The 144,179-nt window shown below is 43.9% G+C and overlaps 2 protein-coding genes and 1 long non-coding RNA gene across 4 annotated transcripts in view; 1 reads left to right on the top strand and 2 right to left on the bottom strand.

Annotated features, from left to right (window-relative positions):
- Positions 1 to 2,796, bottom strand: part of LOC147208256 (uncharacterized) — a 6,591-nt gene extending 3,795 nt beyond the window's left edge. Inside the window, exons 1-4 of the mRNA XM_086131977.1 lie at positions 2,617 to 2,796; positions 2,016 to 2,132; positions 1,622 to 1,723; positions 1 to 1,542 (exon numbers count right to left, since the gene is read on the bottom strand). The exon at positions 1 to 1,542 is cut by the window's left edge and continues 2,295 nt beyond it. Of these exons, the coding sequence (XP_085988103.1) occupies positions 1 to 1,542; positions 1,622 to 1,723; positions 2,016 to 2,088 (1,717 nt within the window). The 5' untranslated portion in view covers positions 2,089 to 2,132; positions 2,617 to 2,796. The remainder of the gene's footprint in view (positions 1,543 to 1,621; positions 1,724 to 2,015; positions 2,133 to 2,616) is intronic.
- Positions 2,797 to 25,885: 23,089 nt separating this feature from the next.
- On the bottom strand, positions 25,886 to 143,215 carry trappc11 (trafficking protein particle complex subunit 11). Of its 2 annotated transcripts, none has more exons than XM_086131947.1 (30): positions 143,125 to 143,215; positions 142,603 to 142,832; positions 142,303 to 142,472; positions 141,508 to 141,578; positions 124,055 to 124,169; positions 120,416 to 120,515; positions 116,324 to 116,397; positions 116,161 to 116,257; positions 114,590 to 114,723; positions 111,148 to 111,289; positions 106,555 to 106,648; positions 103,438 to 103,517; positions 103,284 to 103,362; positions 101,607 to 101,661; positions 101,337 to 101,482; positions 97,606 to 97,667; positions 90,156 to 90,288; positions 84,396 to 84,526; positions 81,809 to 81,934; positions 81,164 to 81,345; positions 80,901 to 81,049; positions 76,386 to 76,507; positions 76,091 to 76,210; positions 75,956 to 76,021; positions 66,005 to 66,158; positions 65,454 to 65,565; positions 65,153 to 65,244; positions 64,562 to 64,695; positions 26,609 to 26,773; positions 25,886 to 26,266 (listed from the first exon to the last, which is right to left on the bottom strand). In XM_086131947.1, exons 2-30 carry the CDS (start codon positions 142,804 to 142,806, stop codon positions 26,222 to 26,224), a joined length of 3,354 nt encoding a protein of 1,117 aa, XP_085988073.1. In that variant the 5' UTR covers positions 142,807 to 142,832; positions 143,125 to 143,215; the 3' UTR covers positions 25,886 to 26,221. The 2 variants fall into 2 exon arrangements, with proteins under 2 accessions (XP_085988073.1, XP_085988082.1); XM_086131956.1 differs by having other exon boundaries at positions 143,160 to 143,203.
- Positions 50,479 to 52,901, top strand: LOC147208255 (uncharacterized). The gene is made up of 3 exons (XR_015103128.1): positions 50,479 to 52,227; positions 52,667 to 52,723; positions 52,796 to 52,901. It is a non-coding gene; the product is annotated as an uncharacterized LOC147208255 (long non-coding RNA).
- Positions 143,216 to 144,179: the final 964 nt, after the last annotated feature.

Raw genomic sequence — 144,179 nt, 5'->3', positions numbered from 1 at the left:
AGCGGTACCTCAACTGATCTCTTTCAGCAGACAAGGTGGTTTTACTGGCCCGTAACAGGTCTTTCTCTCGAATAAGGGAGTCAAAACTGACCTGTAACAGGTCTTTGTCCTTCCTCAATGATGAGTAATCATGTTGCAGCTGGTCTTTCTCATGTTTTAGTTTGTCAAAGCGGGACTTGAAATCATCTCTTTCTGCAGCCACATTGGTTTTACTAGTTAGTAGAAGCTCTTTATCTTTAACGAGGGAATTGTAGCTGGTCTGTAATTTGTCGTTCTCTTTAACCAGAGACTCGTAAGTGGTCTGTAACTGGTCTTTCTCGCTTCTCAGTGAAGAGAAATTGCGCTGGAATTGGTTTTTCTCCTTTTCCAGATTATTGAGTCTGGACATGAAGTCATCCCTTTCAGCAATCACAGTAGTGCTATTGGCTTGAAGAAATTCCTGCTCTTTCACGAGGGAATTGTAGCTGGTCTGTAACTGGTCTTTCACCTTAATGAGGGACTCGTAACTAGCCCGTAACTGGTCTTTCTCTATAACAAGGGAGTCATAACTGACCTGTAACAGGTCTTTGTCCTTCCTCCATGAAGTGTAATCACGTTGCAGCTGGTCTTTCTCATTTTTTAGATTGTCAAAGCGGGACTTGAAATCATCTCTTTCTGCAGCCACATTGGTTTCACTAGTTCGTAGAAGCTCTTTCTCTTCAACGAGGGAATTGTAGCTGGTCTGTAACTTGTCTTGCTCTTTAACAAGTGACTTGTAAGTGGTCTGTAACTGGTCTTTCTCGCTTCTCAGTGAAGAGTAATCACGCTGTAACTGGTCTTTCTGCTTTTCTAGATTATTGAGTCTGGACTTGAAGTCATCCCTTTCAGCAATCACAGTAGTTTTATTGGCTTGAAGGCTTTCCTGCTCTTTCACGAGGGAATTGTAGCTGGTCTGTAACTTGTATTTCTCTTTAATGAGGGACTCGTAAGTGGTCTGTAACTGGTCTTTCTCGCTTCTCAGTGAAGAGTAATCGCGCTGTAACTGGTCATTCTCCTTTTCCAGATTATTGAGTCGGGACCTGAAGTCATCTCTTTCGGCAGTCACAGTAGTTTTATTGGCTAGAAGGCTTTCCTTCTCTTTCACAAGGGAATTGTAGCTGGTCTGTAACTGGTCTTTCACCTTAGCGAGGGACTCGCAACTAGCCCGTAACTGGTCTTTGTCTGTCCCCAGTGCACTAGTCAGGGTATGTAGCACATCAGTCTCCCTATTTAAGAGGCTATAATTAGTCTGCAACTCATCATGCTGCTGCTTCATACGCCAGAAGTTGGCCCGAATCTCATCCCTTTCGGCAGTCAAAGCCATTTCATTGTCAAGGAGTCGTGCTCTGTCTGACACCAGAGACTCATAGTTCGTCTGCAACTGGTCTTTGTTCCTTGTTAGGTTATTCAGTGTGACCTCAAGCTCATTTCTTTCACTGTGGTTTGTGTCTGTGGGAAAGATGTCATTGAGGAGATGGTCGGATTTAGCCTGGTGGTCCGTTGAAAAACCAGGCAATATCTCATCTGTGAAAATTGATTTTAGGTGTTTAAATCAGTTGAAAAAAAATGCCCCTTACACTCATGGTCGCACAGAGTGACATACAGTAGATTAACTGTCCAATGTTACCGGCCAATAGAACAGCGCACAGCAAACCAGGAAACACAGTGATGCATCTGGATGACTTTTTCTTTTGTTGAAAGTTCACTGAATGAATTGAAAGGAAAATATTGTCAGTTCATAACAATAACATGAAACATTTTTTGGGCTCCCAATACATATGGAATGCAAAATAAAGAAATAAGTAATGCAATATACTGAAATGAATTATTTAATTTGATATGTATTTCAAATGTGTAATGCAATATACTGAAATGAATTATTTAATTTGATATGTATTTCAAATGTGTAGAGAAGCACAATAATATCATTTAGCATTAACATAGTAGTGCTTTCACCTGACCTCCACCTTATTTTGGTGATTATTACTGTACATTACCTTCAGTGACAATCCCTTGCATCGTTAAGTTCTTTTTTAAATAGCCACAGTCATCAAGTTCCATGGAATCCATGTTTGTCTGTATTTTTTCCTAATTCTGAAAGGTGAAAGTTGTACCTTGGTATAAAACAAAAACAAAAATAATGTAGTCAGTTGTTACTATTTTCAAACATGTGGATTTTGTACTACTGTAAGTTTGTTGTAACAAAACAAAAAACAAACAATACAGATTGATTGCTGTATTTGAAAATATTTGAAATGAACCACCACCCAAAAACAACTCTGTAATTTTATTAATGTGACAATTTGACCCAGAACATTAAAAAAAACACACACAAAAAACAATCACCTCATCTGGCCTACAAAATAAGACACATTTACTCATATTCCTTTTTATTTTTGCCTGGAAAAAAAATGCACTTTTAATCGCAATATAATGAGATGCAGCAATTGTTTTTGTTTCCATTCTTTTTTTTAATGTGCCTGTTTGCTTCTGTTTCCCATGAATTGTCTTGTTTCACAACTATAGTTTTGACACTCCATGTTTTACAATATCTAATTTACATCAGTGTACCATTATAAAGCCATGAAAAGTCCTTACCTTGGATCCGTGATGATGGATGAAATGGGTTCTGCTTACGCATTAAATCACCAATAGATATATATATATTTGTTTGTTTTCTCTTAATACCAGAGGAAGCATGACTTGACTGGGCTCTGACTGGTTGGAAATGAACATATTGATATTGACAGTTTATGATGGTCCAGTGCAACCGGAGTTCATTGACTTCTGGTCATGAATTTTGGGGAAGCAATTGAGTGTCTTTTTCTTTTCTCGGCATAATCAAGTCTTACCCTGTGCTTTCAGTTCCTCAGACTCAGGTCAAGTGGGAACAATTCTCAATGATTCTTGCCTTCATTTCAAAGGCTATGCTACCAGAGGCCAGAGTCCCCTATTAATTTCAATGTGTATGATACACATGGCCAGTGTCCCCCATACATTACACTGGGTATGCTAGCAGGGGCCAGGTTCTCCCAAATAATTGAATGGGTATGTGAGCAAAGGTGAAAATACCCCATTCATTTCAATGGGTGTGCTGCAAGGGGCGAAAATACCCCATTTGTTTCAATGGTGATCCGACCAGTGGCCAGTGTCCCCCATTCATTTCAATGTGTATGGTACCAGGGGTGATTGTTTCCATTCATTTCACTGGGTATGCTCACGGGGTGAGAATAGTCCATCTCTTTCAATGGCTATGCTACAAGTAGTCAGTGCCCCCCATTAAATTAAATGGGTAGCTAACATTGCCCTCATTCATTTTTGTTTTAAATGGTATAAGTTTGAAATGCTTTAAAGCACTGTACAAGCACTTTGGGTTGCATTTTTATGCATGAAAATTGCTACATGAATAAAGTTTGATTGAATGATTTCTTTGGGTTTTCTACCGAGTGAGGGAATGCCCCTATCATTTAAATGGATATGCTACCAAGCGCCAGTGTTTACCGTGTATTTCAATGGGTAAGCTACCAGAGGCTAATATCCATCATTGATTTCAGTAGTTGTTCCGCAAGGGGTGAGCATACCCTATTCATTTCAATACGTTTACGTTCAGCGGCAAGAATACCCAATTCATTTCATTGAGTATGCTACCAGGGGCCAGTGTCTGCCATTAATTTCAATTGGTATGCTACAAGGGGCGAGTGTCTGATTAATTTCAGTATGTATGGTACCAGGGATGAAAATACCCCAATCATTTCAATGGGTATGGTTCCAGGGGCCAGTGTACCCCGTTTGTTACCATGGATATGCTATCGGCATTCAATTTAGTATGCTATCACGGACCAGTCCATCCATCCATCCATCATCTACCGCTTATCCGGGGCCGGGTCGCGGGGGCAACAGCTTTAGCAGGGAAGCCCAGACTTCCCTCTCCCTAGCTACTTCTTCCAGCTCTCCCCGGGGGATCCCGAGACATTCCCAGGCCAGCTGGGTGACATAGTCTCTCCAGCGTGTCCTGGGTCTTCCTCGGGGTCTCCTCCCGGTGGGACATGCCCGGAACACCTCACCAGGGAGGCGCTCAGGGGGCATCCGAATCAGATGCCCAAGCCACCTCATCTGGCTCCTCTCGATGTGGAGGAGAAGCGGCTCGACTCTGAGCCCCTCCCGGATGTCCGAGCTTCTCACCTTATCTCTAAGGGAGAGCCCGGACACCCTGCGGAGAAAACTCATTTCGGCCGCTTGTAGCCGGGATCTCGTTCTTTCGGTCACGACCCATAGCTCGTGACCATAGATGAGGGTTGGAACGTAGATCGACCGGTAAATTGAGAGCTTCGCCCTTTGGCTCAGCTCCTTCTTCACCACGACAGACCGATACAACGTCCGCATCACAGCAGACGCTGCACCGATCCGCCTGTCGATCTCCCGCTCCCTCCTGCCCCCACTCGTGAACAAGACCCCAAGATACTTGAACTCCTCCACTTGGGGCAAGATCTCCTCCCCGACCCGGAGGGGACACTCCACCCTTTTCCGACTGAGGACCATGGTTTCAGATTTGGAGGTGCTGATCCTCATCCCAACCGCTTCACACTCGGCTGCGAAATGCTCCAGTGAGAGTTGGAGAGCCCTGTTTGAAGGAGCCAACAGCACCACATCATCTGCAAAAAGCAGGGATGCAATACTGAGGCCCCCAAAACGGATCCCCTCAACGCTTCGGCTGCGCCTAGAAATTCTGTCCATAAAGGTTATGAACAGAATCGGCGACAAAGGGCAGCCTTGGCGGAGCCCTACCCCCACTGGAAACGATTCCGACTTACTGCCGGCAATGCGAACTAAACTCTGACATCGATGGTATAGTGACCGAACAGCCCGTATCAGGGGGTTTGGTACCCCATACCCACGAAGCACCCCCCACAGAACTCCCCGAGGGACACGGTCAAACGCCTTCTCCAAGTCCACAAAACACATGTAGACTGGTTGGGCGAATTCCCACATACCCTCGAGGACCCTGCTAAGGGTGTAGAGCTGGTCCACTGTTCCACGGCCGGGACGAAAACCACACTGCTCCTCCTCAATCTGAGGCTCGACTTCCTGACGGACCCTCCTCTCCAGCACCCCTGAATAGACCTTACCAGGGAGGCTGAGGAGTGTGATCCCTCTGTAGTTGGAACACACCCTCCGGTCCCCCTTTTTAAAAAGAGGGACTACCACCCCAGTCTGCCAATCCAGAGGCACTCTCCCTGTTGACCACGCGATGTTGCAGAGGCGTGTCAACCAGGACAGCCCCACAGCATCCAGAGCCTTGAGGAACTCCGGGCGGATCTCATCCACCCCCGGGGCCTTGCCACCGAGGAGCTTTTTAACCACATCGGTGACTTCAACCACAGAGATAGGAGAGCCCACCTCAGAGTCCCCAGGCTCTGCTTCCTCCAAGGAAGGCGTGTTGGTGGAGTTGAGGAGGTCTTCGAAGTACTCTGCCCACCGATTCACAACGTCCCGAGTCGAAGTCAGCAGCGCCCCATCCCCACTGTACACAGTGTTAGTGGTGCACTGCTTCCCCCTCCTGAGACGTCGGATGGTGGACCAGAATTTCCTCGAAGCCGTCCGGAAGTCGGCTTCCATGGCCTCACCGAACTCTTCCCACGCTCCGGTTTTTGCCTCGGCGACCACCGAAGCTGCGTTCCGCTTGGCCAGTCGATACCCATCAGCTGCCTCTGGGGTCCCACAGGCCATAAAGGCTCGATAGGACTCCTTCTTCAGCTTGACGGCATCCCTTACTGCTGGTGTCCACCAGCGAGTACGGGGGTTGCCGCCACGACAGGCACCAACCACCTTACGGCCACAACTCAGATTGGCCGCCTCAACAATAGAGGCACGGAACATGGTCCACTCGGGCTCAATGTCCCCCGCCTCCCCCGGAACATGGGAAAAGCTCTGTCGGAGGTGGGAGTTGAAACTCCTTCTGACAGGGGATTCCGCCAGACGCTCCCAACAAACCCTCACAATACGTTTGGGTCTGCCAGGACGGACCGGCATCTTCCCCCACCAGCGGAGCCTACTCACCACCAGGTGGTGATCAGTTGACAGCTCCGCCCCTCTCTTCACCCGAGTGTCCAGAACATGCGGCCGCAAATCCGATGATACAACTACAAAGTCGATCATCGAACTGCGGCCTAGGGTGTCCTGGTGTTATTCCAAGTGCACATATGGACACCCTTATGTTTGAACAAGGTGTTCGTTATGGACAATCCGTGGCGAGCACAGAAGTCCAATAACAAAACACCACTCGAGTTCTGATCGGGGGGGCCGTTCCTCCCAATCACGCCCCTCCAGGTCTCACTGTCATTGCCCACGTGAGCATTGAAGTCCCCCAGCAGAACAAGGGAGTCCCCAGCAGGAGTACTCTCCAGCACACCCTCCAAGGACTCCAAAAAGGGTGGGTATGCTGAGCTGCTGTTTGGTGCATATGCACAAACAACAGTCAGGACCCGTCCACCCACCCGAAGGCGGAGGGAGGCAACCCTCTCGTCTACCGGTGTGAACCCCAATGTACAGGCACTGAGCCGGGGGGCAATGAGTATGCCCACACCTGCTCTGCGCCTCTCACCTTGAGCAACTCCAGAGTGGAAGAGAGTCCAACCCCTCTCGAGAGAACTGGTACCAGAACCCAGGCTGTGTGTGGAGGCAAGTCCGACTATATCCAGTCGGAAATTCTCTGCCTCACACACCAGCTCGGGCTCCTTCCCTGCCAGAGAGGTGACATTCCATGTCCCAAGAGCTAGCTTCTGCAGCCGAGGATCGGACCGCCAGGGTCCCCGCCTTTGGCTGCCGCCCAGCTCACATTGCACCCGACCCCTTTGGCCCCTCTCATGGGTGGTGAGCCCATGGGAAGTCACGGACCAGTATCACCACTTATTTCAGCATGTTTCCAGGGGCAAATGTCTCCCATTCATTTCAATGGTTGTTGTTACGAGCGATGAGAATACCCCATTCAATTCAATGTGTCTGCTACCAGTGGTGAGTATTGCCATTCATTTCATCATCATAATAATAATAATCATCCATTTTATTCGTAAGAACCTTTCAAAACACTCAAGGACATGTTACAATCAAGAACAAAAACAATAAAACCACAGATAAAATTATAAATAATAAAAGAATAGATTTCATTTTTTATTTAGACGCATACTCAATATAATTTAAATTGAGTATGCGATTTTGAATATGTGGGTTTTGAGATGTGATTTCAGTGTGCTCCCAGGGGAGAGTGTACCCCCCCCCCCCCCATTGTAATCAATAGGTATCCGACCAGGGGCGCGTACTGTCAAGCTTTTTCCTTTTGTGGCGCTGGTCTACCTCATTAGACAGGAACAATGTAGGACAGGAGTGGCCAACCAGTCAGAGACTAAGAACCATTTTTTTGCTGTGTTACTGCAAAGAACAACACATACATTTATTGTAAATGTCACACACCAACATGATTCTGACCGGAAATGACTCCTACAGTACTAAGACCACAGGACAGTCATTTTCAACAGTGAATATTCTGTGCACTGTCTCACACACACAAACTCTCAGTTCAATCAAGTCCACAAACAAAAATATCAGAACCTTTGGCATTCCTTCTCTTGAACAATACTCTTCAAATCTGGCTTGCATTCTGTTGTTGCCACTCGAAACAGGCACTGTCTGCATGCGAGCTGCCGAGCGGTTACTTACTACTCGGGTCAGCTTGCCACATCGGGCAAAACTTTTTGCCCGAAGATCGACTTTTGAAGCGACCAACTTCCCACAATCGAGCCCATTGCGGACGTACAAACATGCACGCGCACACACGCCATGATGAGCAACAGTCGGAACAGCCCGAACATGAACGAAACTGAAACACACAAATCTTTTTTTCCTCCCATTTCCTCCTCCCACCCCTCGCGGTTGACTTGTTGACCAGTCCGGTGGTTACCGGTCGATTGCGATCAATGTATCGGGCCCCCCTGCCTTAAAAATCTGAGGTAAATTGCTGACTAGCTTAGCACTAAGCGCTTAGCGACGTTGTTTGCGCATGAGCGGTGATTCACTTGTCATCTGACTGGTTGCCCTGTATGTTAATCAAGTAACGGGATTGACGATAGGCTGACGAAGTAAATTCTGTGTATTTAGCGCTGTTGTTTGGATGGCAGTGCCACCGCCGTGGCATTTTCAACGCTTGTCATGTAAAAGCCGGGAGTCACATTGCACCAGCCAAAGAGCCGCATGTGGCTGATGTGGGACATGAGATCAACTCAGCTTTTCAAACTTTTATTAAATGTTTTGCAGTTTGTGGGTTTATAATTCTGTGCAGTTTGGTAGTGTGAAAACCTGAAATCAGGGGTGCCAAATACTGTATGTACCAAGTCTATCGTGAAGAGTGTTGAGGGGGAAAAAAAATCCAAAACACTTGTGTGTCTGTGTGCGTGTTATTAATGATATTTTCTGGTGTAAGTGCATACTCCACCCTGAGTATCTCAGTCTCACTTGCACAAAAAGTACAGGAAAAATTAAATAAAATTTTAAAAAGCAGGTCGCCTTTAACCTCCGGTCGTGCGTGAGATTCATCACCGGAAGTTGTTCGCGGTCAGCAGTCTGCAATTGCAGTTTGCGATCAAAGCCGTTGCGCTACATCTTTTATTATTATTATTATTCTCATTCAGGGTGGCCCGGTAGTGACTGGTTAGTACATTGGCCTCACAGTACAGAGGCGCAGGGTTCGATTCCGGCTCCGGCCTTCCTGTGTGGAGTTCGCATGTTCTCCCAATGGCGTAGTCCTGAGCACATGGTCTGAAAACATGTCTGACAAACGGAAGCAAACTTCGCTGTCTATAAAGCTGAAATGGTCTCTCACCTTCGAAAGGGAGACTCCCAGACATCGGCGGCACTGGTAGTTGCCTATGGCGGGTAAAATTTGCTGACTGAATGTTCTCAGAGATGAAGTAGATATGCTAGAGTTGCTTGTTCCATGTCTTATAAAATCTTTTTTTCTTCATAGACACATATTTGTGATGACATGTTTATACTATCTTACGTGTTAATGCCTGTACAGCTATAAATGTTCATACTGTATTATACATCGTTGTCACGTTGCGAGGTGGTGGAGGACCCCAAAAAGCAGGCAGGAGGGAGGAGCAGGGTGAACTTGAAGAATTGTATTAAAAACACAGAGAAAGCGAAATCCGAAACAAACAAAGTCCTGAAAACAAAAAGAATCCAAAGTAGCAAACAAAACCATGACTGAAGCTAAAACATAACAGTAACTGAAAAATGACTGAAACAAACCTGACAGCAGCAAACAAACAAACAGCAACAAAGAAACAAACAAGCAATAATGACCCGACCATGAGTGGTCGGGAGGGAGTCCTTTTGTAGCAATAATTGCATAACGACCACCAGGTGTGCATCTGCAGGGAGAGCCCTACAGTGCCACCTGTTGGTCACAAACAGAATCATGACAATCGTAGGTGGCGGCCATTTTATTAGAAATGGTTACACCGAACAACCGTTATAACGTACAGATTTGTTCTGTCCCTTTAGGTATGTTGTAATGAGGTTCGGCTGTAGTAGTATAGTTGAAATCTTAACGATCCCGATCCCTCGTCCCAACACAACAGGTCAAGTTGATGTCAAATAGCTCAACGTTGGTTTCATTCGATCACAGCACATTGACAAAGCATTTTCTGATGTTCACAGTTAGATGCTTACTGGTATTACTGGTCCAGTGCAACCGGAGTTCATTGACTTCTGGTCATGAATTTTGGGGAAGCAATTGAGTGTCTTTTTCTTTTCTCGGCATAATCAAGTCTTACCCTGTGCTTTCAGTTCCTCAGACTCAGGTCAAGTGGGAACAATTCTCAATGATTCCAGAATGACCTTTAGCTTTTCCACTCTTCTCAAATCATTTTTAGAATTGTGACTATGATTCAGGTGAGCTACTGTAGTAGTTAGCATTGGCAGTCAAAGTGTTTTAATTCATACACCGTCTTGTAAAACACAAGTAAACAGTCAAATGTGGCTGAAACTGACATCTGAATATTTGAATATATGTCAAGATTTTGTGATAAAAGCTAAATGCTTGTAAAAAATGAGCCAAGGTGCATCTAAAATAGAGATTCTGTATGTTTTATGTTCTCTTGTCAAGCTCTTTCAGAATTTTGACTTAAATTCAAGTGGCTATCTGATGGTCATCAGCTTGATACTGTCAATCTTTGCAGTAAAAATATTTGCTTATTGTTTTCATCTCCGATCCTCAAAAACACAACTTAGCAGTTAAATGTGACTTAATCTTACGTTTAAATATTTGATGGAAAGTTAGTGGAAGGCCTATATGTCACGATATACCGTGAACGGCGAAGAAAAAAACCCCCTCAACAGTGGTTCATATTGCTTCTAAAATAAACATTATCTACACATTTGACGTTCGCCTCAGAAGTATTATTACAGTTTTGACTGAGATTTAAGCTGCTTTCTTAACTCTAATTACTATGTACTCGCATGCTACAGTCGTTAACCTTGACCATCAAAGTGATGAAAAAATTACTGGCAAATTAACTCTCAAATAATACAAATAACAAAAATGATAATAAAATGAGTGCGCTTCAAAGAGTCATTTGAATATTTGATGGAAAGTTGACAAAGGCCGATACGTGTTATCAAAAAGCTAGAACTCCAGCATGAACCAGAGTACTTATAAAACAATGGTTCTTAACCTAGGTTTGATCGAACCCCAGGGGGTCGGTGAGTCGGTTTCAGGGGTTCGACAGAGCCTTAGCCATGGAGGGTAAGACACATGCGACTCAACATGTTAATTAGTTATGACACGCCCGTTTGGCCATCACTGGCTGCAGATGATCACATGACATTGCTTGTCCAATCAGTGCTGTGGGAAATGTAGTTCGCTCAGTAGTCAACGTGTGACTGTCGTGATCGTATGTCGTACAATTAAAAAAAAAGAAATGTATATCGCTTGAAATGTTCTTTACTTTTTTCTGTTTTTAATTAATGTTTTTTTTTTTTTATGTTTTGAATTTGTAAAAAAAATATGTATATTTATTTTTCACTCATGAAGGGTTCGGTGAATGTGCATATTAGTGATGTGTCGTTCGCGAACGAACCGGCTCTTAGAGCTGGCTCTTTGAAGTGAACAACGGGAGCCGGCTCCTCACAGGAGCCGACTTTTTTTTTTCTCCTGTGTTTTTTTCCCCTTCTTCGGTTAAAGCTGCACGTGATTGGTCAAGATCCGTGGTAGAAGAGGGAGGGGAGGGTTACACACACACACACACACACACACACACACACACACACGCTGCAGTGAAGAGAAGGGGCAGGGGTTAAAGACACAGCAGCACACTGTGAGCAGCACACGAACAGGAGAGACAGGTCGACGAGAGAGACCTCAATAGCTACAGAGAAAAAAAACAACACGGTGGAAAGTAGAAAGGTGAGAAAATGGATAGGAAAGGCAGTGAAATTTGGACTCATTTCAACTTAATTGATCGTTCAAAGGCAGCTTGTAGACTGTGCAAGGTTAAAATATCCCATCGATCAGGCTCCACAAATAACCTGCACAGGCACATAAGAACAGTCCACCCATCAGTACAATTTGAAGAGAAAAGACAAGCAAGGGAACCAGCTATTAATGAAGGTGCTCGTGTGTCTGCAACTGTTGCTGCTGCTGCAATGTCACAACCGCCGAGACGTACAACGCAGAGCTCTATGAGCCACTTTATGCGAAAAGCTAGAAAACCAGCAAAACAGACCACAATTGACGAGGAACTGGGTAAAATGATTGCAAGTGATTTTCAGCCATTTTCAATCGTGATGACAAAGGATTCAGAAGATATACTCATGCTCTCAATCCAATGTATGCAATTCCAAGCAGGAAAACACTTTCTCAAAGAATCATCCCAGGCCTAGATGACAGAGTACGTGCTGCACTCCAAGAACGGGTCAAAAATGCCACAGCTGTTTGTCTAACAACTGACTGCTGGACATCCCGAACCACTCCATCCTACATGTCAGTTACATGCCACGTTGTTGAAAATTTCAAAATGATGACCTGTCTGCTGGATTGTTTTGAGTTCAGTGAAAGACACACTTCTGAGAACTTAGCAGAGGAGCTGCTCAAAGTGGCCAAAGAGTGGAATGTGGAAAACAAAGTGGTTTGCTGTGTAAGCGACAATGCAGCTAACATCACCAAAGCAATTAAAACCCTGAAATGGACCCATCACCCATGTTTTGCACACACCCTTAACCTGGTTGTAAGAGATGCTCTGAAGGCGATGAAGCCCACTGCGGACAAAGTGATGGGGATAGTGGAATTCTTCCACAGGAGCACAACAGCCACACAGAAGCTCAAATCTACCCAACAACAGATGGGCATGCCTGAGCTGAAGCTCAAGCAAGAGTGTATTACAAGGTGGAACTCCACCTTGCACATGCTAAAACGGATCCTGGAGTCCAAGGATGCAGTAATCTCTATCCTGGCTGTTATCAATGCACATGTTGATCCTCTGAGCGAAGAGGAATGGGAGGTGCTGCAGGAGGCATGCACTGTTCTGGAGCCATTTGAGCAGGTCACTGTGGAGATCAGTGCAGACAGGTACAGTGTACAAATGTTATCACATTATTCTATGTTATTATTATTCAGTTATTATCATTTTTATTAGTTGCTATTTTTGCATTATTAATATGAAAAGCAGATTAGACACGACCAGAAATAATAACATATACTGCTAAAAAAAAAAGCATAATTTTAACACTTACTGTTTACTCTTTTTCAGCTATGTTACAGCCTCTAAAATGTTGATCCTGTGCAAGGGTCTTCAGAAAGTGACAGCTGAGCATCAGACCAGAGTAACCACAGGGAAAGTGAAAGAGTTAGTGGATGCTCTCTGCGCATCCATGGAGAGAAAATTCCACAGAATGGAATGGAACACTGTTCTGTCAGAAAGCACCATTCTTGACCCAAGATTCAAGAAGCTGGCCTTCACTGACAATAGAGCGGTTGATGAAGCTCTTCAAAGAATAACTGCAGCAGCAGCAAGATCCAGCCAGTCAACTCCACTGCCAGGGGGCCAAGAGGGAAAAGAGGGAGCAGAGCACCAACAAGAAGAGTCACAAGCATCTGCTGTTTGGAGGTTCTTTGAAGAACGAGTAACTGGAAGCACTACAAGATGGAATCCTTCATCAGATGCAATTGTGGAAGTGAGATCCTATCTTTAAGTCAAGTCAAGTCAAGTCAACAGTATTTATAGAGCACTTTCAAACAGCCATCGCTGCATACAAAGTGCTGTACATGGAGCAATTTAACATGCACAATAAACAGTAAGACAAATCGGTAATAAAGGCGGTAGAAAGCACCAAACAGTAAAACCAAGAACAAATCTAAGTCATGCTGAGTCGAATGCCAAAGAATACAAGTGAGTTTTGAGGAGGGTTTTGAAGATGGGCAGCGAGGAGGCTTGCCGAATGTTCAGTGGGAGGTCATTCCAGAGAGAGGGACCAGCAACAGAAAAGGCTCGATCCCCTCTGAGCCTCAGTTTAGTTCTTGGTACTTCTAATAAAGTCTGGTCCACAGACCTGAGGCGCCGGGCAGGTGTGTAGGGGCGGATGAGCTCAGAGAGGTAAGGTGGCGCGAGATTATTCAGAGATTTGAAAACAAATAAGAGGATCTTGAAAATAACTCTAAAATGAATGGGGAGCCAGTGAAGGGATGCCAGAGTAGGAGTTATGTGCTCCCTCTTACGAGTACCAGTCAAGAGGCGAGCAGCGGCATTCTGGACCAGCTGAAGGCGCTTAATGGAGGACTGGCTGACTCCAAAGTAAAGGGCATTGCAGTAATCGAGCCGGGATGTGACAAAGGCATGAATTACTGTCTCAAAGTGCTCATGTGAGAGGAGAGGTTTTATTTTGGCCAGCTGTCTAAGGTGAAAGAAGCTGGATTTAACAACGGCACCAATTTGCCGATCGAGTTTGAAATCACTGTCCAGTTTAAGGCCCAAGTTTGAGACTGTTGACTTAAGATAAGGAGACAGGGGGCCCAAGTCTACAGGATGGACAATCTTTAGGAGCCCCTTTTCCAGAGAAATGCAGACCCTTTGAGCTGGTGGGAGGCCAAGGTTTCAGTGTAGCCACGTCTTACACATGTGATGACACGGAGGCTGTGTATTGTGGCAACATCTGTCCCCTCAGAGAGAATCTTCTCCAAAACAGGGCAGATATTAACAGAGAGGAGAAACAGGATAAACCCCTCAAAGCTGAGGCACTTAGTTTTTCTTAATGCCAATCTTCGCTAAAGACTAGCTAAAACTTTTACCTGGATGCTGCTTTTTTCTTTTTGTTTTACAAATTTTAATTTATAATTTGTTGTGTGGTAATCAAAGCTTACTGATGTTGTTTTACTGTAAATACTTAAAAGCTTATAAATATACACAATCAGAGATTGGAACTTTTTATTGACCTTGTGTTGAGATGGGTCTTTGTTTTTGTACTTTGTAATTTATTTTTTGTAGCATTCCATGTTGTGCTCCAGGTTGAGTATGTTCAGAAGAATATAAATAGAGCCATATAAATAATACATATTTGATATACTGTATATTTTATACATTAGTAATTCATTTGACACATAATTTTACATTATTTTTGGTAGTAAATTAATTTAAGCAACAAAAAAACTGAGGAGCCATTTGGGAGCCAAAAGAGTTTTTAGTTCTTTTTATTGAGCCGAGCCAAAAGAACCGGCTCTCTAAAAAGAGCCGGAATTCCCATCACTAGTGCATATTAACTGGTTGGGTTCGGTACCTCAAAAAAGGTTAAGAACCACTGTTATAAAATGAAGTGAGAGTGCGAAGACAAATGGGGTCCAATAAATTTTGAGGTCAGTGTTGAGATTTAACATGTGGATCCTGGCAAAAAGACAAATATATTTGGTTGATGTGCCTTAAAGTCACAGTTCATTAACAGACGGGACGAAGGGGAATGTTTTGAACGCAGCGGGATGAGCCTCTCCCCAGCAAAGTAAATCAAATAGGGATCAAGGAGGAAACGGGCGTCGCTTTTCGACACGGGCTTAAATCTTCCCTCGACGGGGAACTGCCAAAAAGAAGATTTAGTTCTCTTTTCAGGCCACAATTAGATGCATAAGCACACAGTCGGAAGAATATTAAGCACTCACTTTATCAGTTTATCAAATGAAAACTGTGATACATATATTTGTCAGATAAAGAGCCTTACAGTTGCTTTCTTCATTTTATCTCGTAATTACGAGATCCTGCTCTCGAAATCATGAGAGTGTCTATTTTTTAACAAGTGAATGAAATGCTCCATCTTAGTTTTTGCTCTGTTCTGGGAAAAGGTTTGAATTGTTTTCAGAATAATTAACTTTTTATGTTATTGGAGGTCAAGTGTTGGCTCTGCTCCACATAGCTATCTCACATAAATTAGAGCAATTCATCAATGCTGAGGCATTATAGAGCTCGGCATGACAATGAAGAATTGGCAGATACTTGTGAGAGTAGAATCAGAATCAGAATCATCTTTATTGGCCAAGTATGTAGAACACACAAGGAATTTGTCTCCGGTATAACACGCTGCATTAGTATCATCATAAACAAGGACATGACAAATAAGTATGGAAAAATTAAGTATGGAAGGACATTTCGTAATGTAAGTGAACCGTAGTGCGGTGGTACCACCCTGTGACAACTGTGACACAATGTGCAAAGTATCAAGCAGAGCAAAAGTGATCAGTGGTAGAATAAACATAAACTACATAAACTTCTGTGAGGAGAACACCGTACCCACCAGAACTGTGCGGTGTTTTTCCAACAGCAAACCATGGATTAATCCCGACATAAAGGCCCTCCTGAAGGAGAAGAAGAGAGCTTTTATGTCGAGAGACAGAGAGGAGCTGAAGGCCGTGCAGATTTGGCTGAGAAGAAAGATCAGGGAGGGGAAGAAGATATACAGGATGAAATTGGAGGACCAGTTGCAGGCCAACAATGTCACTGGTGTCTGGAGGGGCCTGAAAACCATCTCAGGCCATGACAGCCCAAAGACATTGACTGAGAAGGACAAGAACTGGGCAGATGGACTGAACCGTTTTTTCAACCGTTTCGACCAGTCGTCTGTCCCTTCCCCCAACCACCAACTGCAACCACTCTCACTGAGGACTTCTTCTCCTCCCCCTCCTCTTTCGACCAGCTCTCATCAACCCAGTCTGTCACCTGGTTCCTGCCTGTCCGTCACAACAGAGCAGGTGAGGAACCAACTGAGGAAGATGAATGTGAGGAAGGCAGCAGGTCCAGACAAGATCAGTTCCCGGCTCCTCAGGACCTGCTCTGACCAGCTGTGTGACATTGTCCAGCACATGTTCAACCTGAGCCTGAAGCTGGGCAGAGCTCCACAGCTGTGGAAAACTTCGTGCCTGGTCCCAGTGCCCAAGACCCCCCACCCTAAGGAGCTGAACAGCTACAGACCGGTGGCGCTGACGTCTCATCTGATGAAGACGCTGGAGAGACTCGTCCTCGCCCACCTTCGACCGCTGGTGAGCCCGGCACTGGACCCGCTGCAGTTTGCCTATCAGCCTGGCATCGGCGTGGAAGAGGCCATTATCTACCTCCTCCACTCAGTGCTGTCACACTTGGAGAAGGCTGGGAGCACTGTGAGAATCATGTTCTTTGATTTCTCCAGTGCCTTCAACACCATCCAGCCCAACTTGCTGGGAGGCAAACTGCAGAACGCCGGAGTGGACCACCATCTCACAGCATGGATCACAGACTACCTCACAAATCGGCCGCAGTACGTGAGGTTGCAGAGCTGTGAGTCGGACAGGCTTCTCTGCAGCACTGGAGCGCCGCAGGGGACTGTTCTGGCTCCATTCCTGTTCATCCTCTACACCTCGGACTTCAGCCACGCCACTCCAAACTGCCACCTTCAGAAGTTCTCCGATGACTCTGCGATTGTTGGCCTCATTACAGAGGGGGACGATCGGGAGTACAGGGGAATGACGAAGGACTTTGTGGACTGGTGCCAGCAGAATCTCCTCCAGATCAACCCTAGGAAAACTAAGGAGTTGGTTGTGGATTTCTGCAGGAAACAGTCCTCACCAGCACCGATGAACATCCAGGATATGGACATAGAGAGGGTGACCTCCTACAAGTACCTAGGTGTTCTTCTGAACAACAAACTGGACTGATCTACAAACACGGACACCCTGATGAGGAAAGGACAGAGCCGACTCTTCCTACTCAGGAAACTGAGGTCTTTTGGGGTTCAGGGGTCGCTCCTTAAGACTTTCTATAACTCGGTGGTGGCCTCGGCCATCCATTATGGCATTGTCTGCTGGTCAGGCAGCATCTGAGCCCGGGACAGAAAGAGACTGGAGCGACTGGTCAGGAAGGCCAGTTCTGTCCTGGGCTGCTCCCTTGACACTCTGGAGGAGGTGGGCAACAGAAGGATGCTAACTAAGCTAAAAGCTATGATGGACAGTCCCTCCCACCCCCTCCACCCCGCCCTGACAGCACTAGGTAGCTCCTTCAGCCAGAGACTGTTACACCCGCGCTGCAAGAAGGAGAGATACCGACGCTCGTTCCTACCAACTGCTGTCAGGCTGCTGAATAAAAAATAGCAACAATAATATTAATAATAATTAAATGATGTGGAAAACAACTGTAAATAGCACTGCGATTTATCCATTTTGTATTTATATTGCACTTAATTGAACGGTGTTGTTTGTTTTTTTTCTTCTTCTTTCTGCCTACATTCTTGCTGCTGGAGGCTGTAAATTTCCCCAGTGTGGGACAAATAAAGGATATCTTATCTTATCTTAAAATACTATAACAGTTGTACAGTTGGTGCAGAAAATCATTGAACCATTTTAAAGTGACCAGTAGCAGTATTTGTAGGACAAGAAGTGAGCAATTGTGCAGATGTCCTTGCATTTTAGAGTCAGTGAACCAAATCTGCTGAGTCTTTTGTGTATTTGGTGACTCAGCCCACTTCAATGAGTCTGTAGCGCCGCGAGCACGCACACACGTTCAACCAATCAGCGCTGACGCAAAGGACATTACACATCAAAGAGCTTTGATCTCTTTGAACAGCTCTGCTAGTTTAGCCACGACGAACAACTAAGCTAGTGAAGTTGAGACGACACCATGCTCGAGGTCGGACGGACACGCTCTCCAGTCATTTGTATGTTTCTCTCCTTTTTCCTCTTCCTGTCCAAATATATATATTTTTCTACAAACCATAGCTGTCCTGTCCACGTCTGTTTTCATTCCACCGGGGTTTAGCCAGTGTGATTATAAAGAGACCAAGAATCTCTTTAGTGGCGAGCCAGCCCTTTTTTTTTTCCCCGAACCACGAACTCCTTCGAATTTTTTCCCCCCTCACGTGGCTACCCCGTTGGATTTTTTTCGCCCAATTCGCTCCTCTCCAGCTGCAACATGACGGAGCAAGTTGCCGGACAGCGCTCCCCCTTCCAGGGTGACTCGTCTGGCATCTGCTGGTTTCACCGCATGTGGGGCGACTCGACGAAGAAATGTCATGATTCGGTTTAGGGACCAACAGGTGGCACTGTAGGGCTCCCCCGGCAGCTGCACACCTGTTGGTCATAGGTAATTAGGGCTTTAAAAGGACTCCCAGTCCGAACACTCAGTGTCGAGTCATTGTTTGCTCTTGCTACTGTCATGTTTGTTTGTTTGCTGTTCCTTTGCTGCTGTCATGTTTGTTCTAGTAGTGTTTTGGTTATTGGTAGTTTTTGTTTAAGTCATGGTTTTTGTTTGTTACTTTGGACTTTGTTTTGGATCTAGTTTTCTTGTTTTAAATACAATTGGTCAAGCACGCCCTGCTCCTCCCTCCTGCCTGCTTTTTGGGGTCCACCACCACCACGCAAAGTGACAGAATGACCCGACCACCTGGACCCCGCAGGTACTAAGGACTGGTCCCTATTCCACCATGTGCCTGGCGTAGCGCGTCTGCGGCCGACACCCCTTTCCCTTTCAGGCAGCGCTGGTGATGCAGCTGTCCTGTTTTCGTCTCGTCAAGCCGCGTCTACGGTGGGCCGAGCCCTGTCCGCGTCCACGTTGAGCCGAGGCTCGTCACGTGTCTGTTTGAGCTGAGTCACATTCACGTCGACGACGAGCCGTGCCGCGTCCACGTCAGGCCGAGCCCCTGTTCACGTCCGGCTGTTCCATGTCCCCCGTTACGTCGAGCTCCGTCCACGTCAGGCCACGCCCAGCCAAAGGATTGCCATCGCTTTTGTTCCTGTTCCCTGGTGAGGTGAAGGTCACAGTCGCTTTTGTTCCTGTCCTCCGGCGAGGCAAGGGTTGCCGTCACTTCTTGTTCCTGTATTTCGGCGAGGCGAAGGTCGCTGTCGCTTTTGTTCCTGTTTTCCGGTGATGCAAGGGTTGCCGTCACTTTTGGTTCCTGTTCCCCGGCGAGGCAAGCCTTTTGGACAACTTTGGGACGTCTGGGATCCGTCCCTTGAGGGAGAGGTACTGTCATGATTTGGTTTAGGGACCAACAGGTGGCACTGTAGGGCTCCCCCGGCAGCTGCACACCTGTTGGTCATAGGTAATTAGGGCTTGAAAAGGACTCCCAGCCCGAACACTCGGTGCCGGGTCATTGTTTGCTCTTGCTACTGTCATGTTTGTTCTAGTAGTGTTTTGGTTAGTGATAGTTTTCGTTGAAGTCATGGTTTTTGTTTGTTACTTCGGACTTTGTTTTGGATTTAGTTTTCTTGTTTTAAATACAATCCGTCAAGTACACCCTGCTCCTCCCTCCTGTCTGCTTTTTGGGGTCCACCACGCAACGTGACAAGAAATGTCATGAACTGTGCTGACAGGCGGGAAACGGACCCGCCAGGTAGTGAGAGTGGCACTCAACTCCCCTGGTATCTCTGCTGCGAGCTGCATTCTTCACGTCCTCGATCAGACGTCTGGACGACGCTCCATGGTTGACTCCGCCGCCGATGTCAGCGTCGTCCCTCGAGCACCAGCAGAGTGCCATCACCCAACCAGCGGGTCCTCCTTCTAATCAACCGACCTGCACCCTCTTCACCTCCCTCCCCGGCCTGACGAACTCCGCGCGGACGACTGAACCAGGGCCTCACGATGTCATTCATCTCATCGAGACGACCGGTCCCGTCAAATTCCAGCGTTCTCAACGACTGGCCCCCGCGAACCTACGGATCGCTGTAGCTGTGTTTTGACCACATGCTTCAGCTTGGTATCATCCGTCCTTCGAGCAGCTAATGGGCCGTGAGGACACCGACTCCATCGACCGACTCAAACCGGCAGTCGCAGAGCAGCTGTTTCATTGCTCACGTACAGCGACGTTCGCCGACAAGAGTCCATCACCGCCTGCAATTCCCTCATCGACGGCAGCTTCCTACGTTCAACCTCAACTGCTGCCCTTCCTGTGCCCACTTCGACCACGACATCATCCACAACTGTTCGCCCTTCGATGTCCCGTTCGCCCAGCACTCTGCCACTGACATCGTGTCTGGCGCAACGACGACCTCCTTCCTTCGTCGCCTACGTTGACTTCAGATCCAGGAGGGGGGCCCTGTAGCGACGTGAGCACGCACACACGTTCAACCAATCAGCGCTGACGCAAAGGACATTAAAGAGCTTTGATCTCTTTGAACAGCTCTGCTAGTTTAGCCACGACGAACAACTAAGCTAGTGAAGTTGAGACGACACCACGCTCTAGGTCAGACGGACACGCTCTCCAGTCATTTGTATGTTTCTCTCCTTTTTCCTCTTCCTGTCCAAATATATTTTTCTACAAACCATAGCTGTCCTGTCCACATCTGATTTTGTTCCACCGGGGTTTAGCCAGTGTGTTTTTAAAGAGACCTAAAATCTCTAAGTCTGTGTGGGTTTTCTCCGGGGACTATGGATTCCCCCCACATTCCAAAAACATGCATGGCAGGCTGATTGAACACTCAAATTTGTCCCTAGGTGTGAGTGCAGATCAATAGCTTCTTTATTCAGATAGCAATTTTTATACATAAAAATGCAACTGAAAGTGCTGTACAATGCTTTAAACGGGCCAGACGAGCGTTTTCCCCCACCATCAAAGCCGACTCACTACCAGGTGGTGATCAGTTGACAACTCAATCCCTCTCTTCACCTGAGCATCCAAAACATGCAGCCACAAATCCAAACAGGGTGTGTATTTTGTTGCTGCTGTTTGGTGCATTGTCAGACAATGATCAGGACCGGTCCCCGCACCCACACGAAAAGGGAGATGACCCTCACGTCCACGGGGGTGATCCCCAATGTACAGGCATCGAGACGGGGGGGCAATAAGTATGCCCACATCTACTCTGTGCTTCTCTTCTAGGGCAACTGAGTGGTAGAGATTCCAATTTCCTCTTGAGAGAACCGGTACCAGAGCCCAGGCTCTGTCTGGAGGCAAGCGCGACTATATCAAATTGAACTCCTCTGCCTTGTACACCAACTCCTTCCCTGCCAGAGAGGTGACATTCCATGTCCCAAGAGCTAACTTCTGTCGGTGTGGACCAGACCGCCAACGTCTTTGCCTTTTGGCCACCGCCCAGCTCACAAACCAGTGACCGCTTTGGCCCCTCCCACAGGTGGGGAATCCATGGGAAGGGGGACCCACGTTGCCTCTTCGGGCTGAGCCCAGAGGGCACCAAAGGAGCAGGTCAAGCTACCAGGTCCTTGCCATCGAGCTCCACCTACAGGCCTGGCTCCAGAGGGGGGCTCTCGTAACCCCCATCTGGGCAAGGGAAAACTTTGTCTTATTTTGTTATTCATAAGGTGTCATAGTTGTTTGCCATTGGTGACCCTACAAGGGGAATAAAGCCCCAGTCAATTTAGCTCTTCGATGAAAAATGTCACTCACCATTAGCGACACTTAAAGAGCCGTGGCTGTTTGTATTCCAACAAGTACTACTAGTATTAAGTATGACAATAACGACACAGTCGAGTGCAATAGCCTTTATTCAATGATAAATAAAGTTGTAACTCACTGTTGTTGCCTGTGCATTATGAAACATATGATGATTAAAACTTCAGTTTGTGCCACTGTCTTCCTTCCTTGCTGCTGACGCAGTTAGCCTCATGTCGCTTTCGGCAAACATCTTGACTGCTAGGTTCCACTGCATTGCAGTAGAGTGGAGTGAGCAGCAATGCATGATGTCATCAAAACCACCATCTGAGGCATGTCATCAAATAAGGTAGATCACAATAATCTACCAAGTATTTTGGTTCATTTTCAACCTGTTTGGGCAATATGATCCATGATTTTTCAAAAATATCCATAACAGATTTATAGACATAACAAGGGAGCGTTGAGCCATTTTGTGGAAGCACCATATAAAAATGTATTATATTGTATTGCATTTCTCTAACAAAATACAGACAATCCATAGCAGTTACCAGCTCTGTAACTTCTTGAGCCAGCAGACTTAAATATTTCTTTTATTCATTTTACATCCAACCTTTTTGTTAAAATCTTATTGAACTTTTCCGGGCCATCCTCCACCAATCTGCTTGAGAGTTTTGAATCCAAGGACACTTATTGTTCACTGTTTGGGGGGATGGCATTCTATAGTTTGTGATTGCTTTCAGGCTATTCCATACAGATGCAGAGTCGTTAGCAGAGAACTGTTTTTTCAGCCTCTCTGCATAGCTTCTCTTAGCGATGTTAATTTCCTTTGTCAATTGGTTTCGGGCGTGTTTGTACAGTGCCCGATCTCCACTTCTAAATGCGGCCTCTTTCTCTTTCCTGAGTTGCCTGAGTTTGGGAGTAAACCATGGCTTGTTATTGCTGAAGGAGCGGAAGGACTTCGTTGGTAAACACATGTCCTCACAGAAACTGATGTATGATGTTACAGTGTCTGTGTATTCATCCAGTGTGCCCGTTGAAGTTTCAAAGACGCCCCAATCAGTGCAGTCTAAGCATTCTTGTAGAGCTAGCTTTGCTTCATCTGTCCATTTTTTTCACAGTCTTAACAACCGGTTTAACACATTTGAGTTTCTGTCCGTATGTAGGTATTAAGTGGATTAAATTGTGGTCAGAAAGACACAATGCTGCAGGGCGATTGATCGGTATGAATTTTTGATTGTTGTATAGCAGTGGTCTAGAATGTTGTCTTCTCTGGTGAAACAGTCGATGTGCTGCTTACATCTGGGAAGTTCACGGTTAAGATGTGCTCTATTAAAATCACCCAAAATGATCAGGGGTGCCTCTGGGTATTTTAGTTCGAGTTTGTTTACTTGTTCAGCTAGTGTTTGTATCGCCGTGTTAGCGATAGCTTATGGCGCAATGTAAACACCAACTAGTAAAAAGGAGGTGAACTCATGTGGCGAGTAGAATGGCTTGCAGTTTCAAGACAGCGACTCCAGGTCCGGGCTGCAGTGTGCGTCGAGCTTCGTGACATCAGTGCTCCATTCTTCGTTGATATAGAAGCAAATCCCACCACCTTTCGATTTCCCTGATAGCTCCGTGTCGCGGTCGGCTCGGAGAAGGAGGAAGCCGGGTAGATGTAGCGCGGAATCCGGGTGGCGGTCACTGAGCCAGGTTTCAGTGAAGCAGAGCGTAGCAGAACGTGCAAAGGTTTTGTTGGTCATTTTTTTTCATTTTGGTCATTATTTGTCAGTTCATCCATCTTGTTTGGCAGAGATCGTAGATTAGCAAGATGGATCGATGGGAGCGGGGTTCGAAATCCACGCTGCCGGAACTTGACGAGCACGCCGGCTCGCTTCCCCCTCCTGCGGCGGCGTTTACAGCTCCGTACAGCGCAGCCGCTCCGCTCGCGATTAGCTCCGAAAAACCTTGTGGATTTTCGTGTGCTGGTGAAAAAAGACCGAGCGTAGACTCCCCAATGCTAAGTAACTTTTCCCGTGTGTAAGTAAGCCGCTCAGGGTCGCCAAAAACTAATGAAAATGACAAAAACAGGGATAATACTAGGGAGCGTGTTACCGAGGCTGCCATACCTGTCTGCGCCTGATGATATACCTAAATATATAAATAAAGACAACCTTGCGGACTTTGTATCAGTCTGTCGTGGTAAAGAAGGCACTGAGCCAAAGGGCGAAGCTCTCAATTTACCGGTCGATCTACGTCCCAACCCTCATCTATGGTCACGAGCTAAGGGTCGTGACCGAAAGAACGAGATCCCGGATACAAGCGGCCGAAATGTGTTTTCTCCGCAGGGTGTCCGGGCTCTCCCTTAGAGATAAGGTGAGAAGCTCAGTCATCCGGGAGGGGCTCAGAGTAGAGCCGCTTCTCCTCCACATTGAGAGGAGCCAGATGAGGTGGCTCGGGCATATGATTAGGGTGCGTCCTGAATGCCTCCCTGGTGAGGTGTTCCGGGCATGTCGCACCGGCAGGAGACCCCGAGGACGACTCAGGACACACTGGAGAGACTATGTCACCCAGCTGGTCTGGGAACGCTCAGGATCCCTCGGGAAGAGCTGGAAGAAGTGGCTGGGGAGAGGGAAGTCTGGGCTTCCCTGCTAAAGTTGCTGCCCCCGCGACCTGACCTCGGATAAGTGGTAGAAAATGGATGGATGGAAAAAGACAACCTTTTTGATTGTCCACAATTACCGTAAATTCCGGGCTACAGACCGCACCCGATTAAGAGCCGCATGCTCAGATTTATGAAGAAAAATCAATTTTGTAATTATATGCGCCGCACCGTACTATAAACCGCTGGCCAATGAGTAGGCGGGGGTTTGCTTCTGCTTCCCTGCCGCCTGGAGCGCCTCTGGGTGAAAATTTCTTCAGGTTAAAATAATCTCCATAATTTTATGAGCATGATAAATGCATTTGCACAACGAAATTACACTGAAACACATAAGAGGCCAGACAAAGAGAGATCTTTATGTGCATTTGCGTAATTACGAGGAGAAATACTGCAGCCCACTAGGCTTTAAATAGAATAATGCAAAACATATAAATGGGAAAAGATATATGAAATTATTTCTATAGTCAGCAGCTTGAAAATGATCATCGTTGGCAGCTTTAGGCCCGATGCTGCGTGGCCCAAAACACAGGTAAAAAGTGTTCTCTCGTGGCCGCTTGTTTTCAGTATGACGGGGAGTCACCTTTTTATTTACAGTCCGAGTGAGAGGCAAATCAAATGTCAGAGGGTCTTCGTCCATATTTATTATTTCATCTGGGCTGATGGAATTCTCCGCTATCTTTGTTTGTGTGAATGTGCGGAACGAAGCAAGTTTGTCCTCGTACTTAGGAGGGAGCAGCTGACACAACGTCGTACGTGCCCTAATAGACAGGCTTTTCCGTTTCATGAATCTATAACACCACGACGGCCCACCTTTAAAACCTTTAGTTGTCTTTTTACACTGGCTCAGTTCTTCTTGCCGGAGCCTCCACCTTCGCACCATCGACTCGTCTATGCCAAGATTACGGGCAGCAGCTCGATTTCCTTCTTTAACTGCCAGAGTGATCCCTTTTAGTTTAAAAGCTGCATCATATGCTTTTCGTCTGGTATTCTCCATGTTGATCAGGGTTAGAAGAAAGACCGAAATAAGGAAGTTGTGATTACCGGTAATCGTACAATTTCATTGGACCCCTGTGTACTACTCATTCATTTTATTGGTCGACTGTTGCCGGGTAACACATTTTTCTACCGCTACGGCAAAAAGAGTGAATGTTGTGATTAGTCATACAATCTCATTGGACCTCAGTGAAAGGCTCATTCATTTTATTGGTCCATGTTTTTCCCGCGATGGAAAAAAAAAAATTAAAAGCCGCTTCATATTACACGCCGCAGTGTTGAAAGTGTGGAAAAAAAGTAGCGGCTTGTAATCCCGAATTTACGGTAATTTGGCACAGAACACACAACTGATATTTGTAGCTCTTAATGTTTATTTCAAAATGTGAAGAGTGCATATGAAACATTTTAACATTGATTTAGCATTTCCATGATTTTAGTTCAAAGACATGACAAACATTACTCCAATTCCAACACAGGTAATATCAGGTTATTATTTAGAATGTTAGATTTTAGTGTTAAAATGACAGTCAACATTCCTTCGATTTCTTCCATTACGGTACATCACCATTACAACCACAATACTGAAATTAAACATCTGAGTCTGACTGTCATCTGAGAAAAATGATACAAAGAACATCCAACATCATGTGTTCCTCTTCGATGTTCAGAAAACTAAATACTCAATCAAGCAGCAGCAATGGAGTCATTGTCCACCTCTTTGCCCTGTGGCTGCAATTAAATACAAAAGGGTGATCATTATTAAAAATATGGCATCGAACATAAAATTCAAACAGCAATAAAATGGGTGTACACTTTCCTATCAGCCAAAACAGTATACACGGTGTTCAAAAGAAATTATCCTGTTCTAATGGGAGACGAATTAATGTTTTTTTCTTGTTAATGTCTTCAAAAAAAAATCTTCCTAAATTATTTAAGAATCTACAAAGTACAGTATATTGATGGTGATGCCAAAATAAACTGATTTTATTTGTGCCATCACTGTCCATGAACAGAAAAAAAAATAAGCGTAAAAAATATGACAGGCCAATTCCTTAAATTAAAATGTGTTACCTTCACAAAGATGCGATGGGGCAGGAAACGTCTGAGGTTGTATGCCTTGGTTGTACAGCGGTCCACACTGATGCTCAGTTGTGGTAATGTTTGGTAACCGGCAATCAGTGGATAATAGTTGTACAGCATCTGCTGTTTTGAACCAGGAAGTATACGGATATGAACCTGAACAAAACAGAAAATTATTATTAAATTCAAGCAGGGAAAATGAGTCAGAATGAAGAGTGAAAGAGACATTGAGTGGAGGATTCTCTTCTCTTCTCTCAATTCTCTTCCACGTAACCGTCATCAGATTGCGATAGCAGCAGCTTAAGCAGGGAAGACCAGATGTCCCTCTCCCCAGCCACATTGTCCGGTTCCTTCTGGGAGATCCCGAGAAGTTCCCAAGTCAGGTGGGAGACGGCCCTCATCCCAATGGGACATGCCCAGAGCACCTCACCAGGGAGGCATTCTGACAAGATGCATGAGCCATCTCATCTGGCTCCTTGACTCTGAGCCTCTCACCTTATCTATAAAGGAGAGCCCAGACACCCTGCGGAGGAAAGTCATTTCGGCCATTTGTATTTGAGACATTCCCCACATTTTGTGACCATAGGTGAGGGCAGAAACATAGTTTGACCGGTAAATCGAGTGTTTTCTCTTCTGGCTCACCTTCCTTTTCACCACAACGGACCGATAGAGTAAGCATCACTGCAGATGGTGCACCAACCTGCCTGTCATCTCCCGCTCCATCCTCCCCTCACTCATGAACAAGACCCCAAGACACTTGTGCTCCTCCACTTAGGACAGAATCTCATCCGCCCAAATCTAATTTACTGCCAACAATGCAGAACAAACTTTGACATTGGTCTGAAAGGGGCTGAAATGTCCGGAGAAGGGGGTTCGGTATCCGGTAGACCTTAAGTGCCCTCACAACTCTCCGAGGGACACAGGTGAATGCCTTCAAGTTCATAAAACACATACCAGTGGTTCTTAACCTTGTTAGCGGAACCAAACCCAACCAGTTTATATGCACATTCAAAGAACCCTTCATTACCCCCTCTCTCTCCCCCCTTCCCATTCATCCTCCCCCTCATTACATGTTATGTCTTGTGACTTGTTGTAAGTCATATGCTTATTTATGTGCGAGGGTCTTTTTTTTTTATTTATCCTGGATTTAAATTATCCTCAGAAGAGAATAGTTCGAGCGTGTTTTTTTTCCCTCTCCCTACCTTGTGGTTTCCTTTCTGAACTCTGACTGTAAATTTCCCCATTGCGGGACAAATAAATAAAGGATATCTTAAATTAGTGAAAAACAAAAATATGACTTTACAAATTCAAGACATAAAAAAATGCATTTATTAAAAACAGAAAAAAGTAAATACATTCTCAAGACATACCGTATTTTCACGACCATTCGACGCACCGTATGGTTGGGCGCAGTCTCATTAATGGGTGCTATTTCTGTATTTTACACATAGACAAAACGCACTGTATTATTGGGCGCAATTTTAAAGTGGTAAAACATACGCCAGCTTAAACATACGGCATGCATGCGCGCACGCTAAAAACACGTTAGCTTGTAGCATGCCAAGACATACAGATACAAGCTAAAAACACGTTTTTAAAAAGGCAACGGAAAACTGAGTTCCTTTGTATTTTATTTAGCCATCGTACAATGTACTCACGTTTTTCGATCAATCATCACCCAGAAATCCATCAAAGTCCTCATCCTCTGTATCAGAATTGAACAATTGTGCAAGTACCGGTAATCCATCAAAAACGCCGTGTTCCCTCTCGTTGTCAGTCACTCTCATTGCCATGTGGCTCCACAGAAATGAAAAAGGTTTTGCCAAAAACTCGAACAACAGTGCAAGCAGACACGTTCGTCCAAGCAGCCACAATCCATTCGCAAATTGTGGCGTAACTCGCCCGGCGCTGCCTCTCACTCTTTGTAAAGTTGTGTTTGCCATCGATCATTCATTGTTCCCATGCCGCTCGCAACTTTACTTTGAACGCCCGGTTGATGCCGATGTCCAGCGGTTGGAGTTCTTTAGTCAAGCCTCCGGTAATAACGGCAAGCTCAGAGTTCATTTGCTTGACTTGGTTTTTCACCGCTGCTGTGAGATGGGCACGCATGCCAAAAGCATAACCGATGGCTTGAAGTTTGAACTGAGCTTCGTAGGCGTGTCTCTTTGTAGAATTTATTTTCGGGGGTTCTTAGAAACCAAAACCGAAGTTGTTTTGCAACAATGCACATAGCCACACTCTATACAGGTGTTGGTACCTGTTTGTAGCGTACCTTTAGCGTCCACTTACACGCCCCGTGTCGGCTGTCAGTCAGGTTTTGGAACTCAGCACATAGACAAGACGCTCCGCATCATAAGGCGTCCTGTCCATTTTGGAGAAAATCTTAGACTTTTAATGGCGCCTTATAGTCGTGAAAATACGGTATTTATTTATTTAATTTTAGGGCGTACTCTCACGGCAGTCACACGTTGACTATTGAGTGAACTAAATTTCCCGCAACACTGATTAGACAAGCAATGTAATGTGATCATGTGCAGGTGCAGCCAGTGATGGCCAAGTGCGTGTCATACCCCCCCCCCCCCCCCCCCACACACACACATTAATTTTGACATTGTCACTGGTGTAAGAGAGGGTTGCATTCTGTCACCTGTGCTCTTCATCATCACAATTGACTTTGTGATGAGGAAGTCCATCACAGGGGCAAAAGTTGGTATCAAGTGGGGAGGGGGCAGACTAGCTAACCTGGACTTTGCGGACGATTTGGCTGTTAAGTCACACCCAGCTCGCACTCCAGGAGTTGACCAACAGTCTGCATAAGCACGGAGTTAAGGTCAGTTTACAAATAAGCCAGGAAATGACCAAGGGCACGGCCATCGGACAGCACCAACACCTTCAACCAGTCACTCTACACCAGTGCTTCTCAATTATTTTCTCTCGTGCACCCCCTCGGAAGAAGAAAACATCTCGCCCCCCCACGTCCCTGCGCGACTTTAAATAGTATCATTTGTCTATCGAATTGTTATAAGTACACTTCTGCATAATACTGTATTCTTATTAACCAATAAGAGAATAAAAAAAGAAATATGGACCTTTCTTACTATGAACTTACAACAAAGAATAGCTTTAATGCACAGCTTTTCGAAGCGAGGTTGGAAGCAGGACACAGCAACTCTCGGCTCCTGCTCAATGTGTAGCCAGGACCTGTATTTTAGTTTAGTGAAGTAGCAGTCACAAAGCAGCATGATTGTTGGTAATATTCGGCACATTTTCATATATATAACACACACACACACACACACATATATATATATATATATATATATATATATATATATATAAATGGATTGAAAGTTATTTAGAAAACAGATATCAGTATGTGCAGTTCAACAATAAAAAAATCGAACCTACTGAAGATTACCCATGGAGTTTCTCAGGGCTCTGTGCTTGGACCAAAACTATTCATCTTATCTATAAATGATATCTGCAGTGTCTCAAAACAATTCAAATGTGTCCTATTCGCTGATGACACAACTTTCTACTGCTCTGGAGAAAATATGAAACAGCTCCCGAAAACTGTGGGAAATGAATTAAACACATTAAAAAACAGGTTCGACAGAAATAAATTATCACTAAATTTAAAAAAATCGAAGTTCGTTGTTTTTGGCACAAGACCAATCAAACACCAAGTTAAAATAAAGGTAGGCTCAATTGAAATAGAACAAGTTTATGAAAATAAGCTTGTTGGATTAGTAATAGATACTAAACTATCCTGGAAGCCACACATAGACAACATAAAAAGAAAAATATCCAAAACTATAGTGATCCTCCACAAAACTAAGGATGTGTTAAATAAAAGATCTTTGTACACATTATACTACTCATTATTACTTCCATATATGACCTACTGTGTGGAAATGTGGGGAAATGCTTGCAAAAAAAAAACACACCTGTTTTAAAACTACAAAAAAAAAGCAATCAGAATAATCAATAGATCTAAATATACAGAACCGACAAATTCACTATTCATCAAATCAAACACAATGAAATTCTATGACCTGGTTGACTTTAAAATCACCCAATTAATGTACAAAGTACATAACCTCCTTTGCCAAAACATCCAGAAGCTTTTTGAAATTAGAGAAAGTTGTTATAATTTAAGGGGTACTAACCAATACAAAACATCCAAAACAAGAACAAACATCAAGCAAAGGAATGTATCAGTAATAGGTGTCAATCTGTGGAATAATTTCAAAACGGACCTGAAAATGAGTAAATCGCTTGTCGGGTTTAAAAACAAATTTAAATGATTAGTACAAAAAAACTACACAGAGTTAAGCTGATAAATTTGATATATCTATAACATATAGTTATACACCAGAATTACATTGATCAACTTATTAAATGTATTAATGAAATGTAGTATTTATTATGAATATGAGAAAATTGGTATAAAATATGCAGGAGTGAGTATGTATATACAAACTGAGAGCTGTATAGATAGATAAGTACAGTACACAAGGATACAAACATTTGATATGTTGATTTTTCCTGTGTTTTTGTATTGAAATCATATGTTGCTACATAACAAGGGGTAGGACGAGATACGTTTCTGACTTCTTCCTACTCCTTTGAACATAGAATTGTAATGATGACTGTTTTTTTCTTATCCTTTTTACAATTTTTACTTGCCTTCACTTTTGTCAATTTGTGTGTTTTATATGTTCAATAAATTAACAAACAAACAAACAAACAAACAAACAAACTTTTTCAGAACACCTCTGAGCAGTGTTGTTAAAAATGTTCTGCTTGAGGTAAGTTTTTTTATGTTGACATCATATTCAAATAAAGTTTTACAGCTTTGTTGATTTATTTATGGAAATTCATTGGCCAAAGCATGGGTCAACCAAAGCATGGGTCAATTTATTGTTGTAGTAATTGTACAGCAATGGATCGAGTTGTGATTGATATAAATATAAAAATGAGGAACTCTTCTTATCTTAAATTGAAACTATCAAATTATTCATGAAACAGACTCCTGCACTATTTCACAATTTTTTTTAACCCCGGAGAACCCAAGAACCCTTTTCTTCTTTGGAAAATGATGAATTTTACATTAAATGACTGCTATATATTCACCGAACACCAAAATATGTTTTTTCAAATATTTAATGCTTTAATCCTAATTTAGGATTAGGGCCAAATTTGACCCTTTGGGATTTAAGGGTAGCATTTGAGTAGCAGAATTCATAGGGGCCAAATTTGACCCCGTGGGTTCTCCAGGGTTAAATTAAAACTTTGAAGTCAAGATGGCGCCCGAGTAGGCAGCCGTCGGCAAGTGCTCTCATGAGCCTTGCTTTTTTTTTTGTTTTTTGGTTTGTTTTGTCACTTTGTGTTTGTTGTTACGTCGTGTGGACCTGATGTGGACTTTTTTCAGCATTTTTTGGCCACGACATTCATCAAGGAGGAGACTCTGTGCTTGGTGGTTGCGCCTTCTCGGCAGCATGGGTATACCAGCACTGTTTTTGCCTGGGAGGAATGTCGGCGCCATTTGACTGTCGTTGCTGGACTGTCCCGGGGCGCTTGTGTCTTGCGCCTGTAATGGGCAGCATTTTTCACAGTCCCGCTTTGTTCAGCGGAGAGATCGGTGCTGTTGAACGGTCTGCGGCTGGATGGAAGTAAGGCTTGAGGAGCCGACGATGAGGAGAAAGGAGCGTTAGCGCGGAACGCCGATGCGGATTTGGAACTGGGAGTCGCGGCTTGGAATTGAAGTGGATTTACATGGGACAGGAGATGTGAGCCAATCTCTTTTTCGTCAATGGACGCTACAGCTTCGTGTTTGCTTTCAAAACTTAGCTTGTAGCAGACGTGTGCACATTTTCAGCATGACGTCTCTGATCCACTGGTGAAAGGACACTTTGATCCTCTCTTCTTTCATCTATAACTGCTTCAGACAACAAAGTGTATGCAGAAAAGTGGTGAAGATTGCACGACTGTCTGTGTCCTATGTGTTGTGTTGTGTTATTTTTGTTATTTTGACTTCAAAATGGCGCCGCGTGAGTGAGTATATTTTGTTGTTCTACTTCTTCCTTTCATAACTTGGCTGCTGTGAATTGGGAATTTCTCCATTGCGAGACTAATAAAGGTTTTCTTATCTTACCTTAAAATACAAAATGTCTGCTATGCGTAATTCCAAGTTAATAAGAGAGGAAAAACTCTGAAGTCCATCTTGAAAACTGATTTGTCTACTCAACTGCACAGGCTTCCCGCTCTTCCACTTGCTTTTGATTTATGAACCTTTTAAGGACCTTTGAGGGCTAATTTAGCCATTTTTAAGGACTTTTTCTCCATTCAGCAGGGGATTCACGGTGGATTTAATGAACAGAAAGCCACATATCACTGAGCTGGTGTTCAAACCACTAGTGCCAAAGGAAGGGCACATCTTCATTTTTAGGGGCAATCAGCTAACCCTTTTTTTGACATACTGTCTGTCAAATTGGCCCAAAATGACCCGAAGTGATCACGTGATCATCATCGGAACGGTGGGAAAAGCAGAGCGGGAACCAGGATGGCATGCAGCCCGACAGTGGGGAAGAGGGGAAGGGCGCCAGGCGCATTTTCCGACAAAACTATGAATTGGAAGGGTGGGGAAAATGACCGGTTAATTTTTAAGGACTTTTATTGATTTTAGAAGCTCTCCCTGAAAATTAAGGACAATTACGAACATAGTTTTACAACTTTTTTATGGATTTTTATTAACTTAAGGACCTGTGGGAACCCTGACTGAATCAAACAAACAAAAACAAAAGGTAAAAAGATATTTTAATATATAGCTTTGTTTTATAAAGAAGTTGAAGTGGGAAAAGCAGTAAGGGTGACATCTAGTCACCCTCGGCCCATCTCGGCACGATGGGGTGCAGAGCTTTCAGCCGCTCTGCCCCCAAACTCTGGAACTCACTCCCACCCAAAATCCAAAATATTGATTCTCTTCCCACATTCAAATCACATCTCAAAACGCATACTCAGTTTAAATTCATCTCTCCTTTTATTATTTATAATTTTATCTGTGGTTTTATTGTTCTTGTTTTGATTGTAAGGTGTCCTTGAGTGTTTTGAAAGGCGCTTAGAAATGAAATGTATTATTATTATTATTAGTGTACAAATATAACACTAGTTCTCTAAACTGAACAGAAAGGGTGTTCCTCACTACTTATCTGGAGTTACCGGTGTGTGTGTGTGTGTGTGTGTGTGCGTGTGTGTGTAAAACGTCATACCGCCATTGTTGGAAGATCGTAGCCGTTGGTACATTATATATATAACCACCACCAAACTTTTTGTAATCTTACAAGACTGTCGACAGGTCATGCACTGCAACAAAAAAGGTAGCTTGTTTTTTCTGTGCAACCTTGTGCCCAGATTCCTCCGCTTGGACTAAAATCAAGCACATATATATTTTTTCGTCTCCACTTCATCCATCCATCCATCCATTTTCCGAACCGCTTGATCCTCACCAGGGTCGCGGGGGGTGCTGGAGCCTATCCCAGCCGTCTCCGGGCAGTAGGCGGGGGACACCCTGAATCAGTTGCCAGCCAATCGCAGGGCACACAGAGACGAACAACCATCCACGCCCACACTCACACCTAGGGACAATTTAGAGCATCCAATCAGCCTGCCATGCATGTTTTTGGAATGTGGGAGGAAACCGGAGCACCCGGAGAAAACCCACGCAGGCCCGGGGAGAACATGCAAACTCCACACAGGGAGGCCGGAGCTGGAATCGAACCCGGTACCTCTGCACTGTGAAGCCGACGTGCTAACCACTGGACTTCAGTGTTGCGGAAATATGATATGGTTTCGCTTTCTCCCGGGCCCCGTACAAAGCATGGCAATTTATGGTTTACTTTTATACAGTCGTTATTTGGCCGTGCCTTGCAACTCTCCACCTATTGACGTTGTGTAATTTTGTCATTCATTGCATAAGAACTCGCCACCAAGCGATATTTCACCGTGAATTGCGTGATAACTTGGCACCCACTGTTGTTTGACCTGAATCGCGCGAGAGCTTGGTCGAATGACTGGTAATTGACGGCAATAAGTCATTTTCATTTTCGTCGTTTCTGCCCATGAACTAAACTTTCCATAGATTTTTGCCAAGTTCTCATGTCATCAACTACATTTTTGTCTCTTTTCCATGAGACTAGAAAATGTATTATATTTAAGTCATACCTTTTGTTTATTAATGGAGGATTTAGTTTAGTTGGGTCTGGTCTACTTTCTGTCCTGTGAAAATGTGTAACAACCATATTTTCATCTTATTTACATGAACGCAAGTTGGAAGATAAGTGTTGAAAACATCAGCGGAGACAGAGATAAACTTTGTACAGAATTGCTGAGATCTAGCATAAAACAATTTTTCACCATCTCAGTTGTCTGCAAAATTGATCATTTCCCCTGTTTTTCCCTCTTTTGCCCTGGTGTGAAGGCTCAAAAAGGTGATGGCCAGTCATCAGTGAAACAACCACCTCTCAAAGAGAGGCCTGGTGATGAACCTGGCAGAGCCTGCAACGCTACACCACCTCAACACCATCATCATCAAGCTCTGAGGTGCTCACAGAGGAGTCTGTGTCATCCAGCCAAAGTGGATCCGACTATAAACCATCATCCAGTGAAGATGAGGGGTCCCAGTCATCCTTCAACAGTGGACCAGAAAAGGGCCATTTTAATTCGTCATCTCGGAGAACTAAGGTTGGGGAAGCTAAGGACCTCAAGGTGAAAGGTAAATCAATACAAAAAGGTATGAAGTCAAAAGGAACAGAGAATTTAAATGATGGCCAAAAAAGGCACCAAATTATGATTAGGACTAGCACAAAAAAAAAAAAAGATGGTGCCAGGGTCTGGAACAAAGTTCAGTATTGTGTTTACTGTAAAAAGAATCAAATGAAGATATCTAGACATCTCGGAAGAAAACATGGTGATGAACGTGATGTTGCCTATGCATTTAGTTTCCCGTTTCGTTCCAACAGTGTTAGAAGGCCTTCATAATAAGGGTGACTGGCAACACAATCTCACTGTTTTACAAGAAGGAAATTTTGAGATTGTGACATGGAAAACAGCCTTCTGCGAAGTTAGACATCGAAAATTACCTACCATGTCTGTTATGCAATGTTCAAGAGGACTGAACTCTGGAGACATGCAATGTCGAGAATGGAAAGAGGAAAGACAGAAAAACAAAAGTGCAGTTAGAGAATCATCCAGTGGAGTACAGACAGTTCATTCTGTGTTACAGGATCATGGAACATCTCATTTCAGAAGTGATGAGATGATTTGTGCATATGGAGATGCATTATTTGCAAAAAAGGGCCGTGAACACTCTCAGCACAGATAAATGAGAGAAAAAAGAGAGAGAACTGGGACGGTTTGTGTTGGCCACCAAGGAGATTAACAAGCATGTCAAAAGTCTGAAAGACCTGTGTGATCCAGCAAATTTTCAGATGACAATTCAAGCAGCCAAGCATGTGTCGAACTACGATGTAACCAAGAATGAATATGGAAAGCCATCTACAGCAGTTAAAATTGGGTTTTCCCCTCAAAGGCAACTGAGGCTTGGACAGTCTACTGCTTTATGACGTCGGATGTCAAAGCAGAGAAAAAGGCAAAAAGGTTTAAAGAGTTGCTGGATTTTCTCTCTCTCTCTCTCTTTCACGTGTCTGAAGCGAGGTTTGGCAGTGGCTCAGCTGCCGTGCTCAGAGAGGGAGACGATAAGAGAAAGGGGAGGGGCGAGGGGCTTGGCTCAGCTGCCGTGCTCAGAGAGGGAGACAGGAAGAGAAAGGGGAGGGGCAAGGGGCTTGGTAGGTCCTGCGCAGAGTGCACGCTGAGCACATGCTCCCTCGCATCTGCGCAGCCACAGACAGACACAGGAGGAGGAAAGGACGCCACACGAACGCGGTTTGTAGGCCTTCAAGATGAGCCGAAAACGCAGTAACATGTGGAGACATTTTAATTGGTTTAAGTCAGATGACAATAGGGCAGAATGCCGTGTCTGCAAACTGAAACTGTCCGTTCGAGGAGGGTCAACTAATAACCTCCATAGGCACATGAGGACAGTTCATCCTACTGTCCAGCTAGAAGAAATGAGAGAGGCAGATGTGCCGGTTACCACCAGTAACATTAGTCAACCTCTTGCTGCTACAATTGTTTCTACCTCCCAACCATCAGGCAGTGGAAGACAACCAACAGCAACACAAACTACAATAAGCCAATTTATGGCCCACAAAATGACGCCCTTAAAGCAGAACTCACTTGTATTCTTTGGCATTCGACTCAGCATGACTTAGATTTGTTCTTGGATTTATTGTTTGGTGCTTTCTTCCGTCTTTAGTACCGATTTGTTTTACTGTTTATTGTATATGTTAAATTGCTCCATGTACAGCACTTTGTATGCAGCGATGGCTGTTTGAAAGTGCTCTATAAATACAGTTGAGTTGAGTTGAGAACAAGATAGATGAGCATTTGGCTACATTGACTGCTCGTGATTTTCAACCATTCTCAATTGTAGAAGACAGGGGAATCAGAGATTATTCTCATTCTCTTAATCCACAGTACATTATTCCAAGTCGGAAAACTATTTCTGAGAAAATAATTCCACAATTGTATGAGAGAGAGCAAACTGCATTGCAAGAAAGGGTTAATCAAGCATCTTCAGTTTGCTTAACTACGGACTGTTGGACATCTAGAACGACCACATCCTTCATGTCTGTTACATGCCACTTTATGGAGGATTTTAAAATGGTGTCATGCCTTTTAGACTGTTTTGAATTCAATGACAGGCACACCTCGGAGAACCTGGCAGAAGCATTGCAGAAAATAGCAAATGAATGGCAAATCAACAACAAAGTAGTGTGCTGTGTCAGTGATAATGCTGCAAATATAACAAAAGCCATAAAACTCTTGAAATGGAGCCACCACCCCTGTTTAGCTCACACGCTCAACCTTATAGTCCGAGATGCCCTAAAGGAACTGAAGCCCACCATTGACAAAGTGAAGGGGATAGTGGAATACTTCCACAAAAGCACTGTTGCAACAGAGAGGCTGAAATTCACAACGCCAAATGGGGATGGCTGAACTAAAGATGAAGCAAGACTGCCCAACTAGGTGGAATTCAACACTGTACATGCTGAAACGGCTCCTGGAGTGTAAAGACGCCATCATTTCAACTCTAGCAGTCACCAATGCCCCTGAGACTCCGACAAAAGAGGAATGGGGAATTCTGCAGGAAACTTGCACCATTTTGGAGCCCTTTGAGCAAGTCACTGTGGAAATCTGCTCAGAGAGGTAAAGATGATCACAACTATTGTTTTTCAAAACATGTTTTAAAAGCATGTATCTAATGTATGTGCCTTGCTCTTTTTTTTTCTTTTTTTTAAATTTCGTGACAGCCTCAAAAATGCTGCTCCTGTGCAAGGGTCTGCAGAAGGTCACAGTTCAAAATCAAAGGAAAGTGACAAAAGAAGAAGCCAACGTGGTGATGACAAGTCTTTGCACGTCAATGGACAGGAAGTTCCATCGAATGGAGTTTAATACCATTCTGTCAGAGGCATCAGTGCTTGATCCGTGATTGAAAAAACTGGCCTTCAACAACAATCGGGCATTCGACGAGGCACTACAGAGGGTGACAGCAGCTGCTGCCAGGTTCACCCCCACTCAACCAGCAGAACCAGCAGTTGATGAGGGAGCAGTGGGATGAGTGGCACCAGAGGAGGCACCAACTTCTGCAATTTGGCAGGTGTTTGATGACCGACGAAGTGAATACCTGGCAAGGCGAGTTCCCTCTACCGATGCGATGCTTGAAGTTAGGGCATATCTTGAAGAACCACACATTTCAAGGGCAGCTGATCCACTGAGCTGGTGGAAATACTGAGCTTCTGTCTACCCCCGTTTGATCAAAGTAATGGAGATAGATTGTGCATTGTAGCAACATCTGTACCGTCAGAGAGGGTATTCTCAAAGACTGGACAAATAATTACTGAGAGAAGGAGCCGGATCAGCCCGTCCAAGTTGAAGTATTTAGTTTTGTTGAATGCAAATTTATAATAAAGCAAGGAGTAGCTTATGTTTGTTAAAATAAAAAAGAGCCGAAAATCCCATCGCTATAACTTAGCTGTTGTCTCGGCTAGGCTACCTTAGCTGGTGTCATAGATCAAGGCTCTTTGATGTGTAACGCCCTGCGTCAGCGCTGACTGGTTAAAGCCAAAAGACATGCCCGTGCGTACATGTCCGCACTGACACACGCACAGCAGAGAGCAGCAGACTATTGACTGCTGGGTCGCGCTTCGCTTGAGTGGCGTTGCTACAGGGCCCCCCTCCTGGATCCGAAAACAGAAGTCGTTGGAATAATGGAACGGTCAGAATAGCCGATATGGAGGTGAAGCGGTTCGGGAAGCAGAATCGTCGGCCACTGCGCGTGGTTTGGCTTGATGAAGACGACAGACGCGATTTCAGTGGCGGCGTGCTGGGCGAGCATGACATCGGAGGGCGAACAGCCGTGGATGATGTCGTGGTCGAGATGGGAACGGAAAGGGCAGCGGTTGAGGTTGACGGAACTGGTAATGTGGCAGCTGCTGTCGGTGAGGGAATTGCGGACTGAACGGCGGGAGAGGACGGAGTCGTGTTGTTGGCGAAAGTCGCTGTTCGTGAGCGAAGAGACTGCTACTCTGCGACTGCTGGCTTGAGTCAGTCGATGGAGACGGTGTCCTCATGGCCGTTTATTCGGAGTCTGAAGGTCTTGTCCCCTCGGGCAATGACGGGGAAGGGACCGTCGTAAGGCGGTTCGAGGGACTTCCGCACTCCATCACAGCGGAGGAAGACATGAGTGCAGGTCCGAAGGTCGGGAAAATCCTGCACTGACAGGTTGGATTTTCGTGGCGGCTTGGGCTGCTGGCTTTTCGCGAACTGATGCAAGAGGTGAAGCAGGTCGTCGACGTCACCTGTCGTTGGCTCGGTTGTGTTGAACAATTCTCCAGGCAGTCTCAGCGTCACGCCGTATACAAGCTCCGTCGGACACGAGTCGATGTCTGGCTTTAGCGTCGAACGAATGCCAAGCAGGACGAGTGGCAGGTTGTCAACCCAGTGCTCGGCCTTGACGTAGCGGAATTCCAAATCAAATTGGGAGAGGTTCTCAAGGTGCCGGATCTCTCGCTCCAGGTAGTTTGTGGAGGCAGATGGAATGGCGGAGAGCAGTGGCTTGTGGTCAGTGAAGACGATGACACGAACGCCCTCGATGAAGTGGCGGAAGTGCTTCACACTGAGGTAGACTGCAAACAGCTCGCGAGCAAAGCTGCTGTATCATCGTTCAGCAGGCTGGAGGCTCTTCGAGAAGAAGGCGATCGGGCGGAGGTCACCCTCGTGGCCGTCGTGGAGGACCGCGCCAACAGCATCCTTGGAGGCATCACCCATCAGAGACAACTGGTTGTCGGGGCTCAGGTAGGCGAGAATCGTCGCGTCGACAGGTCGAGGTCAGAGGTCGGAGGTCGGAGGTGGTTCCACGCACTGTCAGGCCGGTCTTGTCGTCGAACAGCTCCTTCCTGCGAATGCTGACCGACAAGTCAAATTTGTGCAGGAAATCGGCACCAATGATGGGACGGGGGACATCTGTGATGGTGACGACGAAGGGGAAGCAGCGGCAAAGGCCCAGATTAAGTTTGAGAAAGCGTTGCCCATACGTCTTGATGGTGGTGCGGTTGGCTGCCTGGAGGGAGCTGGCGGGTGATGGCGCTCTGCGGGGGAGGGAGGGACGACGCTGACATCAGCGGCAGAGTCGACCATAAAGCGTCTTCCAGAAGTCCGATCGAGGACGTGAAGGATGCAGCTCGCAGCAGAGGTGCCAGGAGAGTTGAGTGCCGCGCTCACTTCCTGGCGGGTCCATTTCCCACCTATAAGCACAGTTCACGACATTTCTTCGCCAAGTCGCCCCACGTGTGGTGATACCAGCAGATGCCAGACGAGTCACCCTGGGAGGGGGAGCGCTCTCGGTTGCCGCCACGTCCGTGACTCATGCTGCGTCCACGGCTGTGGCTTCGGTCCTTGCTACGGCTCCGGATTTCGGCTCGTAACTCGCGGATCTCGTCCTGCATGAGGCGCTGCATGTCGAGGAACTGCTGGAAGACGGCCTTGCTCAGGGTGGTTTGAGGTGCGTGCTGGACTGTGGAGACAGTTGGCTGCAGAGCGCAGGCTTCGGCAACCTTGTCTGCAAGATCGGCCAGTCGGACAGAGTGGAGCTTGGAGGGGCAGCTGCCATAATTGCCTGGACCATCTTGGGGATGTTCTCAGTGAAGATCTGATGGAGAAAGCCGCGGTCACAGGAATTTGTCGCCAGCAAGGCTTTGAAGTCGGTGGAGGAGTTGTGACGGACGGCCGTCCCCCAGTTCTACCTCTCGCAGCATGGCGACATAACGTTGTCGTTCGGACAAGGACATCTGTTTGAGAATCTCATCCCAAAGTGCGGTGTACAGATTCTCCATTGGTGGGTTGAAGATGATGTGCCGGAGTTGGGTAGCGCGCTCGGGGGTCAGAGCTGCAACAGCATGGTGGAATTTCGTGATCTCCTGTGTGATCCCTCGAGTCACAAACTGGGATTCGACCACCTGCAGCCACATCTCCATATCGTTCACCCAGGGAGCAGGGATTTGAATGGAAACTGTGGCAACTTGCTCGGTCATGTTGCAAATGGAAAGGAGTGAAGTGGGCGAAAAAATCTAATGGGGTAGCCACGTGTTGGAATAAATGTAATTTTGTTATCCCATATTTACTCTCAGTGTAACTTTAAGTTTTGTTTCAGAGTGAAACCTCGCAAATACCTAATTTACAATGCAGTAGTTTGACGGGGAGACTTGTTAGACCAGGAGTGCCTAGCCTGCTCCTGTTCTGGTTTCTAAGATAACATCCTTTTGTTAAGTTAACGGCTTCTGATCAAAGTGACTGCTGCTTGTGAGAAGATAACATCAAACCAAGACACCACGAGAGGGACATCCCAAGCTGTGTTTGTGGACACCCAGCAGGAGCTGTTTGATAACATCTCAGGAATGAACTGTGTGTGAAATGTGAAACTACTCCCCATTCCTTAGACGTTCCTTCTTCCTTCCTTGTATGTTGTTTATTATATGTTCTAGGTTGACTGAACCTGTCACCAAGTGAGGGGAAAAAATTCGAGGGAGAGTGTCCGTGGTTCGGAAAAAGGGCTGGCTTGTCACTAAAGAGATTCTCGTCTTTTTATAAATACTTTAGCTAAACCCCGGTGGAGCAAAAGAAGACGCCGTGGACGAGACTATTATTGTAGTAGAATATATACAGTATATATATATATATATATACACAGTATATGTATATATTTGGACAGAAAAAGGAAAAACATACAGATTATCAAGGAGAGTGTGTCCGTCCGACCTCGAGCGTCGTGTCGTCTGTACTAACTTATCTTTTGTCTCGGCTAGGCTAGCTTAGCTGGTGTCATAGATCAAAGCTCTTTGATGTGTAACGTCCGTTGCGTCAGCGCTGATTGGTTGAAGCCAAAAGACACACCCGTGCGTACATGTCCGCGCTGAGGCACGCACAACAGAGAGTAGCGGACTATTGACTGCTGAGTAGCGCTTCGCTCGAGTGGCGTTGCTACATAGGCACCCTCCAGAATGACCTTAGGATGAGGCAACGGCAGAGCTCACATAGCGTGTGAGCATTACAGCATCCAAAAAGCCTTATCGCACAAATAATTGCTTTCGATAAGAGGCGTGAAGGTGAAGCATCACGTTTTACCCTTGAAACATATTTAAAAGGAGACACAGGCCCTGTCAAAAAGGACATACAGTATATGAGACTATCACTCGTGGAAAACCAGCGAACCCACAGACTGATGCTTTTGGTGAAACGATGAAAGAGAGGGAGATAGGTCCCCATCCTCCTCTGTGAACGAACTAAAGCTTCATTTGACTTTCTGATTGAACAACAGAGGGAAGTCGGCATACTTGAAGAGAATCCATTTCTGTTTGCGAAGGTTGGCACTACCACCAATCTTAGTGGATGTGACTGCCTCAGAAGATATGGACAAGAGAGCAAGGCCAAAAACCCAAAAGTGTTGAGGTCAACAAAGTTAAGGAAGCACATTGCTACCTTATGTCAGCTTCTTGACCTCAATAATCAGGAACTCGAGCAAGTTGCTCGTTCTATGGGACACGACATTTGAATCCACTGCGAGTATTATCGGCAGACAGATAAAACTTTCCAAGTGGCCAAGACTGGATAAAATACTGTTTCCGATGGAACGTGGGACAGAGTCGCTGAAGGGAAAGAGTCTGCAAACACTGAACTCTGTTATCACTGGTATGTAAATTCATATATTTTTAAAGTCATCCCCTTCCATGTATTCCTTTCTCTCTGTCTTTCTGTCCACTGCAGAGTGCTAAGTTGCAACAATTATCAGTTAAACACCAATTGGTCCCAGTTTTACTGTCCAGCCTCTGGCACCTTTAACCAGAATTATATTTTTTCGTATGGTAACAGTACACAAAAGCACACACATACGTGGTGTATGTCAATTTTTTTTGGGTGATGTTGCAGCATCATCAAATGTGTTCCGTTCTGACAGATCTGAGTTGTGGATTAAAAGTAACGAACAAAGACCAAAGACAGATGTCTTAATCAGAAAGGGACTTCGTGATACAATGTGATAGACACCGTTTTAATACCGTTGAACGACAACTAACTACAGCTGCTTAGAAATTATGCCACAGTGGCCGACTGGTTAGCATGTCGCCCTCACAGTGCAGAGGTGCAGGGTTCGGTTCCGGTCTTCCTATGTGGCGTTTGCTTATTTTCCCCACCCCATACCTCCTATTTCTGAGATGCATATGGAAAGACTTTGACTCTGTCAAAACATATTCTTTTATAAATGTTGGGGTGTGCCAGAAGACAGTTAGAAGACCACCTGTCAAGTGAAAAAAGAGAACATCGGGCAGACATAGTGTCTATGGCAGGGGTGCCCAAACTTTTTGGATCGAAGATCTACTTTTCGCTCAACTAACCTCCCGGGATCTACCCTTACCGGCACGCGCGCGCGCACACACACACGCGCACGCACGCACGCGCCATGATGAGAAACAGCCTGAAACTGAGGCATGCGGCGCAGTTTTGCAGCCTGTTAACTATCATAGCTCACACGTACCGTTTTAAAGTGCTTCCCTGGGCCCTCCTAGATTCCTATTCTTTGCCCGTGCCCTCGGTGAATTGTACACGAAGCAAACTCTGAATGAGAATCATGACGATAAAAGATAGAGCGCAACAGCTCTGATCACAAGCTGCAATTACAGACTGCTGAGAGCTAACAACTTCCGGTGACGTAATCACACGCCACCGTAAATTCAAGATTTACCTGCTTTATTTTATTTTTAAAATATATTTTGGGTGAAAATGAGACTGATAAGATGATTAGGGTGCAGTGTACATTAACACACAAAAAAAATAATACTAACATATACCAAGACACACAATTGGTTGTTTTTTTTTTTTCTCCTCGACACTCCTCGGATCGACTTGGGACCTGTCTTAGATCTACCGGTAGATCAGGATCGACCTAATGGGCACCCCTGGTCTATGGAGTCTATAACATTGGCACAAGTGACATGTTATAGATCTGGCATTAGTAAGATTTTTTTTCTTACTCTAAGTCCTCATTGTTTTTTGTACATTCCAATATATCAGTAATTACAAATGTGTATCATCAAAGCATATTCACCCAAAGTATATTATATTACAATTTACAGTCTATGACAAATCTTTCACACGTGGACAAAAACTACCGTCAACGTCAGGAAGCTCCACCAAACCAAAGAGCATTGCAACGCTTCCAAATGATGATGCTGATGATGAAGAGAGCAGTGAGTCAGAGCATCGTAAGTACAACTCTAACATACCAGCTTTCTCAAATGGAGAGGACAGAAAGATCTCTTGGGAAGGCCCGAAATTAGAGTGCAGTTCCAAAAGAACATAGTGAAATTGGTAAGATGAATTTATGTTGAATAGATCCATATAACAATAGAAGAGACTCAAACTGCACAAGTCATGTGTGTGACTTGCAGATGAACAGACCAGTGGTTAAAGTCGTGCTGCAGACTTGTATACTCACTTGTAACATCGCCTTCCATTTGTATTGTATAGCAATTTCTGATACTGGGTTAATATGTAATTTTGCTATAGTAACACATGATTGTAACTGAAGCCAATAAAATAAAAATCTGACCAAAGAGAGACATGTACGATTTCCCAAATTACATCTAAGTGTGTTTTGTTATAAGTACTATAAGTAGTTTTGTTATAAGAATACCGTATTTTCACGACCATTCGACGCACCGTATGGTTGGGCGCAGTCTCATTAATGGGTGCTATTTCTGTATTTTACACATAGACAAAACGCACTGTATCATTGGGCGCAATTTTAAAGTGGTAAAACATACGGCATGCATGCGCGCACGCTAAAAACACGTTAGCTTGTAGCATACGGTAGCATGCCAAGACATACAGATACAAGCTAAAAACACGTTTTTAAAAAGGCAACAAAGCAAAACGGAGTTCCGTTGTATTTTATTTAGCCATCGTACAATGTACTCATGTTTTTCGATCAATCATCACCCAGAAATCCATCAAAGTCCTCATCCTCTGTATCAGAATTGAACAATTGTGCAAGTACCGGTAATCCATCAAAAACGCCGTGTTCCCTCTCGTTGTCAGTCACTCTCATTGCCATGTGGCTCCACAGAAATGATGCCGGCTTTGCCAAAAACTCGAACAACAGTGCAAGCAGACACGTTCGTCCAAGCAGCCACAATCCATTCGCAAATTGTGGCGTAACTCGCCCGGCGCTGCCTCTCACTCTTTGTAAAGTTGTGTTTGCCATCGTTCATTCATTGTTCCCATGCCGTTCGCAACTTTACTTTGAACGCCCGGTTGATGCCGATGTTCAGCGGTTGGAGTTCTTTAGTCAAGCCTCCGGGAATAACGGCAAGCTCAGAGTTCATTTGCTTGACTTGGTTTTTCACCGCTGCTGTGAGATGGGCACGCATGCCAAAAGCATAACCGATGGCTTGAAGTTTGAACTGAGCTTCGTAGGCGTGTCTCTTTGTAGAATTTATTTTCGGGGGTTCTTAGAAACCAAAACCGAAGTTGTTTTGCAACAATGCACATAGCCACACTCTATACAGGTGTTGGTACCTGTTTGTAGCGTCCCTTTAGCGTCCACTTACACGCCCACCCTTCACTCATTGGCGGACTGCTTCCCCGCATGCCTGTCACTCATGTCTGCCTTTTCTCTCTCTTTCTCTCCATATATGTATATACACGCCCACCCTTCACTGATTGGCTGACTTCTTTGCCGCATGCCTGTCCACAGTCACTTCCGCCTTTTCTCTATATAAACAGCGTGTCGGCTGTCAGTCAGGTTTTGGAACTCAGCGCATAGACAAGACGCTCCGCATCATAAGGCGTCCTGTTCATTTTGGAGAAAATTTTAGACTTTTAATGGCGCCTTATAGTCGTGAAAATACGGTATATTGATATGTTCCATCCATCATCCAAACCGGTTACCCTCATGAGGGTCACTGGCATATCCTAACTGACTTTGGGCAGAAGGCGGATTACACTTCGAACTGGTCGCCAGCCAGGCGCCTGGCACACATAGAGACAAACAACCTCTCACATCCACATTCACACAAGTCAGGTGAGTATACCACTACACCATCAGCGACTAGAGGTTACATATTCGACACATGGCATTTGAATGAATTGTAAAATAATGCATTTAAATGCAAACAAGGAAAAGAGCTAATGCAATGGGAGGGGACACATTGTTAGATAATATTTACCACATATGTTGCTCTGAAATCACCACAGTGGTTCATTCTTTGATTGTAGCTTCTAAACATGAATGTCAACAGTGTCGGTGGATTATTTGCAGATAGATAACTCATTGTTCCTCAAACACACATTCACAGTCACAATATTTCACCAGCTGTTTTTACCGATTCACAAAGACTGCTTTTCCCGTATGTGCTTCACAATAGAAGCCTTCATCTGGTTCACAGATCCATCCATCAATTTTCTCATCTTATCCTTACAGAAGTCGTGGGCATGCTGGAGCCTCTCCCAGCCATCATTGGACAGTAGTCAGAGTACACCCATAACTGGTTGGCTCCCAATTGGGGGGCCAACATAGACAAACATGACTTTAAAGACTTAAACTTTGCAAAAAACATGAATTTTAAGGAAATTGAACATTTAAAAATAGAGTAAAGAGTATAAGACCCATGAATCATACCTTGAGTGAACTTGCTGTTGAGGCGTTTTAAGTCAATAAAGTTGCTTTAAGGTAGATGCCTAAACCATGTTTTATAAGTAGTGAATCAATGCATTTTGAATATATTTTTTCTGTTCCTGTCATCAGTAAAGGCAGCGTTCAGATGGTAATACAACTTCAACAATTTGTAATAAAACTAAACCGCAAATAAACCCCTTTTGGGTTTTTTTCCCTCCGGAAATGGAAAAAAAAAAAAAAAAGAAAGAGACCATGGACTCCCAGGAAAAGAGCTGCAGTCAAACAACACCTTGACAAATTCATCACTTTAAAGAAGGTTCGTAGAAAAGACGACGACTGCATGAAGTGTCAGAGCAAAGCATCGCCAGACCTTCGAGAGGGCACTTGGAAAGATATTAAATATTTTGTCCACAACGAAATTGCAAAAATACAGAAATAAACTTGCATTGTGAATCAAAAGGACAACAGGAAAGTCCAAGAAATTAAAAGCAGCATCAATCTTACTCAAAAAGAGGTAGACAACATTTTAAAAAATCAAATTAATTAAACTGACCACTGCAGAAACATGCAAACAGAAATCTATAAAATATGTGACAGCCTGCTCTTATTAACAGACAAGATGGACGACTTGGAGGGCCAGTCAAAAAGAAACAACTTGGTCATTAATGGAATAGAGGAAACACCAGGATAAACGTGGACCAAAACAGAGGAAAAAGTGCAGAAAATCTGCAAGGAGAACTGTAGACATAGGGGACAATTGAGGGGGAGAGAGCTCACCGCACTGGATGGCACGAACCTGGGAGACCTCGACCGAGGCCAGTTTGGTGTAATTTGAAAAACATAAGGACAGAACAGGGATCCTACAGAAAAAAAATACTTAAAAAGCTCCAAAATCTACTTAACGAAGACTTTACAGATGCCGTGCGTCAAAAAAGAAAAGAACTCGTCCCAAAATTAAGAGCTGCATGTGACAGAGGGGAAATTGCCTACTTGAGACATGACAAACTTATCATCTACCCCCGCACCAGTACTCCATCAAACACAACAGTCTCGAGTTCAACACCATGACAAACACAATAGAGAACCTAATGGATTGTCTAACTATTGAAATACATATTGAAAAGACATCAAATGTCATCATAAATTGCATCTATCGTCGTCGCCGTCGGCATCCGTTCATCTTGGGAGACGATGGTGTAGCGCGATTATGTACAATTACATTTTCTAGAGTGGCTGTACAACCCAACTCTAGAGTGGCATGAAGCAGCTGCTCCACACGAAAGAGGATTGCGGTCAGGCAGAGGTTGCCCTTGCCTTCCTCTTTGCTCTTTTTTCTGCCAGCCAGTTTCATGTCACGCTTGCAGACATCTTTGAAGCGGAGCTGTGGCCTTCCAATGGGGCGAGCCCCCTCACGCAATCCCCCAGACAGCAGATCTTTTGGTATGCGGCCAGCAGCCATGCAACGGACGTGGCCGAGCCACCTCAAGCGCCTCCCACTGAGAAGAGCGAACATGCTTGGGGTGCCGGCACGTTGGAGAACTTCGACGTGAGTTACCCTGTCCTGCCATCTGATGTTCAGGAGTCGTCTGAGGCAGCGTAGGTGGAAGCTGTTTAGTCGTTTCTCCTGCCCGGCATATGTGGTCCAGGACTCGCTGCCGTAAAGGAGAGTGCTGAGGACGCAGGCCTGGTACACTTTGAGCTTGGTGTTCACAGTACACTGACTGTTGTTCCACACATGCTTGTTCAGCTTGGCCATGGTGGCTGCTGCCTTTCCGATCCTTGCGCTGATCTCAGCATCCAGAGAGAGGGAGCTGGAGATGGTCAAACCGAGGTAGGTGAAGGAGTCTACTACCTCAAGGTGCGTACCATTGATGGAGATGTCTGGTGGAGTGGGAGTGTCTTGTGCTCGGATGTTTGTCTTCTTCAGACTAATAGTCAAGCCAAATTCCTTGCAGGCATGAGACAGGCCGTCCACTCGCTCCTTTTCAGGACTTCTGGGGGGATACAGTCTTTCCCAGGAGCCTTCCCACAGGAGAGGCAGGAAATAGCTTTTCTAAGTTCTTCCATGGTAGGGAGAGTGTCAAACTCCTCCATGACTGTGAGGTTGGGTAGGGCATCCAGGGCGGTGTCCATCACCACGTTCTGAGTTGCGTACAGCTCCAGGTAGTGTTCTACCCAACGTTCGAGCTGTTTGCATTGGTCTGTAATGACTTCCAATGTCTTGGTCTTCAGCGGTGCGGTCTTGGTAGCAGTGGGGCCAGTTGCTGTCTTGATACCGTTATACATGCCTCTTGCGTTTCCTGTGTCGGCAGCTGTCTGAATCCTATTACTCAAGTTCAGACAATAGTCATTTGCACAGTGGCGGGCTGTCTGCTGGGATTTGCGTTTTGCAGCTTTGATGGTGTCGCAAGTGCTGGGGCAGGGGTTCTGTTTGCAGGCCAGTAGGGTGTTCCTCTTGGCTTCTATGATCGTATGCATCTCATCCCAGTGGGCTTTGAACCAGTCTGCATTTCGACGTTCCTCCTTCCCTAATGCTGTGACAGCTGAGGTGTGGATAACATCACGGAGGTGGCAACACTTATTCTCAATGTCGGTATCATTTGGGACTGGAGTTGCCATCTTCTCATTGAGGACTTCCTGGAACTGCTGGGATCTCTTTGGGTCACTGGCGCTACAGGTGTTGATGTGTGGTGGGCCCTTTGTTTTGGCATGGTGTATCTTCTTCACTGTCAACCTCACTCTGCTGCCAATGAGGGAGTGGTCTGTGTCACAGTCTGCGCTCTGGAAACTACGAGTGTGAAGGATGCTTTCCAGGTCTGCACGTCTGGTGATGACTAAGTCAAGCTGGTGCCAGTGTTTGGACCGAGGATGTCTCCATGAGACTTTGGGGCAATCCTTACCCTCAAAGGACGTGTTGGTCACGCACAGGCCGCGATGGCAACACAGTTCAAGCAGCCTCTGTGCGTTCTCGTTCATCCTGCCTATGCCATGTTGGCCGAGACAGGAGGGCCAGGTGACGCAGTCGGCTCCCACCACATTGAAGTGGAGGTATAATCCTTCAATACTGGGTGTCTTGCGTATTGCGTCATCTAGTGCCTCGTAGAACTGGTCCTTGGCCTCTGAAGTGGAGCAGAGTGTCGGCGCGGAGATGCTGAGGAGATTGACGAAGCCTGCTGCCGTTGACAATCTCAAGGCAAGTATTCTCTCTGATCCGCCAGTTGGTGGTTGGATAGCTGCAACCAGTGAGTTCTTAACAGCGAAGCCTACACGGTGTTGTCTAGGGCTGTCCTGTGGCAAGGCCTGCCAGTAGAAGGTGTCGTTGGCCTCCCTGATGGAACCGCTGTCAGCCAGGCGGGTCTCCTGCAGGCAGGCGATATCGATGTTAAGTCTTGCCAGTTCCTTATCGATAACTGCAGTCTTGCGTCCATCGTCAATCAGTTGGTGGTCTTCAGTGAGTCCAGGGCACATGGTCTGGACGTTCCAGCTTGCAAGTTGAATAGCTGGAGTCTTCTTGCTTCTTTCTTTTTTGCCTGGTGTGGGGCTTTACAGCTTGCTTGTCAAGATGTTCAATCTCTAAGCTCTACGCACCCAGTAGAGCAGGCGAGCTGTGGCGGGACAGCACCTTACTGGCTGGGGGCTGCCCAGCTTGAGGCGGGCGGTAGCTGTCCAATGAGACTCACTGATCTCTCCCACCGTCGGAAGTGACCCCAGGCGCTCATTTCCTTCGCCAATCAGAGAGAGCTTTTAACCGGTAACTGCCGCTTCCCGTGTTGTGTCGATACCTTGCAACATCGCTGGAGTGTCCTCTCCAGTGCGCTACATGCCTGGGCGGGTGATGTGGAGAACCTGAGTTGCCCAGACAACAAGCTCCCCCTCACAGCATTGCTGGTCAGATCCAACGGAAAGGACGAGCTGATACAGTTGGCACCAGCGCAGCTGAAGGAGTTGCCGGAAGGTGACGTAGAACGCCGTCCAACCGCCTTAGGGGCTCCACTCCTGATTTGCGTTGGGTTTACTCCGTAACCTTTTCCTGTACCGAGGATGCCCACAAGGCAGTGGGACTATTTACCCATGGTTGGGGGTGCTAGATAGCCGCTGTTGGCTCTCCTGAGCCGGCGCCCTTTGATAGATTTTGTTTTTAGTTCTACAGGGTGTCTAGCCACCCTCCTCACGAGTCCTCTTGCGAGGACAGGTGGGGGAGCCGGTTTAGTCGCCGACGACCCGACCCTGGGGCAGGTGGTACTGGGTTACAGGGTACCAGTAGCAGGCCGAAGCCTGACCTGACCTCAGTTGCATCTATAGGACACCAGGATCATGTCTTGACACATTCAATAAAAAAACTAACATATGCTAAGTTACTCCAACGATAAGAAAACGTGACTGTGTGGTGACTTTAACATTGAATTATTCAACCCAAATGGACATTAAAAAAAAACAGACTTCATTAACTCATTTACACCCTTTGACGTATAAATACGTCAATTAGCGCATAGCCGTTCACTCCCCATGACGTATCAATACGTCAATCACGTGTTTTCATGGGGGAGGGTGCAAGAGAGTCCGATGCAACTTCTCACCACAGGATTAGGCTTGACGGCAATGTTAAATAGCAAAAAAATGGCCATCGGGTGGCAGTGGTGCAAAAATCAACCAGGATCACGCCGCAGAAGTAGTAGAAAGGGCATGCAGTGAAGGAGGGGCGTATGTGGATAGTGGATTGGAACATTAGCAACTAGCAACGATGGAGAAAAGGAAATAACTAACTAAAAATGATTTTTTTTTCGGTATAAAAGCGTCCTCGAAACAAAACAACAAAGGAGATGGTGTTTGTGTGGAACAGAAAATGACGCTTCGGTCACTCATCGAAAGCGGCACCCGTCAAACGAACGTCGGCCTGCACAAACATGGCGTGCTACACGCGGCCCGCATAGCTCACGCCGAGTTTCGAGTTCATCTGATGAAGATGAACTTGCTCCACGTCAGCGATCATCGCTTGGCAGAGCATTTTGTGCCTCCCGATGCCCCACATCGCCCACAAATCGTCTCCCCGGCGACTTCCAGCGATGATGGCAAAGAGGCTGCATTGCTTCGCATGGCCGACGCCGGGCACACGTCAGCGATTCGTTGGAATCGTCTCGTAAAGACGACGGCGAAAACGATGAATTGGAGAGCGATTTGGATCCCGATATGTCGGACGAATATGTGCCTTCGGACATAACGGAAAGCAGCTGAGAGTCCTCGCCAGAGCCGCTGGAACGAGGAGGTAACTGCTGACTAGCTTGCAAGTTCCCATTCAAAACTTCATCACTTCTTATGCCTCCTCAGTCACTTTTATGTACCGCTACATTCCCCGCTATACTATGAAATGGCCAGTAACACTAATCATTTATGTACGGTTGATGCGTCTCGTAGATGTGGATGAAAATATGCGCTGACTTGCATGTCGCCATAGGTTTAAAACAAAAAAAAAAAAACAGGACACATTTGGTCCGCTCAGCTCTGCTAAAACCACTAGTGTTAAATTCATATTCCATTCCATTTCAAATTGGATGCTGAGCAACGTGGAATGAATGGTGTAAAAATAGCAGTGTGCGAGCATGTATGTGTGTGTGTGAGAGATGTTGAAATGTAAGTGGAAAGCAACAATAAAAAAATTAGAAAAATAAAAGTGTGGTAATTGTACATACTTCTATACATTACAGATTGTCCAACCAGAAGCCAAAAGATGACGACTCCTCGCTTTGGTGGTGGAAAGAAAGGTAAATAAAATGATTGTACCTCACTCTGCAGCAAGATATATTTGCAACTTTTTATGTTTCTATAATTTATAGGTCGTGCATCTGGACGTGGTGGGATGAATCGATGGTGACAAACTGGATGGAAGCCAAAAACCATCTTCTCCACAGCTGCACTTTTGTTCATAGTTCAATAGTTTTGTTGCGTGCAAATAAATTATTTTGCTACAAAAACATTATTTGTAATGTTCTTTTGTAGGAGGAACACATTATTGAGGTATTTGAGCTGCCACAAAAGCAAAAAATTGTGTAAAACTTGAAATGATGCTTGAAATGCATGCTTTTACAAAAAGCTCATTTTCTCTGGATTTCTGCAGAAAATCGGCCTTTTCCATAAAACTTAGCAGTTTTCTAATGCTGATTGCCAACGAACGGAGAAAGATAGAAACAAACTTTTTTTTCTGCTGAAAGAAGAGAGTCTCACCTTTCTTTTGACAGGTTGCATGTATATATAGCCATAGAACAGAAGATTCTGTGGGCCTTGCAAATCAGTCAAAATTCAGTAAAATGTGAGGGATTGAGGGGGTTGCTCCAGTGAAAAGGGGTGGTATTCAATGAGTTAAATACTATGTACAGTGAAACTCCTCTACATTAAAACCTACAGTTGCAAAAATACCCCCTAGTGTGAGAAATTTGTCATGCATTAAAGTCATTCCCTCTTTTCTGCTTCCCCCTCCAATGAAAAATCCCGTTGCATAATCCAAAATCTTTTTCTCCACCCTTGCCTCGCAATGAAGCTCACTACAGCGAAAATGGCGACTCCTACTGCTTAGCTCAGAAACGGCAACAGCAACCACCACACTACGTTACACATGCGCAGTAGTACAGTAAGTATTTGTTTTTGTTACACGTGGTTAGAAATGTCACTCGTCTTGTCCCCTGGACACGAGTAAACCTCAAGAATCTTCATCTAAAGGTTTACCCCTAGCCAGTTCCTGTTAAGTAGATGTCCAACCTCAGAAGAGAAGATGTGTGACGTGTGCTGATTCCTTGGACACAGATTACTCACAAACATCTTCATTCGATGGTTCTGATGTGACGGTCATGACTTTAAAGAAGAAAACAGATGGTCGCAGGCTGTACAACAAATCTTACTTCTATGTGTTTTGCTCCAAGACCTACAGAAAAATTGCACACCATTTGGAAACAAAACAAAGATAAACCTCAAGTGGAAAGAGTGCTTCAATTTCCAACTAGGTCCAAAGAGTGAAAAATACAACTAGATTTACCCAGAAACAAAGGGAATCGTGCCCATAACAATGACGTTCTGTGAGAAGGTAAAGGAATGGTGATACCTCGTCAGAGTAAGGTTCTTATCGCTCTGGAGACAGGAAATCTGTCCCAGGTTAAGGGCAAGAATCTGAATAAAATCAACATTGATCCCAAGGTAAGAACACATCTGCATATTTTAGGAAATAATTGCACCCAGTTTTTTTCTCTGCCAGCAAAACTTTAGTTGATATTTTTTAAACTAAAAATGTTTACATTTTGGTGTTTATAAAATCTAAATGTTATCAATGTGGTTGCTCTGTTCCTCAGAGAAACTGTGTTGACAGTGATGCATCAGACACAGATGATGAGGATGACGAGGCTATGACGAATGCTACTCCTACGTCACCATCATTGCCACAATCATCGGGTATGTTTATGATTTTTTACATTGTTATTTCAAAATCTGTTCAATGCCTTCCTGAAAATGTAGAACCCATGTGTGTCTTGTGATCATACAAAACATTGATCTTAACCCTCTCGGGGCAGGTGTCGCAGATTTGCAACAACTAAATGCTAATCCCCTAATTAATCCACATTCATATTTTATGAGCCCGTTTTTACGCATAAGTACCACTGCAGACCTTCGTTGTTCATGAACAACAAACAGTTTCCCCAATAGATCACTAGATGGTTTGTTTTCTCATTTTCAACATGTCTTCCTTCTTGGGTACACATGAAAGGATTTTCTAGGCATCCATTTCATGTAAGTATTACTACCAATCACCTTTATTTCGAAACCAATACTGTATAAGATGAAACATGACGATTTAGAGATACAGTATATGCCAATTTGTAGATTTTATCACCTCTGGGGTTTCCCCTAGGGTAGACCTGGGCATTTAACGGCTCACGAGCCGCACGCGTCAAGAAAACTACAAAATATATATTTTTTTTTTATTTTACCTCATGCATCGATTGAATGTGCAGTTCTTTTATTTTGAAGTTGTGTTTATTGCCTGTACGTACAGGTACATAAGGCAACGGGCGCTATTGAATTTATGTTGCAAGCAGGTGACAGGGCTATATCCCCCAAAATGTCTACTAAAAAAAAGAAAGGTAGATGCTGAATGCAGGGCTTTCAACAAAACATGAACTGCAAATTATTTATTTGCTGAAGTCGGAGGAAAAGCGGTGTATTTGGTTTGTGGAGACCAGATTGCCGTGTTTCAGATTACAATTTGAGTCATCATTTCGAGACAAAACATGCAGAGAAAAAACCTGACTGATGCTGAAATGGCGCGTATATCGGAGGATTTGGTAGCTAAGCTACAAAAGCAGCAAGGGTTTTTTACCAAGCTTCACGCATCCAGGAATGCAGCAACCAAGGCCAGCTTTGTGATATCCCACAAAATCGCTAAAAACAGTAAGCCGTTTGCGGAGGGGGAATTCGTCAAAGAATGCTTGGTGGACTCTGCAGCATTAATATGTCCGGAAAAAAAAGAAGCATTTGAGCAAGTCCCCCTGTACAGGCGAACAGTTGACGAGAAGGATGGCATTGCGGGAAATCTGGAGCTTCAGCTGCAACGCAAAGTTGCAGATTTAGATTTTTTTCTCCTTGGCTTTGGATGAGAGTTGTAATGTCCGGGATACAACCCAATTACTTGTATTTGTCCGTGGATTAACGGACTTCGGGATTATGGAAGAGCTGGAAACAATGCGCCCACTGAAAGGAACAATGAGAGGGAGCAACCTGTTCACAGAGGTAAACGCGTGCATGGACACATTGGGACAGACTGGTGGGAGTCACAACGGACGGTTGTCCAAATCTTATGGGGAAAAATGTAGGACTGTTGGAACGTATGCAAGATAAAGTGACTGAAATCAATGCAGATCAGAAACTGGTATTTTCACATTGTATTTTACATCAGCATGTGTTGTGCAAGTCAGTGATTAAAATTAATCATGTAATTGATGTTGTAACTAAAATAGTAAACAAAAAGTAAAAAATACTGTATTTATAGAATAAATATAATAAATTAGCAATAGAATAGAAAACACAGCATAAGGTGGCTCTGCTATTTACAACGGTTCCTAATGTTACAAAACACAAAAAGAGTTTGGGATCTGAAATCAGAGATCGGAGAGTTTTGTGAAACGACAGGCAAAGACATCCCACAGCTTTCTGATGAGGACTGGATGTCAGATTTTGCATTTGCTGTGGATGTGACTGCACTGATGACTACACTGAACACCCAACTGCAAGGCTTTTGGCCTTTTTGTCCATGAAATGCACAAACTGGTGAAGGCTTTCATGACAAAGTTACAGTTTCTTACAAGGCAACTGGAGAGCAACAACCTCACTCACATGCAAACCCTGAAATAAGTTTCACCATCAGCTGATCACCTCCGCAGGTACTCATCCATGTTAAGAGCACTGCATGGTGAGTTTTCAAGGCAATTTGAAGATCTCAGAACAATGGAGGTTGAAATGCAAATGATTTCCTGTCCCTTTACCTGCAATGTAGATAATGCACCCAGTGATGTCCAGCTGGAACTCATTGACCTTCAGTCTGACACAGTACTTGGCTGAGCATTTTAAGTCACAGTCACTGCTGGGATTCTACTCTTCTCTCAAGGAAGAAAAGTTTCAAAACATGAGAATACATGCGCAGAGGATGTTTGTTCGCTTTGGCTCGACCTATATATGTGAGCAAACATTCTCCATGATGAAGTTTAACAAATCATGTATAGATCTTCCCTTACTGATGATCATCTGTCAGCAGTGCTTCCCATCTCCACCTCAGACTTTCAACCTGACTTTGATGCACTTGTTAAAGACCAACAGAGACCAGCAGCTCCTATATTTTGTTGTTCTACTTCTTCCTTTCATAACTTTGCTGCTGTGAATTGGGAATTTCTCCATTGCGAGACTAATAAAGGTTTTCTTTTCTTTTTTTTTCTTTAATATAATCGTCATCATCACAAATGTTCACATTTTGGCAACCATTGTTTTGGAAAATGTTATTCAATAAATGACATTTTTTCCAAAGACAACTTCTGTTTTTCATTGCTCATAACATTTTAAACGTCTTGAAAACGTGCTAAAAAATGCAAAATACTGCTTTTTAAATAAAGAAATGCAATTAATATGTAGAATTTAGTTCAGCCTTTTGATCCGACCCTCCATAATATTTTCTGGTTCTCATGTGGCTCCATGCAAAAAATACATGCCCACCCCTGCCCTAGGGGCAGCTATATTTCATTGTTGCAGCTTTGCAACGTTTGGCCAGACTCGTACCAATGGATGCCACATGCTCTGTCTTCTAGTTGACCTATATTTTCAGCAACAGTCTATACTAGGGTTATTTTCCTATCACGAGTGTTTACTTGTTGATTTGAGTTGTCATTGAGGGTGCATCCTATGGAAAATGAAATAATTTGGAGTGAAGTTACACACTATCAGAGGCAGATTTGATCAAACGCAATGGCATAATGCGATGTTCATTTGACTGTTCAGTGAGTAAAACTGATTCCATTGGACATATTATATTAGTATATATCTTTGTTGGACTGGAAGCTTTTTTAGTAAACTATCTTACAGAATACTCTGGTTGTAGGTTTGTGGTGTGTTATGGCAGCCCGACAAAGATCTTATTCACTCAAGGAAGCCATTGAAATGGTTTGCCTTCCTGATGGTGCTTTATCTGAGACAGAATCCATTTCAGACGATGAAATTGGTGATCCAGATTTGGTTGAACCTGCTGAAACATACAAGTCTGACTTCAGCCTTGATGATGATGAGACGCTGGGAGCAATAGCAATACCTAATCCAAACACACTTGTTGAAATTTCATAACGTACGTGCAGACAATGACACTGGGGTCCCAGATGATGATGAGCCTCAGCCCGGCCCAGCTCCACTAAACAAAGTTTTTTTCTTGGAGGCAGAGGAAACCCCCAGCAGCTGACATAGACCCTTCATTTCAAGGATCTGCATTCTCACCTCACCCAGATGAAATACCAAGTCCAAAGTGGTATTTTGATCAGTTCATGGATGAATCCGTGTTTGAACTTATTTCTGACCAATCAAACCTGTATGCAGTTATGAAGAATAGCCCAGAACTAAAAACAACCCCTTCAGTTGAGGTCAGACTAGACCGATTCGATCATTTTCCCATCCGTGCTGATAAACGTGGACGATGCAGAGTGTGCAAGAATGGCTACACATAAATGGCCTGTCTGAAGTGCAAAGTACTTTTGTGCTTTACAAAGGACAAAAATTGTTTCTTGGACTACCACACGAAGAAGTGACCTTCAGACCTGGCCTTCTCAATTAGGATTTGAGACGTCAATATCGTATTATATCGATATTGTTTGATGTAGGGGATGAAAAGTTATTGTTTGTAAAAACGTTTTTGTTCCTAATCTATACCAAGTTGTTTTTGTTGTTATTCTTCCACTGTAAAGTACTTTGAAACATTGCCCTATGCAGAAATAGTTAGTTTTCATACCATATTAAGTTTTTGGTGTTAATTTACCACATCGGGCAAATGTTGTAAACCTGCAACATCCCAGAATACATTACATGTGAAGCTTTTGCTAAAAAACAAAGTCTGAATTGTATACTACTACCCCATATGACAATTTTCCCCAAATATCAGATTTTTCCTGTTACAAAAACTTAATTTGAGCCTCAGAGGGTTTTAAATATTTGACATGCAATTGCTCATTTGAAAGCATTTTTGTTGTTCTCTTGCCACACTGTTGGATGCACTAATTTAAAGGTTGACAAATGTGAATTATTAAAAAGACCAGAGGCTGTCATTGAAACTGGTGCGTTGAAAAAGACTTCCGGGGTGAGAGGACGCTGGTGTGTATGTCGCCGCTTCTCACTCCAAACTTTTCCAAACTTTTCAAAGCTCAGATATTTCTTCAGATTTTTCTTTTGCCCTTCTGTTTTTGGACTGTTTGGACTGTGATTGATGTAACAAATCATAGCTTCACCCGATCAATCAAACCCCAAATCGTAACTTAGTCCACGGGCTAACGCCGGTAGCTTAAACTTACCGGCTGTCACCGCACCGGCCTTTCTCCCTCGTCATGGGGCGCCACAACTTTGCCGCCTTTGGGTTATTTCTGATACTCCTGACGTTCTGCCATCATCCAGTGACAGGACTGCTCCACTATTCTGTCGCGGATCTTCTCCGGATCCGGAGGATTGCACCGGAGCCTCCACCGCCAGAACTGCACCATCATCCTGACATCGCTCGCCTGCCTCGACGTTGCTACATTCACCGCGGGTCGCGTAGACATTTTGACAACAAAAACCCTGGCTCAATCAACTCGACCTGGTCCACTTCTCGACGTCCTCCCAGAAACCGCGGCCGTAACACCAACTACCATGCAGTAGCCCGCCTGGCTAGGTCGGCTAACAGCACTGCCGCCGTCAAACATGACACCTCCGGCGTCAACTTTGGACTACTGAACATCCGCTCACTTACGAACAAGGGACACCTCATTCAAGACGTCCTCGCCGAACGCAAACTTGACTTCCTCGTTTTAACAGAAACCTGGCAACAAACGACTTCGCTGCTCTGAATGACTCCACTCCTCCCGGCTTTGTTTGCATCTGCCGTCCCCGTGGCAACGGCCGTGGAGGAGGCCTCGCGGTAATCCACCGCGAGAAGTGGAAAGTCTTACCAGTCTCTGTTCCTGCATCAAGCTCTTTTGAATGCCTGGTGTTTAAACTCCCCGGACCCACGCCAACCATCATTGCCACAGTTTATTGCCCCCCGAAGCCACATAGCGATTTCATCAATGAATTTTCCAGCTTAATCACACACTTATCCACTCTCTCGCCAAATTTAATTTTGCTGGGAGATTTCAATATTCACATGGACAACCGCGACCTGCCACTCACAAGAGACTTCACATCCTACCTGGAGAGCCTCGCGATACACTGTCTTACTGACTTCCCCACCCACATCAAAGGCCACACATTGGACTTGGTTTGCTGCTCTGGCCTCTCCCCCTCCAAGCCCACTGCTGATGTTTTTCCTGAAACCGATCATTTCCTCCTCACTTTTAACACCGTACTCCGTCTCTCTACAATCAAAACCTCCCGCCTCATTTCTTTTCGTAATACCAAAAATATCAACATTGACACCTTCTGCTCCATTATCGACCGTTCCCCGCCCCCAGACGCCCTTTCAAACCCGGATGACCTCACCGCTAACTACAATGCCTGCCTCACAAATATTCTAAATTCTCTCGCCCTCCTGAAGACCAGGACTGCTTCATTCTCTACATCTGCCCCCTGGTTTACACCCGCTCTTAGGTCATTGAAATCAAAAAACCGCCAACTCGAGCGACTCTTTAAGAAAACCGGTCCCACCATCCATAAGGACATGTACACTACCCATATCACTAGATACAAGGACCAAATTGCACAAACCAAATCCAGCTACTACTCCGGCCTCATCCTCTCCAACGAAGGAAATTCAAGAACTCTCTTCTTCGTCATGAACAAAATCCTCCGGCCACCAAATTCTCTCCCCCTCCACCTGTACTCCACAGCAACCTGCAACTCCATAATGGAACACTTCAATCACAAAATCCTTAAGATCCATCACCAACTCCATCAAAACCTGCCTGCCCCCCCCCCCATCTGAACCTTCTTCTCCTTGTCATTTCTTCTCCAGTTTTGTTCCACCAACGACTGCTGAATTATCCAACCTCATACTCAAATCCAAGCCCACCACTTGCCAGCTTGATCTCCTCCCTTCATCCCTTGTTAAATCCTGCCTTCCGTCTGTGCTTCCTCTCATATCTGCTATTATCCACTCTTCACTCTCTTCTGGTATTGTCCCATCACTCCTCAAAACCGCTGCTATCACCCCCACACTGAAAAAACATGGCTCTGACCCCAACAATTTCGATAACCTCCGCCCCATCTCCAACCTTCCATTTATCTCGAAAATCCTAGAAAAAACTGTTGCTGCTCAACTCCACTCCCACCTGTCCCTTCACTCCCTCTATGAATCCTTTCAGTCTGGTTTCTGCCCCCGCCACAGCACAGAGACTGCCCTAATCCATATTGTAAATGATTTCCTCATAGCATCTGATTACGGTTTAGTCTCCATCCTCATCCTCTTAGACTCGAGCGCCGCCTTTGACACAATCTCTCACCCTATCCTCCTCATTACACTCTCCTCCATTGGTCTCTCCCACACTCCCCTCAGTTGGTTCCACTCCTACCTCAATGGCCGCACTCAGTTTGTCCAGCTCAAATCCTTCACCTCTAAGCCCTCCCCAGTCACCACAGGTGTACCACAGGGATCTGTCCTAGGTCCCCTTCTCTTCATCATCTACCTCCTGCCTCTTGGCCATATCCTCCGCAAATTTAAAATCCACTTTCACTGCTTTGCTGATGACACCCAGCTCTACCTCTCCTGCAAGCCAAACTCCATACTCCCACCCCCCTCCCTCACCTCTTGCCTCTCCGAACTCAAAACATGGTTCACAACAAACTTTCTTAAATTAAATGCTAATAAAACTGAAGTCCTCCTTCTTGGCACCAAATCCACTTTATCCAAAGTAAGCAGTTTTTCCTTCAACATTGACAGCTCCCTAGTGTCCCCCTCCCCCCAGGTTAAGAGTCTGGGTGTCATCCTGAATAGCATGCTCACCTTCCACTCACATATCAACACCATCACCCGCACTGCTTATTTCCACCTCCGCAATATTACCAGACTTCGCCCTTCCCTCACCCCCCGTACCACTGCTATTCTTGTCCACAGTCTTGTCACATCCCGCCTTGATTACTGCAACGCTCTCCTCTTCGGCCTACCTCAAAAGTCCCTTCATAAAATCCAGCTGGTTCAAAACGCTTCTGCTCGCATCATCACAAAAACATCTTCCCAGCAGCACATCACCCCCATTCTCCAACAGCTCCACTGGCTCCCTGTTCAACATCGCATCAATTACAAACTGCTTCTATATATATATATGGCCATCCACAACCTGGCCCCTCCTTACCTGTCCAACCTTCTCCAGGTGCATATCCCCTCTCGCTCCCTCAGATCCTCGTCCTCCCTCTGCCTGTCAGTGTCCCCTGCCCGACTGAGCACCATGGGAGCTAGAGCCTTCAGTCACGCTGCTCCAAAGCTTTGGAACAACCTACCTCCGGACCTCCAAAACTGCACACCTCTTTCCACTTTCAAATCCCGTCTAAAAACACACCTGTTCAGGATTGCCTACAACACATAGCTCTTCCATTTCCTATGTTTTTATGATTTTATGTCCTGTTTTTATATAATATCTCGTTTACTAATTTTTACATTGTATTTTCTTATTGTCTGTACAGTGTCCTTGGGTGGCATGAAAGGCGCTTTTAAATAAAATGTATTACTATTATTATTATTATTATTAAGAAAAAAACTGTATTTGTTGCACATAATTTACAGATTAAAAATTAAAACATCAGAATTTTTACTCTGATCCGCACAGATTATTAGTCAATATGTCAGAGAGATAATAGATATTCTACACATATTAAATACAAAAATCTAAAAACTATGTAAAGAGCACAGCTCAATGTGGTGGAACTCACCACATTAATCAAACAAAACCTTGCTGGCAGCCCCAATTGCATGTATTTCAGAGCTAAATAACAAAGATCGGTAGGACATGGAAAAGTCAAATAATTGGATGTGGTCAAAAACTGTCGATTGTGAAAGTACCTGGCAAAACTACACCTGCTGTCTGATTACTCAGTCGGATACAGTGTCAGAAAATGGGAATGATGGGAAGGGGCGTAGGCCCGGTTGTGCATGACAACAAAATTATTGTCACAGAAACACAGTTAAAAATAAATAAATACAACTTCATCTCAATTTCCTAGTTGTCCTTCCCTTAAAGCAAAATAATTGGTCATCACCTTTCTCCAACACCGATGTGTTTTCTTTTTTGTTTCCTTTTCAATTGTGAATTCAACAACCGAACACCCAGTGTCCCTATCTATCTTGCCTTAACAATTAATTCCTTTAAACATTACCAAATTCACTAAGCAGTCAAAAAAAACAATGTATCACGTAATATATGTTCTTTTTGTTGGCTCGCCACCATCACTGTACCCCTTTCCCCGCACTTTCGGAATTCTGGGCACCGTAATGGAATCCACTCCACAGAAGGCATGCAAATTCCAGCGCTGTCCTCGATAAGTAACTGCGCAAAAGACCCATGCTAAATGAGCCAAGAGCACATCAGCGTCTACAATAAAGTAACTCCAGTAAATAATATCAGGTAAATTTAATCACATGTACTGTGAGACATTCACATCCATGTACACTCACCAGAAGAATGTCGAACGAGGCGCCGATGACGTTCCACGGTCGGCGCAACCCCGGATGTAAGGAAGCTAACAGCTATGTTAACCAGGAACAAAGCTCGAAGCCTCAAGAAAGTGACAAAATTGAAGTGGTTTTAAACTCAATGCGGAAAACGTTCAAGCCTATGAGCACACTCACTGCGTAGAACGACACACTCTCTCTCCCCGAAACACCTTTTTAGATCAGCCTAAAAATACTTCTGCTCGCGTTCGAGTCCCGTCAGAAAAAGAGAACGAGATCGATCGCGCAGCAAGCCCTTGATGTCACGAAGGTGAAAACCCGCACCTCTCATTTGCTGACACCCCACTAGTATTCTGTGCCCTGATTCGCAAAGGCCACGGCAACGCTCAGTTACGTTTTTTCTGTTTTATTAAAAGACAGTTGGGAGCAGGCATCGATACCTTGGAGCAGGTGAGGGTACCCATGGATAATCCCAGTTTTATACTGGCTGGTCACACTGTTGTTATCGATGGGCTTTTCAACACAAGTAGTGCCCACCATGGGAAATGGGCCGCGTTGGAGGCTCCCAAGGAATCCGCCCGTCCAAAGGGTTTATGAGTTGGCAACTCCCTTTGCACGCTAGCAACCAAGAGACCATACCACTTCTAGTTTGATGTCTACTAAATCATTCAGAGACTTCAGATGGTGACGTGAGAGATCACGCTCATAAATGGACTGGGGAATGGTCGTCACTTGTGACCCAATATCTAGAAGACACAGATACTCCTTTTGCTGAATGATAACTCTCGCAAGTGCATTTAGCACCCACCAGCTCGGGAGGTAACCTGGGAAAGGACCTTTTTGGTGGCCTCAATGAGAAAGTGTATTTTTTGCTCAGCGAGACATAGATCTGACAGTCATCAGCATCGCAGTGGAAGGAAGTACCAGGTTTCCTTAAAAAGGAAGCCAAAGGGAATAGATACAATGAGAACAGCTGAGGAGCCAACACCACACAATAGTTGGCCAGTTAATGACTCAGAGCAACCAAGGATAACGCAAAATGTTTTGTCAGCCAAGTAGGACCGAAACCACTCAAACACTGCCAATGCCCACCAGGGCAGAGCCGACAGAATACTGTATCAAATGCTGCAGTTAAATGCAGTTAAATGCAATAAAACCAGACACACTGGCTGTTCAGTTATTTCCAAAACTCGATAAGTATCGATATGTATATTGCAGAATCTAAAGAGCATGATTTTACCTGTTTTAGTCCAGAAAACATGAAGGATTCTGATGGTTCGACAGATATCTGCACCTCCTGTACCAGAGCTGTTCTATTCTCTATATGGAAACAAACCGGAAGAGACTCTCGGACTCTTCCAAAGGGAGGGATATCTACATCGATATGAAGACAACACAGGGCAGAAAAGAGAGGATATACATTCATTAGATGAGTTGCATTACACAGAAACATTTTCATTCCATTATTCTTGTCCTATAACAAATTCTGACAACATGGCCTGCATCAAAAAATTAAAGGGGCTGGCCAATTGGCCAAACATTGGCACTCATTGTATAGTTCTGGATTTAAAAATAATAGCTGCGCCCCCAAACACATCCCGCAACCCATACGCTCCAAAAGATTCACTACTGATTTTCGGCTTGTTTTCTGATGGTTTTTGGCGATAAAAAAGATTGGTTTCCAGGGGAAAATAATTATTTCCAGATTGCTCCAAAATTAATTGATAATTGAAAATGAATGCCATTTTCTGGCAAAAGGTCCCTTCGACCCTGCACTCACACTGGGTCATTTGAGCTCAGTCTCAAGACAGTATTAGCGAAGTATACTAACCAGCATGGATGTAGAGTGGTACACACTCCAGAGAGGCATGTGGCAGAGTTACTGTGGTGCTGATGAGAGGACTATCTGGACTGGAGGAATGTCTGAAGAGAATTGCAATCAAGAATTAAGAACTTCAGAGTTTCCCTGGTTGTATTCAGTCATCAATATTATGAACAGATATGCAATGTTCATGTGAAGAGTGAGTTTTGTGAGACTTAATGGTCTAATTTAAATACAGAACAGGAAAAATGTTTCTGCTTTTTATCTCTGGATTAAGTAGGGTGTGAAGGGTGAATGTTGGTGCATATACCTTCTCCACAATATGACGTACTGCCCAGTAGCCACGTCATTATTATTGTCAGCCAGTGGTGGACACCGAAGACACAAGCATTCACTTGCACACTCATCTTTCCGCAGGATTACTGAGACAACAGCACAAAGTAAAATTAATGCTGTAAAACATGATTTATTAGACAGAGTAGCTTTGTCAATGAACTTTTCCACACGATGATTTTTGTTTTAACTCATTAAGTTGAAAGGAAGCATTTGTTTTGTCCAAAAGTTATGATACTTGAAAGGTGGGTCAAAATAAAAAAAATAAAAAAAATCAATAAGCACTGTATATCGATAGATTGGCAAAAAATAAAAAATCAGATTTTGTTTTTGAATTTTTGGCCAACAAAGATCAATAGGTTACCTTTCCCTGCAGTCCCTCTATAAAATGTAGGTAGTTCATACGAAATTTAGCTTAAGCCCTCAGCTATTGATGCGGTAAGACTAACTTCCTACAGTGAGCACAATATCTTTCAACCCAATGTATGAAAATTGGACTACAATAAATATATAATAATGAAAAATTACCATCTTGTAACTGGGACTTATGGTGTTGTGTGTTTGTTATTCCGATATTCTGGAGAGATGTGGAAGCCAAGAGCAGGGGCCAAGGGGATGATGATCGGATCTCTGTTAACATCAGAAAGGGAAGGTCCACGGCTACCTGCTCCAGGGGCTCAAACTGCAGAGAAAATAATGTTTTTTTAAATCACACAAAATCATCCAACAAATGAACAATTCAATTAGATCTTATTTATATAGCAGCGCTCAACACTGTGACCAATATGCTCCACTTCGCTGCTTGTTGTAAACAACATTCTTGGAACAGCAAGATATTTATGACTAAATCCTGTGCTAATGTGACCAACTGAAAAAGTTGGTATCGCCAAAGCTACCAGGACAAACATTTGTGTTGAGCCCTGTAAACCGCAAAACAAAAGCTCTCTTAGGGGACTTAACACCTGGGATAGCTCCAGAACCACAGAACAACTGAGAGCCACATGAGCAACAAATAGAAGACAGAGTCAAGGAAGCAAACTCCCAATCTGGCATCAACACAGGTTCTCTTAATTGTCAGCTGTTTATTGTTTTTGCTTTTTGATTGTTCTATTTCTCTAAAAATGTGCAAAAAAGAAGAAGAACAACAAAAACAAAGAAAAACTACACTGAAATGTAACATTCACCCAAAAAAAGTACTGTATTCCAAAGTCTTCCATTTTCTTAAAAGCTCACCGAGCACCTTAAAATCCGGTGCATCTTGTGTATGGTCATGACGGTAATACGTCGACTCCAAGATGGCTCCTTCCTGGAGACATGCTTCCAATGTTATAACTTGCTGTTGGTTCAGTGAACTGTGTCGCTGCTTCATTAATTTAAATACATTTGTGTTGCAGCTCCAAAAAAAGGAGAGCTGCGATGTTAATTTTTTAAAACAGTCTCAACAAATACAGGTACGTCTTTGTCTGTCTCCGTGCCTTCTTTTGTCGACTCGAGAGGCGTTCAAGACCGCCTCCGAAAAACGTAAACTAACCATTACTGTACTTCAATGAAACTACAAAAATTGAAAATAATACATCAAAACTGAAAAGCAAGCGAGGATATCACAAGATAAATTCTATAACCCCCCCCTACAGAATTTATATTGTGATTTCATCATTTGTGAATACACAACAAAGGAATAAATAACTACGACTGACATCTGATCGTACTGTTGGAGCTACTATCAAGGAAATGCCATTGCGTTTTTCGGAGGCTGTCATGAATGCCTCTCAAGTTGACCGATAGAAAAGAAGGCACGGAGACGGACGGAGACGGACAAAGACGCACCTGTATTTGTTGAAAAAAGGAGAGCTGTTGTTTTTAACGCAGACATTATTAATGGTTTTCACAGTCTCAAAAAATACAGGTACTGTACGTCTTTGCCTTCTTTTCCGTTCCACTAATTCTTTTCCAAAAACTAATGTCATAATGCCAAATGACACATATTAACAATTATGTTTTTTTGGTGGATTTTGGATGTGAAGAAAGTTGCACATTTCTCTCCATCCAAAACTGTTATTGTGTGATGTCAGTGTGTGATGCTTAATGCCTCTTGTAGACACTAAATTGTTTCTTCATCTATTATACGTGTCTTTGAAGTCAAGATGGCGCCCGAGTAGGCAGCCGTCGGCAAGTGCTCTCATGAGCCTTGCTTTTTTTTTTTGTTTTTTTGGTTTGTTTTGCCACTTTGTGTTTGTTGTTACGTCGTGTGGACCTGATGTGGACTTTTTTCAGCATTTTTGGCCGTGACATTCATCAAGGAGGAAACTCCGTGCTTGGTGGTTGCGCCTTTTCGGCAGCATGGGTATACCAGCACTGTTTTTGACTGGGAGGAATGTCGGCGCCATTTGACTGTCGTTGCTGGACAGTCCCGGGGCGCTTGTGTCTTGTGCCTGGAATGGGCAGCATTTTTCACAGCCCCACTTTGTTCAGCGGAGAGATCGGTGCTGTTGAACGGTCTGCGGCTGGATGGATGTAAGTCTTGAGGAGCCGACGATGAGAAGAAAGGAGCGTTAGCGCGGAGCGCCGAAGCGGATGTGGAACTGGGAGTCGCGGCTTGGAATTGAAGTGGATTTACATGGGACAGGAGATGTGAGCCAATCTCTTTTTCGTCAATGGACGCTACAGCTTCGTGTTTGCTTTCAAAACTTAGCTTGTAGCAGACGTGTGCACATTTTCAGCATGACGTCTCTGATCCACTGGTGAAAGGACACTTTGATCCTCTCCTCTTTCATCTATAACTGCTTCAGAGAACACAGTGTATGCAGAAAAGTGGTGAAGATTGCATGACTGTCTGTGTCCTATGTGTTGTGTTGTGTTGTGTTATTTTTGTTATCTTTACTTCAAAATGGCGCCGCGTGAGTGAGTATATTTTGTTGTTCTACTTCTTCCTTTCAGAACTTTGCTGCTGTGAATCTGGAATTCCTCCATTGCGAGACTAATAAAGGTTTTCTTATCTTATCTTATAAATGTTTAGGGGAGTGTTTGGAATATTGATATGTACATTTTATAATCAACATTTAATGCTGATATTGTGCTGTAATGCTGAACACATCCCTTATTTTTCAGTGGTTTTAACATAACTGTAATAATTAGCTCTGTCCACGAGGGGAGATGTTGTCCTTACAGTATAATCCAGTTCAAGGTGGTATAAAGCACATGTGACAATTCCTCACGAAACGTCTTATAACATTCTGACGAAAAGCCGTCCCAAGTGCCTTATTTGGTTGTAATTTTCCAATTGTTTTTCAAATTTCATGAACTATAATATCAGCTGTTTTTTCCTCATTTTGTATCATGCCTACAGAACGTAAAACCAGCGGCTCAAGAAAGGCCTTGATATGAGTCTGATCTGAGGAGGATGTCTGGGAAATAAGATACTTGTAATAATTTCTAAAAATATTACTTTCAATTCACATTCAGGTTGATGTGTTTTGGGATCATTTATTTTGTTGCTGGTAGTTACGGGGTGTTGCTTTCCTTAGCGTTTCACCAACAATATCATCCATCAATCAACCATCCATCCATTTTCCACGGCTTATCCGGGGTTGGGTTGCGGGGGCAGCAGCTTTCGGACGGAAGCCAAGACTTCCCTCTCCCCAGCCACTTCTTCGAGCGCTTCCTGGCGGATCCCGAGGCGTTCCCAGGCCAGCTGGGTGACATAGTCTCTCCAGTGTGTCCTGGGTCATCCCTGGGGTCTCCTGCCAGTGGGACATGCCCGGAACACCTCACCAGGGAGGCGTCCAGGAGGCATCCGAATCAGATGCCCGAACCACCTCATCTGGCTCCTCTCAATGTGGAGGAGTAGCGGCTCGACTCTGAGCCCCTCCCGGATGACCGAGCTTCTCACTTTATCTCTAAGGGAGAGCCCGGACACCCTGCGGAGAAAACTCATTTCGGCCGCTTGTATCCGGGATCTCATATTTTCGGTCACGACCCATAGCTCGTGACCATAGATGAGGGTTGGGACGTAGATCGAACGATAAATTGAGAGCTTGCCCCAAGATACTTAAACTCCTCCACTTGGGGCAAGATCTCCTCCCCGGCCCGGAAAGGGCACTCCACCCTTTTCCGACTGAGGACCATGGTTTCAGATTTGGAGGTGCTGATCTTCATCCCAACCACTTCACACTCGGCTGCGAAACGCTCCAGTGAGAGTTGGAGAGCCCTGCTTGAAGGAGCCAACAGTACCACATCATCTGCAAAAAGCAGAGAAGCAATATTGAGGCCACCAAAACGGACCCCCTCAATGCTTCGGCTGCGCCTAGAAATTCTGTCCATAAAGGTTATGAACAGAATCGGCGAGGGCGGCGGAGTCCAACCCTCACTGGAAACGATTCCGACTTATTGCCGGCAATGCGAACCAAACTCTGACATCGGCAGTATAGGGGCCGAACAGCCCATATCAGGGGGCTCGGTACATCATACTCCCGAAGCACCCCCCACAGAACTCCCCGAGGGACACGGTCAAACGCCTTCTCCAAGTACACAAAACACATGTAGACTGGTTGGGGAATTCCCACATACTATCGAGGACCCTGCTAAGGGTGTAGAGCTGGGCCACTGTTCCATGGCCGGTACGAAAACCACACTGCTCCTCCTCAATCTGAGGCTCGACTTCCTGATGGACCCTCCTCTCCAGCACCCCTAAATAGACCTTACCGAGGAGGCCTTTTTAAAAAGAGGGACCACCACCCCGGTCTGCCAATCCAGAGGCACTCTCCCCGATGACCACGCGATGCTGCAAAGGCGTGTCAACCAGGACAGCCCCACAGCATCCAGAGCCTTGAGGAACTCTGGATGTATCTCATCCACCCCTGGGGCCTTGCCACTGAGGAGCTTTTTAACCACCTCTGTGACTTCAACCACAGAGATAGGAGAGCCCACCTCAGGGTCCTCAGACTCTGCTTCCTCCGAGGAAGGCATGTTGGTGGAGTTGAGGAGGTCTTTGAAGTACTCTGCCCACCGGTTCACAACGTCCCGAGTCGAAGTCAGCAGCGCCCCATCCCCACTGCACACAGTGTTAGTGGTGCACTGCTTCCCCCTCTTGAGACGTCGGATGGTGGACCAGAATTTCCTCGAAGCCGTCCGGAAGTCGGCTTCCATGGCCTCACCGAACTCTTCCCACGCTCGAGTTTTTGCCTCGGCGACCACCGAAGCTGCGTTCCACTTAGCCAGTCGATACCCGTCAGCTGCCTCTGGGGTCCCACAGGCCATAAAGGCCTAATAGGACTCCTTCAGCTTGACGGCATCCCTTGTCGTGTCCCCATGTCCCCCGCCTCCCCCGGGACATGGGAAAAGCTCTGCCAGAGGTGGGAGTTGAAACTCTTTCTGACAGGGGATTCCGCCAGGAGCTCCCAACAAACCCTCACAATACGTTTGGGTCTGCCAGGACGGACCGGCATCTTCCCCCACCATCGGAGCCTACTCACCACCAGGTGGTGATCAGTTGACAGCTACGCCCCTCTCTTCATGCGACCGCAAATCCGATGATACAACCACAAAGTCAATCATCGAACTGCGGCCGAGGGTGTCCTGGTGCCAAGTGCACATATGGACACCCTTATGTTTGAACAAGGTGTTCATTATGGACAATCCGTGACGAGCACAGAAGTCCAGTAACAAAACACCACTCGAGTTCTCATCGGGGGGGCCGTTCCTCCCAACTTAGCTCCGAGGATCATTGGGACACACAAACGCCTCCACCACGGTAAGGTGACGGCTCACGGAGGGGTGCTTTAGGACCTGATTTGAAATAGATTTGCTATTCATATCTTGTTTCAGTTTCTATTTCAAGTTGAAACAGGTTGTTAATTTCTTTCAATTTATAATTTCATTTTCATTTTTATTGTTTACTTGAAAGGGACAATGCACATTAATGAACGCTGGTGCAATACCTGCGTAAATGTGCCGACGTTAGCAACCAGCCAATTTACATTCATAGTCCCTTGACAGATTACATGAAACATGGACAAAACATCATTGCTACCAATATCAACGACTTCCGGGGTGAGAGGACGCTGGCGTGTATGTCGCCGCTTCTCACTCCAAACTTTTCCAAAACTTTTCAAAAGCTCAGATATTTCTTCTGATTTTTCTTTTGCCCTTCTATTTTTGGACTGTTTGGACTGTGATTGATGTAACAAATCATAGCTTCACCCGATCAATCAAACCCCAAATCCTAACTTAGTCCACGGGCTAATGCCGGTAGCTTAAATTTACCGGCCTTTCTCCCTCGTCATGGGGCGGCACAACTTCGCCGCCTTTGGGTTATTTCTGATACTCCTGACATTCTCCCATCATCCAGTGACAGGACTACTCCACTATTCTGTCGCGGATCTTCTCCGGATCCGGAGGATTGCACTGGAGCCTCCACCGCCGGAACTGCACCATCATCCTGACATCGCTCGCCTGCCTCGACGTCGCTACATTCACCGCGGGTCGCGTAGACATGTTGACTACAAAAATCCTGGCTCAATCAACTCGACCTGGTCCACTTCTCGACGTCCTCCCAGAAACCACGGCCGCAACACCAACTACTATGCAGTAGCTCGCCTGGCTAGGTCGGCTAACAGCACTGCCGCCGTCAAACATGACACCTCCGCTGTCAACTTTGGACTGCTGAACATCCGCTCACTTACGAACAAGGGACACCTCATTCAAGACGTCCTCGCCGAACGCAAACTTGACTTCCTCGTTTTAACAGAAACCTGGCAACAAACAAACGACTTCGCTGCTCTGAATGACTCCACTCCTCCCGGCTTTGTTTACATCTGCCGTCCCCGTGGCAACGGCCGTGGAGGAGGCCTCGCGGTAATCCACCGCGAGAAGTGGAAAGTCTTACCGGTCTCCGTTCCTGCATCAAGCTCTTTTGAATGCATGGTGTTTAAACTCCCTGGACCCACGCCAACCATCATTGCCACAGTTTATCGCCCCCCGAAGCCACATAGCGATTTCATCAATGAATTTTCCAGCTTAATCACACACTTATCCACTCTCTCGCCAAATTTAATTTTGCTGGGAGATTTCAATATTCACATGGACAACCCCATCCTGCCACTCACAAGAGACTTCACATCCTACCTGGAGAGCCTCGCGATACACTGTCTTACTGACTTCCCCACCCACATCAAAGGCCACACATTGGACTTGGTTTGCTGCTCTGGCCTCTCCCCCTCCAAGCCCACTGCTGATGTTTTTCCTGAAACCGATCATTTCCTCCTCACTTTTAACAAAGTACTCCGTCTCTCTACAATCAAAACCTCCCGCCTCATTTCTTTTCGTAATACCAAAAATATCAACATTGACACCTTCTGCTCCATTATCGACCGTTCCCCGCCCCCAGACGCCCTTTCAAACCCGGATGACCTCACCGCTCACTACAATGCCTGCCTCACAAATATTCTAAATTCTCTCGCCCCCCTGAAGACCAGGACTGCTTCATTCTCTAAATCTGCCCCCTGGTTTACACCCGCTCTTAGATCATTGAAATCCAAAAACCGCCAACTTGAGCGACTCTATAAGAAAACTGGTCTCACCATCCATAAGGACATGTACACTACCCATATCACTAAATACAAGGACCAAATTGCACAAACCAAATCCAGCTACTACTCCGGCCTCATCCTCTCCAATGAAGGAAATTCAAGAACTCTCTTCTCCGTCATGAACAAAATCCTCCGGCCACCAAACTCTCTCCCCCTCCACCTGTACTCCACAGCAACCTGCAACTCCATAATGGAACACTTCAATCACAAAATCCTTAAGATCCATCACCAACTCCATCAAAACCTGCCTGCTCCCCCCCCATCTGAAACTTCTTCTCCTTGTCATTTCTTCTCCAGTTTTGTTCCACCAACGACTGCTGAATTATCCAACCTCATACTCAAATCCAAGCCCACCACTTGCCAGCTTGATCTCCTCCCTTCATCCCTTGTTAAATCCTGCCTTCCTTCTGTGCTTCCTCTCATATCTACTATTATCCACTCCTCACTCTCTTCTGGTATTGTCCCATCACTCCTCAAAACCGCTGCTATCACCCCCACACTGAAAAAACATGGCTCTGACCCCAACAACTTTGATAACCTCCGTCCCATCTCCAACCTTCCATTTATCTCGAAAATCCTTGAAAAAACTGTTGCTGCTCAACTCCACTCCCACCTGTCCCTTCACTCTCTCTATGAACCCTTTCAGTCCGGTTTCCGCCCCCGCTACGGCACAGAGACTGCCCTAATCCGTATTGTGAATGATCTCCTCATAGCATCTGATTCCGGTTTAGTCTCCATCCTCATCCTCTTAGACTTGAGCGCTGCCTTTGACACAATCTCTCACCCTATCCTCCTCAATAGACTCTCCTCCATTGGTCTCTCCCACACTCCCCTCAGTTGGTTCCACTCCTACCTCACTGGCCGCACTCAGTTTGTCCAGCTCAAATCCTTCACCTCAAAGCCCTCCCCAGTCACCACAGGTGTACCACAGGGATCTGTCCTAGGTCCCCTTCTCTTCTCTTCATCATCTACCTCCTGCCTCTTGGCCATATCCTCCGCAAATTTAATATCCACTTTCACTGCTTTGCTGATGACACTCAGCTCTACCTCTCCTGCAAGCCAAACTCCATACTCCCACCCCCCCTCCCTCACCTCTTGCCTCTCCGAACTCAAAACATGGTTCACAACAAACTTTCTTAAATTAAATGCTAATAAAACTGAAGTCCTCCTTCTTGGCACCAAATCCACTTTATCCAAAGTAAACAGTTTTTCCTTCAACATTGACAGCTCCCTAGTGTCCCCCTCCCCCCAGGTTAAGAGTCTGGGTGTCATCCTGCATAGCATGCTCACCTTCCACTCACATATCAACACCATCACCCGCACTGCTTATTTCCACCTCCGCAATATTTCCAGACTTCGCCCTTCCCTCACCCCCCGCACCACTGCTATTCTTGTCCACAGTCTTGTCACATCCCGCCTTGATTACTGCAACGCTCTCCTCTTCGGCCTACCTCAAAAGTCCCTTCATAAAATCCAGCTGGTTCAAAACGCCTATGCTCGCATCATCACAAAAACATCTTCCCAGCAGCACATCACCCCCGTTCTCCAACAGCTCCACTGGCTCCCTGTTCAACATCGCATCAATTACAAACTGCTTCTATCTACATATATGGCCATCCACAACCTGGCCCCTCCTTACCTACCTCCGGACCTCCAAAACTGCACACCTCTTTCCACTTTCAAATCCCGTCTAAAAACACACCTGTTCAGGATTGCCTACAACACATAGCTCTTCCATTTCCTATGTTTTTATGATTTTATGTCCTGTTTTTATATAATATCTCGTTTACTAATTTTTACATTGTATTTTCTTATTGTCTGTACAGTGTCCTTTGGTGGCATGAAAGGCACTTTTAAATAAAATGCATTATTATTATTATTATAAGACATGCTTCATTCATTCATAAAACATCTCAAGTGCCATCTAAAGTGTGACAGTTACGAATAATTATTTACACATAAATGGTCGAGGATTAGCATTGACATGAAAGTCCAGATGTGTTGGTCCTCTCCTGCTGCTTGGGATAACCAAGACATGAGGAACAATTGAAATGTTAAGAAAGGTGCAATCATTCAGTCATCGGATCAATAACTACTATATGAAATTGAATGCTCTAATAATTACAAAATAAGGACATAAAATGAAGGCATTCATACGTATTTGAATGCATGCATTGCTGGACAATAGAGCAGGAATGTACAACTGTACAGACAATCATGGTTGTGTTACATAGGCAAATGTATCAAATGACATTCGGTCCAAACAGCTCTAACGAGTACAGTATTGACTGGATTTAAGTTTTTCAGATGAGCTTTGAACGTATATGTGGGATTTCTCTTACTGTATGAGGGATTTGACTCTGAATGGTACAGGACAGAACTGAGAGGACTGATAAAGTGCAAAAGTTGGGGCGTCTCCCTCACAGTCACCTCTAAGTCATAGCTCTAGTTTTGCCAGAAGTAGGCTTCAGCCTAACCCTAACATGTTCAGTTTATGTTTGTGATAAAAGTCCATGCACTGTTTGATACAACACAGGCATATTTAACATCTTTACAATTTGCCAAACTTAATATATTATAGGGTTCAAATAGGTGACAATGATGATATGGCTAATATTTCAACTTTACTTTTCCCCTTATGTTTCTGTACCAAAAAATAGAAATTGGTTTACGTTCTTCTAGGGATTGTGACAAATTATCCTCATATACGGTATAAATAGTACCAGCAACCATTACGGTAGGGGGTTGGAGGTTTTGTTGGGGTGCTGTAAAAATTGACTTTTTTATTGCTTTAAATGTATGAAAGCATCTGTACTGACAACAAAATTTAGTTTTGACAAACAAGTGTTTTTCATGAACGGAGGTTCCACTGTATCAAAATAAAGTGACATACCTTCGTGGACAGAAAGTTGGCAGAAACTTCAAATGGGACCAATGTCTCGATGGTAATCATTTCATCCTGGAACATGTAAGAATAATGGATAAGAAGAAATTAAACAGGTGGTGCATTTAAAAAAAAAAAAGTTACCTTCTGACATTTGCAGAGTATCTGTTGTCCATCCACACTTAAATCAATGCTGTAAGCTATGTGGAACAGGAACAGCCTTGGTCCAGTTGTCAAAGATGAGACGTATACACATTTTTCAAGCTAGAGACAAAAGTAATATTTATTTAAACCATAAGGAAACTTAAAATCTGCATATACTACATATTCACGCATGTATCAACCATTTGGATCATGAGATATACAGTACTGTATCTCAGGAAACAAAATGAAAGCAGGGCTAAGTTAACTTACAAAACCCAAGTGAAAGTATTTGAACCTTTTTGCCTGGTTTCAGATTCCCCAGAAGTATATCAGGGAGCAGAGAAGGGGTAGTATCATCACAAGCCTTGGAGTTATCAAGCGTCACACGTGTAGTCTGACTTAAATTGGCGTCTTGGCCTAAAAACCACAACATCACATAATAATAACAATAATAATCATAATATTAATAATAATAAAAATAAATCAGTAAAAATCAACCACAACACATTCACTGCAATACAATGAAACAATTTGGATGAAAAGTTTTGTGAAAAAAAAATATCAGTGTTTAAATATGAGAGTAAAGCCTCTTTTCGGATGCAAAGACAATGCCTTGCAGAGGGGAGACTGCCCACCAAAGGCATATGTGGTCTTTCAACCTTAACGTATATGGCTTTTCTCACTCTTCTTTCAAATCATCAACCTGCTTCGTGGTTGCTTATTTTCCTCAAATACAGACATGAGTCCAAATTAAAAGGCAACCCTTGCACAAACTCAATGGAGGTTTGGTTCTCTGTTTGTCCCTTTCAAAGTCGCGACTATGCCACCAGACAGTCTTGCATCGTCTTTTCACAACTTGCCATGAAACTGTTCCGTTGAATAATCCTAAATATGAACTGGCTCTGATGGATTGATTTAGAATTTTTGTACATTTTGCTTTGTTTTTTTTTTTTTTAATTAGTTTTCGGATCAGTTCCGCAATAGTGATTTGCTTTCAGCCACCCAGCTGAACCCTGGCACCTATTCATTCATTGGCATTTCAATCACAGTGTGATTATCTGTTTGTGCCTGACTGGGAGCACCGTCTGGTATGGCTAAAGAGGCCGATCCGGGAGTGACAGTCCCTGTTGCAGTGGATGCACCTGAACACACAGTTGGAGGGGGGCGCTTGTTTTGTCCTGGCTGTTCTTTCTCCTGGCTCTCTTGTCTTCTGCCGATGCTCTCATCTTCTCCTCCCCTCGGCACAGACCACGTGCGAGTTCTTGTTTCCATTTTGGGCGGTTCTGGGCCAGTGACTCCCATCCCTTCACATCTAACTCAACAGCCTTCAAGTCCCTCTTGCAAACGTCTTTGAAACGAAGCTGTGGGCGGCCCTGTGTTCCCTTTCCAACTGCGACTTCTCCATAGAGCAGATCTTTGGGGATCCTACCGTCCTCCATCCTGCGGACGTGGCCGAGCCACCGAAGGCGACGCTGACGGAGGAGGGTGTACATTCTGGGGATGTTGGCACGTTCCAAGACGTCTTTGTTGGTGATGAAGTCGGACCACTTGATACCAAGGATTCGCCTGAGGTTTCGCATGTGGAAGGTGTTGAGCCTCTTTTCTTGGCGTGCATACAGGGTCCAGGACTCGCTGCCATACAGTAGGGTGCTGAGAACACAGGCCCTGTAGACTGCCATCCTGGTGTTGGTCGTCAACTTGCTGTTCTCCCACACGCGTTTGGTGAGCCGGGCAAGAGTTGTGGTGGCTCGGCCGATCCTTCTGTTCAGTTCAGGGTCCAAGTCAAGCGAGTCTGTCACCGTGGAGCCAAGGTAAGTAAACTCCTTGACCACATCCAGCTGGTAGTTGTTAATGGAGATGGTGGGTTGGCTCTCCGTGTCCTGACTCAAGATGTTGGTTGGTCTTCTTGAGACTGATGGTCAGCTGAAAGTCGCTGCACGCCCTCGAGAAATGATCCATGAGATGCTGAAGATGTTCTTCCTTGTGGGCAGTGACAGCAGCATCGTCCGCAAACAGCATGTCTCTGATCAGGACTTTGCGGATCTTGGTCTTGGCCCTCAGCCTCGCCATGTTGTAGAGGCCACCGTCAGAGCGAGTATGGAGGTAGACACCCTCAGTGGAGTTCCCGAAACAGCAAAGTAGATGCCGAAGAGGGTCGGAGCAAGTACACATCCCTGCTTAACACCGCTTTTTACTTTGAAAGAGGAAGATGTTACGCCGTCAAACTGGACGACACCCTTCATTCCGGAGTGGAAGGAACGAATGATGCTCAGCAGCCTCCCCGGGCAACCAATCCTGTCAAGGTTTTGAAGAGGCCGTCGCGGGTCACAAGGTCGAAGGCCTTGGTCAGGTCAATGAAGGCAACATACAATGACTAGTTCTGCTCTGCATTTCTCCTGGAGCTGGCGGAGCGAGAAAATCATGTCGATGGTGGATCGTTCCGACCTGAAGCCACACTGTGATTCGGGGTACACCCTGTCAGCGAGCTTCTGGAGTCTATTCAGGACCACTCGGGCGAAGAGTTTCCCCACAATGCTCAGTAAGGAGATGCCTCAGTAGTTGTTGCAGTCACTGCGGTCACCTTTGTTCTTGTAGAGGGTGATGATGTTACAGTCACGCATGTCTTGAGGTACCTCACCGTCTTCCCAGCACTGGCAGAGTAGGTTGTGTAGGTGGTGCAGCAGAGGTTCTTTGCCGGTCTTGATCACCTCTGCTGGGATACCGTCAAGGCCAGGAGCTTTCCCGATGGGCAGGCTGTCGATGGCTTTGCTGAGCTCCTCAAGGCTTGGTAACTCGTCTAGCTCCTCCATGACGGGCAGGCGCCTCCACCATGTCCACATGGTTTGCCTTGGCTGTGTCGATGCGGGGCTTGCTTGGTGGCTTGGCTCGGTGCAGCTTCTTGGGCTGGAGTCGGATCTTGCAGCAGACCAAGGAGTGGTCTGTGTCGCAGTCAGCGCTGTGGTAGGAGCATGTGGTGAGAATGCTGCTTAGCTGCTTGCGGCGGGTCAAGATGAGGTCCAGTTGGTGCCAGCGCTTTGAGCGGGGGTGGCGCCACGACACCTTGTGCTGCGGTTTGCTCTGGAAAAAGCTGTTGGTGACACACAGGTCTTGAAGTGTGCACAGTTCCAGGAGACGTTGTCCGTTGTTGTTCATGTCACCCACTCCCCAAGGGCCGAGGCAACTGGGCCATGATGTGTGGTCGGATCCAACGCGGGCGTTGAAGTCCCCAAGAAGAACAAGTTCGTCGGTGGGTGGAACTTTCTGGATGGCTGCCGACAGCTGGTCATAAAACTTGTTTTTCGCCTCCTGCGTGGAGTATAGAGTAGGGGCGTAGACACTGAACAGGGTGACAGTGCCGACTGTAGTGTGAAGTCGCAAGGTGAGAATCCTCTCAGTCCCTTCTCCACCAGGCTCTATCATGCTCAGCAGGGCGTTCTTGACAACAAAACCAACGCCGTGCTCTCTGGTCTCGTCGGCAGCTTTCCCGCACCAGTAGAAGGTGTAGTCTTTCTCCCGGAGAGATCCAGTTTCGGCGAGGCGGGTTTCTTGCAGCGCAGCAATGTCAATGCCGAGTCTCAGCAGCTCGTTGTTGATCACTGCTGTCTTGCGGGCATCGCTGATGTCCATTAGGTCTGACGTCAGACCGGTTGTCATTGTCCTGACATTCCATGTTGCAGGTTTTAACAAGGGCTTGCTCCTTGTTGTGTTTCTTTTGTTGTTTCCTGGTGCATCGGTTTTACAGTCCACCTTTCAAACTATTCCTGGTCCTAATCCCTACACACCCAGTAAGGAAAGTGAACTGTGGCGGGGTAGCACCTTACTGTCCGGGGGCTGCCCGGCTTGAAGCGGGCGGTAGCTACCCAGTGGGGGTACGAGGCCCCCTCCCACTGTCAGGAGTGACCCCTAGCGCCTAGCTCTACGCCAATTAAGCACTGACTTATCACTGGTATCTGCCACTCCTCGTGTTGTGTCGTCACACGATGACGCTGGAGTGTCCTCTCCAGGGCACAAGCCTGGGCAGGTGTGTATGGAGGACCTGGTGTTGCCCATGAGCAAGATACCCCCTCTCCACGCCGTTGATGTTGTCCAAGGGAAGGGCGGGGCCCAAGCAGCTTGGCATCGACGTCGCCGCAGGAGTTGCCGGGACGCTGAGAGAGTTTCACAACGCACCGACTTAGGGACTCCAACTCCGGATTTGGCCTCTGGGTTTACTCCCGAAGGAAGATTGCCGACCAAGGCTAAGGAGCTCCTCCCACCCCACGGGTCGCAACTCGCGGCAAACAACTAGCCCCATTTGTCGCCTCTTACGAACAGCAAGGGGGTGCTAGGGACCTATTCTACCCCGGGCACCTGTTATTAAGGTAAAAATTACAAAAAAATACAAACTTTAAGACTTCTTCACTTCCATGCATCCATTATCTGAACCGCTGACTGTACCCTCATGAGGGTCGCAGGTGTGCTGGAACCTATCTTTGGGCAGTAAGCGGGTTACACCCTGAACTGGTTGCTGGCCAATCCCAGGGCACACATTTTGAGAAACAAATTTCAGTTAATTGGGTCCAAGTTCTATTCCACTGAATTTGTATTCATTTAATTTTGGCACAAAAACATTGAAAAGTTGTTCTTTGTTGTATCACGCATGCAAAATAAAGAGCAGAATGAAGGGAAACAAAAAGTGCAACTGGATTAAAAAGGATAATAGGTATGAAATTGACAAACTTTCCTAAATGTAAAAGTTGTAAAAGTACGCTGCTCATTTGTTCAAAGAGTAAGATGTGTTCACAATGCAATTTAATTAGGGAAGGTTTACCAGGTTTGAGTCCTGCAGTCAATTTCACATCCTTGGCTACACCCTCCTCCAGTGACTGGACAGTACAGTGAATACAGTACATTTCATTGCTGAGAGCAGGAGGCTGATGACTCAGCTGTACAGAGATCTTTGGAACTCTCGACATTATCCTGGACAATACATGACAGCAAATGAAATACAAATCAATAGCACATTTTAGAGTTTGTTCACAGTCTGAATGATGACTTCATTAAGGAAGAAAACTAGATTTATCTCAGTCTCACATGGTATTTTGTAGGATGGTCATGCTTTCCCAATCCAGGTCTTCCTCAGTGTCAGGCCAAGATGATGACTTGTTCGACTGCAGGAACTCATGTGTTGTGGCTGCGTCTCCACCTGCCCCTCGCCATCTCAGAAACACACAGCGACCACTGCCACTGCCAAGCATGACTTCTATACCTGTCATCTGACAGATAGAAACTTTAAATATTGCATCTAACTCGTACACTTATGAATATCTTTAATTTAATAAATTCAAGTTTAATATATAAAACACCTCAGCATGCTGAAACGATACTAGAAACTATAGGCGTGCCCAAGTCCAGTCCTCAAGAGGCCAAATTCACATGGTTTTAGAGGTGTCCCTCTTCAACACACCTGATTCAAATGATGAGCTTATCAGCAAGGTAGGAGAGGCCTGATAACTATCCTGATCATTTGAGTCAGGTGAGTTGAAAGAAGGAGACGTCTAGAAAAGGGTCGATAGGGGCTCTCGAGGACTGGACTTGGGCACTCCTGCTAGACAACACTTCATGTTCACACCGTGATCATTGGTTGCGCTTGCTCAACACAATGGACTTACTGAAGGTAGTAGAGAATCTAAAATGACTCAGTTAACACCAAAAGATAAACACATAAATCTTTCGAACCTCAATTTTTTTGCCAACATCTTTGGTTTTTGCCACGAAGCTGAAGTTGTAACATTTCGTTTTCCCAGGCAGAAGGGTTTTGCATTCCTGACTTGAGGTCTCCAGAACACACCATTTATTATACTCCTATAAACACAGGAACAAACCAAAACCTTTTGGTCATTACATCCAAAAGGGATATTTTCCCTTTGAAGTTATGCCAAGTTGAGGAAACATTTTCATAGTTAAGGTTGAAAATCTTTTTTTTTGTAAATTAATGTAATAACATTTTACAAAATGTTTTTTCAAAGTCAAACATTTCCAAAATAAATTTGCTTTGCCTTGTCCTAGTTTAGGTAATTCCACGCAGTGATGTTTTGGCATTGAAAATGTTTTGAGTTAGATGCAAACAGTTGTTTTTTCATTTTAACCCTGGAGAACCCATGGGGTCTGATTTGGCCCCGAAAAATTCTGCTACTCAAATGCTACCCTTAAATCCCAAACCGTCAAATTGGCCTTTTACGCCATGAAAAGCAAAACTTCAGCATCACAGTGAGAATGTTCCTGCTTAGGAGCCTCACATCACCTGGTGGCCCACTCCCAGAGAAAAGTGCTTAACCAGCCCAAAGACTATGTTCTCCTAAAGAAAAGATCTTAAAAGAACTACGTAGCTTGCTTGAAAGACAACCAGTAGTACACTTGGGAAGAAGAGGAAACTGACGTGATTTCCATGGGCTACCATCACTTTTAGCACAGAAGACCAGACTAGTTGTTTCCCGCCCTACATTTACCTTTATCCTCATCTTCAACTCATTCCTCATCGCGACTCTTCATCATCGGTTGGGGTATAACGTTGATCGATCAGTTAATAGAGAGCTTCACCCTTTGGGTCAGCTCCTTCCTCACCACGACAAACCGATACAAAGTCTGTATCACAGCAGACGCTGCACAGATTCCCCAGTTGATCTTGCCTGTTGATCTCCCGCTCCATTCTGCCCTTTCTTATGAACAAGACTCCAAGATACTTTAAACTGCTCCACTTGGGACAAGATCTCATCCCCCACCCAGTGAGGACACTCCACCCTTTTCTGACTGAAGACCATTGTTTCAGATTTGGATATGCTGATTTTCATTCGAACTGCTGCAGACTCGGCTGTGAACTGCTCCTGTGGGAGTAAGAGATCCCAGCTTTAAGAAACCAACAGCACCAAATCATTTGTGAATAGCAGAGATGCAATACTGAGGCCATCAAACCCGACCCACTCAACGCCTCGACTTTGCCTTGCAATCCTGTCAAAAGTTTATGAACTGATTTGATGACAGACGGCCGCCTTGGTGGAGTCCAACCCTCACTGGAACAACTCCAACTTTCTGCCTGCAATGCGAACCGAACCAAACTCTGACAACTGTGTTGTAGGGACCGAATAGCCCATATTAGGGTGCTCCCCATACTCCCGAAGTACCCCCCCACAGAACTCGCCAAGGGACACAAACGGCTTCTCCAAGTCCTCAAATCACATGTAGACTGGTTGGCCCAACTCCCATGCACCCCGAGGACCTTGCCAAGGTTGTCAAGCTCGTCCACTGTTCCAAATGATAGGACATTTAAAAAAAATAAAAAACACACTGCTCCTCCTGAATCTGAGACTTAACTTCCTGACGGACCTTCCTCTCCAACAGCCCTAAATAGATCTTACCAGAGAGGCCACGGTGTGTGATTCCTCTGGAACAAACCCTGTGGCGCTCACGCACCCCCTCCAAGGACTCTAAAAGGGTGGGTGCCCTGAATTGTTGTTTGGTGCATAAGCACAAACAATTGTCAGGACCCGTCCCCCCACCTAAAGGCGAGTCGGAACTTTTCTGCCTCGCACATCAGCTTGGGCTCTTTCCCCTGTAAGAGAGGTGACATTCCACATCCCGAGAGCTTGCTTCTGTAGCCGAGGATCGGACCGCCAAGATCACCGTCTTCGGCTGCCGCCCAGCTCACATTGCACCCGATCCCTTTAGCCCCTCCCTTAGATGGTGAGCCCATGGGAAGGGGGACCCACGTTGCCTTTTCGGGCTGAGCCCGGCCGGGCCCCATAGGTGTAGGCCAGGCCAGCAGGCGCTCACCAGTGAGCCCCACCTTCAAGCCTGGCTCCACGGAAGGGCCCCGGTGACCCGCGTCTGGGCAAGCAAAACTTAGGTCCATATATTGTACTCATCAAAAGAGGTCTTTTGATCCGTGCTTATTCTGGTCACTCGCCACAGACCTGTTTGCAATGGGTGACTTTGCCAGGGGCATAAAGCCCCAGCTAACTTTGCTTCCTCGGTTCATTGGGACACACAAACCCCTCCAACATGGTAAGGTGATGGGGAAAAAAAAAAAAACGTTTTCCTTCCTTGTCCCCTACTGTTTTGAACTTGTCTAATTGTCAGGTCATAATGTGTGCCTAAATGTTCAATAGAAAATATAAAAATAAAACAAAACAAAAAAGGTGACTGGAGGAGTACGAGTGAAATGATGAAGAATTGCCATTTATTGACAGTGAACCCTTTGTGATCACACTTGTATTCGCTTTGTGATCAGAGAAAGTGCAGATACATTTTTTGCATTTTAACCGAGTACCTGATTGCTCAGGGTGACAGCCAGTTTGGTGAATGACACAGGATTAGGACAGTCAGCTCTCACCAACACCTGGAGTTGGATGACTTCATCAACATGGAAACTGGGAGACCGGAATTTGGCTTTACATTGAACTAGGATCATAAAGTGAAGGAGACAGTGAGGTTAGAAATTTCTTCACAAATTACATATTTGACATGTTATTGCAGAAAACATGTTACTTTTACAAATGTGCCATAGACAAGGTCAAGGTCATCTTTATTGTCAAATATGCTTTATGTATGACATGCAGCAGAGATGAAATTTCTTCCTCTCCATCCTCAGTGCAAACATGTATGCAAACATACTGTGCATTAAACACACACAGCTAAGATAGCAGCGACACTGTATAAAAGACAATGTGTAATCTGAACAGTATAGACAATATAAACAATGTAAACAGCATAAACAATGGCACTTGTGGCTATTGTGGGTAAAGTGAGGTAGTGCATTGTGCAATTGTGCAATACGCAGATGTCGGATGATGAGGGGAGGGTCATAGTCTGTAACAGGAGGCAGGGGTCGGGCAGAGGCAGAGGGCGGGGAGTGCGGGCAGAGCAGGGAGGTAGTTGAGTCTCCTGACCGCCTGGTGGAAGAAACTGTTTTTGAGCCTACTGGTTCTGGCACGGAGACTTCGCAATCCCCTTCCCGACAAACAATGTATCCCATCAGACATCCTGGGGCAGCATGACTCAGTTATAGAGTTGTCGTCTCCGAACCCAGAAATTGGGGGTTGAATCCATTGCGACCTTTGTGAAGTATCATTGAGCAAGATACTGAACGCCAGTTGCTCCTCATGCTGCATCATCAGTAGGTAAATAAGGAAATAGTGTGAAGCGCTTTGAGTACCAAGGGTAGAAAAGCACTATGTAAGTGACAGCCCATTTACACCTAGATGGTTGTATTTTATGGTCCGCAACAGTGAAGTTGTTCAGAGAAATCAATGGATTTGTTTTAATGTCCACAATGACACATGTCTGGGCTATGATGTATGAGGGCAAGGCAGAGCCTTTTTTTTTTTTTAAGGAAAAGATGATTTGCATGTCAAAGCTTTGAAAAGACATTCTGAAATTTCCTGGCAATTAATCACACCTGATTTCAAGCTGCAACTGAAAAATTTAGCCATTAGAAAAAAAAACACACAGGTAAGTATTCTCTAGTAATGAATTGTGTTTGCATCATTCAATCTTTCCTTACAACAGAATTTCCTTATGTGGGAAACGACTATGTTACATGTCCTTGATGAACATGCAAGCATGTTAAGAAAATACATGTGTAACAACACAAGCAATAAAATGCAAAAATATACAGGTACGGTCCAAAAACTGCTCATAACACAAACTGAAGCATATAATACAGGTATATGAACAAAACTACAGTTACAACAAAATGAGATTAGTAACAGACCTGGTAGCTTTTCTTTCAACTCACTCGCTCTCTCTAATTTTACCTCCCCTCGATCACCATACAAGACTGCATTGCTCAGCTGATGTCGTGCAACGAACTTAATGAAGCCAGCCACGGGATGCTTCGAAGTCCTCTATGCCCAGGGAACTCGCCTTCTCTCTAATTAGCGGTCCATTTAGCGGAAGGTTTGTAAGCACAATAACAGGTAAAGCATTCCAAGAAACGTTTGTTTACGCGACAGTCTGTCGAGCCACAAGCAATTTTCTCTGAGCAGCTAATTGGATGCATTTCACTTTCTCTTTGTCACGTTGCGTGGTGGTGGTGAACCCAAAAAAGCAGGCAGGAGGGAGGAGCAGGGTGCACTTGAAAGATTGTATTAAAACACAGAGAAAACGAAATCCTAAACAGAGTCCTGAAAACAAAAAGAATCCAAAGTAGTAAACAAACCATGACTGAAGCAAAAACTAACCATGACCGAAACATGACTCAGAACAAACATGACAGTAGCAAACAAACAGCAACACAGAAACAAACAATGACCCGACACTGAGTAGTCCTGTCGGGAGTCCCTTTACAGCGACCAACAGGTGTGCAGCTGCAGGGAGAGCCCTACAGTGCCACCTGTTGGTCACAAACAGAATCATGACACTCTTCAACGGTCATTACCGTTGCTCTTCATTTGGATGCCACGATCAACAGGATGTAAAAGTAAATGAATGAAATACAAAACCCTTCGCGATTCCACTGAAACTCCTGCCAATAGAGTCACTTACATTTCACGGTTTTGGATCCGACGAGAGTAAATAGCGGCGCGGCCACAGTTATTCAGTCGTATCGAGCGGGACTTGCTTGAGTTTGTTCTACTGCGGGCTTCCGTATGGCTTACGGGTTCCAGGTCCTGGAACTTCCGTTGTTATGAATCGATCATTAATGTAATACCGTAGTCTAAATTTTAATGCAGAGGTTTTTATTCCGGGTGAGGGAATTTACGTTTGACAAAAGTCTGTCGGTGGGAATACTTACTGTACATATATCGGATGCTTTGCTATATTAGTCACCGGTCTCCATTCTAATACATGGGATATACACCACTCACAAAAAGTTGGGGATCTTTGGCTTTCAGGTGAAATTTATGGAAAATGTAAAAAGTTCACGCGATATCATATTATTAAAGTAGGACATATAAGTAGAAGGATGCACTGTTGATTTACTCATTTCAAACAATTTGTTGAAACAAAAGTTAACAACAATGGTGGGTACATCACAACAAAAAAATTCAACATCTCAATAACTCATCATGTGCCCTCTGTCATTACAGCTTGCAAACGACCAACAATTTCTCATGCTGTTCACAAGTCGACAATGTCTGCTGAGGCATTGCATCCCACACTTCTTCCTCATTTCAATGAGGTACTGGGATGCAGAATTTCAATTTTTTACATGGCGGCTCAGCTAATCACACAGGTTTTAAATGTGATTCAGGTCTGGAGAAAGTGCAGGCGGTGGTGTGGTCAGGTACCCTTGCAGATTGACTAGCATGCAGACCACGCTGATGTAAACGGTTTCGCATGGTCTGACGTGTTACTTGGGTGCCTCTCACATCCCTTAAACATGCCTGGAGTTGAGTGGCTTTCGTCATCCATTTTCTCAGGGCATTGTTTACAGTGTAGCTGTCATCAGCATGGGATGTGACCGAAGGACGTCCACTTTTACATCTTTCTGTGATCTCTTCCGGGATCTCAGTATCTCTGTTGCAACCTGCTGATGACACTCTGTGACATGCTGAGCTCATTACTTCTATCTTCCAATGGCAAGGTACTGTTGATCCGTGGTTAGGTGTCATCTTGGTCTCATGATGTCAAAATGTGAACAGCATTATGAGATGACTATTTAAACACTAGCTCTATTTGAACCAGGACATTTATTGGTCAATTCAAGGATCAAATGTTGCTGTTCAAGTCATCATTAGAGAGCAGTAACATATACAACAATACTGAAACTGTTAATAGTTCAACACGTGCATTCAAAAGCTTAGAGGAGGTCACAATAAATTCACCTGTAAAGGTCTAAATGCATTTTAGGCTCTTCCTGAAGTTTCACCCAAAAGCCAAATATCCCTAACTTTTTGTGAGTATGTATTGTAATACGGTCTTGACTCTTAGCCCAATTGCGTGACGACTGTCTCATTCAATGTTTAGCCACCAAATGCCAAATCAGTTAGAATGGATTACTAACTGTACTTTAGCAGAAGAAGAGTAACAGAAACTGTGATTGAAAATGGAAATATATATATATCGCCACAGCAGCCAACAGAAAGCTTTCGTGATTGACAGCAGCAGGTTTCTGATTAACATGGCAAAAAGACACGTTTCTCTGTCCTGTTTCTTTTTTTTTTGTGTTAAAAAAATAGAAAATAGAAAGACAAAAGAAAAAACAGAATAAGATTGATATATAATTTTGGATGGAGAATCAGTGGAGGAGCTGTTGTCTCCCCTCCTCACTAGTTTCAACCACATTGATGACAAAATAAGTAAATAAATTAATGAAAAAATAACATGCATAAAATGTAAACAACAGTTTGGACTTGGAACGGATAAACTGCATTTCGATGTGAAACGTTACCTCGATTTAAAATCATTTCAATTTAGAAACATGGTCACAAATTAAGTTCATTACTTGTAGTACAGTGGTACCTCTACTTACGAACGTCTCTTCATACGAAATGTTCCGTTACGAAACGCCTCAACAGGAAAATATTACCTCTTGTTACGAAAGAAATTTAATGATACGAAAGGTAAAAATACAGTATGGGCTGCTACTCGCAGCTCCGAATCTTCTGAGCCCAACATACTTATAGCTGCTTTGCCATTGGCTACTACCAAGCATCATCCTGGCATTCCAGTGGCTTAGAGGGACATCTATGTATGTGTCTATATGTGTAGAGGGATAGATAAATACGCTATGCAGCATGCTCATCATTCGCCCCTTGGGTCATGAGGTGTTCCGATAGTTTTACGAAAATGTGAATCACCCAGAAAAAGTGTTCACCAGTCGGGCGATCGCTCACTCTGCTGATGTTTGCCTTGGACGTTTTTGAAGGATTGTTAAAAGCCGACAAAAGTAAACGTCCTTGGATCAGTTCTTTACAAAACGCCAGGCCACTTTTGAGAGAGAACATGAACTTAAGAAGGCAAAAAACAATGAGGACGCAGTTAAACATTAAATAACCCTCATTTTCATTATTTCTTCTTTGTTTTATACATTATACACAACTCTCATTAATTGTGCAATAATCTAATTGTAACATGTATTTGTTATATATTTTGATGCATTTTTATCATTGATAAAACATTTATTTCTGAAGTTTTGGGATCTTGGAACGGATTAGGGCATTTACATGGAAAACCCGTTTTGTACTTTTCTAGTAAGTAGAGTATTAAGAAATTTCTTCAAGAACATATTCAATGTTGTGTGTGTGTGTGTGTGTGTGTGTGTGTGTTCGTGTGCCTGCATGCGTGTGTGAGGGTTTGTCAAGAATGACGATGGGACTTTCTGATTTGACTATGTAGAGTTTACCCATGTTCTCAACACCACACTGCTTCCAAAGGTCACCTCGCGATTGCAGATCGCTGGACCACACTCTGCACCCACTTACACTGTGTGTGGACCAAGACCGGATCAAAGCCACTCCTGCCATCTTGCCAAAACGTATTTATACGTTTTTGCACTAAATTATATGATTTTTGCAAAGATATTTTTACATTTTAGCATTAAATGAGTTACGTAATTTGTCTTCGAAAACTAATTATCAAACCTACATGAGATCAAAATCAGTGACCTAAACAGAAAACAATGTACCCAAAAATGTCTCCAGGAAAAAATATATATAACAAATGTGTTTTTTAAATTAAATCTTACATGCGGTATAATTTGAAAAACAATGTAAAAACCACAGCATTGTCTTTTAAAAAGACGTAAAAAAATATTTTTTCCTTATCCAAGGAATGCTCGGTCCATGACACACGTCGAACAATGACACTTTGTGTTTATGACGGAACCTCATAATATTATATGCCATTTGTGTGATATATATACAAGAGCGCACATGAACTGGTTTGTACAGCATCATAAGAATTAATCATCACACAAAACTTCCATTGTGAGGATTCAACCACACTCGGACACCACGTCAATTTTTCTTGAGTCACAATGTGTCATTGGAACAGAACTCTGTCATGATTTGAGAATCCCCTGAGGTTAAATACACTTTAGTGCAGGATAATTGGTGTATTGGCCATTTTGTGAGTTTTTACTTACTGAATGGTATGTAGTCTTGCACATCAATTATGAATTCATTTGATCCACCAGAGGCCATGCATTCATTCCACAGTGACCGTCCTGCTTGAGCTGAAACCTGATCACACTGAGGCTCAGCATCAGGTATCTTGTTCTAATGGAAATAATATTGACATAATCAGTTTGACCACGAAATACAATAGACCAGTTTGAACATGCCTCCCCATTAAAAAAATGTCATGTAGTGTGCAACTTTAATTGTAGTGGTGCGCTATAACACAATGTTTACGACAGAGTCACCAACCTTTTTGAAATGGAGAGCTATTTCTGGACTACTGATTTGTACAAATGGTTACCAGTTTGATGCACAACTAAGATCTGCAAATACAGTAGGTAAATATCGCTCAAGGTATGATTTTTCACAATAATTAGGAACCCGAATATCAATTTGCAAGACTAAATATTATTATTCATTTTTCACAGCAAGTCATTTTGGGTCCTTAAGTAGAAAAACAGTCTTAGGTCATCACATGCTTGATTGAGCAAACACCACCATGCTTAATTTAAAAGTTAGTTAGTTAGTTATAAACTTTTTGATGAACGTTTGGTTTGGTCCACACATCCCAAAATAATAAAAACATTTTTGAAAAATTCAAAGTATGTATACTTACTTGGCTTGTCTTGCGAGATATAAAAAATATCCAATCCAAAACATTCAGTGTTATGAATACTTAAAAAAGGGTGAAAAAAATGGAAAACCTTTTTTACTATAAACTTCCAACCATACAAGACAAGAGATCCACAGTTTAGTCTTTTTTCGTTTTGTTAATTTTTGATCTTCTGCACCAATAAGGCAATTAGCCTTATTGGTCTTATGACGTCTTTGATCCACTGGTGAAAAGGACACTTTGATTCACTCCTCTTTCATCTATAACTGCTTCAGACAACAAAGTATATGCAGGAAAGTGGTTAAGAGTGCACGATTGTCTGTGTCTCATGTGTTGTTTTGTATTATTTTGCCATTTTTTTGTTAAATTTTCTTTTGATAGCGGCGCAGACACCCGCAGCGGCTCCTCTTGTTTGATGTTGAGAGGGCAGAAATGTCATCTGTGCTGAATGTTACACATACAGTACATTTGACAGTAAAGTTTATCCAATCCAATCCTTACTGTTATCTTTTATGTACCATAAAAGTCGGTGTCTGTGTCGATTCCCTGTCATCCAGGTTATGGAAATATGTCAACTTTGGCACAGGGCAATTTGACTCTTGACACTTCAAGTCAACAAAACTGTGTTTTTTTTTTTTCTTACAAGGCCTATCCCTATTGAAATTAAACTAGATCCATTCAAGCCCGAAATTATTCATAATTTACCAAAACTTCATGACCACCTGCACAATCAATAACAATTATCAAAAAACAGATCGATAAATAATGCTTCATTTTGACTGATACTGTCAAGAGGGCTATTCATTTAAAGTAAATTAAAATATTTGTTTGTGAATGAATACCTTATACATGAAGAACATTTCTAAAAAGATACAGAGAGAGACTGAGAATCATTCAGTAATCCATTGTGGATATTGTATTTCACCATTGAGTGCCAAATTCAGCTCAAAAAGTTCCATCACAAAGTGATGATTGTTCATATTTAGTTTATTTTTTTATCTTGTTAAGTTCTCCTTCGTTTCTTCTTTCACAGTAGTTAGTTTTTCCTTGTGACATACTGTACATCTTCCAATTCCCATGTAGATTTTGAGAGTAATGCACATCAGAAAACTTGCATTGAGTGTGTTCGAATCAAATTTATTAACCTCTAAGATTCAGAGCAAAATCTTTTCAAATGTAGCATCCTTCAAATTAAGAACTGATTTCAAGAAGTTTTTTATCTGTTCAAAATGAATCCAAAAACAGACGTGGTGACGCTACAGAGGCATATGAGTCCATTCCAGGCAGTAAACTCAAGTTTCCATTCATTAATTATACAAATAATTAATCCATTATTGATACATAATGATGCCCCGATTGTGAGGAAATCTTAAATTGTGTCTTTTATTTTAAACACACACAAGTAACAATTTCTCACCACATCCATGTAGCGTGTCTGCTATTGTCACATAACTATAGCAACATAAATTATGCCTCAGAGCCGCCCTACTTTAAGAGCACAGCTTTATATGTTCACGTCTCAGCCCCAGGTAATCTGGAGTAAATTTGTCGACTTGTTGAATGTTACACATCCTGTGGAACAATCATATGTTGTTATACTCTGCTCTGATTTACTGTAACTTGCCTCAGCGAATGCATCCCGAATGCCGAGCTACACCTACCTGGCTCCCCTCTTCACTGGGCGGACCGCGTCAAGGAAACTATCAGGGAAGTTAAAAGGTAGCGGAATATGTGTCTATATCAACGAGAAATGGAGCTGGCAACCAATTCAGGGTGTCCCCCGTCTACTGCCCGAAGACGGCTTGGATAGGCTCCGGCACCCCTCGTGACCCCAGTGAGGATAAAGCGGTTCGGAAAATGGATGGATGGATGGATGGAGCGCAGATGTCACGGAGCTCAACACATACTGCAGCCCAGAATTACAGATGCTATTTGTGAACTGTAACACATTCAACTCACCACGTGAGTGCTTCGTGGTTGCCGATGTTTGCATCCCACCACAAACTAATATGAGCATAGTGCTACAAATGCTGTCTGACCAAGTCAATTTTAGCTTTAGCGCACAGAATCACCCCTCATCATCCTGGATGATTTTACCACAGTACAACTTAAACATGAACTTCCCAGATATACAATACAATACATCCTGATTTATATCGCGCTTTCACAACAGCAGCAGCTGAAACAAAGCACTTAACAAAACAGTTAACATAAAGTAAAATAATAAACACAACACACAACAATAAAACATGGACAGTCGTACAGTCCTAACCACTTTTCCCTCATACGCTTTGTTGTTTAAAGCAGTTTGAGATGAAAGAGGAGAGAATCAAAAAATATATAATCAGCACAATGATTGTTTCACTAGAATGCAACCCTCTGATCCATTGCTGCACGCCACTGAAAGACTCATCCCGGTCTGTTGCCCACGCAGCGCTGGGCTTGTCTGATCACTGTTCAATTCACTTAATCCCAAAATAAAGGCGCATACTCAATTAACAAATAATAATGCATCGGATTTAAACGTGCAAAACCGTCTGCAAGCACTACGAAGAGGCGGGCCGATGAAAGAAAGCTGGCATGACAGGAATGTTTTTGGACTGCACCGACTGGGGTGAGGTGTATTTGAAACTTCAACTTGCAGCCTGGACAAATACAGCGACACGAACATCATACATCAGTTTCTGTGAGGGCATGTGTGTCTCAACAAAGACCTTCCCCTAGTTCGGCAAAACAAGCTACGGTTCCCTGACAAACTGACAAAAGAGGCCGCCGTTAGAAGCGGAGATAGGGCATTGCACGAACAGGCCCGAAATCAGCCAACAGAGGATAGAGTAGCTATACAGAAAGACAGAAAAACATTTTCCACTAATGACTCTTATGTCCATGTGGAATGGCCTAAAATAAATTACAATTTACAGGTGACCATCTCACCAATCGGTGAACAATAAGGGACTGGCCCATGATCTAAACATGTTCTACTGCAGATTTGAAAAGGACACCTTCACTCCACTCTCCAGACCATCCCACCCCCACCAGCAACGACCTTCACTCACACCCCAGACGGTGCCTGCATTTCATCCTGTAGCCCAGTGGTTCTTAACCTGGGTTCGATCGAACCCCAGGGGTTCGGTGAGTCAGTCTCAGGGGTTTGACGGAGCCTCTGCCGCGGAGGGTAAGACACACGCGACTCAACATGTTAATAAGTTATGACACACCCGCTTGGTCATCACTGGCTGCACATGATCACATGACAATGCTTGTCCAATCAGTGCTGTAGGAAATTTAGTTTGCTTAGTAGTCAACATGTGACTGTCGTGATAGTACGTCGTACAATTTAAAAAAAAAAAAGTATACTTATCTTTTATTAACTTTTTTCTGTTTTTAATAAATGCATTTTTTTTTCATATCTTGAATTTATTTTTTAAAAACATTTATTTATTTATTTTTCACTCATGAAGGGTTCGGTGAATGTACATATGAACTGGTTGGGTTCGGTACCTCTAAATAGGTTAAGAACCACTGCTGTCGCCCCTCCACAGCACAGGGACCAATGCGAGGATCCTGTGTGTGGATTAGCCCTGCGTTCAATACCATCACGCCAGGCTTCAACTTATCCAGCTCAGTTTGTCTTCTACTATCCATCTGCCAGTGGATCAAGTGCTTCCTGACAGGCAGGACATATCAGCAGGCCTGAGGATTTCACGGTAATGATCGTTTCCGGTAGTGTGTCGTTTCCGTGGGATCATTTGTACGGTACCAAAAAATCGCTTCCCATAAAAATCACTGCGCACTTGTGGACTATGCGATAGAATCTCTCCTGTGTGAGCAACGCGATTTCACTGTGCCTGTATGTGTGTTTGTGGTGTGGTGGGTGAGTGTTTTTCTTCTATTGTACTTTCATTTTGTTTTTATTAATGAGGGGGGGGGGGGGGGGGGAGAGGAAACATCATGTGCGCATGCGGGTTATTTTAGTCCGCACGCTGAGAAAGGGTGTGGATGATGGATGGAGATGGCGGCGAAAAGAACACCGAAAAGTGTATTCGTTACTACATTTAAGAAATGGGAATGCCAGTCGGATTTTTCTTTCGAATAATCCAAAGAAGGGCGTATTACCAAGCTGACGTGTGATGTATGCACAAAACATGAAAGAGGAATACGACAGGAGGCACAATTCTGAGGCAAGTATTTGAAGTTGGTCATTAAATTTAAAGACTAATCGCTATGAAAAATATTATAACAAAGTCTTAGTTATTCTATAATTTACTAGTTGTAGACACGGTAACTTTATGTATAAAATTCGTCACAAGGTGTAGTAATACTAATGTTAACTGTCGGTAGGCCAAACGATGACGTGCGGTAGATTCTTTGGTCAAATTGATAGGAGATTACACAGTGCTTGGGGTTGCAAAGAGGACGTCAAGCCATATCAATACTATAAGTCTATATATAGTAATAAGATCATTTTTTTCAAAGATTCATCACATGATTTTAATCATTCAATTCCTATTACATGTTTTTGTATTAATAAAGGGGGTGAGTAGCCATTGATATTATGTTTATTTACATAAATGGCAAAGACACATAATCATGTTAACAGTGTCAGGTTTACTTGTGGCCCATGGTATATGGCCAGATGTTGTGGTATGCTGTATTCATGATGCCATTTGAGTACAATAAAAGTGTTAAACAACATATTTTGATCCATTTATTTTATTGAATAAACCTGGAGTACACAGCTGCTGATGTAATTGTGTTCATTGTTAATGCATAGTTGTCAAACATTTACCCTTTAAATATTACACTTTTGAGTATCAGAATTCTTGATTTTGAATATAAATAGAAAAATGTGTTCCCATGATGAACGTTTATGGAACCCAAAATTAGTTACAGTGGTTTTCCATTAGGTAATCTAACGGAACTGAAAAACAGTGTCTGTTAATTTCTGAAATCCTCAGGCCTGCATCAGGTGATGCTGGGTGGGTGGATGAATATGCTCAACATGCACTATCAGTACCAGGGAGTCCCAACGATGCCTCTTCTCTCCAGTGCTCTGCTCCTAAACCAGGGATCTCCAGGTCTGGTCTTTGGTAGCACCTATCCATTCTGTTTTTGATATTTGTCTAGCTCCAACACATCTGATTGAAATGAGGGATTGTTAACAGGCTTGTGCAATGCTTGGTGATGAGCTGATCAAACCTTCACAACAGCTGCTGCTCAGTTTGTCTAAATGCCCTGAAAATCAAGACCTTCAAGTTCTGAGGAATCACAGTCTCTCAGGACCCGAAGTGGGTGGCCAACATCAACTCCATTCTGAAAAAGTTCCAGCTGAAGATGTACTTCCTGAGGCTGCTGAGAAAGCATGGCTTGCCACCGGAGTTGTGAAACACATTTATACAGCAGTCATCAAATCCCTCCCGTGTTCTTCAATCACAGTTTGGTTTGGTCTCACCACAAAAAAGTGCAAAATCCAACTGCAATGGACCGTTAGAACTGCAGGAAAAATAAATACCACCCTACCCACTCTTCATTACTTACGTGCTGAATGAAAAAAGACAATGGCACGAAAACTTCTCCTCAACCCCCCCCCCCCCCCACACACACACACACACACCGGCCACCACCTCTTCTAGCTCCTCCCTCAGGTCGCCGCAGTCAAACCATACGCACCAAAACCAGCAGACATTCAAACAGCTCCTTCCCTCTTGCCATTAACAAAGGGTTGACTCAAATACCATAATGGCCCATTGCAAATGCCAATTTTGTAAACACCTGTGGAACAGTATTACGGTACAGAATGGAAAAACATACTGTGTGCATCAATCACAATGATTTCAAATTACGTATTTTATAAAAGTGGCTGCAATTCGTCATTATATTTGTGTTTTAGGTTGTGTTTGTTTGTTTGTTTCCAATTTTGGTTTAGCTACAGGGGAGTTAACTTCTTAGATTTACACTTTATAGCAGGGGTACCCAAACTTTTTGCATCGAAGATCTACTTTTCGATCAACTAACCTCCCAGGATCTACCCTTATCGGCGCGTGCATTCGCACGCGCACACACATACACACACACACGCACACACACACACACGCACGCCATGATGAGAAACAGCCTGAAAAGGAGGCATGCGACGCACTTTTGCAGCCTGTTAACTATCGTAGCTCACACGTACCGTTTTAAAGTGCTTCCCTGGGCCCTCCTAGGTTCCTATTCTTTGCCCGTGCCCTCGGTGAATTGTACACGAAGCAAACTCTGAATGAGAATCATGACGATAAAAGATAGAGCGCAACAGCTCTGATCACAAGCTGCGATTGCAGACTGCTGAGAGCTAACAACTTCCGGTGACGTAATCACACGCCACCGTAAATTCAAGATTTACCTGCTTTATTTTATTTTTAAAATATATTTTGGGTGAAAATGAGACTGATAAGATGATTAGGGTGCAGTGTACATTAACACACACACAAAAAAAAATACTAACATATACCAAGACACACAAATGGTTGTTTGTTTGTTTTCTCCTCGACACTCCTCGGATCGACTTGGGACCTGTCTTAGATCTACCGGTAGATCAGGATCGACCTAATGGGCACCCCTGCTTTACAGCTTGTATTAGATGCAATTTAAAAGTGCAAGTCAATGTCGAGGGCTTGTGTGTTTTACGAGTCTTCTGCTCCTACTTCCCATATTTAAAATTAACTTTTATTTGTAATTGTCAATGCACATTTTATACTTATCATTCACTGTTTCATTTTCAATCCACAAAATAAATGACTGACTATGGTGTATATTAAACACACCTTCAGAACTTGTATGAGATTCTGCTCGATCCTCAATTTTTGCTCCTTCTTCAGAGTTGAAGCTGAAAGAGAAGACAATAAATTTCAATAAAATCTTTCCAGCGAAGATATGCATACACAATATACACACAGATAAAATAAGTGGTACCCTCTCTTATTGAAATGAAACCCCACATCCATCCAGCCATTATTTGAGCCGCATACAAGAATCGCACGTGTGCTGGAGCCTATCCCAGCTGTCTTCGGGCAGTCTGCAGGGTACACCTTGAACTGGTTGCCAGCCAATCGCAGGGCGCCCATCGACGAACAATCATTCACACTCACAATGTCATCTACGGACAATTTAGAGTGTTCAATTAACCTACCATACGTATTTTTGGAATGTGGGAGGAAACCAGAGTACCTGGAGAAAGCCCACGCAGGCATGGGGAGAACATGCAAACTCGACACAGGAAGGCCTGGAACCGGTTTTTGGACTTCTGTGCTCCTCACTGATTATCCATAATGAACAATAAGTTCAAACAAAAGGGTGTCCAGTACAAAATGGCCTTGCAATATGTAAAATCCAAGGCCCTTGCATTTTCATACTCCTGCAGCCACATCTTTGCTGCATTGCATGTTTGCACACATTCAAACCACCCATAAGCATCTTCTTTTTCTCTCCATATTTATTTAATCTTATTTTGCAGTTCTATTTTTATTTTCAGTCTATTTAATTAAGTCTTGGTACTGCTAACATGAGGCCTTGGGCATTATATATTTTTTTACCAATGCATGTAGAAATGTGTGTTGGCATGACACACCAATATCCTAAATCTAGACCTGCAAGCCTCTATAAAGGGCCCGCAGAGCTCTGGCCACATTGTGGTATTGACACGTTGGGATACTGGCACATAGCAATTGGGATTTTACATAGTACTAAAAATACTAGTTCAATACAATATGAGTTCTATAAAGGCCTAAAATGAGGCAAAATGTGAGAGGAAATTAAAAATGGCGGACAACCTGATATGAAGATTTTTTTAAGGTCTTGGATTGTCACATATGGCTCCAAATTTTGGTAGATATTGATGAAACATTCAACTGGAGCTGTTTCGTTAAAAACGCGTAGGGGGACCATGGGAATCAAGCAGCCACGAGAGAACTCAAGATAAACCAATCCATGGTGCTTGGTGCTTTCGTTAAATGAAACGGCGCCATCTATCCATCAGGACAAGGACGACCGTGACACAGCAATATCCGTCGAATTATAATCTTCCGCTCCTACTCCAGTAAAAAGTCGAATGTTCTGCGTTACATTAAATTAAGATGCGTTCTTGGAGATTTTAATCCTTTATTTTGACGATCTGCTGGGCCTCACTTGGCTTCCATTACCGACTGTTCCCTCTACCAATCTCCACATTTCTACATAATGAACAACAAACCCCCACATGGGCTACGGCAGGTGATGAGGGACAAGCATATTTCTTTATTTTGAGATAAGCATGACCCGATAAGAAAAGGCCAAAAATTGGTCCAAACCTTAGAGTCAATTGAAAACAGCAGACTTCGTCTCAGCTTGAGCATATGTTTTTTGTTTTTTTCTGGTAGGTGTTGGGCTGTTACATTAAACGTCCAAAATGTAGTCGATCTTGGTGACACGATTAGGGCTGCTTCGCAAAAAATTTTGTAGTCGAGCCATTTCTTAACAGTCGCACAATAATCGAATAAAATATCGATGATGTTGATAGGACTGATGTGTGTGCAAAGTATGTACCGCGTGTGACTGTGTGTGTGTGTGTATGCGCGCGCGTGCTTGTGCGTGTGCGCGTGCGTGTATATATTGTATGTACATTACATCATTGCTTATACTTCCACACTTAAATTGTCTGCATCATCTTTTCTCTCTTTTGTGACATTGTTTGTCCTAGATTTAACATGACAAACACTTTGATCAATCACAAGCTGCCTTTACTGGTCGAAATTCCAGAGATTGGGCATGTTCAAAGGGTCCACTTTGTTTAGATCCATGGTGACCTCATTTAAGACAGACCCAATGAGTTTTTCTTTTTTTTTTCTTTATCCCAGTTTAAATTATCAAACTAGAATTGGCCAATACAAACTGCACCTGATTAAAAGCTGCAACAGCCAGTTTTAGCCGTAAAAACTAATTAGTACATACATTTGCCAGTTCAGAGTCTCTCTTTCTGTCCTTTGTCTCCCTCTCCTTATCTATTTCTCTTTCTCCGTGATCCAGCCAGCTGGCTTCTCCTAGAGCTGATAATCGGACACTTTCATTGGTCCACGATGACGGGTTCGGTGATTTCATTTGTCAGATGTGACAAGAATGGGTACATCGATTGACGGTTTAACGTTCATCAGTAAAAATCCATAAACTGTCACGTGAAAAGTCGCAGGGTTCAAAGTTTGGAAAAAAAAGTAGCGGCTTATCGTCCAGAAAATACGGTATGATAAATCATTAACACGACCAATAACACTTATCACTATTAACTCATTTACACCCTTTGATGTATAAATACGTCAATTAGCGCATAGCCGTTCCCTCCCCATGACGTATTAATACGTCAATCATGTGTTTTCATGGGGGAGGGTGCAAGAGAGTCCGATGCAACTTCTCACCACAGGATTAGGCTTGACGGCAATGTTAAATAGCAAAAAAATGGCCATCGGGTGGCAGTGGTGCAAAAATCAACCAGGATCACGCCGCAGAAGTAGTAGAAAGGGCGTACAGTGAAGGAGGGGCGTATGTGGATAGTGGATTGGAACATTAGCAACTAGCAACGATGGAGAAAAGGAAATAACTAACTAAAAATGATTTTTTTTTCGGTATAAAAGCGTCCTCGAAACAAAACAACAAAGGAGATGGTGTTTGTGTGGAAGAGAAAATGACGCTTCGGTCACTAATCGAAAGCGGCACCCGTCAAACGAACGTCGGCCTGCACAAACATGGCGTGCTACACGCAGCCCGCATAGCTCACGCCGAGTTTAATAAAATTATTGTACCTCACTCTGCAGCAAGATATATTTGCAACTTGATGTTTCTATAATTTATAGGTCGTGCATCTGGACGTGGTGGGATGAATCGATGTGGTGACAAACTGGATGGAAGCCAAAAACCATCTTCTCCATAGCTGCACTTTTGTTCATAGTTCAATAGTTTTGTTGTGTGCAAATAAATTATTTTGCGACAAAAACATTATTTGTAATGTTCTTTTGTAGGAGGAACACATCATTGAGGTATTTGAGCTGCCACAAAAGCAAAAAATTGTGTAAAACTTGAAATGATGCTTGAAATGCATGCTTTTACAAAAAGCTCGTTTTCTCTGGATTTCTGCAGAAAATCGGCCTTTTCCATAAAACTTAGCAGTTTTCTAATGCTGATTGCCAACGAGCGGAGAAAGATAGAAACAACCTTTTTTTTCTGCTGAAAGAAGAGAGTCTCACCTTTCTTTTGACAGGTTGCATGTATATATAGCCATAGAACAGAAAATTCTGTGGGCCTAGCAAATCAGTCAAAATTCTGTAAAATGTGAGGGATTGAGGGGGTTGCTCCAGTGAAAAGGGGTGGTATTCAATGAGTTAAAAGGCGATTTAAGCAAATTTGTTATTGCATAAGTGTGTATCAAATAGTAGCCGTTTGCACAAAACAGTAGAGGGCTAATTAGCATACAATTCAACCATTTAATTATAGAAACTACGGGCTCAGTGCTGAATGTAAAAACAGTGCTTACCTCTGCCCAGGAGCTCCATACAGAATATGATGTAATCTTTAACACTGGCCATCAGATAGGCACAATGAAGAGCTGTGGTTAATATGGCAGTCTGGATTCCACACCAACGCTCGGCACGATAGTCACACATCACATAGTCCAACAGTCTAAAAACAAAAGCAAATTGAGCTCACTGGTTAGGGTCATCCTTCACAAGAAATGACAGTAAAGTATCAAATTCAAATCTGATTCTCGCCGCATACTGTCTAATCATCTAACTTGTTGACATACTTGAGGGCTTTGGCATAATCTTCAGCATGGTAGTATTCTTCCCCCATTTGCACCACTGAGGAAAACAAAAAGAGATGAAGTATGAGAAAAAGGGGTGCCAGTGTAAGTCTTTTTTTTTATTAATGCATGATTTTTCTATGGCTGTGGTTTGCAATGGAAAATGCATTTTTAACACATTCCTTCTGGAACCACCTTTAGTGGCATTAAGTTTGGATACTTTCTGAACAACAATTTCAGTCCCATAACGTGAATACATTTGTTAAATTCAACCATTTTCACAATAGTGCATCAGTTCATAAAGGTGTGCAGGTATTCTTTTTTGCACAGTGCTCTAAAGGTTCCGCTGGAGCGTTTTAACAGGGACAAGATTTGAATCGGTCACAAATGTGAAAGTCACAAGTAAGTCTCATCGTAACCGTCAAGTCTCAAGCAAATCCCAAGTCATGGTGGAAAAAAGTCGCGTCGCCACCAAATTTCAAGCAAGTCATTACTTGGTTCAAGCAACCTGTAAACCAAGTCATAAAATCTTGTTCAGTCTCATATCCCTGATCATACTGATGCAGACATGAGTAGTATACATGGGAGGATGCTGGGGCTGTCGATTCACAGCATCCCCAGAGCTTCTCTTTAATCACAGCTTGAATTTTAGCATTTTTACTTGCTTTTAGCCTGCTGTGCCGTCCTAACAAGTGAATGGTTCCTGTTACATTTCCTGTTACAGCTGTCACTTGTTATACCCGTAGAGAGTGGTTGCATATCTGAAAGCTTCCACTGTCATCCTTCTTTACAACAAACATCATTTTCAAACATATATATATCACTACATCTGCTTCTCACATGTAGCAATAAGCCGAACACTTTACAATAATAACATGTCATGAGAATAACATGAACATGGGCATAAAACATTAAATATATCACATACAGTATATAAAGCAGTTACTGAGTAAATGTGTAAAGCATTTTCTAAATAATAGTAAAGCATCAATGCATAGTTAGGCAACGTCACAGCGATTCTAATGCAAACAAGATCACAATAAAACAAATCATATGCATATGGTGCAATCAACATCACAATCATATTTGTGCATAATTCATAGCATAACAAATCATATGTTTCTTTAATATCAGCAGGTTGTTATATGCCTTTATGGCATAACAAATTAAATCATATGCATTGCGTTTGTATGAGCTGTATTCCAAGTCACTACTTAGATTTGGTTTGGCCAACTCTATTGTTCAAAGTTGGAAATTACAATCCGAACCGATTCTCATTCAAATTCATTTTGGGGTGACTACTTATTTCTGGGAGTTAACCCATGAACTCAATCCATTTTGCATTAAAATCTCTCTGACATGGTGCTTCTATTGCATCATTTGTACATCTTTTTTCATATGTGAGGCCTTAAGAGCTCATCCTCACATATGAGCTCTAAGGCCTCAGCACAACCTGACACACACTGTAGTATATGACAATCACTCCAACGTGTATGTCACAACTTTCCCCAAAGTCAGCAAGGTTAGGATGTAGCTTCTGAACTTTTCAATCAATTAATGTTTTGCAGCAGTCCTGTATCATCCAAAATGTGTCTGTGAATGATTGCTCTAGATCACTATACAAGTTGCATTTGTGAGCTTTCATCATTGTACAGCAGAACCATTGCAAACGTTACTTACTGAGATGACTTTTCATTCGTGGGCATTTGTACTTCTTAAACTGGGCAACGGCATTGCTGAGAAGAGTTATGATCAGTTCCTGCACCGATACAGACGATTAGCAACAACTTTCTAAAATATTGAAATGAGGTGACAGTCATGTTTGCATACTTACTGAATGAGGGACATCCCTTTCGTGAATCTGTAATGCCAGAATTCCCTTTTTTTCTTTGTCTTGGTCAGGAGGATCAATACCTAAAAATGCAAGTGTATAGAAGCATTCCTTAAAGTGATGTAATTTAATGTGATGTAAATGTTTTGCAGTCCCCTCCAAAAGTATTGGAACGGCAAGGTTAATTCCTTTGTTTTGCTCGTACAGTGTTCCCTTTGTACTTTGCAGCATGGTTATTGTGTCTTCACTCCATCTTTAATTTACATTTGTGACCAGAAATTAATCTATTGCAGATTAATTTCAATAGATTAATCTGCAATAGATTAATCTATTTTAATCGTTTTTTTGCTATTTTTCTTGTGTGCGTTTGAGGCACAGTGCTTTCCCCTCTCATTAAGTTACAATGGCAGCCTGTTCTAAACCAATCAGCAGCTTGTGCTTGAAATGTTTTCATTTGGACTGTCCCAAATTGGAGCGCCAATAGTGCACACCTGCAATCCATTTTTGGTGCACCCCAGGGAGACCAATTATCGGTCGAGCCGATTATCAGCGTCAATATTGAGCATTTTTATGAATATCGGCATTGGCCTCTTTTGAAAATCTGACTGCAGATAATAGATCAATTTAAACTGCGTTAACTTCAGTTAACTTTGTAAGAGACGCTGGGAACTCTCTGCACCTTCTGTTTTTTGCTTAAAATAAAACTAAGACAAGTGCAATTTTGACAAAATTTATTTTGAAATTTTATAAAACTATTTACTGTACAAAAAAATATGGAGTTCTTGTTGTTTTTTAATGTTGCCATGGTGAAATGTTTTTCTGTAAACACACACTTAAAGACATTTTTTAAAAAGTCAGGAGTTGGAGTTTGTATTTTTGGAAATTCTGACACCAATGTTTTCCCCTTTAATGAAAGTGAATATTGGCTCCAAGTCTCGGTAATCAGCTTTCCTGACTTCTAGTAATCGCTACCAGTAGTGGCCCTGAAAAAAACACTCAGAAATTAAAGAATGTTGCCCAGTGTAGGCAGTAGAAGGAAAATAATAAACTGTGTTTCAAATTCATGTGGGTAGCCTATTTATTCTTCATTTTGCATTTTAAAAGTTACATTTATGAAGTGTAACAAGTTTTTGGAAGGTCATAAAGGCTTAATAGAGGCATAAAACAACAACAAAAAAAGCAACCTTAACTTTGTGGATTTCACCTATTGTAGATCATTTTTGGAACGTAACACGAGCGATAACCGAGGGACAACTGTATCCTGAAGATATTTGGCTTTCAGATCAAAACATGAACATGAGACAAAAGTTGAGAAGTCCAGCTTTTATTTCATGCTGATCATGTCTAGGTGTGTTGAACAACTCAGAACACAGCACCTTTTGTTTGAAGCCAATTTCAAGTGAGCAGAAGTATTGGAAGAGACATGACTGAATCAGCTCGAGAAGAAAATGTCATATTTGATAGTATACCCCTTACTTGTAATAACTGCATCAAGCCTGTGACCCACTGACTTCACCAGATTGTTGCATTCTTCACTTGAAATGTTTTTGCAGCCTTTATTCCAGCCTCTTTCAGTTCTTGTTGGTTTCTGGTGTTTCTCCCTTCAGTCCACTTCAGGAGGTGAACTGCATACTTTATTTGGTTAACTGTCAGTCACTGACTTGGCCAATCCAAAACCTTTTACATTTTTCCCCTGATCAAGCCCCTTGGATCGGCAGTGTGTTTTGAGCTATTGTCTTGCTGCATGATGAAGCCTCCCCTGATTAGTTTGAATTCACTTTTATGTAAATTGGAGACAAAATGTTTTTATAGACTTCAGAATTCCTTCTGCTGCTACTATCATGAATAAAGATTAGTGAGTCTGTACCAGAAGCAGCCATGAAAGCCCAAGTGATGATATGACATCTACCATGATTCACACATGAGCTTCTGTGTTTTGGATCATAAGCAGTTGCTTTCTTTCTCCAGACTTTGTCCTGTCTGTCACTTTCAGAGAGGCTAATCTTGGTTTCATCAGTCCATAAAACTTTGATGCAAAACATTTCTGGTTCATCTCTGTACTTCTTTGCAAAATCCAATCTGTTCTTCCAATTCTTTTTGCTGATGAGTGGTTTGCTTCTTGTGGTATGAGCTGCATATTTCTTCTCTCAAAGCATTCTTCAAACAGTGGATTGTGTTACCTTCATCCCTGCCCTGTGGAAGTTGGTAGTGATGTCACTGACTGTTGTCCTTGGGTGTTTTGGCACACCTCTCACAATGTTTCTGTCATCAACTGCTCTTGATATCTTTGGCCAAACTATACGATGTCTGTTTCTGAGTAAACTAGTAGTTTCTTTTTTTCAGCATATTCCAAATTGATGTATTGGCTGTAATGTTTGTGCAATACCTATGATAGATTTTCCCTCTCTCCTCGATTTAAAAATGGTTTACCTTTCTCCCAGAGACAGCTCTCTTGTCTTCCTTCAAGATTACTGAAGAGCAAATGCTATTATCAGAGGTGAAAGCCAAAGCCAAAAACAAGCACAATCTCATGTTTACACAAACAATCTAAAAGGCAACACCTGTGCAACGAGAAACACCGATCAGTCACAGGATCGAGCCTTTTCCGTTGCTGGTCCCTCTCTCTGGAATGACTTCCCACAGAACATTCGGCAAGCCCCCTCGCTGCCCATCTTTAAAACCCGCCTCAAAACTCACTTGTATGCTTTGGCATTGGACTCAGCATGACCCGAATTATGATCTTAGTTATACTGTTTGGTGCTCTCTACCATCTTTGTTACTGATTTGCTACTTTACTGTTGTATATGTTATCGTCCATTTGCTCCATGTACAGCACTTTGTGTGCAACGATGGCTGTTTGAAAGTGCTCTAAAAATACAGTTGAGTTAAGTTGATCCCATTGTTTGGCTGGCTTGTAAAGTAGGTGGGTTCAAACAAAAGGTGCTCTGTTGTAAGTTGTTCAACACATCTAGATGGAAATAAGAAATAAAAGCAGGAATTCTGAAATGTGTCATATTCATCTTTTGATCTGAAACCCAAATGTCTTCAGTATGGAACCAAAACACAGGAATGGACCTTGCCTTTACAATACTTTTGGAGGTGACTGTATGATTGGCCTACTCTGGTGTCCTTGTCTCCATGGTCTCTGGCCATAATAGTCCAGTCCTCCACTCAGTACGTCCGATGGGTCAGATGAAGGAAGCATTGCTCCAACCTAAACCAATTAATCAGAGTATTAAAAAATCTTGACCTAGGTGTTTACAGACAATACAATACATCCTGCTTTATATAGCGCTTTCAAAACAGTTGCAGCTGTAACAAAGCGCTTAACAAAGCAGTTAACGTAAAGTAAAATAATGAACAACACATAACATAAAACACGGGCAGTCGTGCAATCCTAACCACTTTTCCCTCATACACTATGTTGTTTGAATCAGTTGTAGAAAGAGGAGAGAATCAGTGTGTCCTCTCACCAGTGGATCAAAGATGTCATGCTCAAAATGTGCACACGTCGGCGACAAGCTAGGTTTCAAAGTAAACAAGAAGCTGTAGTGTCCATTGACCAAAAATAGAGATTGGTTTACTGCTTCTCCAACATACAGTTGCTAGAACATGCTTCATTTATCTCAATGTGTGACAGATTACCAATCAATAACAAATATAAAAAGCCACCGCAACAGGGTTAAAGTGTTCCACTTTTGTAATGTAAAAAAATAAAATAAACTAAGCTGGATACTTGAAGAACTTTTTCCACTTTGAACATGACACGCAATCTGTACACTGTAATTAAAAACAATCTTATTGGAAGAGAGAGTAAGTAACAATAAAATGTGAGTGCCTCTTGAATTGAACCACGCGAGATACTGTCAGGTATGCCATGGGAAATTATCCAGTATGTATGCCTGTGCGGTCTATCGCCTGGCAGTCATCATGTAGTACTCTTCCATACTGCAAGGGAGCAGCATTGCCTTGTACTTCGAGACAAGCAAAGTTTCTGGCGCGAGGCGATGCAACGAAAAGCTATCGTCCATTTGGATTTCCTTTTACTGGAGATGCAATGGCACCAACTCCGTTGTGCTTGGTATGTGGTGAAAAGCTTTGCAACAGCGCTATGCTTCAAAGTAAGCTTAAACTCCATCTCCAAATAAAACACCCTTCACTTTGAAACAAAAATGTGGAGTATTTTGTTCGCCTGTGTGAATACACGGAGAAACAAGCAACATGGACGAGAAAACCTGCAAAGGTAAATGAGAGAGCCATGAAAGCAAGTTACCATGTTGCTGAACATGTGGCTCAATCAAAAAAGTCCCAGTGGCAGAGCAATGAGTACTTCCCGCCTTCAAAGCGATTGTAAATGAGATGTTTGGACCCGAAGCGGCTAAAGAAAACGCTTATACAGTGAAACTCCTCTACAACGAAACCTACATGTGCAAAAATACCACCTAGTGTAAAAAAATCTTCATGCATTAACACCATTCCCACTCTCCTGCACCCCATACAACGAAAAAAAAACCCTGTTGCGTTGTACGGAATGTTTTTCTCTGCTCTTGCCTTGCGACGAGATTCACTACAACGAAGTCTAACCTAACAGAGACCTCAACTGCTTCGTTCGGAAATGGCAACAGCAACCACCACACTGGTTTACACATGCGCAGTAGTCCAGGAAGTATTTGTTATTGTTAGTTTCAGACGCAGCAAGAACGTTACATTGCTAAAATGGCTACAAAACGGACCTTTGGATGTCAAGCAGCTAAGACAAGAAGAGCTCTGACGCTAGTAGAGAGGGAAAAGTGATCAAAATGAAAGACGGAGGAAGCAAAACAAAAGACATTATCCAAGAAATTGATGTAAGTTAAAGTGAATGCTGATCGTAAATTTCGCAATTTCTTTCACTTTTTTTCTTTCTACACTGACTATATGAAGTGTCAAACAAGTGTATCCTCATATTTATGCACTATTGGAATAAAAATAAAGAGTACCCATACGTTTGTGTGTGTGTGTGTGTGTGTGTGTGTGTTTACATCTGAGATCAAATTTGCTACAGTGAAAACCCCCTGTTGTGAAAAATTTCTTGCTGCAAACATGATTTCGTTGTAGAGGAGTTTCACTGTAATCACAAAGTAACACTGAATAGTTTTTTTAAAAAAAGCTGTTTTCAATTTTCAGCTAGTGGTGTGCCGCGGGATTTTTTTCAATGAAAGAAATGTGCCTTGGCTCCAAAAAGATTTAAAAACACAGAATTAAACATCGTGCTAAATAAAGGCACCAAGGGACATTATGTGAGCAGTAATACCAAGGCTTGCATCACACATTACACACATTACCAGACTATTAGCTTGAGCCGCTCGCCTCCCAAAAGAGGATGAAAGGACATGACAGCAAGGGACACTGGGCAAGATGCTTTCCACTGTCAAAAACTATGGGCTATTTGACAGAGCGGTTACATGCACCAACGCATCGGGCCTGGTTTGAATCGTAACAAAAAACCTCTCCTTATAGCAGGGGTGCCCAAACCTTTTGGACCGAAGATGTCATCGATCAACCAACCTCCAGTGATCGCCCCTAACTGCGCACGCGCAGCCGCAGACACACACACACACACACACACACACACACGCACGCACGCGCGCACACACACGCACACGCACACGCGCACACGCACACACACACACACACACGCACACACACACACACACACACACACACACACACACACACACACACACACACACACACACACACACACACACACACACACACACACACACGCCATGATGAGAAACAGCCTGACATGGAGGCATGCATGCACTTTTGCAGCCTGTTAACTATCGTAGCTCACCGGAAATGTGCAGAGCCCTCCACAACTTTTAAGTCAAGATGGCGCCCGAGTAGGCAGCCGTCAGCAAGTGCTCTCATGAGCCTTGCTTTTTTTTTTTTTTTTTTTTGTCACTTTGTGTTTGTTGTTACGTCGTGTGGACCTGATGTGGACTTTTTTCAGCATTTTTTTGGCCACGACATTCATCAAGGAGGAAACTCTGTGCTTGGTGGTTGCGCCTTCTCGGCAGCATGGATATACCAGCACTGTTTTTGACTGGGAGGAATGTCGGCGCCATTTGACTGTCGTTGCTGGACAGTCCCGGGGTGCTTGTGTCTTGCGCCTGTAATGGGCAGCATTTTTCACAGCCCCGCTTTGTTCAGCGGAGAGATCGGTGCTGTTGAACGGTCTGCGGCTGGATGGATGTAAGTCTTGAGGAGCCGACGATGAGAAGAAAGGAGCGTTAGCGCGGAGCGCCGATGCGGATTTGGAACTGGGAGTCGCGGCTTGGAGTTTGAAGCGGATTACGTGGGACAGGAGAAGTGAACTAATCTCTTTTCGTCAATGGACGCTACAGCTTCGCGTTTGCTTTCAAAACTTAGCTTGTAGCAGACGTGTGCACGTTTTCAGCATGACGTCTCTGATCCACTGGTGAAAGGACACTTTGATCCTCTCCTCTTTCATCTATAATTGCTTCAGAGAACAAAGTGTATTCAGAAAAGTGGTGAAGATTGCACGACTGTCTGTGTCCTATGTGTTGTGTTGTGTTGTGTTGTGTTATTTTGACTTCAAAATGCCGCCGCGAGAGTGGCTGCCTTTCCAGCAGCTCCTATATTTTGTTGTTCTACTTCTTCCTTTCATAACTTTGCTGCTGTGAATTGGGAATTTCTCCATTGCGAGACTAATAAAGGTTTTCTTTTTCTTATCTTAAAGTGCTTCCCTGGGCCCTCCTAGATTCCTATTTTTTGCCCGTGCCCTCGGTGAATCGTACACGAACCAAACTCTGAATGAGAATAATGACGATAAAAGATATAGCGCAACAGCTCTGATCACAAGCTGCAATTGCAGACTGCTGAGTGCTAACAACTTCCGGTGACGTAATCACACGCCACCGTAGGTTCAAGATTTACCTGCTTTATTTTATTTAAAAAAAAAATTTTTGGGGGGTGAAAATGAGACTGATAGGATGATTAAGGTGCAGCGTACATTAACACAAAAAACATATGACAAACATGTACAAAGATACACAAATGGTTGTTTGGGTTTTTTTTCTCCTCTACACTCCTCGGATCTACTTGTGAGCTGTCTTAGATCTACCGGTCGATCAGGGTCGACGTAATGGGCACCCCTGCCTTGTAGAGTGCTGAGCCGAACATTCTGGCTTATTTTTGTTATTTTTATGTTATGTTGTTTTCCCCCCTTTTTAAATTCCTTTTTTTTTTCTTCCAGTTTTCTCCATCTGGGATTTTCTGTTGTCATTGAATGGACTCATACACTCCTACAAATGCACTGACTGAAAAATAATTATATAATAGGCATCAGAGTTCGTTCAATGTTACATTAATTTGTAGACGTTCGCCAGACATTCCTATCAAATTTTGAACATGTTTAAAAGTTCTTTGCAAAAAGAAAAATGTTGGAGACGTTTCAAATTGTTGCCGAGTGTCTGTGCACCCGTTAGTGACCTTGAATGAACACTGAAGAAAAAAACAATGGCTCAGTCCGCACACACTTGTAAACCTTTGCCGCTCAGTGAGATTACGGCCTTGACATATCTTCTTAAGACTCTTTTGACAATTCCTTGTTTCATTTTCAGCAAGCAGAAAGAAGATATAGGGAATAAAAATTCAAGGAAGCCATTTCACCTTTATAGCTCATTCATACAGTTTAAAATTCACCTGACTGAGTTGAAGTGCAAGTCGTTTTCTTTCCTGGCTGTAATAGGCAGCCTGCTGGTAGTAGAAACCAGGGTTCTGTGTCTGTATAGCGGCCAAACCCAATTTGATGGCATCATCAAACAGCTCACCAAAAGACTGGAACCTGAGGACACACAAAACATTTCACGAAATAAGTCACGAAAGCCTGTTTACACTTTATGATTTTGTCTATCTCAGATTAATGATGCAAACTCATGGACAGGTCAGGAGGACACCAGGGGCAGCCAATGCATTTGGTACATGCGCCTTCAGTCGGAATGATTGAATCCACCTCTTTATGCCATTACTACCATTACTACATTCTTCATTTGCATTTTTTTATGTAATCTTTATTTGTCCAGGGAAGGCAATTGAAAAAATAATGTCTTTTGCAGTGCCGGTGTGGATGCAGATAGGAGAATAAACCAAGGTAAAATAATGTAGTTAATATAAATAATAATGCGTACACCAATCAAATGCAAATAAATACATTTTCAAACGCACAACGTAACATACACACAGCATTACACAAAACATACACAAAACAGAAAATAATAATATAATACAGTATCATTACAACAAAATCTTTTTTCTCCATTCAGGAGTTGCAGAGTTCAATTACCCCTTTTTGCACTGACTGTTTTAAGTTTAGCTGAATTAGTGGAGAGGTGCAACACTAAAGTCTCATTTGATCATTATGGTTATGTTCTGTTTGTTTTGTTTCTGAGTTCCAGCTGGAGCGGTGGGTGTTCCCTCCAGCGGTGCACCTGTCTCGCATCATGATCAGCTCACTACTTAGAGCAGGCATGTCCAGCTGCGGGCCTGGAGGGCCACTGTCCTGCCTGTTTTCCATCTCTCCCGGCTGCTACACACCTGATTCAGATAATCAGCTCATCAGCCAGCTCTGGGGCAGCATTAGAAGAATCCCGATTATTTAAATCAGGTGTGTTGCTCCTGGGAGAGCTGGAAAACAGACAGGACAGCGGCCCTTGAGGACCGACTTTGGACACCCCTGACTTAGAGACTGCCAAACCGACAACCACACTGCACACACGACCCGAACCTTTCAAAAAATGTGATATATTCTTATCTGTGCTTTCTCCTCCCCATTGGGAATCACATGGTAGAATAATACCTATAATTACTTTTATTTTAATCACATTGAGTAGTCAGATAATTCGCTTTGCTCTTGACTTCATCAAAACTTTCATCGAAGTCTATGTTTGTCGACTTCTGTCCAGAGCTTCCCGGACATTCTGACAATGTTAAGAGCACCAGGATCATAAATGGCAAGATCACAGCATCACTTTACTCCAAACAGTGCCTGGCCTCTGGTACCAGTTGTCTCGAGACTCTCTTCCATTCTGGAGTTTTCCATGGTGAGAGGCGTAGAGCAGGTGTGGGCATACTCATTGCCTCCCGGCTCAGTGCCTGTACATTGGGGTTCACACTTGTGGACGAGAGGGTTGCCTCCCTCCGCCTTTGGGTGGGAGGGGGCAGTTCCTGAATATTGTTTGTGCCTATGCAACAGCAGCTCAGAGTACCCACCCATTTTGGAGTCTTTGGAGGGTGTGCTGCTGCAGAGCACTCCTGCTGGGGAGTCCAATGCTCACGTGGGCAATGAGACCTGGAAGGGCGTGATTGAGAGTACTGTAACGGCACCCCCGTTCAGAACTCGAGCGGTGTTTTGTTGGTGGACTTCTGTGCTCATCACGAATTGTCCATAACGATCACCATGTTCAAACACAAAGGTGTCCATGTGTGGACTTGGCACCAGGACACCCTTGGCCAGAGTTCGATGACTGACTTTGGTCGGATCTGTGGTCGGATCAACGGATTTGTGGCCGCATGTTTTGGACACTCAAGTGTAGAAAGGGTCGGAGCTGTCAACTGATCACCACAGGACAGATCTTGGTAATGGATGGCTCTAGTTCGGTAATCTTGATTTTTACGCAAACCCAACAAATAAATCCACACTCATCTATGTCACGAAGCAACCCCGTCAAGAAGGACTGAGAAATACATGGCTGATGCTAACGCGCATCACGCACACACATTACCTTTCTACACTCATCGCTTCATTTCTAACCCAGTTTAATCTACACACCATTCCCACTTCCTTTACAGTTTCAGTAGTGTGATCAATGATGCACACTTAGTTTTATTGTGGTGTAAAGCAACATTGAAACATACTCATACTCACCAATCGCGAGACGCTGTACGCAACCCACAACGCACCATCTGGCAAGTCCAAACATGGGCGGAGCTTCTGAACTGCTTAAATTATATATACAGTATATATATATATATATACTGTATATATATATATATATATATATATATACTGTATATATATATATATTTTTTCCCCGCGTGTTTCAGAGGTCAGGTGACTGAGAGTTATTGTGTTTTATTAAATAACATATTTTCATGAACTCAATGTGATTAAAATAAAAGTAATTATAGGTATTATTCTACCATGTGATTCCCAATGGGGAGGAGAAAGCACAGATAAGAATATATCACATTTTTTGAAAGGTTCGGGTCGTGTGTGCAGTGTGTTGAGGTGAAAGGTACTACACAACAGTGAGTAGGAAAGGTTTGCACATTTGCAATTAACTGAACATGGTTGTTATAGTTTAACTCCATTCAGTGTGTGTCAGTGGCGTTCCATCAGGGCCTTCAAGCAAACACTATCAGAAACAAGAGACCAACCTACATTTGCAACTTAAATGATGTGGAAATAATTTATTTCCAAGAGTCTTTTGTTTTCATTTCATTGTGTATGTATTGTTCGCGCAGATTCCAGTCCTCTGTGGGTTAATTTTTTTTTTTTTTTTGGTCCACTCAGCCATCCCGCAGGTCATGAGACAAGCTCGTTTAGCCGTCCTCTAATTAATTCAGCTACTATCGCTTCTGACTGGTTCAGCTTTTGGGACCAACCAAACCTGTTGATCTCTGTTTGTGACCTCATCTGACCTGAGTTGTTGTGACAGCTCTGAGAGAGATATTCAGCTTATGAACTTCTATCAAGAGGTCCTTAAACTCAATGGTCAAATCTTAGCCGTGGTGCACATTAGAATCTGTCCATCTATTCAACCATTTCTTTTTCCATTGTTTTTTGTAGTTGTTGTTCCAACATAGCTTCCTTGTGGTCATCTTTTGGGGGTGTCCTCGTTAGGTTTCACTTACTGGGGTTGCATTGGAGCGGTATTTTTATGTTCGCTCTTTAATGTACCGGTATCATTGAAAATGACTACGAAGGGAGCATGGGAGCGTGAGCTGGTCTCGATAGATAGATTATATAGATTGGTGTGTGTGTGTGTGTGTGTGTGTGTGTGTGTGTGTGTGTGTGTGTGTGTGTGTGTGTGTTAAAAGTCTGATGGCGAATTTATGTTTGTTTGCGTGTATTTGTACAACTCACTGTTTGGCCATCCATGCAGCATGCTCAAAAGCCAGTTCAGCACTACCAATCTTCTTCTTGCAAAGATCAATGTGTTTCCTGAACTGGGAAATTGCATCAAGTGGAGTATTGTGCAGGAAACACAGACGGCACACCTAAAGAAAAAGAATAATACAACACACGTTTGGTTTACAACAGCACATTAAAACCCAATAGGCAGGCAAATACGGTATGTTTGTCTCTGATGTTAGCTCTTCCTACTCCTTAACTAGTCATCCCTACTTGATATATTCACACGTGATGACTCAGCATGAGACTCTGTATTAATTTCGTGAATTATTGTGTCTAGTTTTTTTATTTTAATTAATCTATTACTTTAACTGTCTTTGTTTGTATATGTCAGATTTTTACATTATGCACAGCACTTTGTATGCAGCTGTGGTTGATTTTAATATACTGTTTAAATAAAGTTGAGTTGGGGTATGACATATCCTCCAAATTACTTTATCCATTACTTACGAAATCACCAAACCCACATACTGAACACTGTTGTATTTTGGTATTTGCAGTGCTGCCTCTGTGTCTCTTGTCATTCATGCAGAATGTTTGAAAAGTTGTCATGGATGCACAGACTCATATTGAGTCACACTGACCCACCAGGATGCTCACTGTATGTCATTTAGGGACTTCATAAGTAAAAAGCCTGACATTAACTTGTTCAGGACTTACTAAAAGATTTGAAGGCTATATTAAACCTGTGTCATAGTGAGTCCTTTGTGATTAAGACCTAATTTTCCATAAGGGTATTCACATGAACCCCCTGAGCATTTGTTGGGCCACGGTGAGAAACGTCAGACATGCACACGACATCCAAACCAGTATCACACCTGCCCAAAACCTAAGACCATAAATTACATGATGTGGGTATGTGACAAAACAATCCAAAGCCCCTATATATCAAAATGGAACATCCCATTGAGATTCGTGACACAAATAAAATCAGCCCTAGTCTGTTGCTTTCATTTTAGCACACAGGTCATTTTAAGCTAAAATAATTAAGTGTCACTACAACCTGTATGAATATGGTCCCACAGTGTACACTTACAAAAAATAGAAAACATGTCATTTAATAAAATACAAAAACATCTAATCACCTGGCCCCTGAAATGAAAGAGCCTCATTTAAGAGGTCGTAAATTGTACCTATGTTTGAATTTCCTCAAGTGAGCAGTCCATGTGCCCCCTGCACTGGCTTGTCTGTTACGAGTCTAAGTGTATGTGTGCGAATATATGCTTAAAATGACACAGAACAACCGAGTATGCATTCTTAGTTACACTACTAAAACTGTAAAGCAAGTGGGATTGGTGTGGTGTCCTGTTTATAAGTTAAACTGGAGTGGAAATGAAAGAATGGGTGAAGAAATGTGTGTGCCAGCTTCACCATGTGGGCTGAGATGGGGAGAATACTGCAAAAATGCTCACGCAGGCAGCTTAGAGGGATCATTGGCTACAACTATTTTGGATAACACAGTCCTCAACTCGTGTCTGAATGGGGTGTTATTGCGAAATAATCCCGACCATAAAGATACAGACCTTGTAGTTAATGAATCCTGCCAAAGTTTTGATCTCCAACATATTTGATTCATGAGCTCTCAGCTCATGAACAAGACTGTAGGCAGTTCTGTAGTGCCTGTCGGCAAAGACAAAATTTTAAGGTACTCACATCCCATCGCTCGGTTACTCGTTAATAACTTACTTTAATGCATTCTGAGTGTCTTGCTTAAGCTCACTGAAGAAAGCGATTTTGAACTGGTGTCGGACAAACAGCAACTAGAAACAGGTAGTTAAATATATCAGAAAAAGGACAATATATGATTTATTGCAAGGATTTAAATGTTATAAAGTAAAACTACAGTGGCAATAACAAGTAACCTCATCCCTGTAATGGCACATTTTTGTGACAAAAAACAAAATGACATCAATATAATTTTAAACCTTTTTCCACCATTATTGTGACTATAACCTATATGATTCAATTGGAAAATATTAATGGAGAAAGGTGAAGTAAAAACAAACAAGTGAGGAAATTTGTTTGCATACATGTACTCAAGCTTTTATAAATGGGAATGTGGTTGTGTTCCAAATTATCAAATCACATTAACACTCAAGTTGAATGGGAGTGAGCATACACCATTTAAAGTGCCTCTGATTAAGCCCAAGTTAAGTTTGGCTTTCCTAGTACACTTTTACTGATATTTTTCTTTGCTTTATAGCAACAACTTGAAGATTCTGTGTGAACACTGACTGGTATAACTCTTCATAATTCTCTCCATATCGACAAAAGCCCCATTTCCAGTGACAAAAAATATATATATATAGTATATACATGCTATATGAACTTGAATGACATCCGATTTTTCATCCAAGGATTTTCGTATGACATCTGTCCACTCTTTGATAACAGCTTCACTTCTTCTGAAAAGGCTTTCCACAATGTTCAGGAGTTCAGGAATTTCAACCATTCCTCCAGAAGAGTATATGTGAGATTACACATCAATGTTGGATAACAAGGCCTGGCTCTCCGCCTTCACTCTTATTCATCTCAAATGTGTTGGCTTGAGGTCGAGAGTCTCTGTATCAAATTAATCCACACCAAACTCTCTTTTTCAGGTCGTTACAGCATGTACTGTACCTTGCTTTCTGCACTGGTAGACATTCATTTTGGAACAAGAATGGTAAAAAAATTCCCATGATCACCTTCGAAGCCTTGTGGAAAGCCAGAAAAACAGCCACTGTTGTGATTGCAAAGGGTGGCCAGACATCATATTAAACTCAACTGATGAAGAATGTGTTGTCACTTAGAGTGCTGTCAAAAAGTATTTGCCTCCTTCCTGATTTCTGTGTTCTTTGCGAAATTGATCACACACAAAGATTTCAGTTCATCAAACCAATTTTGATATCACACAGAGACAACCCAAAGAAATATAAAATGCACTTTCCAATTTAATTTATTAAAGCACAAATACAATCCAAAACTACATTTGTCCTTTTGTGAAAAAGTAATTGCCCCCTGAACCTAATAATGGGCTGTCAAACCCTTGGCAGCAATAACTGAAATCAAGCGATAATCGTGATACTTGGTGATGTCGCTGTGGAGAAATTTTTTGTGGAGGGATTTTTTTTGTGCCTTAATAAATTTAATTGGCATTTAGAAACTGCAACTTGTTCTTTCCTTGGGGAGTATCCATGTTATATTAAAATTGGTTTGATGTACTGAAACCTTAATATGTGATCAATTTGAAAAGAAGACAGAAATCAGCAAGTGGGCAAATATCAATTCACAGCACTGTAAGTTCATATACAAGTTGAGGAAAGTGAAAGCGAACACTTTTGCCGATATGATGTACAGTGATCCCTCGCTATTTCGCGGTTCGTTTATCGCGGCTTCGGTGCATCGCGGATTTTTTCATTCATAAATTTTTATTTTTATTTATTTATTTTTTGAGTCCGCAAAAATCAGTGTCTAAAGGGTTCACACGGCACACATTTGCTCCGGCGCTGCACCGATGTATTTTGTTGCGATATATTTTACATCGCAGCAAATTTTGTGGAGCGTTCACACGTACAAAGCCGCTGAGCGTGTCAGCACCGGCACAGCGTCGGTGCAGCCCCACTTGCGTTCACACGGCAGTTTCTGCAGCGGAGCAAAACGACAGAAAACAAATGAGCTGTCGTGTTGGTTCTTTTTAAAACGTATACACAATTCAAGCGACTACTGGACAGGCACGTCCTTCTCCTTCTCGGTCTCTGTGCCTTCTGCTCGAGAGTGACCGCCCCCGAAAACGTAAATCAACGATGACTTCAACGACACTCAGAAAAGCAAACATGGAATGCGCCAAACAGAAAATCAAGAGAGGAAATCACAAAATAAATTATATGGGGGGCCGGGGGTTGTGAACACACAACAAAGGAACAAACTACACAAACAACTCCGAGACAGTCCAGTCTCCTACAAAAGGAAAGACGTTACCAGCCAAGTCTTGTGTCGTTATTAAACAAATGAAGGAAGTCCGACAGAGCATGAAAGCAACGCATTCTCGCCGTACGTAATCAACTCTTCACGAGCATTTGCTCTGGAGCAAATTTAACCCAGTTGCGTTCACACGTGCAAATTTACATCGGTGCTGCTTCGCAAACGAGCATTTGCTCTGGAGCAAATTTTTAAACCACCTCTCTGAGGTGGATCAAATTTGCTCCGGTGTAAGCTGTTTTCCGGGGCTACGCCGGAGCTAATTTGCACGTGTGAACGCTCTACTGGGGCAGCCCCGGCGTAGCACTGGACCAAGTCTTGCCGTGTGAACACCCCTTAAGTGGTGTTTACTATGCGTGCAAGTGTGTGCGCACTCTGCTCAAGCGCGGAAGGTCCACGTGGGGCATGCGTGTGTGCGTGCACGCATGGCCGCGCAGGTGAGTGTATGTGTGTTTGGTTCGCATTGCCGGTAGTAAGTATGTGTGTAAGTATGTGTGTTGAAAGAGAGAGACAGAGAGAGGAGGCTTATAAGAACAAAAGCAGGTCTCTTTCATCCTTAATTGTATTAATTGACTAATCATAAACACGTCTGATGCACAAGCTGGATCACTGGCCTGTGGGTGTGGGCGGAGAGGGGGAGAGAGAGAGCGAGAGACACTTATAAGAACAAGAGCAGGTCTCTCCATCCTCAATTGTCTAAACAACCTTAATTGACTAATCATAAACACGTCTACTGCAGTCGGTGGGATCACTGGCCTATGAGTGAGTGTGTGTGTGTGTGTGTGTGCGCGCGTGCACACGCTTTGCTCAAGTGCAAAGGCCCACTTGGGGCATTTTTAAAAAAATATATGTTAATTGGTCACTACTTCGCGGATTTTCGTTTATCGCAAGTGGTTTTGGTCCCCATAAACCGCGATAAACGAGGGATTACTGATACCCCATGTGTCAAACTCCGGTCCTCAAGGGTCACTACCTGCATGTTTTACATGTTTCCCTCATCCACCTGACCACAAATCAAATGAGCAGCTCATCAACTAGCTCTCAAGGAGACTGATAACAACCCTGATCATTTGAATCAGGAGTGTTGGAGGAGGAACCCATCTACAACATGCAGGAAAGTGGCCCTCAAGGACCAAAGTTTGACACATGTGGTGTATCTGCACCTGCATCTTGCTGTCGGTCTCATTGCAGTCTCCGAGGCAAGATTTCTTTTTGTCCTTTCATCGATTTTGTAGAGACGTCCAGGTCTTGGGAGAAAAATTGCTGTCTTTTATTTTCCACTTGACAATTACTGTCTATGTCTCATGGTACATTTTATGTCTTGGACAGCTAAATTTAATTTTAGGTTATCGAAATGCACTTAAAATGATGGCAGATGAGATTGAATGTGATTTCTCAATTCTGAGCACAACATGGGATAGGGCAGCATGGCTCAAGGAGTGGTCATGTCCCAACTCAAAGGTTGTGGGTTTGATCCTCAGCCCTTGTTGACCAGGCCAAACTCTCCAAGAAAAAAATATGCAACGCCCAGCTGTTCTTGATGCTGTATCATGCTGCGACAGCATTAAAGCACTCTGAATATCCCAGTTACATCCCCAGTTATGCGGGTGTGTGCATTAACACATTTAATTTTACCTCCCTTCACAAATGTATTTCATTTGTTTCTATTGAGTTGTACAGGTTTTAGGCCACAGCAATGGTGGAAAATGTTGGAAATAATCCATTTTGGTCTTTCTTCGAAACAAAAACCCGACATCTGAACAGGGGGTGTGTAATCCACTGAAAGTCTGCTTCCCATTCGTGACTTTTTTTCCATACCTGATGTGTTGTCTTGTTCAGAAACTCCTTATGGGATTTAACACGACGAATTTCATTGTAATAGTAAGTCTGAGCATGTTCATAAAAGGCATTCTCCAACCTAGAAAGACAGACAGAAATAATTTCAGAACACCATTTAATGCAAATTCTCACTGTCTTGTGAAAAACACGTCGTTTTTGTCATTTTAAAAATGTTTATATTGTTTTTATGTTCGAAACGCGGACACTCCATTAATGTAAGAAAATATTTTAAAATGACAAAAATGGATGCTCCTTTTTGTCCCACAAGATAGTGACAAAATATACATCTGTTAAAATGCTATGTCAGGGGATAAAGAACTTGTAAAATAATGAATAATAAAAAAATATAGAAATGAAAGAAGATAATGCAGTGTCAGGGAACTCCACAACCGCATAAGGGGAACTGTCTAATACTTTGTATTCTGACTCTTTCATATGAGGTAACCAACATTTTAACAGCTCCCAATTTGATGTAGTGCAGCTCCACACGAATCCAAATTATATTCACAAAAACATGTGCCATTTGCATTTTGTATTAGAAATGCCCACAAACTCCGGCACCGTACAGCACCGACAAACCATGTTGCTTGATGGGAAAATGAGCAGGCATAAACTGAAATAATTGAAACCCAACACAAAAAGTCAAGGCCCCGAAGAAAATGCAGAGTGCGGTAAAGCAAGCAGAGTGAGACGGCAATGTGCTGTAGTGTTTGTTGTGTGTCACTGCGGAAAGGCACCTGTTTTGTTGCCTATCACATAAAAAATATATATATATCTATATCTACACATATCAGTGTCAAGAGAAGTTCACACACGTACATGTACATGCTGGCACACGCAGTTCCAATTCACATTTCTAATTGCAGAGTTCAGTTCCAAATTTGAACATTTTTCATTGTGTTATTTTTGCAAATAGTGTTACTTTGATGTCAAAAACCTTCTTTGTGGTGTCTATGTTGTGATATACTTGTGTAGATATTTGAGAGGTCACAAAAGCAAAAAATACCAGTGTCAAAGTCGAAGCTGTGCTTCAAGTGCATCTTCCTACAAAAAAATAATTTTCTCTGGGGGTTTTTTGGTATAATTACTATTTTCTCCTGCTAATGGTTAAAGAGCAAAAAAGGTCAGAAAAAAAATTCTGATGTAAGATGGAAGTTGAATCTTTCCCATGTTTGAACTATGATTCTACACAATATTCTGTGTGCCTTGAAAGATCAGAAGGGGTTTTCTTTTGAAAATGGCTGGGATTGAATGAGTGACACATCATATCTGTTATTGGTGAATTGACAGCTCTCATCTTGAAACATTTGAAGACTTAAGACACTTGTAAATCAGGTAACAATTGCACCATTTTTTTTATTTACCATGGATGGTATTTAATGACCTGGCGGAATCCCCTGACAGAAAGAGTTTCAACTCCCACCTCCGACAGAGCTTTTCCCATGTCCTAAGGGAGGCAGGGGACATTGAGTCTGAGTGGACCATGTTCTCTGCCTCTATTGTTGAGGTGGCCAATCTGAGTTGTGGCCGTAAGGTGGTTGGTGCCTGTCGTGGCGGCAACCCCCGTACTCGCTGGTGGACACCAGCAGTAAGGGATGCTGTCAAGGTGAAGAAGGCGTCCTATCGGGCCTTTATGGCCTGTGGGATCCCAGAGGCAGCCGACGGGTATCAACTGGCCAAGCAGAATGCAGCTTCGGTGGTCGCCAAGGCAAAAAACCCGGGCGTGGGAGGAGTTCGGTGAGGCCATGGAAGCCGACTTCTGGACGGCTTCGAGGAAATTCTGGTCCACCATCCGACGTCTCAGGAGGGGGAAGCAGTGCACCACTAACACTGTGTACAGTGGGGATGGGGCGCTGCTGATTTCGACTTTGGACGTTGTTAACCGGTGGGCAGAGTACTTCGAAGACCTCCTCAACTCCACCAACACGCCTTCCTTGGAGGAAGCAGAGTCTGAGGACCCTGAGGTGGGCTCTCCTATCTCTGTGGTTGAAGTCACCGATGTGGTTAAAAAGCTCCTCGGTGGCAAGGCCCCAGGGGTGGATGAGATCCGCCCGGAGTTCCTCAAGGCTCTGGATGTTGTGGGGCTGTCCTGGTTGACACGCCTCTGCAACATCGCGTGGTCAACAGGGAGAGTGCCTCTGGATTGGCAGACCGGGGTGGTGGTCCCTCTTTTTAAAAAGGGGGACCGGAGGGTGTGTTCAACTACAGAGGGATCACACTCCTCAGCCTCCCTGGTAAGGTCTATTCAGGGGTGCTAGAGAGGAAGGTCCGTCAGGAAGTCGAGCCTCAGATTGAGGAGGAGCAGTGTGGTTTTCGTCCCGGCCGTGGAACAGTGGACCAGCTCTACACCCTTAGCAGGGTCCTCGAGGGTATGTGGGAATTCGCCCAACCAGTCCACATGTGTTTTGTGTACTTGGAGAAGGTGTTTGACCGTGTCCCTTGGGGAGTTCTGTGGGGGGCGCTTTGTGGGTATGGGGTACCGAACCCCCTGATACGGGCTGTTCGGTCACTATACCACCGATGTCAGAGTTTGGTTCGCATTGCCGGTAGTAAGTCGGAATCGTTTCCAGTGAGGGTAGGACTCCGCCAAGGCTGCCATTTGTCACCAATTCTGTTCATAACCTTTATGGACAGAATTTCTAGGCACAGCCGAAGCGTTGAGGGGGTCCGTTTTGGTGGCCTTAGTATTGCATCTTTGCTTTTTGCAGATGATGTGGTAAATAAAATGTATTATTATTATTATTATATTATTGTTGGCTCCTTCAAGCAGGGCTGTCCAACTCTCACTGGAGCGTTTCGCAGCCGAGTGTGAAGCGGTTGGGATGAAAATCAGCACCTCCAAATCTGAAACAATGGTCCTCAGTCGGAAAAGGGTGGACTGCCCCCTCTGGGTCGGGGAGGAGATCTTGCCCCAGTTTAAGTATCTTGGGGTCTTGTTCACAGGTGAGGGCAGGAGGGAGCGAGAGATTGACAGGCGGATCGGTGCAGCATCTGCTGTGATGCGGACTACGTATCGGTCTGTCGTGGTAAAGAAGGAGCTGAGCCAAAGGGCGAAGCTCTCAATTTACCGGTCGATCTACGTTCCAACCCTCATCTATGGTCACGTGCTATGGGTCGTGACCGAAAGAACGAGATCCCGGATACTAGTGGCCGAAATGAGCTTTCTCCGCAGGGTGTCCGGGCTCTCCCTTAAAGATAAGGTGAGAAGCTCGGTCATCCGGAAGGGGCTCAGAGTCGAGCCGCTTCTCCCCAACATCGAGAGGAGCCACATGAGGTGGCTTGGACATCTGATTCGGATGCCACCTGAACGCCTCCCTGGTGAGGTGTTCCGGGCGTGTCCCACCGGGAGGAGACCCCAAGGACGACCCAGGACACGCTGGAGAGACTATGTCACCCAGCTGGCCTGGGAACGCCTTGGGATCCGCCAGGAAGAGCTAGAAAAACTAGCTAGGGAGAGGGAAGTCTGGGCTTCCCTGCTGAAGCTGCTGCCCCTGCGACCCAGCCCCGGATAAGCGGTAGAAAGGTGGATGGATGAAGATGAATGGTATTTAAAGAATTACAGTATATTATTACAAAAAAAAAAGCCAAATAAATCTTATGCATTAGTATTATTATTACCTTATAATGTAACCAACCAGATGGTCGGTATGTGGCAGAACAAATAGACTCTTTCCAGAAAGATCACAGGCATGACAAATAGCTGCAGCTCTTTCAGATGCCACCAAGTCTTCTCCTATAAAAATATTTTAAAAGAAAAAAGAAATGTGAGTGACACAAAAACAACAAGACAGTGGTTTAGATGCAATACACAGATAATGAGACATAGTCAATTACACATCCAGCAACAATATTCGCCTATTTTCTACCTTTTTCCCCCAATAGCTGTTGGAGCAGATGAGTCCAGAGTAGTATTGTGATTTGGCTTGAGAAATGGAGTCCTTGTAATGGACTCGTGTCATCCATTTTCTTCGCTTTGAAATTATTCATAGCTGTCTGTCTTAGATGAGGGGGCAGAGTCCTCACATCAGCTGTGTGCTTGGCCATTAAGTGGTATTTCAGACTCGACGTGCTATGATGATAGCTCAGTTTACGACTGCAAAACATCCAGGTAACTTTGGTCTTGACTATCTGGCAACTTTTTAAAAGTAAACTTTCCATTCATAAACTCTTTAAGTATCCGTGTCTCGCGCTGTCGTGGCTGGCAAAACAGACATGGGCGTGGTCTTCTGCAGCGCGCTTGTCGTTTTGTTTCCGGTTTATTTCTAGAACAACGCAATATCCGCTGTGACATATGCCACGTTAATCTCGCAAGAAAAAATTAAATCACGTTAAAATTCATTTAAAATAATGCAGATAAAAACGCGCTAAACTGACAGCTCTAATTGAAAGCATTTGTTGGAAATAGTAATGTGGAAATTAGAGAAAGAATTGGCTCAACGCTATGATGAAGGTAGATTCAGGAATATCTGCCAATTAGAAATTGAATTACATGGAAGCTACAACAAGAAAGCTGACTATTCCTTGTTTAGATTGAAGATGTCTTTTTTTGAAAACGGTGCAAAAACTGGACAATTATTTGGTGAGACAACTGAAACAGCTTGATTCAAATAATACTATTCGAGCAGTCAGAAAGGGTGACAAATTAATAAGATCGGTCAAACAAAGAATTACTGCTGTCAAGCTATTAAAAAAATTGTGAGATTACTTAATTATGGTCCGTAATGAATTGTTCTAATTAATCTATATTCTAATCTCATCTAAAAATCTCATCAAAAGAAAAAGTTGCATTATAAAGTATTTTATTGTTTTACAGCAGACTTGGACAGATGCAGTCCTAGCCATTTACTTTCTGCACTTTAGAAATAACACTGTTCACCATGACAAACTAAAAGTGCTGAAATAAATATCAATCACTTCTCGTAGTCTACAGAAGACGCATCAACTAGGCCTCATACATGGGGTATTCTCGAGTTTAGTTTGCCGAAGAGCTTTGCTGTGTATGGCTCGCTTGCTATATTGCTAATGCTTTCGGTGCTTAGCTGTGGCTGCACTCGCGACTGGGTGCTTTGCATTGATGTGGGAGTCTAAATTTGAGCTGCTTCGGTGGTACGCAAACTCCTACTTACAAATTAGGCACAGCACTCTACCTTTATCAATTGTGTCGTCAGGGCATTTTGGAATGTAAATTTTCCATTCATTGTGCCGAGAACTCTCACATCCTGCTCCATTTTCACCTCTCCACTCCTCACCGCTGCTTACTAAACCCGCCCAACTCCACTGGGAGCCTATCAGCTTCGGCTAAACAAGCCCCAACATAATGGCAGCCAATCAATGTCCGCTTCGGGCTGTGACTGACAGTTGTTTTCCCCACCCTCAACAACTCAAACACAGGAAGCCAACACATAAAAAGGGCTATTAGAAAAAGGCAACCCACCAACAGAAGAAATAAAGGCAGAGATTAAATTACAGATTAACGTGATCCAAAAAAAAATTAACGCGCGAAATGGGCTGTAATTAATTCATCGCAATTCACGCCATAATTGCTTTCAGGTTGACTGAATGCTTGCGCGTCTGGCTGCCGCTGCTCACCCGCAAAACATTTTTTAGCGTTTTTTACGGTTTTACTTTCGTCAATCCATTTTTGATCGTCAACCGTCAACCACCATCTGTTCTCAATCACGCTGTCACAGCATCCTACCTTTTCGGATCTCAGACGAGGTCCCGTGCCATCTCCACCCCTCTGTACCCCATGACGAGGGTTAACAGGGCCTTTGTCTGGGCCATACTAATTTGGACCATCCTGTCGCTCCTCCATCGACCTATGGAAGGACTACTACAGTACTCAGCGGCAGAGCTTCTCGGGCTCCGCTTTCGGTGATCGAGCTCTCCATCTGCGCTACACCACTTCCCGGACATCGCTCTTCGTCCCTCCCAGAAATATATCCATCGTGGGTCTCGTCGGGGCTTCCACCTTGATGGCTCCAAGGGCATCACCTCCTTCTGGTCATCCTCCCGCCGGCCACGCAGAAACAACGGCCGATCCGCGGACCACAGCGTGTTAGCCGGCCTGGCTAGGTCGACTAATGCTCCTCGCAACAGCGATATTGCCGGCGTCAACTTCGGACTGCTCAACATCCACTCGCTCATTGGGAGAGGTTGTCTCATCCAGGATATCCTCAGAGACTCTCCTAATATAATTATTATGGGGGATTTCAATATACACATGGACAATACCGCCCTTCCGCTCACCATGACTTCACCTCCTCACTTGACAGCTTTGGCTTCCATCAGTTTGCAGACTTCCCCACACACATTAAGGGACACACCCTTGATCTCATTTGCTGCTCTGGCCTCACCCCCTCCAACTACTGCTGATGAACTCGCTATAACGGACCACTTCCTCATTTCATTTAACGTCACCCTCTGGCTCTCCACCTCCATATCACCCCGCATCATCCCTTACCATAATATCAAAGACATCAACATTGACTCTCTCGCTGCAAGGATCGCCACCCTGACTCTGGATATAGACTCCTCTGCTGATGTTTTGGTTTCCCAATACAACACGGTCCTCACCAACATTCTCAATACGCTCGCCCCTGTCAAATTCCGCTCTGTCCTTTTCACTCGGTCTGCCCCCTGGTTCACCCCCCTTCTACGTTCCATTAAATCCAAAACCCGGCAACTTGAAAGACTCTACCGAAAAACTGGTGTCACTGTTCACAAGGACATGTACACAGCTCAACTTTCCCATTACAAGGACTCCATTTCTCAAGCCAAATCACAATACTACTCTGGACTCATCTGCTCCAACACTGGAAATACTAGGACTCTCTTTTCTCCCCTGAACAAAATTACTCAACCCCCTGTCTCCCTACCCTGCCGCCACTTTTATTCTTCTGACACCTGCAACTCTCTGCTCCTATTTTTTTTTTTTGAAAAAGTAAATAAAATCCACCAACACCTGGGCTCCTCTGTACCCCTCCCCTGCCCCGACATCCCCACCTCCTGTCAACTGCTTTCCTCTTTTGAACTCTCCCATCCTTCAATAATCTCAGATATCATAACTAAATCCAAAACTTCCTCCTGCCGACTAGATCCCCTCCCAACAGTCCTGGTCAAATCCTGCTTACCCTCTCTGCTTCCTTTCATTTCAGGCATCATCCATTCCTCACTGGAATTGTTCCTGTCCCCTTCAAAACTGCAGCTGTCACTCCTATCTTGAAAAAACATGGTTCAGATTACAATGATTTCAATAACCTACGACCAATTTCTCACCTTCCTTTCATCTCCAAACTTCTTGAAAAAATTGTTGCCGCTCAACTTCACTCCCACCTCACCCATAACAATCCCTACGAACAATTCCAGTCTGGTTTTCGCCCCCGTCACAGCACAGAATCAGCACTCTTAAAAATCACCAACGACCTTCTTATGGCAGCAGACGCCGGTTTAATCTCAATTCTCATCCTCCTTGACCTGAGTGCAGCTTTTGATACAATTTCCCACCCCGTCCTCCTTAATAGACTCTCCACCATAGGCATCACTCACACCCCCTGACACTGGTTTTACTCCTATCTCTCTGGGCGTTCTCAGTTCATCCAACTCAATTCCTTCACTTCACAGTCCCTCCCCGTCTCTTCCGGTGTGCCCCCAGGGCTCTGTCCTGGGAGCCCTCCTCTTCATTATCTACCTTCTCCCCCTTGGCAATATTTTCCGTAAATTTGGTATACACTTTCACTGCTTCGCGGATGACACCCAGCTCTACCTCTCCAGCAAACCTGACGCCTCCCTCCCACCCTCCTCCCTCTCACACTGCCTTTCAGAAATTAAATCTTGGTTCACACATAACTTCCTCAAACTTAACAGTGACAAAACAGAACTCCTCATCGTTGGTACCAAATCCACCCTCCACAAAACCAACAGTTTCTCTCACACTACTGATAACTCCACTGTGTCCCCCCCTCCCTTCAGGTCGAGAGCCTGGGTGTCATCCTCGATAGCTCACTATCGTTCCACTCTCATATTAATAACATAACCCGGTCCCCATATTTCCATCTATGCAATATCAACCGTCTCCGTCCCTCTCTCACCCTTCAATCCACTGCAATCCTTGTCCACAGTCTTGTCACCTCCCGTATTGACTATTGCAATTCACTTCTCTTCTGTGTCCACAACAAATTCCTCCATAAACTTCAACTGGTCCAGAATTCTTCACCCGTATTATCACTGGAACCCCCTCCCTCCATCACATCACCCCATCCTCCAACAGCTCCACTGGCTCCCTGTTAAATTGAGGATCAACTTCAAAATACTCCTCTTCACATTCAAAGCCATTCATAACCTTGCCCTCCCCTATCTGTTGGACCATCTTAAAATTTCCGTTCCCTCTCATTCCCTCTGGTCCTCAGCTTCCCTCCACCTCTGTGTACCCTCTGCCCGTCTCAGCACGATGGGATGCAGAGCTTTCAGCCGCTCTGCCCCCCAAACTCTGGAACTCACTCTCACCCGATTTCCGAAATATTGACTCTTCCCATATTCAAAACTCATCTCAAAACCAACCTATTCAAAATTAATAGATAATAGTAAATAGTAGTAAATAATAAAAATAGATAGATATAGATATATATAGATATATTTCTATATATATAATATATGCGGCTGGATAGCTCAGTTGGTAAGGCATCGGTATGGCGCACGGGAGACGGTGGTTCGAATCTCGCTTGGGGCAAAAAAAGGAGCACATAACACCATCCAGTGTGGGTCCTTGGGCAAGATCCTTCACGCTAATGCCTACTTCATACAATGATGAGAGACAATAAAACGAATGACATGACTCAGACGTCGCCCGGCCAAACAACGTCTGCGTCAGGTGCTGGGGGACCAGAGCACCTTGATGAAAAATGGGCTACTGGAACAAAGCGGAGATGGGCGAGATGCGATAACATGGCTCTGTTGGAATGCTACTACTCAAGCAACCCTAGTCAGAGGGGTTACATGCAAAGAATGTGGGCTAAATGGTTACTTCGAAACCCACAGTCACGGTTGACCACGAAACAACTAGTAGCTCAGTGTTCCAACATCCACAAACGGCAACTGCTGTCACAACTTGAGATTGATGAGGTACAACGCAGGTTCCATGGTGGAGGGCCCCAGGCTGCCAGATCAGAGGAGGAGGTCACACCAGAGATTGGGAGGCCAGCCCCAATGAATGAAATGCTGAGCGAGACAGCAACTGACCTGAAAGCTAAAATCATGGCGAGAATGAAAGCTGGGCAACCTAGAAACTGATTACAACGGCTATGTGAAGTACCACCTGAAAGTCTCATGGAAAGTGTGAATGCAGCACTGAGGGTGATCTCTACCGTAACGATCACGGAAACCAATGAGCTGATATACGCTTCAGCATCAGTGATCCTAGAGATGCTTGGCTAGAACAGCAACCATGGGAGCCATGAGACACGTTACACACCATGGAAAAGACGGTTGGAGGCCAAGATCAAGGTGGCTCGGAAAGATGTGAGTCAATTGACGGAGGCCCAGAGAGGTGTGATGAAAAGGCCGATACCCGAGAGATACATCCAGATGACCATACCTGAAGCACTCGAAACTACCAAACAAAGGCTCCAAGCCTTGTCCAGCCGCCTAAAGCGGTACACGAAAGAGAATGAGGCCAGACGAATAAACAGGCTGTTCGCAACACAACCAGCGAAAGTGTACACTCAGTGGCAGGGTCCTAACAACAGAGCTGACCCACCAAGACTGGAAACTGAAAGGTACTGGAAAGCCATATGGGAGAAGGAGGTTGCACATAACAGCAGTGCACAATGGCTGGTGACCCTGAGAGAGGAGCACAGCAACCTCCCTGAACAGAACCCAGTTACCATAACAGTGGCAGACATACAGGAAAGAGTCTCAGATATGAAGAACTGGACAGCACCAGGCCCGGACATGGTCCACACCTACTGGCTAAAGAAACTCACAGCACACAAATGAACCAGCTGCTGAGGGATGGGACTCACCCAGGACGGCTAACCGAAGGGCGAACGATCCTGATCATGAAGGATCCCTCAAAAGGTGCCTATCGGCCAATAACCTGTCTCTCCACAACATGGAAGCTCATGTTTGCGGCTAATATAAGTGGACACATGGATCAATACATGAGCGAAGCACAGAAGGGCATTGGTAGAGATACCAGAAGAGCCAAACATCAGCTCCTGGTTGACAGAACAGTCGCACAAGACTGCAGGTCCCGACATACCAACCTGTGCACAGCCTGGATTGATTACAAGAAAGCCTATGACTCGATGCCACATACATGGATCACTGAATGCTTGGAGTTGTATAAGGTGAACAGGACACTAAGAGCCTTCGTTGCGAACTCGATGAGGATGTGGAAAACCACACTTGAAGCCAATGGCAAGCCACTTACCCAAGTGTCCATCAAATGTAGCATATACCAAGGTGATGCATTCTCCCCACTGCTGTTCTGCATAGGACTGAACCCCCTAAGCCAAGTAATCACCAAGACAGGCTATGGATATCACCTCAGAAATTGAGCTACGATCAGTCACCTCCTCTACATGGATGACATAAAGCTGTATGCTAAGAGCGAAAGGGACATAGACTCCCTGATTCACACAACCAGGATCTACAGCAGCGACATCGGGATGTCATTCGGGCTTGAGAAATGTAGTCGGATGGTGACTAAGAGAGGAAAGGTAGTCCGCACTGAAGGTGTCTCACTCCCTGAAGGAACAATAGCAGACATTGAGGACAGCTACAAGTACCTCGGTATACCACAAGCCAATGGCAACCTCGAACTGGCAACAAGGAAAGCGGCTATGGCTGAGTGAGGCAATGGCAATAATAAGATCCGGGCAATAAACAGCTATGCCGTGTCAGTGATCAGATACCCTGCATGAATAATAAGGTGGCCAAAGGAAGAGATTCAGACCACGGACATTAAGACCCGAAAGCTCCTAACCATGCATGGAGGGTTCCATCCCAAATCCAGCACCCTGAGACTGTACGCAAGCCGACACTAGTGAGTGTGAGAGCCACTGTCCAGGATGAAACATCCAAGCTCCATGAATACATCAAGGAGAAGGCTCCAACGGATGACGTACTCAGAGAATGTCTCAGACAATGGGGAACAGAAGATGAAGCGCTGGAAGAGGGACCATCATGGGAGGACAAGCCCCTACACGGGATGTACCACAAGACCCAAGGTGTAGGTTGTGCACAGAGGCACCTGCGACGATCCAACACATAACTGCAGGGTGTAAGATGCTGACAGGGAAAGCCTACATGGAACGCCATAACCAGGTGGCTGGCATAGTCTACCGAAACATCTGTGCGGAGTATGGACTGGAAACCCCAAGGTCAAAATGGGAAAGAGAATGACAGAGCAAAGATCCTGTGGGACTTCCAGATCCAGACTGACAAGATGGTAATGGCGAACCAACCAGATATCGTGATCATAGATAAAGGGCAGAGGAAAGCCGTTGTAGTGGCTGTAGCGGTCCCAAGTGATGGAAACATCAGAAAGAAGGAACACGAGAAACTCGAGAAATACCAAGGGCTCAGAGAGGAGCTGGAGAGAGCATGGAAGGTAAAAGTGACAGTCGTGCCTGTGTTGGTAGGAGCACTCAGGGCAGTGACCCCCAAACTAGATGAGTGGTTGCAACAGATCCCGGGAACAACATCGGACATCTCGGTCCAGAAATGTGCAGTGCTGGGAACAGCAAGGATACTGCGCAGAACCCTCAAGCTTCCTGGACTCTGGTAGAGGACCCGAGCTGAATGAGGGACGGACACCACCCGAGGGGTGAGACAAGGATTTTTTTCTTAATATATATATACACATACTGTATATATACATAGACCGTATTTTCCGCACTAAAAGACGCACTGGATTATAAGGCGCAATCTACAATGACTCCACTAGATGGTGCTAAGCTCCTCCCATTCAACTCGAGAGGCGTCCGTTTAACTTGAGGAGCGTTCATGACCGCCTCTGAAAAATGTAAATATAACTATTACAGTGAAACTCCTCTCCAACGAAATCATGTTTGCAGCAAGAAATTTTTCACAACAGGGGGTTTTTCACTGTAGCAAATTTGATCTCAGATGTAAGCACACACACAAACGTATGTGTACTCTATTTTTATTCCAATAGTGCATCAGTATGAGCACACACTTATTTGACACTTCATATTGTCAGTGTAGAAAGAAAAAAAAGGGAAAGAAATTGCGAAATTTATGATCAGCATTCACTTTCACTTACATCAATTTCTTGGATAATGTCTTTTATTTTGCTTGCTCCGTGTTTTCAACCGTTTCGACCAGTCGTCTGTCCCTTCCCCCAACCACCAACTGCAACCACTCTCACTGAGGACTTCTTCTCCTCCCCCTCCTCTTTCGACCAGCTCTCATCAACCCAGTCTGTCACCTGGTTCCTGCCTGTCCGTCACAACAGAGCAGGTGAGGAACCAACTGAGGAAGATGAATGTGAGGAAGGCAGCAGGTCCAGACAAGATCAGTTCCCGGCTCCTCAGGACCTGCTCTGACCAGCTGTGTGACATTGTCCAGCACATGTTCAACCTGAGCCTGAAGCTGGGCAGAGCTCCACAGCTGTGGAAAACTTCGTGCCTGGTCCCAGTGCCCAAGACCCCCCACCCTAAGGAGCTGAACAGCTACAGACCGGTGGCGCTGACGTCTCATCTGATGAAGACGCTGGAGAGACTCGTCCTCGCCCACCTTCGACCGCTGGTGAGCCCGGCACTGGACCCGCTGCAGTTTGCCTATCAGCCTGGCATCGGCGTGGAAGAGGCCATTATCTACCTCCTCCACTCAGTGCTGTCACACTTGGAGAAGGCTGGGAGCACTGTGAGAATCATGTTCTTTGATTTCTCCAGTGCCTTCAACACCATCCAGCTCAACTTGCTGGGAGGCAAACTGCAGAACGCCGGAGTGGACCACCATCTCACAGCATGGATCACAGACTACCTCACAAATCGGCCGCAGTACGTGAGGTTGCAGAGCTGTGAGTCGGACAGGCTTCTCTGCAGCACTGGAGCGCCGCAGGGGACTGTTCTGGCTCCATTCCTGTTCATCCTCTACACCTCGGACTTCAGACACGCCACTCCAAACTGCCACCTTCAGAAGTTCTCCGATGACTCTGCGATTGTTGGCCTCATTACAGAGGGGGACGATCGGGAGTACAGGGGAATGACGAAGGACTTTGTGGACTGGTGCCAGCAGAATCTCCTCCAGATCAACCCTAGGAAAACTAAGGAGTTGGTTGTGGATTTCTGCAGGAAACAGTCCTCACCAGCACCGATGAACATCCAGGGTATGGACATAGAGAGGGTGACCTCCTACAAGTACCTAGGTGTTCTTCTGAACAACAAACTGGACTGGTCTACAAACACGGACACCCTGATTAGGAAAGGACAGAGCCGACTCTTCCTACTCAGGAAACTGAGGTCTTTTGGGGTTCAGGGGTCGCTCCTTAAGACTTTCTATAACTCGGTGGTGGCCTCGGCCATACATTATGGCATTGTCTGCTGGTCAGGCAGCATCTCAGCCCGGGACAGAAAGAGACTGGAGCGACTGGTCAGGAAGGCCAGTTCTGTCCTGGGCTGCTCCCTTGACACTCTGGAGGAGGTGGGCAACAGAAGGATGCTAACTAAGCTAAAAGCTATGATGGACAGTCCCTCCCACCCTCTCCAGCCCGCCCTGACAGCACTAGGTAGCTCCTTCAGCCAGAGACTGTTACACCCACGCTGCAAGAAGGAGAGATACCGACGCTCGTTCCTACCAACTGCTGTCAGGCTGCTGAATAAAAAATAGCAACAATATTAATAATAATTAAATGATGTGGAAAACAACTGTAAATTGCACTGCGATTTATCCATTTTGTATTTATATTGCACTTAATTGAACGGTGTTTGTTTGTTTTTTCTTCTTCTTTCTGCCTACATTCTTGCTGCTGGAGGCTGTAAATTTCCCCAGTGTGGGACAAATAAAGGATATCTTATCTTATCTTATCTTTCATTTTGATCCCTTTTACCCTCTCTTCCAGCATCAGAGCTCTTCTTGTCTTAGCTGCTTGACATCCAAAGGTCCGTTTTGTAGCCATTTTAGCAATGCAATGTCCATCGTCGTCTGAATCTAACAATAACAAATCCTTCCTGGCATGCAATGAACTTTTAAGCCAGCCACAGGACGCTTCGTAGTCCTCGATGGCCATAGTTAGCTCTCGAAGGCTAAAAACCTTACGCTAACTGGAGTGCTTCTCTCTCATTAGCGCTCCAGTTAGTGTAAGGTTTTTAGCCTTCGAGAGCTAACTATGGCCATCGAGCACAACGAAGCGTCCCGTGGCTGTTTTTAGCATGATAACAAGTAAAGCATTCGAGGAAACGTTCGTTTATTTGAATGTCCGTCGAGCCACGGGACGCTTCGTAGTCCTCGATGGCCATAGTTAGCTCTCGAAGGCTAAAAACCTTATGCCAACTGGAGCGCTAATGAGAGAGAAGCACTTTAGTTAGCGTAAGGTTTTTAGCCTTCGAGAGCTCACTATGGCCATCAAGGACTACGAAGCGTCCCGTGGGTGTTTTTATCATGATAACAAGTAAAGCATTCGAGGAAACGTTCGTTTGTTTGAATGTCCGACGAGCCATAAGCAATTTACTGTGAGCAGCTAATCGGATGCTACGGAACTAGGTTCAGTATCTACACACATAGACAGTGAGGTCCATCTTGGCCAATCGGAGGCCAGGATAATGCTCGGTAATCCAATGGCAGAGCAGCTATGAATATGCTGAGTCCAGGAAACTCGCAGCTGTGACCGAAATAAACATCGTTCACTATGCAAACCAGTGTGGTGGTTGCTGTTGCCTTTTTTCGAACGAAGCAGTTGAGGTCGCTGTTGGATAAGACTTTGTTGTCGTGAATGTCTTCGCGAGGCTGGAGCAGAGAAAATGATTTCGTATAACACAACAGGGGGGGTTTCATCGTATGGGGGGCAGTAGAATGGGAATTGTGTTCATGCATGAAGATTTTTTTCACATAAGGGGGTATTTTCGCCCATGTAGGTTTCGTTCGAGAGGAGTTTCACTGTACTTAAATGAAACTACGAAAATTGAAAATGATGCATCAAAACAGAAAATCCAGCGAGGAAATCACAAAATAAATTATATATGCCCCCTACAGAATTTATTTTGGGATTTCCTCGCTTGATTTTCTTCGTGGTTTCATTGAAGTAATAATTAATTTACGTTTTTCGGAGGCAGCCATGAATGCCTCTCGAGTGGAACGGGAGAAGGCACAGAGACGGAAAAAGACGTACAGTACCTGTATTTGTTGAGACTGTGAAAACCATTAATAAAGTCTGCGTTTAAAAAAAATAAAACCACAGCTCTCCTTTTTCCAACAAATACAGGTGAGTCTTTGTCCGTCTCCGTGCCTTCTCTTATTCCGTTCAACTCGAGAGGCGTTCATGACCGCCTCCGAAACACGCATTGGCATTTCCTTGATCATAGCGCCACAACTCCTACGATCAGATGTCAGTAGTAGTTATTTATTCCTTTGTTGTGTATTCACAAATGATGAAATCACAAGATAAATTATGGAGGGGTGGCTATAGAATTTATTTTGTGATATCCTCGCTTGCTTTTCAGTTTTGATGTATTATTTTCAATTTTCGTAGTTTCATTGAAGTACAGTGAAACTCCTCTCGAACTAAACCTACATGGGCGAAAATACCCCCTTATGTGAAAAAAATCTTCATGCATGAACACAATTCCCATTCTACTGCCCCCCATACGACGAAACCCCCCCCTGTTGTGTTATACGAAATCATTTTCTCTGCTCCAGCCTCGCGAAGACATTCACGACAACAAAGTCTTATCCAACAGCGACCTCAACTGCTTCGTAATTAGTTTACGTTTTTCGGAGGCGGTCTTGAACGCCTCTCGAGTCGAACGGAAGAAGGCACGTAGACAGACAAAGACGTACCTGTATTTGTTGCGACTGTTTTAAAAAATGAACACCACAGCTCTCCTTTTTTCGGAGCTGCAACAAAAACTTATTTAATAAAGCAGCAACACAGTTCACTGAACCAACAGAAAGTTATAACATTGGAAGTGTGTCTTCAGGAAGGAGCCATCTTGGAGTCGATGTATTACCGTAATGACCATACAAAAGACGCACCGAATTTTAAGGCGCTCTGTGAGCTTTTAAGAAAATTGAAGACTTTTTGGTGCGCCCTATAGTGCGGAAAATACGGTATAAAAAATATACATATATATATATATATATATATATATATACTGTATATATATATATATATTCAGTGGCACCTCAAAATTAATTCGTTCTGGAAGACATTTCTTAACTCGAAAATTTTGTCAGTAGAGACGTGTTTTCCATGTAAATGCCCTAAACCATTCCAAGCGCCCCCAAAATTCAGACATAAGTTTTCTAAAGCATTAAAGTGCATCAAAATGTGGAACAAATACATGCTGCAATTAGATTATTGCACAATAAATGACAGTTGTGCATAATGTAAAAAACAAAGAATAGAATAAAAATGATTGTCATTTAACTTTTAACTTCATCCTCATCGTTTTATGCCCTATTTAGTTCATGTTTTCTGTCAGAAGTGGTGCCTGGCACTTTGTAAAGAACAGATCCAAGGATGTTTGCTTTCATCGGCTTTGAACAAATCTTTCGAAAATGTCCAAGTCAAATATTAGCATAGTGAGCGATCACCCGACTGGTGAACACTTTTTTTTTACGTAAAACTTTCGGAATGCCTTAAGGCGCGAGGGGTGAATGACAAGGACGCTGCAGAGACACATTTCTAGCTACACACATAGACACAGTCTTAGCCAATAGGATGCCAAGAAGATTCTAGATAATAGCCAATGGCAGAGCAGCTATAAGTATGTTGCTTTCAGGAAACTCGGAGATGCGACGAGTGACCCAAACTGTATTTTTACCTTTTGTATCTTGAAATTTCTTTCGTAACAAGAGGCAATATTTTCCTGTTGAGGCGTTTCGTAACTTGAAAATTTCGTAGGATGAGACATTTGTATGGAGAGGTACAGTACCACTGTGTATGTTTGTATATATATTAGCGATGTCAGTTTCACGCGTTATTATCGGCATTAATTTAAATTAATTTTAACGTGATTACATTTTTTCGCGTGAGATTAATGCGGCAACACGTCACTGCGGATGTTACATTGCTCTATAAATAAACCGGAAACAAAACAACAAGCACGCTGCACAGGTCCACACCTTCTGTTTTGCCAGCCATGACAGAGTGAGACACCGAAAACGGATACTTGAAGAGTTTATGAATAGGTTTGTTTTTTAAAAGTTTACTTTTGGAATTGAACTCGGTACTTCTGCACTGTGAAGTCAACTTGCTAACCACTGGACTACCGGGCCGCCCTCAAGTGAAAAATGTTCATGTAAAATTGAAAATTGCAATTGTTATTTCAGTAAATATTTGCATTTTGCACATAGAAAATCGAAAACTGATTCATGATTCCATATTGATGAGAGCATTGAAATGGGGAAAAATAGGACAAAAAATAACAAAGGAAATTCAGAAACGATAAAAAAAAATGCGTGAGTAATCACGATTAATTTTTTGTTAATTTGAGTTAATTATGACAGTTGCATTTTTAATTAGATTAAATATTTTAATCGTTTGACAGCTCTTCTATATATTTTTTTTAATTGAATTGACTTGAATACAACTTTATTGTCAAATGTGCTGTATACAGCACAAATGAAATTTCTTCCCTCTCAACATAAAACGAGTACAAACAAACAGAATTTATATATATATACCTGTATATATATATATAGATCTATAGATATATATATCTATAGATCTATATATATACACTGTATGTCAGAGATTTTCTCGGACAAAGTTAAAGAAATGACTCGGCACACAGGAAAATTGTCTTCAATATCGGCAGAAGCGGATCTCTGAGAGCGAACGACGGTTAGTTGCTCCGCGATCACACTCGAGCTCCCTTCCCGCCAATTCAGACTTTTACTGTAACATACAAGGAAAACACTGCCCCCGATATTTGCATACCGCACCCACGGTCCGGTCCCTCGGTAGTGATTGGTTACCTGTTTTAAACATTGAACCACCAGTACGTTGGCGCCTTTTCTGTCTGGTCTACATTGAATTAACATGTTGCAGACTTTGCGGATGGCCAATGTCACCTGGGCGCGACGGGTGTTCTCAACTCGTCTTTTGTTGTTCAACCGCTGTTCCCGAATTATTCATTCCCCTTTTGTGACCGAGTTTCGCCCTCTCCCCCGTGATCGCCCACCTGCATTGACGTGCTAATTGTGGACTTCAACAGCCCTCCGGCCAGGTAGGGCTTTATGCAGGGCTTTATGCACAGGCATTTGGGGGTGCTGGATACGCACCCAAACGTTTCGATGTGTCCAAATTAAAATGAAACTTTAAACATGATTCAATTTTGCTCATAGATTCCTCTAACAATATATCACGGATGAGAGTGGCTAGTGATGAAAAAAGCGGAAGGGGCGTGGCTGGGATGGGGGCGGGGCCACTTACAAAAGTGGCACTAAACATGCTGAAGATGAAGTGTATTCAATTTACACACTATTTGAAACTTTAACATTAAAAAAACCCAAGATTGTTCACTATTCTTTCAAGTGAAAATTTGTGCAATTTTGCTTATGCATTCCTGGTGAGCACCAACATGTAACTCCAAATTTGCTGCTCAAAATCAAAACTAAAAAAGGAAACACATTCCCTGCCATATTTAAGATTTGTTCATTACTTTCAAAACTGAAAAGCAAGCGAGGATATCACAAAATAAATTCTATAGCCACCCCTCCATAATTTATCTTGTGATTTCATCATTTGTGATAAAGTGTTGTGCAAATGTGATAAAAAGCTATCGATTGTTACCTCATACAGTGATAGTGAAGTCCCACACTGTTTACTATCTATGGGTTATGAATGTATTTTATTATATAAAGTGGATGTCTATTTACAGTTTATACAATATACAGTTTCATGAGGTAGAATACTTTTTCTCTTCATTTTAAGCTTTTAAGCAAGCGCTAAAAGCTGATTGGTCCTCTCTGTCTTTTTCCACTCTCTTTTTAGCCAACTCCTCTTGTTTTTACACATGCTTGAGGCTGTCGAAAAGCGCTTGAGATCGAGTCGTTTCTTTTCAATCGAAATGTCTGTTTTCGGTGTTTCACCGAGGTTGCGTGACTCTTGTCAAGCTTTCCATCCTCTCGATCTGTATAGAATGACATCGTCACACACTGTACACAGAGCTTTACCGGCGACATCGTGCTTTTTCACGAAATCCGACACAAGCACAATGGTTCCTCTTTCCTGTTTCCTACTGGGGACACCATCAGCTTTCTATCCAACCAGTCCCATCGAAACGTGTTTTTCAGATCCGCATCTATCTGACGCACTTTAGCTTCGTCGCGAGTCTCGATAACATTCGGCATTCGCGAGAAAGGAGTTCAGGAGGGCGAACACGGATTGGTTGTGATTTGCATTTGCCGATATAGTGACCAATCACAACAAGTAAGACATTGGTTTTAGCCCATATAGGAAGTAACAACAAAATAATGCTTTGTGATAAAAAATGGGATTCAAAATGGATGCTTACAAACGTTACTTGTAAACATTACGAGCCCCGAATCTGCCGAAGACAAGTCCGGAACCCTCCCCCCCCCGAATTTTTTTATGGATTTGGAACAATATAAAATAGGTCAATTTTGACTGGAAAAAAAGCGGAATTCCGCCAAAAAGCGGAAAAATCTCATCCCTGATACACACATATATATATATATATATATGTAGCTTGAATTACTCTATAGTTATCTCTCTTGTCAGGACCAGTGCTTGAAAAAGAGCAAATTTAAAAAGAATGAAAATGATGGTTGCCTGCCTGCAAAAAGCACGTAGTTGTCTCAAATGGTCCAGGACACAAAACGGGCCACTGCTCTCAAGTATCTGGCTAGTGCAATAACTGTCACAAATCCCAAAACAACAGTTTTTGAACTCTGACAAGATGATAAAATATGAATTGTGGAATTGGAAAACCACTTGAATTCATTGAAATTATTGTATTGTCTTGGAAGAGTGGGGGATTATCATACCCAAATATACTTGACATTATTTTCGTATTTCTTTCGAAATGTCCCATCTTGCAAAAGATTGGGGTGAAACAAATGGCCTAGATTGGATTTTTATTGTGCAAGAGCTGACCTCACTTTTCAAACCAATGGAAGTGCTTGCGCAAACGGTTAGACACCAGGGAAGTGGGAAGTAATCCGGATTTGCAATGAAACTAAACTTTTCGCCACACATATTAAACAAAATATCAAGTCACACCTTCTGATGGAAGCCAGCTCGGAACATTTACTCCCACCCAAACAATTAATCAATTCTATCTCAAACAATGCGTCAGTTATCGCTGCATTGGTTAAGAGTGAACACGGACACTTTCCGGATATAAGAGGTTCTTTACACTTGTGCTACCCAGGGGCATGCAAAGGGCTGGGCCGATGAGGTTGGGCTCTCAAGCATCTGCAGCCACCCACAACGATTGTGGAAGGGGAATCTGCCTGTGATTGATGGGCACAAGACACCGTACCCAATAATGTTCTGAAGAATAAACTGTTAGACTTGTATGAAAGAAGTTGCAGGTTACCAAGTAATATTTACTTTCCTATTCTATTCAAATGGCAGTTGTGAAAAATATTTTACAACCATTCAGTCCTGAATTTGTACTGAAAATGTAGGATAAACATTCCAACATCCAAATGGAAACTTTTTAACGTCTACGTTGTAGACATACAGTAGATGTTGTCTGTTTAAGAGGGTGGAAATTTCATCTGTGCTGTATGCAGATTTGACAATAAAGTTGTACTTGATACTTGATTTTGCAGTGATACAAAGGCCCTGAATAATATGAAAATCAAAATGAGAGTTTATAGTGCATATGCATTCCATAACTCAGCAGGGTCCTTACCTGGAGGCATAGGTGTTTTCCTTTGAATTAAAACTACAGCCACTTTTGTATTCCTGCTCTGAAGACTGGATCTAAAATATAAGAGTTGAGATCAATTCCAAGGTCCTGATTTCTTTAAAATAGATCGATAGATCGATAGATAGATAGATAGATAGATAGATAGATAGATAGATAGATAGATAGATAGATAGATAAAGTACAAAACACATTCGAGAGTAGATCCAGTGTGGCGCCACATATGGTCACAGAGATACTACCCCCTCGATCTGGTACTCTGTTTTTGTCATTTCCAGTGTTTCTCTTAGCACATCAAGTGTTTCTCTTAGCACATAACCGGACAATGCATTCATGCTTCATGTCTGCATAATTTTCACAATTGTCACTGTTCGGTATTACTGGACAATGCTTAAGAAAAGCCTGTGTCATTTTGCACACTGTGGTATCAGTATTACTGCACTACTGAGCATGCTTTATTGCTTAAGGACTCTGTGTACTTTTGTGTTTCTGTTTTAAATGTTTATTTTGTATCAGGGGCTTGTTACTGTAGTACTCGAGTGATTCCTACTACCGGAGACAAACTACTGTGCCATTTTAACATACTTGGCCAATCAAGATGATGCAGACTCAAACAACAGACTACAGTGCAGTAATTAATATTGTATATTATTGCATTATACATGATTGCCCGACTTACTGCTGAGAAATGCAATACAATTTGAAGGTGAGCAAAAGTGTCTACTGGAAGTGCTGAAAAATCATTTTTTATGTAAGTGGGTAAAATTAAGAAAGATATACCTGACAATTTCAACTTTAGTAGCACATTCAGATTGTTTCTCTTTCCACTGTGGGTCATCCCAGTCCAATTCGTAGAAGAGAACGACCAGTGATGGTACTTCGTTTAGGTGCTTGTTCATCCAGGATGTTTTCAAAATTCCTTTCGGAATGTACCATTCATAGGATGTACGCTACGGAAGGAGAAGAAAATAACCGTTTATTGACGACTTCACAGCTGTTCGTGTGCCAATTGGTAGGATTTATGAGACGTATTTTATTACGAGTCGACCATGAACTTGTGAAATAACTTCCTCCACAAACCTTAGTTCGACACTTGGGATACTCATGGTCTCCAGGGAGGATTTTGAAAGAGATTGGCACTCTGTCGGCTCGCCGATTGGCGCTGAACACATCCCAAATAGCACGATGAACAGCATTGTACACCACGTCCAAACCAGTAAGAGCGACAAAAGCCATCGGTCGACAGCATAGCTCCGTGGGAAGCTCCCACTGCAGACCTGCCATCCCTCAACTTTCAACAGCGGCTCCAACTATAAAGTCAGCAACAACAAAAAAATTAAAAACACACTCGATTATAACAGTTTCCTTTGGATTGTTCGACGAAATTGCAATTACGATACGATCAAAAAAAGAAAATCCACGTTTACAGACCGAATGACATAAATGTCAACCAGGATGTATCATATTCGGGCAGACAAAATCACCCAGGTGACTCACTGTCAACGATTCGTTACAACAGAAAGCTGCCGATCGAGTAAAACAATAATCCAATTTTCGCAATGGAAAGGTATTCTAAAATAATTGATGGAAGAAAAAACATACTCTTCGCAATCTGAATGAAGTACGCTGTACTGTACCGACAAGGGTGAGGTGTTATTTTTTTCCCCCTTCAGCGAGTGGTTCTTTTTCTTCTTTTGTTTTTATTTCGTCATGACGGTTGGCAAACAGCTTGATGGTCCATTACCGCCACCAACTGATATGGAGTGTGAGTTTTAATTTCACTCAGTCTAATTGGAAAGAGAAAAAATACATCCTCCTAAGTATACATTTGGGCACGACAAACGCCTTTTTGTACTCAACAATCTCATGAAATAAATACATGTATCAGTAAATATTTCAGCACTTAAGATAAGATAAGATATCCTTTATTTGTCCCACACTGGGGAAATTTACAGCCTCCAGCAGCAAGAATGTGGGTAGAAAGAAGAAAGAAGAAAACCAGACACCGTTCAATTAAGTGCAATATAAATACAAAAGGGATAAATCGCAGTGTTATTTACAATTGTTTTTCACATCATGTAATTATTATTATTATTATTGTTGTTATTTTTATTCAGCAGCCTGACAGCAGTCGGTAGGAACGAGCGTCGGTATCTCTCCTTCTTGCAGCGCGGGTGTAACAGTCTCTGGCTGAAGGAGCTACCAAGTGCTGTCAGGGCGGGCTGGAGAGGGTGGGAGGGACTGTCCAACATAGCTTTTAGCTTAGTTAGCATCCTTCTGTTGCCCACCTCCTCCAGAGTGTCAAGGGAGCAGCCCAGGACAGAACTGGCCTTCCTGACCAGTCGCTCAAGTCTCTTTCTGTCCCGGGCTGAGATGCTGCCTGACCAGCAGACAATGCCATAATGGATGGCCGAGGCCACCACCGAGTTATAGAAAGTCTTAAGGAGCGACCCCTGAACTCCAAAAGACCTCAGTCCCTTCCTCATCAGGGTGTCCGTGTTTGTAGACCAGTCCAGTTTGTTGTTCAGAAGAACACCTAGGTACTTGTAGGAGGTCACCCTCCCTATGTCCATACCCTGGATGTTCATCGGTGCTGGTGAGGACTGTTTCCTGCAGAAATCCACAACCAACTCCTTAGTTTTCCTAGGGTTGATCTG

The sequence above is a fragment of the Hippocampus guttulatus genome, chromosome 2 (assembly GCF_054856545.1).
Source record: "Hippocampus guttulatus isolate MCC_2025c chromosome 2, RoL_Hgut_1.0, whole genome shotgun sequence".
Lineage (NCBI taxonomy): Eukaryota > Metazoa > Chordata > Actinopteri > Syngnathiformes > Syngnathidae > Hippocampus > Hippocampus guttulatus.
This window is presented reverse-complemented; position numbering and strand designations above follow the sequence as displayed.

Excerpts from the sequence above, each read along its gene's own strand:
- trappc11 (XM_086131947.1), bottom strand. The coding sequence starts at position 142,806 with ATGGCAGGTCTGCAGTGGGAGCTTCCCACGGAGCTATGCTGTCGACCG. Across the intron at positions 114,724-116,160 it reads CAGGATTCATTAACTACAAG|GTGTGCCGTCTGTGTTTCCT; the intron begins GTCTGTATCTTT and ends CTTTTTCTTTAG. Across the intron at positions 26,774-64,561 it reads TGTTTTCTGGACTAAAACAG|GTTCATATCCGTATACTTCC; the intron begins GTAAAATCATGC and ends TGTTTTGTTCAG.